The sequence below is a fragment of the Macaca mulatta genome, chromosome 4, assembly GCF_049350105.2.
Source record: "Macaca mulatta isolate MMU2019108-1 chromosome 4, T2T-MMU8v2.0, whole genome shotgun sequence".
In the NCBI taxonomy this organism is placed as follows: Eukaryota; Metazoa; Chordata; class Mammalia; order Primates; family Cercopithecidae; genus Macaca; species Macaca mulatta.
In genome coordinates, this window is record NC_133409.1 from 106,055,764 (window position 1) to 106,199,942 (window position 144,179).

General features: G+C 40.0%; 1 protein-coding gene and 1 long non-coding RNA gene across 5 annotated transcripts; one reads left to right on the forward strand and one right to left on the reverse strand.

The window, feature by feature from the left end:
• Positions 1 to 25,216: 25,216 nt before the first annotated feature.
• Positions 25,217 to 96,852, reverse strand: SH3BGRL2 (SH3 domain binding glutamate rich protein like 2). 4 transcript variants are annotated; one of them, XR_013416312.1, is made up of 6 exons: positions 54,257 to 54,373; positions 52,596 to 52,781; positions 35,607 to 35,704; positions 32,797 to 32,909; positions 32,616 to 32,696; positions 25,217 to 29,374 (listed from the first exon to the last, which is right to left on the reverse strand). XR_013416312.1 is itself a non-coding variant. In XM_015136833.3 (4 exons), exons 1-4 carry the CDS (start codon positions 96,692 to 96,694, stop codon positions 29,363 to 29,365), a joined length of 324 nt encoding a protein of 107 aa, XP_014992319.1. In that variant the 5' UTR covers positions 96,695 to 96,852; the 3' UTR covers positions 25,217 to 29,362. The 4 variants fall into 4 exon arrangements, 2 of the variants coding, with proteins under 2 accessions (XP_014992319.1, XP_028703231.1); XR_013416311.1 differs by having other exon boundaries at positions 32,797 to 35,704; XM_015136833.3 differs by lacking the exons at positions 32,797 to 32,909; positions 35,607 to 35,704; positions 54,257 to 54,373 and adding an exon at positions 96,650 to 96,852.
• LOC144340326 (uncharacterized) lies at positions 96,793 to 103,735 on the forward strand. Its single transcript, XR_013416313.1, has 2 exons — positions 96,793 to 97,341; positions 100,665 to 103,735. It is a non-coding gene; the product is annotated as an uncharacterized LOC144340326 (long non-coding RNA).
• Positions 103,736 to 144,179: the final 40,444 nt, after the last annotated feature.

Consider the following 144,179-nt stretch of genomic DNA (forward strand, 5'->3'; position numbering starts at 1 on the left):
CATAGGTCAAGAACAGTTCCATGATTGCAGAAAGTTTTCTTGGACAGCCCTGTATTAGATGTTCAATAAACACATGTTGATGGAACACAGTTCCATCATTGCAGAAAGTTTTCTCGGACAGCATTGTGTTAGATATTGGATAAACACATGTTGAGTGAATGAATAAATGACTGTCTAACATTCGAAAGGGGAGAAAAGATAATGCTTTTGCAAGAAATTGAGCCAGTACTTTTAAAGAGCACAAAATTTTATTTGTGGGGGGAAAAGAAAGAGGTGAAGTGATAGAATGACATTGTAAGAAGTATAATGTCACAGTTCCATTAGACATTGCCTGGATTTCGGTGACAAACTCATCCTTTGAAATCTTCAGTAGTTTGTTTTAAGAAGATGTGTGTGGGTGGAGACTTCATCGAGGAGCTCAGTGGAGAGCGTGTGTTTCCTAGGAGGGTTAGCAAGATGTAGAAAAGAGGGTTGACCTAAGGGGGAAGGAGCCAGGAGATGCAGGAGGCCATAAGAGCATTTGTCCACCAAAGACAGACAGGAAACTTAGGGACAGCTTTGAAATTCCACAGGTCGTGGAACTGGGCTCAAGCCTGTTTTGTCTCTAATTAAAGTACCCTGGCTGACGTCTAGGCTCTACTTTATACACTGTTTCAAGGGTTGGCAAATACAGTCTGCAGGCCAAATCTGGCCTACCAGCTGTGTTTACAAAGCCTACAGTCTAAGAATGACTTTTACACTTTTAAATTATTCTAAAAAGTAAAATAAAAAGAATGTTTGATGACTCATAACACTTACAGGTAATTCAAATTTCACTGTTTATAAAACTTTTGTTAGAACAGTCACCTCATTTGTTTACATATTATCTATTGCTGACTTTATGCGACAGTAGAGGAGTTGAGCAGGTATGACAAAGACCCCATGGCCTCCAAAGCTTAAAATATTTATACTCTAGCCCTTTATAGAAATAATTTTTCAACCTCTATACGATATCATCAATAGTGAGAGCAGGGATGTGCATACTAGATACAGGGGTTGAATATCCTTTATTCGAAATGCCTGGGACCAGAAGTATTTTAGATTTTGGATGTTTTCAGATTTTGGAATATTTACATTGTATTCAGCATCCCTAATTTGAAAATCTGAAATCCAAAATGCTCCAGTGAACATTTCCTTTGAGCATCAAGTCAGTGCTCAAAAAATATCAGATTTTGGAGTATTTTGGATTTCAAATTTTTGGATTAGGGATACTCTGCCTGTGTCACAAAACACTGGGTCAAGGAATGGGCTGCACTATGGTATTCCTGCTTCATGTGAAACCAGAACACAATGGAAGCTTTCAAAAGATAAGAGATGAGGAGGAGTAGAGAACTAGAAGGAAAAACAAAGCAAACAAACAAAAAACAACAAACTCTACATCAAATGCAAACCGCTAATTCTTTTTTTTAATGAGATGGAGTCTCGCTCTGTAGCCCAGGCTGGAGTGTAGTGGCACGATCTCAGCTCACTGCAACCTCCGCCTCCCAAGTTCAAATGATTCTCATGCCTCAGCCTCCCAAGTAGCTGGGATTACAGGCATCTGCCACCACACCCGCTTTTGTGTGTGTGTGTGTGTGTGTGTGCGTGTGTGTGTGTGTAGTAGAGAAGGGGTTTTGCCATGTTGGCCAGTGTGGTCTGAATCTCCTAGCCTTAAGTGACCCACCTGCCTCGGCCTCCCAAATTGCTGGGATTACAGGCGTGAGCCACCATGCCTCGCCCAAACTGTTAAATTTTTTTTTTATTGATGATAGTATGAAATTGGACAGATAAACAGAAAACTTTGTGAACTATGCCGATTAATCATCTCAGCTTTCTGAGGATCAGTTCAACATCACATGGTCTTCACTCCTCATCTGGCTATTTTGAAGTTCGAATGCAAAAATATACATGAAAGCACTTTGTTATACAAGTGTGAGGTATAATTCCTACTGGTAATAAGTAGGATAAAGAAGTTGAATACATATTAGAGACAGAAAAACAATACTTCACATGGGAGTTAGTGGACCAAGTGTTCCAAAATAACTAACATGACTATCACTGAGCTGCAGCCGGGGCCAAGTGATCTCCCCATAGCAGGAAAATTCCAAGTATGCCAAGCAGTCCAACTGAACCAGCAACTGCCACTCACATGCTGTCACACCCTCTCCAGCCTGGGGAAGAGGACAAGCTGTCCACTGGGCAGCAGACAACAAATGCCCATCTTTGATACAGAGCAGTCCACCTCCAGATGCTGCAGGCCATTTGCTCAACGGACACCTAGTTAGTGCCCCTCATGGGAAGGCCCTTTGCTAAAGTCAGCAGGACAGAAGGAGGAGAAGCTGAAATGGTGGACCCTGTTTTTCAAAATGTATAATCTCCTTGGAGCAATAAGAAAACATATTAGATTATTGATGACTATCAAGTGACAAATGAGAAATTCTGGAAACAAGTTATAGAACTGTTCGAAAAAGAGTGAGGTAAAAAGTCAGCAGAAGTAGTCAATAAAAGCCTCCTAAAGAAGGAAGGAGGAATCGGATTGAAGCTTAAAGACTGATTGGAACAAGGGGTGGGGAAAAAGGCATCACAGGTGAGGAAATGGAAAAGCTATGGGTCTGCATAGGATGGGAGAGAGAAACACTCCAAAAAAGGAGCAGTCAGCCAGGCTGAAGCAGATGGGTATGGTGGGGAGAGTCTGGAGATAGAGCAGAGAAGGATAGGGAAGGATGGGGGTTTTGGAAGATTTCTGAAAGCCAGGATGAAGGATTTGTCCAATTGACAATGGGGAAACTTAGCATATTTATACAAAGAAAAGGAGTAAGAAATTGGCATTCATCAAAGCAATAGCACAGGAAAGAGTTATGGAGGCACGAAGGAAACAGAAAATTCTGATGATATTCTAGTAGGAGAGAGATGAGCAGTAAGAAACAGAGTATACAACTTAGCCTTTATAAGAGAGGAGAGAAAACATCAAATAGAGCTCCTGAGAGTAAGGAATAGCAAGGGTCTAGGAACAATAAAGGTGGAAATTGTGCAGCTAGTGCTGTAAATTTAGGCGCATCACAGTACTTTACTTACAAAAGAATCTGATGAACATCTTTGAAAAGATGATGGGTACAAGCACTAGCCCAGGTTACTTGCTCACCAGAAAAAGTGTCCTATACAACTGGGGAACCACAGATGTTCCCTAATCTACTGGACAAAGAAAGGATTAGAATAAAAGGGAAAGTGGCTCCAGAAGAGAGAGATTTAGAGGACACTTGCTAAAGACGTTGTTATGGTCTAAAAATGCATTCCCCAAAATTCAGATGTGGAAATCCTAATCCCCAGGACGATGTTATTATAAGGTAGGGCCTTTGAAAGATGATTAGGTCATGAGGGTGGAGTCCTCAAAGATGGGATTCAAGCCCTTATAAAATTATAAGAGGCCCCAGAGAGAGCTGCATTGTCTTTCCCCATATGAGGACACAACAAGAAGACACCATCTATAAAGTAGGGAGCAGGCCCTCAGCAGACACTGAATCTGCCAGCCCCTGGATATTTAATTTCCCATCTTCCAGAACTGTGAGAAACAAATTTCTGTGGTTTTTAAGCCACCCAGTTTATGTTACAGCAGCCCAAACAAATTAAGTAAACCATCAACCCTGACTGAAACAGGGAGAGGCATTGTAAGTGGAGCTCAGGATATTCTCTCTTTTTTTTTTTTTTTTTTTTTTTTTTTGAGACGGAGTCTCGCTCTGTCACCCAGGCTGGAGTGCAGTGGCCGGATCTCAGCTCACTGCAAGCTCCTCCTCTCGGGTTCACGCCATTCTCCTGCCTCAGCCTCCCGAGTAGCTGGGACTACAGGCACCCGCCACTTCGCCCGGCTAGTTTTTTTGTATTTTTTAGTAGAGACGGGGTTTCACCGTATTAGCCAGGATGGTCTCGATCTCCTGACCTCATGATCCGCCTGTCTCGGCCTCCCAAAGTGCTGGGATTACAGGCTTGAGCCACCGCGCCCGGCCTGGATATTCTCTCTTGACACAGCTTTCCAGAGCTTCTCTCTGAATTTTTGAGGAAAATGTGGAAGAAGTGTAATACTTAACAGTGAATCAAACCCATTATCTTTACTATTAGGGAAGTTTCAGAAAACAGACAGCACAGTCACCCTCTTAAAAAAATTTTTTTTTCACCTTCTTTTTTGACCTAAGGTAGCATTTTCCATTTTGGTGTGGTAATAATTAGGGCAACATAGTGGCTACACCAATCTCAGTGGCCCATAGGTGACCACATCCTCATTGGTATGTTGAGAAACGGTAATCGAAGCTCTGAGGGTGGGAGAAGACCATCAGAAGGACGCACACATGAAGGTCCATGACCACCTGCCCATGAAGATTATACGAGGAGTGTAAAGACTCCTGTTTCACTGAAAATGGCTAATGGCAGATGCTACTGTTGTGATGTTGTTGTTGTTGGTTTGAGACAGGGTCTTGCTCTGTCGCTTAGGCTGGAGTGCTGTAGTGCGATCATAACTCACTGCAACCTTGAACTCCAGAAGTCAAGGAATCCTCCTGCCTCAGCCTCCCAAAGTCCTGGAAGTACAGGCATGAGCCTTCATACTGGCCAGATGCTACTGTTTTTACACTGTCTTTATGACCCAGATTTTAACCATTCAAGTTGGTGACCAACCCTAAAAATTCTGGCTCATATAATACAGCAAAAAATGTTTTAAATCAATTAAAGAAGAATATTTTTGTTAGTTTTTCCAACAGATTTAGCATTGGGTATAGTTTTTACTAGAAGTCATGAATCTTTAAGGTGATGCTTTAAAGAAGACTTTTACTGCCATGTCAATGACCCCCCCAGTTTGAGTAAATCAGACTGGCTAGAAATGAATCACCCAAACGCCAGTTTCATCTTACATGGGGATGCTTGTCAACACTGACATAAATTCACTTATGCTTGTACAAGAATAACATGACTGGAGAAAAGTAATAATAAATGAAACCTATTCCATGATTAAGATGGCTTTACAGGTATGAAATAGAAAATAACCAATTATCAAATTGATCTTGCATGCTTGATAAAATGGTCTTGTTAGGAAAAAAGTAAACAAAATCTTTACTACTTCATGATGCATTATAATGCATCGCCTCCATGTACAAGTAAATTTAGTATGGATGGTGAGAAGATGTGAACTATTCAGTTTTATATTTAAGGAGATGTCCAAAACATCTAAACCTTTTGCTAATCAATCCACAACCACTTGAGTAACTAGAATGGACAGGTATTGAAAGCAATGAAATTGAAACATGGTTCTAGGCTAACTTCTGTAGAATGGAGGGATTATACTACTAAATGAACTAAATTCTATGAAGAATAGAGACATAGTTATATAATATCACATGGTATATTTCTGCCAGCAGAGAGGGAAGGATAATGGTTAAACTTAAAAATAAAAGGTAACTGCTTTATTTCAGAAAGTGAATCTAAAAGCTTTCTCATTGTTCATTTAAAAAAAAAAAAACTTCTGCATTAAATTCTTCCTATTACGTTTTAATGTGGCTCTTTAGGCAATCAGAGTTAGATTATAGAAATTCTAAGAAACTCTTCCAAAAGTAAATTTTAAAAAAATGTCAAGAGAAAAGACAAATTGCTAGCGTGGAAAAATTATTTGTTTACCTTTCAGATGAAAATAAAACACATTTAAATGTTCAGGTGCTTAAGAAGGTTATTTTTTAAATCATGAAGTTCAGGTCAGTTTCTACAGTGAATACTAATAAGTAGTGAATAATTTTGGTACATTCTTCAATGCCATAAATTCAACACTTGTACAATGTGAAAATAAAGGAATATATTTACTCATCTGTTGGGAGTACCACTTCCTGAACTCTAATTAAAGGACAGCACATAAAACATTTTCTTGTTAAACAACCTAACATATTTGGAGTTGGGATACTATCCAGGGAATATAGATGCAAATGAAGAGGAGAACTTATTTGGGTAATCGTTGTACTTGATTATTAAAGGTCTCTCTCTTTTCTGCTTAAAGTTGGATTTCTCTGAGGGAAATGTTTATTTTAAAGCAGGAAATCAGGAAAATGAAGGTAGACACAGCAAAGTCTACAATTTATGGGGTAAAGAAATGCTGTAGTTGGAATTTAAAGTTAAACATAATTTAATTAACATTTGTTTTTGGCTAGGAAAAAAAAGAAGCACCATCTTCCTATTCAAGGAACATGTGTTTTCGACACAAATAAGTCCAGAAGTAGAAACCATGGCATATGGCAGAAGTGCCCAACACAACCCACATCAATGAAGGCATTGTGGCCCTCTAGCTAGCAAGTGTAGGCCACTGAGATGGCTGACTGTGGACCTGGTGTAGGGAGTCTCTGCTCACTGACACAATGTGGAATTCAACAGAGAATAAAACTGCCTCTATCAGAGACTAGAACCATTCATAGAATATTACAAAATGATGCTTCCAGTAGACAGACAATGCCAAGATATACACTTGCTACACCACTTGGGAGCCTGTGTCCTATGGCACTGGGAGAAATATATCTGCAGGTCCAGAGAACACTATCGTTGAATGCTAGCATCACAGTGGTTCATCACAATATAAAGCCTCACTCTTTTAGGAAAAACAAGTTATTCTTATTTAACTGAACTGATCCGGATTTTCTTCTAGTTTTCGTGGGTGGATTTAAATTTTATCAGTGCTGGAACTTACAGAAAATTCAGAATACAAAGTTAGGTATGAAAATAAATTTTTGTAAGAATGAGAAAATATATCACAACAAATTATAAATTTTTAAAAACAGCATTGCCAAATCTAAAAATTCACATGGCTCTTGTAATTAAAGGTCTAACACATCTATGTAATATCTTTTTCTACAGTGTTGATAGTATGTCCTTTGATCATCTCTTCATATGAAAATTACTTTGTAATCCAATTTGGAGAGAAAATAGAAATAATTTATTCTTTCTTTTAGCATAGTTTATTAAACTTTTAAAAATTATTTATAGTTTAGAAAAGTTTTTTTCTAACTTCACAACTCATTATTGGGAATGGCCTGTATATTTGTAGGAAACTTCTATCAAATTTCTTTTATACATGTGTTGTAAGATTTCAGGGCATGTCAAGTTTTCATACACTGTGACCAATTCATAGCATTCTCAGAACTTAATTTTGTGGGTCATTCTGGTGGGAACCACCAGACTATGTCAGGACAGCCTTCGAATTGCTAAGATGCAACCCAATATATTGGGATGCATAAAACATGTCATGCCACATACAGATATGCTCACTGATTTGCTACAGGTTTGCTCTTCCAAATACAGGAATTCCAGTAAATTTTATTAGCAAAATTCCAATAAAAATGGAAAAAAGTGTGTAGTGCTTTTGTAATTATATATGCCACTTATTGTCTATACTTCTGACCAGAGAGAACTTATGTTTTGACAAAAGAATATCAATGAAAACTGACTTTTCTGTCTACAACTTCACACACTGATTATTAGAAGAATTTTCTACAATCTAGCTCATGGCTCTGCACATTACAAACTTTTCTTTTTTCTTCTATGTCTGTACACTTCACTGGCAGCTGCTGCTGATTGTGTTCATGGCACGATTCCACTTCTGGCCCTGCATCATTGTGCCATGACGCTGTGAGTCAGCACAGAGGGCAGTGGGCGTATTCCTGAAGTTCTTCCACACCTAGCAACCACTTCCCTACACAGAGAAGGGACTGCGAACCACACAAATACTTCTCAAACTCAGAGTATTCCCAATTCAACTTCCCCTTAGTCAAATTTTGACCTATGGCCAATCCAGCATAGTGACACATGAGAAATGGTGACAGATTACACCAGAAGGGAAAGAGACAACAGTCTTAGCCGGTCTTAAGGTTAATTCTACACAAACATCTGATCGTGTAAGTATATTGCTAGGGCTTCCTCCCTAGCCTTGAAAGAAGATTGCAAATGAGGAGACCTGAAACTTAACAATCACGATTAAGTTCATCTCTGCTAGTTATTAACCCATCACAGACTTCTTGGTTTCTCCAAAAAACATTACTTATCATAAGTTAATCTCTTAAAGCTTGGTCAGTGAAACTGAGACTAGAATGTCATAGCTAAACTTGAAGAGCTTCCCTGAAGGTGCTCTAAGCTAAACTCAAATACCTGTATTCAGAATTAGTGGGGGCAATTTTAAAACAGTAAGCGTCACTTTAGTAATCTGAAACAGCAAATTCCAATTTGGGAGCAGATAAAGTTATGTAATTACTATGTTGGAAAGGCATGTTCTTGACCAAAGTGGAAGAAATCCTGGCACTCTATGCTGTTTCTAACTAGTTCCTTTACAAAGTACTTCAAGGCTTTGGCACAACAGAGAAATAAACTTCCATGTTGTTTAAGCCACTGTAACTGGGCTTTGTCTATTATTTGCAGCCCAAAGTAAACTTAACTGCAAGAGGCAGTATCAGGATTACCTGGGAAGCTTTGCTGAATTATCTCCTCCTTCATTCTGCCGTCCTCCAACACATGGAGGGGTAGAGTCCTGAGGCCTGCCGCCGGAGAAGAGGAGTAAGAAGAGAAACACTACTTGGTGCAGTGAAACATACCACCCTAAAAATTTAGTGGATTAAAACAACCACAGTTTATTATAATTTTTCATGATTCTGCAGGATATATTAGCTCGGCTGGGCAGGTCAGTTCCACATGGTGTCAGCTGGGATTTCCTGTGTGGGGAGGCTGGCTGGGTCTCTCCACGTGGTCTGTCACTATGCAGTAGTCTAGCCTGAGTTCCTTCACATGGTAGTTGGAGCCCAAGACAGTGAAAGAAAAGGCTGCCAAGTCTCATAAAGCCCAGGCCTAAAATTAGAACTTCCATCACATTGGACAGGTCAAAGTAAGTCACCAGGCCAGCCAGATTCTAAGGGAGGGAAAAGAGACATTCCCTCTTGATGGGGGAAGTGGTCTGTAGGTACGGGGTGGAAAAATGTATTGGCAGCTGTCTTCGTAGAGAGTCTACATGCCTAGAGAAGTAAAATGATTGCTACGAGGACAAAAAAGTAGTAATAAAGTGGAATCCAGGTTTTTGTCCTTTTGGCACCAAGAACTCCAGTCTGTATCTGTCAGACTCCCCTTCCTCTCCCTCCAGGCACTCAATCACTTGCCCTTGTAGAAAATTGAGAGTGCTGGGAAAAGGGATGCCGTCTGCACTCTTCGACTGGGCCAGCCAGGGTGGAGCCACCACGGCAATCATGTTCCACAGTCTAGCCTTCAGCAGTGCAGGCCTCGAAACTGAATGAGAGGTGTCAAGAGCACTGCACAATAAAAGAGTAAACGTCATTTAATACAGTTTTATTATATGGAGTGTGTTGTGTCTGTGTTTATGTGATTTTGATATGTGATATATTTCTCACTGTGGCTCATAGTCAAAAAGTTTGAAAGCCACTTGCGTAGAACATAGCAGGTGCCCAATTAGTGTGTTAAACACAATATTTCCATCATCCTGTTAGGATCCCTTCTGGGACTCACCGACAGATTTCTGCTCTTTGTCTCCCCTTTTCTATGGGGACTACTCTCCTTCTGTTCACATTACTTCTGGTATCATATTGTGATCAATTATGCTATCATCTTCTTTTACATTGTCATTCATGTCCCTGATTGTCTTAAATAAAGTTCAGCTTTTCACAAGGTTTTATCACTTCTTGCTTTGCTTTTTTTTTTTTTTTTTTCCTTGATCATTTTCAGAGAATCTCCAAGTGGCTAGTTTCACTCATTATTTGGAATGTGAAAGACACCTGCGATTTTCACCTGACCAGCATTGGTTCTGTCATCTGGCAATAGTCCCCTAACTTTTCTTTTGGGGAGCTATCCTTTTCTATTCTGTGTGGTTCTGGTAGGCTGTCCTGTAAAGTGGGCATGTGACCCAGGCTGTCTAAAGTTTTCCATGATACTCAGCATGTGGCCCTTAGTTTTAAAAACCTTGAGAATCTGGAGTGATTTTTCCTTCTGCATGTAAGACCTTCTTTTGGAATAAAGCTAGACCCAGATGCAGGCAGGCAGCTGGAGAGCAACGATTCTGGCAACATAGGGGGAGCATCAAGTTCCAGCCATGCCTGCTGTGTTGACTTCAGTTCTCAAATCAGCATTCTGTTATCATTGCTTGAATTTAAGAAAAGGGGTTGGTCCCACTTATCTCATAACCAAAGTGATCTTTGGCAACAGGTGCTGGTGATGGGAGCTCTTAGTGGACACCAGGCTGCCCAATGAGAAGGACTGATACGGAAAGTGGGGTAGGCTTAAAGAGGCTAGAAGCTCGATTCAGTACCAGTTGAATCTAATTATGTACACTATGCAAGTGGGAAGGAAGCGTGTAAACTGGGAATGATGACAGGAAACAAATAGAGTTAAACGAATAAAGACCATGTATGGGAGGTCTCCCTGTAGGGCCAACAATTGAACTAATTCAATTAGCAGGCAATTAAAAAATCTTTCAGATTCAGCGTGCTTTGTTTAGAGGAGGAAATTATTGTATACAATGACTGCATAAAAATAAAGACTCCTACAAGTATAGCAATTAGTCTCTTGTTTTTCATTTTAATTACTTTAAAAAGACAAGAAACACAAAAATTATGGGAACAGAAAGAATATTTTCAAATTAAGTTTGAATGAGTTATTCTAGAATGGCAGAAGGTAAAATTAGATACAGCTAGTTACCCAAGTGTCTGTGATGTTTTAACGTTTCTAGGTGATGGTCTTCCCGTGGGCTTTGTTTCCTGGGTAGAAGATCCCTGGAAGCACACATTTTTTTGAAGATACTAAAAAGTAAATTACTGTGATTTAAAAAACAGCTCAATGTAGCTCACAGAATATGATAAATTAATACTTAATTAAGAACCTAATGAAGCCTACCCAGTTTCTAATACACTAAAGAATTACACCTAGGAGTGAAATGCAGAGAGCTTCCAATACACTGTAGCATGAACAGCTGACTGAGAAGACGTTAGTTGTATAAGACAGTAAGAAGGCTTAACTCCACATACCTGTTCTTAATGAGCCAGTACAAAACTTATGTCGTTCTAAATGACCAGTTTAAAAAGAAGATTCACTCCTTTCTTTCATCTGTTTTCCTTCTCTGAAAATCTTTATAGAGCCTCAAGCATCTCTGATCTCAATTTTGTCAATTTTTACCTTATTTCTGGCTCCCCATGTTTCAGTGGGCTTTTATAAGATTTCAGCCAAAGCATCCTCATGTTTAAGTGGCTAACCTGCTTCCATGAGAGTCCTTAAAAATAACACCTGCTACTAGAATTATACATGTCCCAACTTACATTGTTTTTAGTAACTTTCTCTGGCTACCACTGGCCCTACTCCATTTCTATTCACTATTGCTCAATTTCAGTAATTATTTCTGACTTTTTGGTACATTAATAATTAAGGAATTCTACCACAATTCCCAGAATGTCAAATCTAAAGGATATGCTCTAGTGTTCATTTGACCTGATCTTTCTCAAAGACTTTCTTCCCCTTGGCTTTCCATACAATGCTTTCTACTGGTTTTCCTAATTCTTCAGATTTTACTTCCTTTTCTGTTCTCCAGAGCTTCCTGAATTGTCAGTCACGGTGCTGTTCGGTGGTGAAATTATCCACCTGACTGTTTCACCTGTGCTTCAAACAATCTCAGGGTGTCCAAAAGGAGCCTCATTAAGCTCCTTGTTTTGGATAATTGCATCTATCAACCAAGCTAGAACACTTGAGTCCTTTACTCTCCATTTCTTCCAGAGTTAGTAAGACATATCCATGGCCATGACCCTAGTTCAAACTCTTATCATCCATAAATTAACTTTCTAAATGGTCTCTGAGCCTTTATTCTTCCTCACATCACCTTCTCCCATAGCTCATCTTCCCTTCTCACTGCCAAACTCTGTGATTTCCTGAAAACACAAATATGATTGTTTGATACTCTTACTTTAAATCCATCAATGCTTTTCAATATCTGCAGGAGCGCTTCTCACACATTAATGTGACCCTGAATCACCTGGGGATCTTGTTAAAATGTGCTTCTAGCCTGGAGTGGAGTCTAGCAAGGTTCATGTGATGCTGCTGGTCCTTGGACCACACTTTGAGTAGTGGGGGTTTATAACTTAATTTTCAAATCTTATAGTATAGAATACCAGGCTCATTACAATCTAGTCCATTGCCCAGAATGCATCTGTGATGACTCTATCATGTGTAACCTTTATTCCACCTCCATCCCTTGCACATGCTATTGCCTCTGACCAATGTGCTCTCCTCCCAGCCTGCTTCCCCAGGAAATTTCCTTCTATTGATTAATTAGTTGGTTGATCATTCATTCATTCACCCTGATTGATCTTAAGAGTGACCTCCTCTAGATTGGCGTGAACCCGGGAGGCGGAGCTTGCAGCGAGCCCAGATGGCGCCACTGCGCTCCAGCCTGGGCAACAGAGCAAGACTCCGTCTCAAAAAAAAAAAAAGAGTGACCTCCTCTAACAAGACCTTTCTGGCAGACTCTCCAAGATAGAATCAGGTAAGTGTCCTTCCACTGTTTTAGTAGCACTTTCATCCTGGACATTTTTCAATTATATCATCTGACATAGACAATAACGGAGCTGCTTACATGTATTTGTTCCCCACCCTTACCCTGCCCCTAGTCTGTGATTCCTTGAGGGCAAACTCTATCTTACACTCTTTGTTTCCTGCAGGCCCAGCACAATGCCTGGCACAAAGTGAGCTTTCGGATATTTATTAAACTTTGTGCTTTCCTTATGAAACGCCTCTCACCAACTTTGCAGGCAAGGGGTCTGAGTAGGTCAGGAGATTGAATTCATTGACCTTCACAGTTTCCTAGCCACATTTCTTATATCTTTTGTCATTCAGGAAAATAGGCACCAGCTGTAGATCTGTCCGTATTCAAAAGATAAAAATCAAATAAAATTTCCCTAATAACAGAGAAATAGATGTTTTACAAGCTGTTGGTATGAAATGGTTCAATAATAATATCACATTTGTTTCACATTTCTTAACAATTCACCTTTGGGTCTTTATCATGGTGATCTTTTTTTCTTAATAAAAATCTCACTAAAATTTTCATGAGGCCAATGGTGAGAGAACAGAACTATATTAAGAGTCTTATGAAAAATATATTATACATCTTTCTCTAGAAATTGTCTTTTAATAATTTCATTGGATCATCAATTGCTTATCTTCTTTCTAGCTTTATAGTTCCTTTTTCTTTTATCATTAGAAGTGGCTAATAAAAAGGTAGATTAAAATACATTTGGCTGTTTGACCAGGTTTGAACAGAATTTCCAACACCGTGAACACTGGGAAGCAATGTTTATGTAAGAGAAGACGAACCTCCTCTTTTCTGAGCCAGAACAGCTGTTATCAGAGGAAGAAGAATCTCTCTTAACACAGTTGAGCCATTAGGTACAGTTTCATCTTCTGCCACTTTCAACAACACAATCCAGTATATCGTTAATCATGGAAACTGCTGAGCTGTTTTATACATTTCTATACTTTTGCATATGCTTTTTGCTCTGCTTAAAACTCCCTTTCCACCCATCTGTCTAACTCTTCCTGATTTGTCAGACTTCAGTCAAATGTCACTTGCTTGGGGTATGTGAACTGATTGCCTCAGCAGAGCTAGCCTCTTCCTGAGTTATCTATAGTCTTTTGCACTGCTGGAAAATCTGATTTATTTGCATGATCCCCAGTCCCATCCCCCGTCAGAGGCAGGGACTTTATATCTCCTGTGCCTGGTTAAGTGTTGGCTTATATAACGCTTGTGGTAAGTGGAATATAATGCCGGTGCCCTCCTCCCCTGACCCCCAACCCCATCCCCAGAGAGATCACATCCCAATTTCGGGCACTTGTGAATGCCTTGCCTTACATGCGCAAAAGTGACCTTGCAGATGGAATTAAGGATCTTGAGATGGGGTGTTTATTCTGGATTATTATGTGGGTGGGCTAAGTATAATCACAGGGGTCCCTTTAAGAGGCAGGTAGGAGTGTCAGAGTCAGAGTGATGCAGCCTTGAGCCAAGGCTTGTAGGCAGCCTCTAGAAGCTAGAAAAGGAAAGGAAATGGATTTTCTGCTGGAGTCAACAGAAAGGAAAGCATCCCTACAGACACTTTGAGTTTAGTCTGTGAGACTCATTTTAGACTTCCGACCTCCTGAATTCCAAGACATATGTTCATTGTGTTAAGCCACTAAGTTTGGGTATAGGAAACCAATATGGTGCTAGATGATTGTTCTTTTGCAAAACGCATGAATAGAAAAGTGCCTCTGGGTTCATCTTCTCTGTCGTTATGTTCTATCTCTCTGAGCAGCATGGAAAGCCCAGGTGAAGGGAAGCCCAGGTGATGGCTCTCAGACCTGACAAGAAAGGCACCTTTCATACCCCCAGGGCTTCTGTCCCCAGCATTCTGCTGGCCCAGCTAGCACAGCAGTGTGCTCCGCACTACAGCACTCCACCAAAACGCAAAGTCATGTTTATGTGCATATTTTCTATAGCTAACCAATGCAAAATCCTGTGATTGATGCTATAGGGAATCTTACGTGGTCTATGATTTACTTTAAAATTCTCTGGAACTCCTTGAGAATGAGCACTGCAATCATGTGAATTGGAGCATGATGCCTCTGGCCATGGGCTCCTGCCCCCTATCAGGTCTCTCCCTCCTTGTTCTCCCCAACAAAAGGAGAGGAACGCCCACCTCCTTCCAGAACCCAGGTTTCCTGACTCGCTTAAGTAACTTTCTGAAATACTGCAGCTTCTCCTTCCCCAGACCTTCATTTCTAATTTAACATAAATAAATCTCATATACTATAATCGACTTTTTTAAAGGGTAGATTTTATTTTCACAGCTATCTTCACAGGTCTTTTTATTTACCACAGTGAGGGTTAAAATGCAACACAAAGCCCACCCTGTAACTGTACTCAGAGATGCGGCCTCTAGATGTCGCTACGACCCAAGTGCTGTTATCAAAGGGCACTCGGCTGTCTACATATGTGCCACACATTTAGTATTTTTTCAAGATTATACAGCAAATATACATTTAATCACAGAACCTCACCATTTTCCTCTGTTCCATTCTAGCTCAACTTTTTTGAGCAAAATTCTAACTAAATGAGAGTAAATGATATACCTGATTACTTCACATTTTATTCTTTAGTTCTGTTTCCCATGTCAGCACTAGAACATCTTGGATTTGCTTGACTATCAGGAGTATTTGTTAAAGGTGCACCCAGTTCCATAATCACACAAATAATTGGTTTTTTTATACAGCACTATTTTTTTGTGTGTGGTATTTTCCCTTCTACTAGATTTGCATGCATTTTTTGGAAAAAACTATGAGTTGATTTGGGTTTTTGAAAGCAAGTGGCAGCAAATATTAAAGGGCAGATGCATTTAGAGTTCTGGAAATACCCTGAAACTTCACTAGTCACTAACACTTGGTCCTTTCCCATTCTAAAATTTCAATTTATAAATGTAAATGTATGGTATTTTGAATCTGAAATGAGCATTGGGTGGGAGAATTTAGAAGAGTTTGGAAAGGATGAAAACCTGCCCTCCAGTACCCCCTTTTCTGATTTCATGAGAATGTTTCTACACATTGCTAAATTTGGAAGACTTCCCTGTCTTGATTTGAAAACATGCAACAAGCTTTTACAAAAACGTCAGTCCCATTTTTCCTCTTTATGCTAGAATTATTTCCTTTGTTTATATGTCCTTATTTATGCCATGGTATTGCATGATATTCTTCCTGTTACACTGATTTGTAATTATTGCATTTTACTTCTGATGGATGCTGTAAGTCACATTTCATAGCCTAGGCTGAGACCTGAATAACTGGAAGTAATGTTTTATTTAAAGATAGTCCTTGCATCTCTCTCTCTTTCTCTCTTTCTCTCTCTCTCTCTCTCTCTCTCTCAACAGTCTCACTCTCGCCAGGCTGGAGTGCAGTGATGCAATCATGGCTCACTGCAGCCTTGTCCTCCCGGGCTCAAGTGATCCTTCCACTCAGCCTCCCAAGTAGCTGGCACTACAGGCATGGACCACCACACATGACTAATTTTTCTGTTTTTTACAGAGATGGGATTTCTCCTCAATGCCCACGCTGGTCTCGATCTCCTGGACTCAAGCAATCCACCCGCCTTGGCCTCCCAAAGTGCTGTGATTACAGGTGTGAGCCACCACACCCGCCTCTCACTTTTTTAAACTGAGACTTAGTAGAACTAAAAATTAAGGCTAATGTCCCCTTATATATGTACATATGTACTAACACATACACACACACGTATCTAAAAATGAGTGTTTTCCAAATCTTACGTTTAATATTTATGCAGTCATTTTCTGACAGCTTTGAATATAACCAAAGTTATTGTTAGGCAAAGAACTTTGACTATAATCAAGGTTATTGTAAGATGAGAGAACATGCTGTTTTTATCATCCACCCACTTGCTCTACCCAAGAAAAATACTGAACAGCAGTTAGCTCATATTAAGGGCTATATCTAGTAACTGCTAAACTGTCAGACTTCTGTCAGGCAAGCAATTCATGTTGATTTCTGACTTCAGAGCTGAAATTAATAACGAGCCCATGCAGGCCAGAGTTTTTCTCAGGGAAACAACCCAGAGGTGCTATTAGTGACTGAACTGACTGTGCTGGTTAAGGGTTAAAAAATGTGTATGAATATCAGAGAACATCAGTCAAATGGAAATAAGTGGGCAGTTAAATAATAAAATAAAAATAAATAGTCTCATGATTTGGTCTGCTTTCATTGTAAGCCAGCACTAACACTTCCTTTTGGCTGTTGGAGAAACCAGAATGTTCAGTTAACTAATACATCTGTAAAGTAATAGTCCCAGATCTCCCTATCTGCCCCTAGCCTCCATATTAATGCCTGACAAATTCTGAGGTTATGGGGTGAGGTTAACTAGCTCTTGGAACTAACACCAATGCTAAGCGCTGATTTGTAGACATCTGCAATATCCATAGCATAGAGCCTATGAATTAAATGGGTCCAGAGGCCTCTAGTGCAGCCTCCTTGCCAGCACAGATTCTTTGCTACTGTGGGTTTGGCCACATCACAATGATGTAAACACTGCATAATAAGCTCCTAATATGACAGAGCCACACTGGAAGTAACTTTCATATTCATTCCCAACGAAGTCCAGAATAGCAGGACTACTGTGAATACCTATTTGCTACTCTTGACTTGATAAACATGTCTTGATGGTAGGAAAAACCCCAAATATCAATGAGAAAATAAACAGAAAAGAGGCACCTACCAAGGGCTCAAGCATCAAGCTGGAGAGACACTGGTAAGAAATCATGTCCTAGACAAGCCACTTTTGAAACGAATTACTTTCTCAGTAAAATTAATTTTTCTTTTACTTCAGCCTTGCTTAAAGTTAATAAAGGGAAAATGTCTGGCAGGATCATCTACCCATCTATCACCACCCACTTAATCACTAGGCACCATGGACCGTGAGTCTGGGAATGCACAGAATCACTGGATTTAATTGGATCTGGCACCTCCTATTTCCTAAGCACCTTCTTTGTCTTCCATTATAAGACAGACCTTTTAGGAGGAATGAATAGGTTGGAAGCTACAGACAATTTTTTCAATTTCCTATTTGCCACAGGAGTAACTTAAAAACAAAAAGACAGCCAATAGCTATGTCCTTTATAGAATCATTGGGCTGTTTGTATTTATTGTTTTGAAATTAAAGAGAAATTCTAGGGTTGGGCTAAGACCAAAGCTCTAAAAATAGATTAGTGTATGTCACCAGAATAACTGATTACATGAAGAGTCATTTTTATAAGCATTAAGTATGCACTTCAGCACCATGCTTTTCCCTTGAAATTAAATTTCAACAGCTTTATGGAACTGAGTATAGACCCACAAAGTAAGGCTGGCCAGAAGCCCATGTTATATTCCCAACCTTGCATCCTCCTGTCAGTTATATCTCGTATAAGCCACTCATTAGCTTGGTTAATAACTGATTTGCTGGCTTCCCGCAATGAAGTTTTGGATCCTTGATAGCAAGGCATCAGTATTTCCTGTAATGCAAATTTTCACTTAAATTACCTACACTTCACAAAACACTGATAACCTTCTGCTGTTAATGAACATGACTAATTCCAGACGAAAAGTCCCTAAGAGAATCCTTTTACGGAATCCTTTTATGACATGTACCTGTTTCCAGTTTATTGCATCTTAGCTCCAAATTGATGCTTCAATACCTGTCTGTGATCATGGACAGAAATCTTTTAAAATTTTCTTCTTCACATTGAGCACAATGTGAAGCCTTCGTGGTAGAGCGTGCTGAAGGGATATTGCAGGAGCGAGGAGACTGTCTTGCGGTGTCTGGTTGCTGCATGGTATGTCAGCAGTGTAGGTAGCTCTGCCCCAGCTCAGGGGCCCAGAACACGTGGCCTCTCGGGAACCTTGCAGCTCCCGTCTGGCCTGATGATAACCTCACACAGCCCTCTTGATGTGAATACCATGTGCTCCAGACCTCCTGTCTGCACTGACGCCCCTTCTCTCTGCAAGCCCGGCCACTCCCTGAGGCTCACCTGGCCCCAGCCTGCACTCTAGAGGGTTGCTTCCTGCTTGCCCAGTGAACTTTTCTACCATCCAGTGGACTGCAAATATAACTTTACAAGGAGTCTGAAGCCCAGCATCCCTTCCAAGTCTGTCCTTCTTTGGATAGTCTCCCTTACCCCTAAGAAAAATTATAGAGTTTTCTTATACCTAGTAGTCACTCTTTTATCAGAGTTCAGCATTTCTTTATATTTAACTTCCCCTGTTTAAATCATGGTGTGATGTTTATCTCCTAATCGGTCTTAGACTGACAAAAAATATTTCAAACTTACTAACTGGTAATTGTCAGCAGAAAAGATGACGGGAATCAAAGTTCTAATGATAACGTAAGAAAAAAACTAGACTTTTCAGTACATGGCCATATATTTATCAGATAGACTAAACACATACTAATAAACCAGGTATTTCATTTGACTGTAGAGTCAGTTTTTATATGCAAATTTATTGTATATAAGTTTTTAAAAAGGACATACAAGTAATTGCTGTCTTTGGGTTACATAACTGATATGGTCTGGCTCTATGTCCCCAGCCAAATCTCATCTTGAATTATAATCCCATGTGCTGTGGGAGGGAGCTTGTGGGAGGTGATTATATCATGGGGGTGGTTCCCCATGCTGTTCTCCTGTTAGAGTGAGTCTCACAAGATCTGATGGTTTTATACGTGTCTGGCATTTCCCCGCTGGCACTTCTCTCTCCTGCCACCATGTGAAGGACATGTTTGCTTCCCCTTCTGCCATCATCGTAAGATTCCTGAGGCCACCCTAGCCATGCAGAACTTTGAGTCTTTCCTTTATAAATTGCCCCGTCTTGGGTATTTCTTCATAGCAGGGTGAAAACAAACTAATACAAAAGCTGACCCAAATTAAATAGCACAAAATAAAAAATACCCCAAAAAGCAGCTCCTGAGACACTCAACAGTGAACATTTATGCTCACAGGTAAGTTACCGAGTGCTACACTTTCTTCAACAATGTAATGCAAGCAAATATAATACTCAGTATCAACATACTCCATAAAATTGTCTTAATACAAGATAAGAGATCATGGATTTGTTTTTTATAACAATATATTTGGGTTTAAACTGGTGACTGGTGATTATGCCCTTACTGAAATAAAAGAAGGCTTATTTTCTCCTTTCTCAGATGTTCATCATGTAAAAGACACAAACCAAAGTACAAAGAAGAAAAATGACTTGTTAGCACAAAATTCTCAGGCTTTGGCTGGATAGCTTATTTGTTGATGCAAAGGATGCTATTTCAATCAGAAAAATATTTGAATTAAATTATAAGGTATTGAAAATATTACCAATAAAAGGGCCATTTGCGTCAGGGAGACCAATAAACAGTTTTCAGTAATGATGAAAACATTGTAGAAATCAGATCTTCATCAGCACTTAAAATCCACTTTCTAAAATGTGGTATTTCAGGCAGACAGCTGTCTTTTCAGGTAGACACCACCACCACCTAAATTCCTTTAGCATCCACTTGTCATTTTGCCTGCATCTCTGATTCCAGCAGTATCATGCCCAACCTCACTGCAGATGTAGCTGGTTACATGTTTTGGAGTTTGGGTAAAGTTGCCACTAGAGAACTGGGTCACTCTGGAATGTTTTCACTTAGAGGCAGTCTGGTGCCCTCAATGGGTCAATGATAGGGCAGGGCTTTCCTGATGCTGTTGTTCAGAAGCCGTCCACAAGTCCAAATGCTGGAGTCATTTAACCTGCTAAATATGTAACTGCTAAAATTCTGTTTGCACAGCCCCCTTATGACTAGGATGGAAAAACTGTCAGTGTTCAGCTCCTCATCTATGATTAGGATACGGCTTAATAATAAACATTTACTAGGTATGTAAAACAGTACAGTAAGGGAGGCAGCAGTTGGAGTTATTCCTTCTGGTTCCTAGTCTGGGAAGTGAAAACAGTGCTGTTGTCATCACTTTTGTTAGCCATACTAGTTGGTTAGGACATGGCTAGGAGCAGATTATTTAAGAGTGGTTCACCACTAAAGACAGGAAGGGAGGGAGAAAAGGATTCCTCTGGGCTAGGGTCACAAAGTCGATGCCAAATTCTGGTATTTTAGCCCAGCTATTGATCTTAGAGTCAGTCTTGGAGCCAAGCTGTGGGCTGTCAGGGCCCAGAATCCGTATTTCAACCTAGTGATGTTATTAGTACATGACATGAAATAGACTGGCAGGGAAGAAAATAAAAGAGAATGTACACAAATGGGATGATAATATCAAAAACTAAATCAAATTATCATGAACAATGTTTGTCTGTATTTATCCGGGACAAGATAAATAAATACAGGCAAACCCAAAAGCTAAATCTCCAAAAGCTAAATCTCACACAGGTGTGTATAGCAATTCATTAGAATGACAAAGGATGAGATCCAAAGCAACACGTGAAGTAACTACACCACACAAGAGATGGTTGGCATCGCCTGGGCTTGCAAGGGTATAACACAATCACTCTTATTTCAGGAAAGGATCCCAAACACAATTATGCAAAAAAACTTCTTCCACTTAATGAGTGCTATTACCATCAATTATAATGACAAAAATAATACTGGTTTTTCTCCCAAAATTACTTTGCTAAGCGAATAGCAAAAAGAAATGGTTAAAAAGCCTGGGCAGGACAGGTGCAGTGGCTCACACCTGTAATCCTAGCACTTGGGAGGCTGAGGTGGGCAGATCACTTGAGGTCCAGAGTTCGAGACCAGCCTGACCAACATGACAAAACCCTGTCTCCACTAAAAATAAATAAATAAATAAATAAATAAATAAATAAGGCGGGCGTGGTGGGGCACACCTGTAATCCCAGTTACTTGGAAGGCTGAGACATGAGAATTGCTTGGACCTGGGAGACAGAGGCTGCAGTAAGCCAAGATTGTGCCACCACACTCCAGCCTGGGCAACAGAGTGTGACGGTATTAAAAAAAAATAAAAAAAGAAAAAAGAAAAGACCTTGGGCAGGGAAAGGAAGAATTTTCCCTTAATAATCACACATTCTGTTTTTAATTTTTGGCAATAATGCCCGAAGGAAACTATTTTTTTTTTTTTTTTTTTTTTTTGAGACAGTCTCGCTCTGTTGCCCAGGCTGGAGTACAGTGGCACGATCTCGGCTCACTGCAACCTCTGCTTCCTGGGTTCAAGCGATTCTCCTGTCTTAGCCTCCAGAGTAGCTGGAATTAGAGGTGTGTACCACCATGCCCAGCTATGTTTTATATTTTTAGTAAAGATGGGATTTCACGACGTTGACCAGGCTGATCTCCAACTCCTGACCTCAGGTGATCCACCCGATCCCAAAGTGCTGGGATTAAAGGCATAAGCCACCACACCCAGCCCAGAATGAAACATTTAAAAGGTAAATTATCCATATATTCTTTTTTTTTCTTGTAAGACAGGGTCTTGCTCCATTGTCCCTGCTGGAGTACCACAGCGTGATCATGGCTCACTACAGCCTCAAACATCTGGGCTAAAGGAATCTTTCTGCCTCAGCCTCCCTAGTAGCCTCCTGACTATGGGTGTGTGCTGCCATCCCTGGCTAACATTTTTATTGTCTGTAGAGAAGGTATCTCGCTGTGTTGTCCAGGCTGGTCTTGGGATTCCTGGCCTTAAGCAACCCTCCCACCTCGGCCTCCTAAAATACTAGGATTAACAGGTATGAGTCACTGCACGTGGCCAGATTATTCATATATTGTTACAGGCTCAACTGAGTTTTATAGATACAAAGAATTAACATTTTAGAAAATTTAGGACTAAACTCTATTAATATTCATCACTGTTCTGCAGATTGTAGATGGTATCCGTGTGGTTCATTAAGTTCCCTTTCTTAAAACAAGGAAAAAAATACACAAATGCCACTATGATTTAATTCACAGACATAGACCAATTCAACAGGAAATATCAACTTTATAAGATGATAGAGTAACAAGAAACCGGACAGAGATGTTGCAGTTGCATTATTATAGATAAGCTATAGTGTATGTGTGTACACACACACACACACACACACACAGACAGAAATAGTATTCAGCCTTAAAAAAGGAGATAATGTTGCCACAACATGGATAAACTGGGAAAAAAAAAAAAAAAAAGGTCAAATATAGAGAGAATAAAACAGTGGTTATTAAGTCTGGGTTGGGGGGGCAAGGTGGAAAAATGTAGGTCAGAGGATATAAAGTAGCAAATATGTGGGATAAACAAGCCTAAAGATCCAAAGGCACAACATTAGGCCTGTAGTTAACAGCATGTTCTATTCAGGATTTTTGCTAAAGGTATAGATTATAGCTGCTCTTGTCACAAGGAGGGAAAATGGGTAACTATGTGAGATGATGAATACATTAATTTGTTCCATGATAGTAACCATTTTACTACAAATATGTTTCTTATAACATCATGTGGTACGCCTTAAATATATACAATAAAATGTATTTTTAAAAATACAAACATGCCACATGAGTTAGTTCACAGAAACCAATTCAACAAGAGACTGAGTTTATACGATGATGTAGTTAGTAACAAGAGACTGGACACATAAAGAGATGTCACATATTATGAGAAACACAAACATTATTCTGTTTTTCTACGAAAAAAAAAAAAACCTTCTCTTTCACTACAAAAAGTGCTTCAACCTAGAGGGACAAAAAAGCAAAATGAGAAAAATATTTATCTTGGCAGCAGTATTAGAAAATTATGTTCCTGAAGATGTTCACATTTCCTTTCAGTATCACAAAGGAAAGAAGGTAACATTTTGCCAAAACCCAAAAAGCCTCTTAAAGGTATTAATTTCTCTATTGTAAATTCAGGTAAAGAGGTTTGTACAGAACACTATTGTCCAGTAAAAATATGAGCCATATATGTAATTTTAAATTTTCTAGTGTCCACCTTAACAAAAAGGAAAGAGAAATTTTAATATTTAATTTAACCCAATATATCTAAAATATTATTTCAATATATAACCAATATAATAATTATTAATGCGTTTTTTACATTCTTCACACTAAGTCTTCAAAATCTGGAATATATTTTCATTCATATCACAGAGTCAACTAGGCACAATTCAAGTGCTTAATAGCTATATATGGTTTGTTGGTACCACACTGGATAGCACTGTTCTAAACTATAGAGCTGTCGTTTCTATAACATTAGTATGGTAGATTCTTGTGCTAGAGCTTTTTTAGTGGAAAGTTTCATTATAATGGATTTTATTATTATAGGGCCACAAATGATGTATATTACAACAGTGTGGAGTGCTATTTTACAAAAAGGTCTAAATCTTTGTCCTATTCATTATAAGCAACACCAACTTTTCAGTTAATATGCTTTCAAATGCCAGCCAGGGTCCTCAGTCTATCAAAAATGTCATGCTTTCAATTAGCAGGGGCCCAGCAGGTAAGACTGCATTCAAGTTTCTTGTTCTTCTACCTGCCAGTTGGCTTACCCATGGGAACATGCCGCCACCACAATACACTGGGTCATATTCAGCATGTTGCCGATCTACCTCACTCAGCTTAAGGATTATTTAACTGGGTATGGGTTCAATACAATCTCCTATTACTTAAATAAGTCATTTTTAATGTTCATTTAAGTGTAACATCATTTTGGCCTATTGCCATAGGCCCATTATATGGTGACATACTAAGGAGATGTGCATATTTAAACAGTCTATATAAAGGTTTCTTGTTGGTAAAATTCTGTAGCAGAAAACTAAATTATAACATTAATAGCATTAATTTATTATGAAATAACTGGAACTGATGAGCTTTAAAATGGCTTCAAAGAACAAGCCCTTCCAGAGCACAGAGGAGTTCCCGAAGTCAACTCTTGACTGATGCTGACAAGGTAAAAAACAGCACACAAGAAAAAATGTATGTATGTAACTTTATTTTCCTTAAATAGAATAAAGATTCACATGCTTAGCATATTTCTGGAAATGGCCTCAGAAAAGTTTTCTTTTAACTCTGGTTTCTCTTCACTTTAACGATTAAATAAATGTTGACCAATCAAAGATTAAATATAAAGAAACTTTAAAAATTAATCATTAAAACAAAACTCAATAGGAAGGGAGGCAAAAGACATGAAGAGTGATTGCCAAGAAAAAGAAATAAGAATTCCCATAATAAAACATGTTCAACTTACTAATAATCAAAAATTTACAAAATAAAACCACAATGAGGTAACATTTTATACTCCCCAGCTTGGCAAAAATGCAACTCTGATTATCTTAAACATTGGAAAAGATCTAGAGTGCTGCAAATTCTAGTATACTGGTGGGGAGCATAAATTAGCACTTTGGAAAGCAATTTGGCCTTATCTATTAAAACTGATGATGTGCTTTTATTGTACAAACCAGCGACTCTATTCAAGTATACATCCATTCTTGAGTATGTACACCAGAAGTCACATAAAAGAATGTTCACAGCAACATTACCTTTTTCTATTTCAAACAAAGATGCAGTTCAATAAGCACCAGCTGGAGAAGAGAACACGTGTAATATATTCATAATGGAATAATATTTAGCAGTGAAAAAACTCCGATGGCAATGAACATAAAAAGGAGGTGACAGAAGAATACATTCAGTTTAATTCCATTTATTATTCTTTAAGGATACACACAAGGCGATGAAGGACAAGAAGGCTATGGTCAACACAAAGTTCAGTATAGGGCTCCCTCTATCAGACAGGGATAGAGAGAGGTTCAGGAAAGAGCACACGGTACCTCAAAGGAAAGGCAATAAGGTGGGTGGTAGGCACACAGGGGTTTGCTGATTATCATTATTATTACTCTTTATACTTTAGCATATATAATATGTGTATATACATATCTATATTCCATTGCATGTATGAAATTTTTTAAAAATTCAAATGGCTTATAACAAAAAAAATACGTATAATGTTTCAAATGGTGAATCACAGCCTGTAGGCTCTTAATTTACCTCCACTCTATCATTGAACCCCGGCTAAAACTGCTGCTTTGTTTCTGTTCCCCTCATACTTGAGAGTAGAGATATTGTCCTGCTCTGACAATACTTACCACATTTTAGGGGCTTGATCCATGCTGACAGAAAGGATGAAAACAAACCTGACTTGTATTTCTAGAAGAACTAAGAAAACTCTGAAGATTTGAGTCACAAGTAGGCAGTGATCATTTTGGTTTCACACATTTCTGCAAACCTACAGCTTGTTCCCTCTGATCCCTTCTTCCGCCCTCCTTCTGTTCTGGTGCTTAGGGCTTGAAATTGTTCAGTGATGAGATCAACCTCAGACAATGCCTTCAGAAATACTGTGTTCTTCTGCTTTCTGATGTGGCTGCTACAAAGGTAATAGGGGCCACGGCCACTCTGCCCTTGTCTTCTGTACCCAATTCGGGGAACACAGCCACCAGCCTGTGGCTTCAGTGTACTCAGGAGATCACACAGTCATCCATTTGAACCACCCCACCCAACCCAGGGGCTGAGTGATTTAATTCCATCCTCGGTCCTGATTACTGTCTGAGATGAATCTATGCTGTCCTCCCAATACTCTCGTGCAGGACCTCATGCCTGGCTCCTTGAATGATCAAACGATCTGTTTGTATTTTTACAATTTAATATGCCACTTTCATGCATGAGGTTCACAGGCAAGAGTAAAATCACAGCCTCTCAACTAAACAGAACTAAAATTAAGAGAAGTGTGAAAAATGGTAGGGAACAAACACTCCATTTTCAGAATATGTGCTTTCTGGAATTTATTCTCCTTTATGCTGAATATAAAATCTGAGATTTCACCAATGCCTTAAGAGACAAACACATATAAACTGAAATCTGAAAACAATAATTATACAGAGCAAAGTGTAGCCTGACACTTAACAAAAGCTGTTAAATGAAAAGTATCTCTAGAAAAGGCAAAACCCTATAGTAAAATCAAACAAACAAAACAGAAGGAAGCTTTGGTACTTTTCAATAACAGGAGACAAAAAATAAGTTTAGTTTATTATTAAATTCATGTAATATAAAAGCATCTATGTGGAAGTGTTGAATTAAATCTATAAAACAGAAACAAATCTAAAATATATTAGAGTCTGAGGGGAAAAAATACCTTGCTTTTTTCTCTTCTTTGATTGTAATAAAATGCCAGAATTTGGAAAAACAAGTATTTTCCCAACTAAATTTTCTTCTGGTCTGTACACACCTAGCAGGATGGCACTCCGTATTTTATCTAATTTCAAAATGGCATAAGTTGATTTTTAGCAGCACATTTCCTTTGCTCCAACAAGCCTACTACAGGAAATAAAAATTCTGTCTTGAAATGCCCTTGATACGAAATCTATGCCTACAATTCCCATCCACTTGTTCCTAGTATTTTAAGACTGTGATTATCAAAATCTAAAGGCAGCTAGTTAAAGAAGGGAACAAGAAAATTATTATTATATGTTTTGAAATCAGCTGATAAAAGAATACAAGTAAGGACCCCATATTCTCTGAACTAAATGTGGTCCCAGAGAGCAACATCTCGGTACTCTGTGGAGCCCGGGTACCATGTAAATGCCACACACTGTGCTGCTGCCTCTCTCATAACAAGTACAGCACCACTCGAGGCTGGTCTCCTGTATTTCTTTGCTGATCAAAAAAAAAAAAAAAAAAAATGGGATGGGGGGATGGTACATAACTGTGATGGTAATTTAGCATTACTACCCACTAGTCTGTTTACTATAATCACAATAGGTATACTGTGGTTAACTCAAAAATTATAAGACAAATCTGGGTAGCTTTGTCTAGCAAGTATGGTATTGATCCTATAACCCCAACAGTTAACTTGCAAAGCCTCAACCTTCCCAAGTTGGTTCTTGGCATGCACTAGCAAGAGTAGACTAAATGTTAGCTGAGTAATGAATTACAACATGACAATTTTTACAACTGCTTAAAAAGAAATTCTAAGTTTTATCAGAAGACTCACATACTCAGACACAATATCCAGTTAAAAAAAAAATTCCTGGATAGTCCCTGGGATTTGCCAAACGGAATCTGACCTGGATCTTGACAACTAACAAGTAATATCCATAATTTGACAACAGCTTCCCTTGAAAAGAAAATTGTGGATCACGTGTCCGCTCCAGTTAAGTAAAAATTTGTCATACTTTCCTTCTGGTTGTAATCCTGGACTACAAATCTCAGATTGGGATTTCAGCCTTAGCATTCAACAAGTTCTTTAGACTAGTCTACATGTAGCAAGGCATGAGGCGGAGTGCTGGGCACATGTGACAGGACTGTAATTCTTCTGCTCTTTCAATTTCTTATAAATTTCCTGCTCAGATTATAATGAAGAGTCCAGAATCAGGATGCTAGGAATAAAATATTTTAGGCAGTCCTCTGAAAATTTATCCTATTCAAGGCTGTTCCCATGTTTGGCAATTTAAAACTCTTTTAGTTTAAAAAAAAAATTAAGCATCCCTGTTATAAGGACAATAATACAGAAAAATAGCCTCTGCTCTAATGAAGTAGATATGTTCGATGTTTATCAGCATCCACTCCAATAGGAGTATAGATTTTTCTTGACAAGTACAATTCCGGGTTACTCTCTTTCTCATATGTGTTGCTCTGAAAACTTACTTGTGCTCACATACGGAATGAGAACAAGTATCTGCATTACTCTGAAAAATATGAGGCTGTACATTGGCCAGAAATATGAGCAAGCAAAGTTAGAGGCAAATGAAAAGTAACATAAGGAAAAATTAAATTTTACTACAATATTGGTATATTTTAATATGTCTAATCAAGGGTTCACAAAATATATCTAACTGAGATTTTCCTTTCTCAAAAAATATAGTCCCTTCACAAAATAGAAGCAGCAGCTGCCTGTTAGGGGAGCTGCATTAAAAAATATATGAATACTTATGTATTATAAATAAATTGCTAGAGCTGAAAATGCCTTCAGATACTTGTCAGACAATTTTCCTATAAATTTACTGTCTAATTAGTGCACCACTTAAAATATATCTTTCAAGCAGTCTTAGGCATTTGGATGAAACTTGCCCCTTGCAAGAAATAAAGAAGCATGTATTTCAAATAGCAATTATTGTCATCCCAGTAACTTGGTTCTGATCACTTGATGTTACAACAGTGATTTCTGGAAACATCTGTAGGAGCTTGGATAATATACAGGGGTAAGAGTTTCCATTACTAAAACAAATCTAGTATAGCTAACTTTTTCACCAGGTGTTATTACAAAGCACAGGAACCGTGGTGTTTGTAAGTGATTCTGCAGCAAAAATCTTCAACACCCTTTGTCAAACAGCGCTGCTTTTTTTCCTTCTGATTCAAAGATTCTAACAACTTGGCAGACAAATTTCAAAGATGCAATCCAGGCAGCTTAAAGATAAGTGGGTTTACGCAATTCCGGCATCTACTATAACCTAGGGCAGATCCAACATTTTCTCTCTGATGGTGCCACCCACTTATCTTTCAGTCATTAAGAAAGTACACCTGTAACAGGTGACAGTATTTCCAGTGAGTGAGGCAACTGCAGGCAAATAAAATAAGAAAAAAAAATCCACCACCTGATTTGGCTTAAAGCAATCATGCAATTCTCATTATATCCACATCTTTCAAAAACACCTTTTCCGTGGCAAGCAAAGTTACTGATAATGCGTGTGGCTTTTGTCACAGTGATGCATTAGGTAAGCATGTGTGTGCTGAGTACCAGGGGGTGCTTCAAAATGCATCTCCGTCATCTTCCACTCTTCTCTAAGGTTCTGCCTATTTTAAAAAAAAAAAAAAAAAAAAAAGGTCAGTTATTGCATTACATCGACAAGAAAATTTACCCTTGGCAGGGGTTTTTTAAATGTCAGGAAGAGAGATGCTGGAAATCATAACAAATCACCTCCATGTGACTGATAAGAGCTAATCCTGGGTTTCAGCATCAGAGCCCAGATTTAAATCACACCACCTGACCTGCCAAATATAGAAGTGGAAAGAAAACTGCATGTTTTCAATGACCTACTGAGATTCCTCTCAGAGGTACTGTTCCACCTGTGGATGGCTGGGTGGGGGCTACCTTGCTCAGAGGGCCTGCAGAGATGCTCGTTAATAGCAACCCAAGATGAAGAACCACTCTAGTATGACCATACCTGTTAGTCGAGAGTCACTGCCCCAATCTCCCAGCTGCCGCCCCTGCACACCCTCCCCCTCGAGCCAATGGATAAAGAGCTGACACCTGGCACAGGGGGCCTCTGTGGCTGTTCAAGCTCTGGCTGGTCAGCATCCAATGTGGACCAGTTGTTACCTACTTTGGATATCACCCCTGAAAGCTAGGGATCTGAAAATACAATCTTCTACGACAGGCCCTTCTTGGGGTCTACTAAATTTTAACTTTGACGGTTTTCTACTTAAAAATTATTGGTGAAACAGCCTCCCCTTCTCAGAATTAGTTGGATATCATGATGGGCCAGCCACTGTGGGCTCCAGCTAACCACAAGGGAAACTGAGATCACCGCACCACCCCCACCAGGGATTCCATACCATCTAACATTTACATACTTTTAAAAACTCTTCACAGGACAAATAACATATCCAGCACAAATGTGGCCTGTAGGCCACCATCTAGAGACCTCTAGCCTGCCTTTGCCCCTCCCACTATGGAGGGCAGCCCAGTCAGAGCCTACACTGCACCTGTGCCTGTTGGGCCCGTGAATGTCCTCTCCTATCATGTAAGAGCAATTATAGGTGCCAATGATGTCTTTATGTTTCCTGATAGGCTTTCTTGCCGTGTTTTTTATGTGTGTATACTACACAGGGAGTAGGAAAGGAAAAGAGAAAAGAGGGCTTTCATCTTTTAGTACATTAAACCTGTGAACACTCTTTCAAAGGTTTAGACTGTAGACTATATGATGAATCACTACCAAGGTGAAAAATAAAAGATCAGAAGAGAGAAAATGCTAAATTGTTCTTGAAGATATTTTCACTTCTCTCATACAACGATGAAGTATGAATTGCTATTAGCCTTTAAAGCCCTAAATGGTTCATGGAGAGTGGCACAGACCTTGTGCTATAGACATCTACTCTGGTCCCAGATACTCCTGCCCAGGTAAAACTGATTTAGGTCCCTGAAAACGGTGGGCTGAATGGGGGTGGTGTCCAGGGTCCTCACTACCTTTGGGATGGTCCCCTGAAATCAAGTTAACTTCAGTGACACCAAGATCAACTTTAATACTATGGCCACAAACCATGTGAGAATGTATATTTCATAGACCATAGGTTTCCTGAGAAACTAGTGAGAAAATACATTTCTTTGAAAAATAAAAAAGTCAGCCCACAGTCTCTAAAGAATTTCCATATTTGGGGAAAATGGGAACAAACAATATTTTTTAAAAGGTTTTGCATAGACAATGATGCCCACTGGATTTATGTATCCATTAGACTACCCCATCCTAGTTTTTTACAGTTCTTTGAAGATAAATCTGGACTTTTAATATCTTTGGATGAAATATGTTATAAAAATACTCTAATTTTCCTAACAAGTATTCAAATGTTTCATCTTTATAAAAATAGTTTTAAGAACCTTTAAATATGGTATGTGTGGGTTTTGCCTCTGCTTAAAACATGTGCATGGAAACCACCCACAACCATCTGTGGACTTACTGGTGTAAAAACAAAGCAAGATTTCACATTGGCTATGCACTGCAGATGCTGGTGTATAATTTATGTTATTGAGGGTCCCTGCCTTCCTCCTACAGGTATGCCAGAGATGGTACAAATCCTGGGTAGCCTCAAAAGACCTACTACTTTCAGACATGGAAGTTCTAGGGAAGGTACTTTTATTTCAGTTGTGTTAAAAATAGACATATTAGAAGTCAGTCTCAATTTGAAACACTCAAAACCTCAATTACTATGTATATAAAGACTGCAAGGAAATACACAAAAATGTCAATGTGGTTAGCTCTGGGAGATGATTTTAATTCTTTATTTTACCCTTTTTTAATATTTTCCCAATTTAAAAAAATGAGTCTAGGCTACTTTCATAATCAGAAAGAATTTTAAAATGTGTGTTTTAAAAGAAGAAATAATATCAAAATAGTACCTTACTTAATAAAGAAATGTTTTTTCTTATTTTGAAAGTGAATCTACAAGCTTAATAAAGTTGTGATAACACACATTATTTCTAGTTCTAAACATGAGAAAATACTGGCTCCTTTATGTTTTCTTTTTTTTTTTTTTTTTTTTTGAGACGGAGTCTCGCTCTGTTACCCAGGCTGGAGTGCTGTGGCCTGATCTCAGCTCACTGCAAGCTCCGCCTCCCGGGTTTATGCCATTCTCCTGCCTCAGCCTCCCGAGTAGCTGGGACTACAGTCGCCCGCCACCTCGCCCGGCTAATTTTTTATATTGTTTAGTAGAGACGGGGTTTCACCGTGTTAGCCAGGATGGTCTCGATCTCCTGGTCTCGTGATCCGCCCGTCTCGGCCTCCCAAAGTGCTGGGATTACAGGCTTGAGCCACTGCGCCCGGCTCCTTTATGTTTTCTAAGACATATGACTTAATAAAGTGGCTTCAAAATATTTTGATTAAGGAAGTGAAGATTTTTTCAAGGTTGACCATTTATTATTATAGACCATCTCTTCTCTAATGAGAGTAAATTTAGAACACCTTTAAATAGACTCTGAGTCTGCTATTCCAAAAAATGTACAGTAAAAAAATTGCAATTTTAAACAGAAAGCACCTACTAGTTTTTGCTACCTTAAATTCTTGGAGTAATGGGGTATAAATTAGAAATAGGTAATATTCTTATTTATAGCAACGACTGAAAAATTGGGGGAAAAAAAACCCAAAACTAGCCTCTGTTGTATGTTTTAACACTGGGTAGTCTCGAATTACACATGAGAGGAAGCAAAACCCCCAAAACTAAGAAACTAAATATGCATTCCTCTAACACTGTCACTCCACATCTCTAAGAACAACTCAAAAGAGATTAATTCTAAAACAAGAATAAGAAAAGATTTACCTACCTTTGATGCCAACCGTGGTTTCAGGCCTAAAAATGAAAAGACTGTGTTGCTTTCCTTGGATTCAAAAAAACTGTCATAATCCTAGAAAAAAAAGGGAAGGAGAAAATAAACCAACGAAAGCAAACAATTATCTTTCTATTTGGTGCTTTGGACAAATTCTTTATGGAAGTAAAAAACGTACCATTGTTCCGTCCAGATCAGGGAAAAGCTAAATAAATCTGCTGAATTAGTCTGCTTGCGCATAAAAATTTATTTTAGTATGATGAAGAATGTAACAAGTTTTTAATCCAAAACCTATGACAGATTAAAATGTAAAACATTTGATGACAGAAATGAAATAGGAACACACTCCTTTTCCTTTGTGGGCCAAACTAACATTTGTCTGTGTGGAATCACTCTGACCTAAGATTTTACTCTAGGTCTTCAGTATGGAAGACTGCCTCCCAATTCCACTCTTGATATTTTGTTATCTAGGGCTTTGAAAAAAATCACTGGGTAAACAAAGCTGTAAAGGTCTCCATGTGTCAATGAAAGTGTGTCTTATTCTGCTTCTGAAGTTTTCCACATTCTTTGAGACCATCTCCTTAGAGGGAATAAAAAGATCAAATAAAAACTAAAGGAAACCATATTCTCTATAATATTTACCTTTGCCTCAAACATAGAATCATCTTTCTCTTCCTACCTTCACAAGAAAGCATCAAGGAATTCTGGTCAATGTGTTCAACTGTTTCTTTTCAAAAGTTTGCATTTATCATATGTAAAGCAGTCTTAAAATTTGGTAATTTGGTAACTTTATCCTAAGGATAAATAATGTAAGCAAATGATGAGCACAGCCATTTAGGCATTTGCTTTGTGCTAAGTGCCTTATAAATGTTATGTTATTTAATCTTCACCACAGCCTGCCAAGTTAGAGACTGGCTCAAGGCAAAGAAATATGTTGTCCAAGTTTGACAGCTAATAAGTGAGAGAACTGACATTTGGGTTCATGTTTCACTGACCTTGAAATTCATACTTTTTGTACTCTAGGATGCATCCTGCCCAAAAGGAAACCAAGTATGGGGCACCACGTGTGCTGGAGTCACTGAGCGCTAATGAATCCATTGTTAAGCCAAGCCAACGGCATCTAAACTTGTAGAGATTCACTTCCTGCAATGCACGCCTTGTCTGATTAAAAAATCTTTGAATTATTTGGTTGTGTGTACACATCCTCTTCTCCAAAAGCCTTAGTAATTGAGTCTCCTGGTTTGGAAGGCAGGAGCCTCAGGCTTTTCACGGGCTGCTCCTTCTGTCATTTAGGATCAGCTCTAAAGAAAGGCCTTCCTTGACCAAGCCAAGAAGGAGCAACATGTCTGAAAAGAGAGATTTGGCCCAGTCTTCTTTGAAAACTGGCATTTAAGTTTACATCTGAAGGATGAATAGAGTTAGCCAAGTGAAGGACGGGGACGGGGGCATTCTTAGGCAGGGAACAGCACTAGTGAAGCACAAAGCTGGCAGGGTGGACAGGGATCAACATACGCTGGGCTTTGTAAACCAAGAAAATGATCTTGAATTTTATCTTAAGTACCAAAAGAAATCATATAAGGGTGCTGAGCAAGGGAGCAAATGATCTAGTTTCTCTTAAGAAAATACCTAAATAACTGTGTGGAGAATGGCTCAGAAAAAGGGCAGCAAAAAGGAAAGCAGGGGAAAAAAGGGAGTACTTTGGCAATCGCAGTAAGCAATGGTGGCAGCCGGGGTGATGGCAGAGGGCAGCAGATGGGCTGCAGATACGTTTTGGGGGTAGAAATGATCATCCTTGGTTGTGGATTTGATGGGGATGATTAGGGAGAAATAAGAATTAAAATGGCTCTGAACTTTCTGGCTTGATGAAAAAGACGAGAAAAAAAATCTGAAGGGAAGGCTGGAGTTCAATTTCAACATGTAATATTTGAGAAACTACATGAGACACTGAGCAATTGGAGATTCCTAACAGCTCTAGGATGTAGAGATTTCATGGAATTTGTAAGAAAATTTGTAATTTCTTATAAGACAAAATATGATCCTAACTATGCCACAAAAACAGGTCAAAGTTTGACATAAAATACAGGCAAAATCTCATGGACTGAAAATTTTACATTCTTTGTAATGAAGCTATTTCCAAAGAGTTGAGTAATAATTCCCTCATGGGAGTTCAAGAAATAATTCTGTTCAAAACATACTTTCTCTACCTGACAATTTGTTGACTATACTGAATGTGGTAAGATGAGGAAGAGGGCTAAATTACAGCTAGATTTGTTCCATCCTTTAAGATATCCACTGTATGTAACTTAGTATACCTGTTCTCTCTAAACCATATTCAGCCTCTATTCAGCTGAAAGTCTTTCGCTGGGGAAGCTCATTCATAGCCATAGCCCTGATTAAATTAACATCTCTTGCCCTGACCTCTCTTCTGAGCTCTGGTTCCATAAAAGCCACTAACTGTTCACAGACTCTTAAACACAACAGGCTAAACCACAATTCATGATCTTCCACTCCACAAACTGGACGTCTCAGAAAATGGCACCACTATTTACAGGGCCCTGTAACTTAGATATCAACACATCACAGGACTCCTTTCTTCCCTCAACCACTAGTTTATATGTCCCTTAAGCCTCTCAATTTTTCCACATTGGTGTCTACCAACCTGATCTAAGCTAGACTTCTGCAACAGCACCCCAACTTATCGACCTTTGTCTAATCTCACTATTTCCACCCCATCATTCTCTGAAAGTGAGGACAGACCGATTTTTATAAAAACAGATTTGATCTCACCCTCTGCTTAAATCCTTTCCTTTGAGACTTCTCACTCCTTGTAAGATACAGACTAAAATCCTTAATATAATGTGAAAGGCCCTATATGGTCTGGCTCTAATTCATCAGGTTTGGGGAGTAGAAGGATCTTTTTTGTTGTTGTTGAGATAAGGTCTCAGTCTGTCACCCAGATTGGAGTGCAATGGTGTGTTCACAGCTCACCACAGCCTCCACCTCCTGGGCTCAGGTGATCTTGCCATCTCAGCCAAGTAGTTGGGACCACAGGTGTGCACCACCATACCCAGCTATTTTTTCATTTTCTGTAGAAAAAAATAAAAAAATTCATCTATGTACATGAGAAAAATTATTGTAAAGATAATCCCTCTTTTTAGAGAAAACCCCCTCTACAAAAAGACCACCTCTCTGTAGAGATGAGGTATCATTATGTTGCCCAGGCCGATCTTGAACTCCAGGGCTCAAGCAATCTTCCTGCCTCGGCCTCCCAAAGTGCTCAGATGACGGGCATGAGCCACCACACCCAGTCAAGAGGGGTCTTATACTTCTACTTGCACCAACCACTGTCTATGCAACCACAGATTCATTTCTGGAAAACTGAGTGGTGTATATGTTTAGTCAACCGTGGATGTGATGTCCAGCAAACCACTATGAATTATCTATGACCTTGATCAACTCCTTTAACCTTCTCAGACTTTCTTTCTTTCTGTATCAGAATACTAGTGAAATCCCTTGGTACTCCAGAATTCTACAAAACAAAGGAGAATCCAGTAGAGTTGCTCCTAAATGGACTGTTAGCTGTGTCCAGGTGTAAAGCCCAGCCTAGGTATTCCTGTTCCTAGAGATATTTATTTGGAAATTGCCCCATCTTGTTTAACTGAATAGGTAAGGGAAGAGATATTAATGAGAAGAAAAAATTGAGGGCTAGTAACTTGGTCATCAAAATGCTGTCCCTGTTCTTGTTTTAAAAGGCTACCATCTGTCTCTATGTGATTAAAAATCTTTTACATGGTCATTTGGGGTGGCTCACACCTGTAATCCCAGAGCTTTAGGAGGCTGAGGTGTGAGGATTGTTTGAGGCCAGGGGTTTGAGACCAGCCTGGGCAACACAGCGAGACCCCGCCACTACAAAAAATTAAAAAATTAGCCAGGGATGGCAGCATGTGCCTGCAGCCCCAGCTACTTGGGAGGCTGAGGTGAGAGGACCAACTGAGCCCTGGAGTTCAAGGCTACATGCAGTGAGCAATGATCACACCAGTGCACTCCAGCCTGCATGGGTGACAGAGTGAGGGAGGGCCTGTGTCAAAACAAAAACAGAAACAAACAACTCTAATGTCAGTGTGAAATGCAGAAATGAAAAGTTAATGAAATTTAAAAAAGAAAATATAAGAAGCAATGCCTCACTCAATCTCTATAAATGTAGTATGAATTCTACTTTCAAAAGATTTAAGTGGTAACACGAAAATATTGTGCATGTAAAAGAGCAAAAGGCAAGGTACAATGAGACTTAACGTTTATATTTCAGGTTTCAGTGTTTATAATTAAAAACCTTAATCTTAAAATGATCCCAATGCCCCAAATCACAAAATTGGAAATAAGGTAAATTCTCACATGCAAGTTTCATATATATAAAACAACACCCATAAAATAGACAGATTTTGAGGCTGCAGTGAGCTAGAATTGCACCACTGCACTCCAGCCTGAGCAACAGGGCAAGACCCTGTCTCAATTTAAAAAAAAAAAAAAAAAAAGTGTATATATAACATTTTCTCTCATGTAGAGAAAATATGTAACATTATCAATACTCCATTTGTCCATATTAAACTGAAACCATTCTTGAAGTTTCAGTCACCAAGAAAGGTATTTAGAAATGTCAGATGTTTAGAAATCTCAGAATGGCAACATTTTTTACTTTTAGAAAAGAAAAATTTCTCTTAAGCTGTATTTCTCCCATAATAATTATAAGTGTTATTTTTATGTTATGAACCTTTAACTCAGTGCCCTATCAGTATTGCCAGCAGGGTGCTTCTTACCTAGAAATTGAATGGGATCCACCCAAAAGAGCAGAAATTTTTACTTAAGGTAATTAACTCCTTCCGAATGACAAATATAAAATTTGGTAATTAGCTTAAAAAAGAGAATGATTTAAAGACAATAATTTTTAAAAGTCAGTGTTACACTAGTACCCAACAGACACCACGTTACCAATAATTTCTGTCATGTAGATAGATGAATTGCATTTGTTAATTAATGACATGCCATGTTTTAGGTATATCATGTTAGTAACAATTAAGTAAATCCTATTTCTATTCTGTTATTTACCGGTTTTAAAGAATTGTGTGGGTCGGGCGCGGTGGCTCAAGCCCGTAATCCCAGCACTTTGGGAGGCCGAGACTGGTGAATCACGAGGTCAGGAGATCGAGACCATCCTGGCTAACACGGTGAAACCCTGTCGCTACTGAAAAATACAAAAAACTAGCCAGGCGAGGTGGCGGGTGCCTGTAGTCCCAGCTACTTGGGAGGCTGAGGCAGGAGAATGGCGTAAACCCAGGAGGCGGAGCTTGCAGTGAGCTGAGATCGGGCCACTGCACTCCAGCCTGGGCGACAGGGCCAGACTCCGTCTCAAAAAAAAAAAAAAAAAAAAAGAATTGTGTGAAAAATTTACTTTCTAACATTCAGAAGCTTTTGAGTGGCCTGATGAATCCTAAAGTATGTAAATATAAAGTGAAACTATTAATATTTTCTTTGTCATGTTTAAGCAAAAAGTAGATATGACAGAGATAAGTTAAACTGCATGTGAAATAATTTAAGATTAATACAGTATTAAAACATTTAAAACTACTTCCTATTAAGATACAAATTCTTAAGCATTCCTAAATAAAAGAAAAAAATCTGTTGTCTTATCAAATTTGTTTTACTTGTCAGGCTTATACATATTTAAAAAATACATTAGGATTCCTCCTACAAAGGTTGAAAGCATTGTATTTTTAAAACTCACATAAAGTTTCCAAATAGGCTCACTGAATTCCTTATAGTCTAAGGCATTCTCCCTAAAGTGTTGTGTAAATCTACATCTTGAGATTGCACATTTCAGGACAATCAACCTTTTGTAATTACAGAATATGATGATTAGTAAATATTTACTTTGCAGAAAGATATAACCACATAAATCATATTCAAGGTAAAATTGCCCATTTCAGAAGCTGGTGCATTTTCATTCCACTTAAGACAAAGGACAAAAAATTCACTTTGTTTCTAATGCCAACTGCTGACAAAAAGAAAAATCTCTGAACTGTATAGATAATAGCATAACCAAGCTACTCAAACTCACTAAGGGAACATTTATCTAAATGCTGTAATTTTAAGAATATAGCAACCTAAACTGTTGTGGTTTTTTGTTTTTGTTTTTTTGAAATCTCTCATCACCTATACTTCTGTTTATGTTCAAGCGAAAACCACTGTTAGAGACATTTCTAAGCTCATGATAAAATCTACAAGAGGTAGAGTTAACAACAGTTTCATTCCTCCACAAAGCTTACCTAAGGACATTATCTGTGCACTCCGATTAGACCATTATAGACTAAGCAAGCATCTGAGACAAACACCTTAATGTTCTTTGCCCTTTCAGTGTCTCTGGAGAGAACAGTTAGGAAAGCCCACAGCAGCCACTCTGAGAGGCTGTATTGCTTCCCACAGCTAAGACAATCACAATTAAGTGACAGGCCCACATTATTTCTTCATGCCAAGGACATAACCAAACAGAAGGCTGGAGGGAACAAAAACAAGGAAATGGTGTAGCAGCAATCAGTTCTAAATGAGCCAAAGTAAATTTGTTTTACCCAAAAGAAGAATATTTTTTAAAAAGCAATTTTTTAAGACTACGGGAGTTGCTACAGCTGCTTAAAATGAACAGCGGCTGCTTCTCAAATTTTCTTTCAAGCCGGAGGGTAGCCTCTAAGCAGAATTTCTTGATTTAGTGGATAAAGGTTGTTAGTACTATACTTTATGAAATCTTGCTATAGAAATCAAAAAACAGTAGACAAGTCCAATTCTGGCAGGATAGATAAGATGCAGTTATCTAAAACAGCTTCATTTTGGCAATTTTTATTGCCAAATACCAAAATATGAGCAAACCCAAAGGTGAGAATCTCAAATTCCTAATTCATGTTTAATAGTTCTGACCATACAGGTTCAAGACAACAAAGCAAGCAAATACATCTACTTCCCCTCTTACCCAAGAGCCAATTTAAACTGGAGGGGGAAAAACCTAGGAACAGGAACCAGCCATACAATTTTAATAAATACCCAGAATATATAAAATGCAACCAAACAGAGAAAACACAGCAGGGGGAACCACAGCCCAAACCAATAGAAGAACAGTCCTTCCCAAGGAGCCTGCACAGCAATCACGAGCCTGAGACAATGAACACAACAATCTGGAGCAGACTATGGTGGGGCAATCAATGTAAAAAGAAGTACATTTGTAACGGCTTAGACAGTTTGTTTTCCCAGTGTGGCCAGAGCTCCAGAGAAGTGCTCTCCAAAGAACACTCACTGCCTATATGCTGAAAACTCCTGGTGAGGCTTCAGGGACCTGAGAGAGGCCAGCAGAGTCTGTGGTTACCCTGGACCCCACATCAGACACAGAAAGGGAAAAATGGAAAGGAAGTTCACGCTGGACGGACACGCACTGAAGTCCATTGCTGCCTGGGTGTGGCTCTTTCATGGGCACCTGAGGAGTTCCAGTCTGCTTCGTGCTGCCCCCACTCTCTTTCACAGTCTTATTTAACCTTCCTACTCAAAGGAAAGCAGGCCTGTGAGTTACTGGGGGAAGCCAAGCCTAAGAAAAACAAAAGGCTCCTAAGAAAGACAAAAAACCAACAACTAGAACTAGTGCTGGAGAACACAGAGATAACTTACAGAATATACAAAACTTAAAAAAAAAAAATGCTTTCTAATATCCTTGGAGAGATTAAAGAAAATGCTGCATCCACAAAACAAGAACAAGCCACTATTTTTAAAGGAGTAAGAAACAAAAGAGCTCCTGAAAATTAAGTTTGATTGCCAAATTAGAAAGTAGATAAAAAGAATAAAAAGCAGGATAGCATAGAGCTAAAAACCAAGCTAGAGATCTAGAAGATAAAAGTTACAAATGCCTCTCAGAATGTAGAATATCAAGACCAAGAGATGGAAATTATTAGGTAAGTCATGAGTATTGAAAGTCAGAACATAAGGGTAAAACTTCATCCAAAAGGAAAAAGATCCTGAAGATGAAAAGGAAAGACAATGGAAGTGAGGGGTGGAAAAGGGGGCAAAGAAATAACAGAACTTGCTCTCCAGTGAAAAAAAGACATTAGTTTTCAGATTGAGCAGTCCTATTAATTGCTGAGCAGAATTTTTTTTTAAAGGCACATACTGATGAAATTCTAGAGCTCCAAGAAAACCCTAAAACCTTCTCTAAAAGAGAAGCAAAACAACCTATCTTTAAGAATCTAATTTAGCAAGCATGAAGTCTTCCAATCAATACAAAGAATATGGAAAATGGAATAATGCTTCCTGGGGGAACTTGGTTTTAAATCTAGTCTTTCATATTAAACAAAATGATCAATTAAGAATGAAAGACTTACAAAAAATTAAAGCATTCAGAAGGTTTACTAGGTAGGCACACTATGTTAACAAAATTATTTTCAGGACATAGTCCACGCAAATTAAAAACAAAAATACAAGAAGGAAAAGTTATTTCTCTCATAGGTTTGCCAGACAAATGTGAAGTGGAAGAAATGAAAAGGTTAAAATGTATTAAGAGATTCCCTTGGATATTGACATTTGTGTCATTCTCCCTTAAGCCACAGGGATTTAGTAACATAAGATTACATACCCTCTATCTATGGCTGCTCACACTAAGCAGTTCTGTAGGGAATAGTATTTTTATAATTATAACAATATACATATACATTTATATAATTATTATAGTTACAGAAGACAGTGTGACATACTTAAGCAATTCATGTGTGTATGCGTATTCATATATCAAAATGGGGGAGAAATGAGAGAAGCTATAAGAATGTCAATTTCTCTTCAACTTTCAAAGGAAAAAGTAAATACTATCCAATATTTAAAATCAAGGGATATAGATATTAATGCATGAATGGCAATAACTTAGAAAAATGACAAAGTAGAGCCTCATGAAAAGGCTACATGTTGGGGAAATGAGGGAAGCTGCATTAAAGAAGAGCAGAGGAAAACCAACTTTTCACTTTCGACCCTTTCTCTTGACATTGATATTAACAAGTCCTGATTGTCTTAACAGTTTTGTTCTCTCTTCATTAACTCCAATTGCATAAGGCTCAGAAAGAGAGAGAATTTGAAACAGAAAGAAAACCACCAGTTTGGATATTAGTTAAGATATACTGCTAGTCATGCAACTGGGGAGGCCTCAAACTGTCTGGATGAAAGCTTTCAGTATTCACAGCACAAGTCATCATTTTTATGAAAGGCACATCCCAGGAATTCATCACTGTAGAATATTAAGGCAAACAACTCAGGAAGGTGAAAATGGGAGATTAAACATTTATAGACGGAAGAATAAAAGCTAGAGTTATACCGAAAAGATAAAACAGCAGAGAATATCTAATTACATCGCTGTGCTTCCGGGCACGCAGCTGACCAGCAATCAACCATAAAGGGGAATTTGTATCACACCCTCTCTACTACTCAACTTTCCCCTCCTGGTATCTGGAAAGATGCCACATAGGAATATTTACAGGAAAATATCTGATGTAGAAGATTCTCCTTGAATAGATAACTGATCTTTTAGACACAAGGCCTTGGAATACAGATTTTCAAATGCAGATAAATGTTCCTAAGAAAATGCTACCTGTGGGATAGGTGAGCTTCTAACAGAGTTAGTTTTCTAAACGGATTTCATCGTAAAATTTTAAAAGTAGATTCAATAAGATTGCTTTTAACAATCTGGCTTTGAACTTTATTAATAAAATGGGAATGCAGCACAGTCTGGCTTAACGGACTTCAAACTATATACTGCAAATGCTCAGAACCTTGACAAGGCATGTCCCAACAGAATGGGCTGGCTACCTCCTGAGCTGAAAACACCTGTGTAGGTATTTACTCATTCATACAACCATGTTTGTTAGGTATGTTCTGTGTTCCTAGCAACCTAATGGATACCACATACTAAGATAAATAGGGTAAAGGTGAGCACACGGTGCTTGGAAACCAACTGAAGGCAAAGACATGAAAAAAACCTATAACTATCATAATAGCAATAATAAGGCACAAGTTTGCTGGGCATGGGGGAGAGGAACTAATAACCAGAGTCCTAGTTAATTAGAGAAAGTGTAATAACAACACACCTTTGGATTGAGCTTTGAGAGAAAAACAGGGCAGAATTATGGAGGATGTAAAAATTATAGGATTTGGTAATCAACTGGGTATATGAGGTAAGGAAGATCAGTGTAGGGTGATTTTTTAGGGCTTTCCCTTAAGTATCATATAGTAGATGTAGCCATTAGCCCTAAATAAATAACATCTATATCTTCAAACTAGAGCACAATCTCCTGTGGATAATAGTTACAATTTTGGACTTTTGCTTTTTTTTCTTCTCACTGACTCTAAACAGAACTCTAGTAACACGTTATTACTGCAGACAGGCTACGAGGTAGGTCAAAATTTCTGTCCATTGTTTTGTTCTACTCCATTCTACCAGATGACACACTCAATTGTCAGGACAGAGACCTGGGAAACAGCCAATCCAGTGTTTCTCAAATATATCCACTAAGGAACTCCAAAAGGCAGAGGGAAATGTGAATGGAATGTCCAGAGCAGGGGCAGACGGTGGAAGGGACTGTGAGCTAAGAAGGATGTTTACGGCCAGCAGCGGTGGCTCATGCCCGTAATCTCAGCACTTTGGGAGGCTGAGGCGGGTGGATCACAAGGTCAGGATATAAAGACCTGGTCAACATGGTGAAACCCCACCTCTACCAAATATACAAAAATTAGCCAGGCATGGTGGCGTGTGCCTGCAGTCCCAGCTACTCGAGAGGCTGAGGCAGGAAAATTGCTTGAACCTGGCTGCAGTGAGTGGTGATTGTGCCACTGCACTCCAGCCTGGGCAACAAAACGATACTCCATCTCAAAAAAAAAAAGGAAAGATGTTTGTATTTGTAAAGGTTGAAAAACAAAATAAAAACAACTAATAAAAACCAAAACAGAAATGAATATGCAATAGAGAACTACATGGCCCTCAAAGTCTAAAATATTTACTAGGTGGCTTGATCCCTGATCTAGAGGATTGAAGCACGGATTTTGAAGCAGGCCCCACAGATGTGAAATTCCTTTGAACCTTTGTTTAATCTTAAAACTTAATGGAAATGAGACATCTTGACTTATAATATGCCAGTTTTCTTTTTATTGTTATTATACTCTAAGTTCTAGGGCACATGTGCAGGTTTTTTACATAGGTATACATGTACCATATTGGTTTGCTGCACCCATCAACTCATCATTTACATTAGGTATTTCTCCTACTGCTATCCCTCCCCTAGCTCCCTACCCCCCGACAGATTCTGGTATGTGATATTCTCCGCCCCGTGTCCAAGTGATCTCATTGTTCAGTTCCCACCTATGAGTGAGAACATGTGGTGTTTAATTTTCTGTCCTGGTGATAGTTTGCTGAGAATGATGGTTTCCAGCTTCATCCATGTCCCTGCAAAGGACATGAACTCATCCTTTTTTATGGCTGCATGGTATTCCATGGTGTATATGTGCCACATTTTCTTAATCCAGTCTATCATTGATGGACATTTGGGTTGGTTCCAAGTCTCTGCTATTGTGAATAGTGCTGCAATAAACATACATGTGCATGTGTCTTTATAGTACCAGTGTTTGTTTTGCTATTAAAAATATTAAGTTTTGCAACATGGTGAAAATCTTCAAGTCAAGTGGATGTTCTGGGCAGATGGGCAGTCTTTATTCTCTGACTTTGGGCACCCCCAGGTACTGAGAAACCCAACTCTGGTTTTATCAGCAACACATATAATAATCATCTTGTCATGGAGGGAGACAAGGAGATGTGTTAGCATTTTCTTACCATTTGTGGAGGCTCAGAAGCACAGCCCAAGCACAACTAAGTGTATACAGTTGCAATTGTTCTCAAGTGCAGTGTTTATGTAAGACTTTTGGGAACAATGTCTTGGGATCATATGTTTTAAGTGCATTTGGGATCTTTTCTGAAGCATGAAGAACCTAATCCCATTATTGGGACTCCAGCGTGGGCTACAGAGCGAGACACCATCTCAAAAAAAAAAATAATAATTACAAAGAGGCAATATATAAAGCAAATAAATAACTGAAAAAGAAAATTAAGAAAACAATTTTATTTACAACAGCATCAAAAATAATAAAATAGGAATAAACCTAACTAAGTGGCAAAAGATTTGTACACTGAAAACTACAAAACATGCTGAAAAAATGTAAAGGAGATTCAAATAAATGGATATCCCATGTTCATGGATTAGAAGATAATATTACAGATGTCAATAATACCCAAGCAATCTATAGATTCAACATGATCCCTATTAAAATTTCAACAGCAGTTTTTGCAGAAATAGAAAAAAAACTCATCCTAAAATTCATATGGCAAATCAACGGACCCTGAAGAGCCAAAACAATTTTGAAAAAGAACAAAGTTAAAGGACTTACACTTTCTGATTTCAAAACATATTACAAAGCTATAGTCATCAAACAGTGTGATACTACATAGAGACATACATATAGACTAATGGCACAGAACAGAGAGTCCAAAATAAACCCTTCTATATATGGTCAAATAACAGACAAGCATACCAAGACCATTCATTGAGAAAAAAGATGGTCTTGGCCGGGCGCGGTGGCTCAAGCCTGTAATCCCAGCACTTTGGGAGGCCGAGACGGGTGGATCACGAGGTCAGGAGATCGAGACCATCCTGGCTAACACAGTGAAACCCCGTCTCTACTAAAAAATACAAAAAAATAGCCGGGCGAGGAGGCGGGCACCTGTAGTCCCAGCTACTCGGGGGGCTAAGGCAGGAGAATGGCGCAAACCCAGGAGGCGGAGCTTGCAGTGAGCTGAGATCCAGCCACTGCACTCCAGCCTGGGCGACGGAGCCAGACTCCGTCTCAAAAAAAAAAAAAAAAAAAAAAAAAAGATGGTCTCTTCAACAGTATTGGGAAAACTGGGTATCTACATGCAAAAGAATGAAGTTAGAACCTAATGTTACACTAGGTACAAAAGCTAACTTGAAACAGATTAAAGACATAAACCCAAGGCCCAAAACTATAAAACTTCTAGAAGAAAACACAGGGGAAAAGCTCCATGACATTGGATTTGGCAAACAATGATTTCCCAGATATGATACCAAAAGCACAAGTAACAAGAGCAAAAACAGACAAACGGGACTACATTAAGCTTAAAACCTTTTGTTCATCAAAGGACACAATCAACAGAGTGAAAAGGCAACTTATGGAGTGGGGGAAAATATTTGCCAATCAGATAAGGGATTAATATCCAAATATATAAAGGACACCAACAGCTCAAAAACAAAAAAATCAAATAACCTAATTTTAAAATGAGCAAAGAACCTGAACAGATACTTTTTCAAAGATAATATACAAATGGCTAACAAATACATTCAAAAGATGCTCAACATCGCTAATCATCAGAGATATGCAAATCAAAACCACAATGAGTTATCACCTCACACTCATTAGAGTAGATACCATCTAAAAAATAACAAAAAATAACAAGTGTTGGTGAGGATGTGTAGAAGTTAGAACCTCTCTGCAATGTTGGTAGGTAATCTTGGTAGGCAAAATGGTACAATTGCTATAGAAAATAATTTGGCTATTCCTCCCAAAATTAAAAATAGAACTACCATACAATCTAGCAATCTCACTTCTAGATATATATTTAAAAGAAACTATCAATAGAGTAAACAGCCTACAAATGGGAGAAAATATTCACAAACTATGCTTCTGACAAAGGTCTAATATCCAGAATTTATAAGGAACTTAAATCAACAAGCAAAAAACAAATAATCCCATTAAAAGGACATGAACAGACACTTCTCAAAAGAATACATAAAAGCAGCCAAAAAAAACACGAAAAAATGTTCATCATCACTAATCATTAGAGAAATGCAAATCAAAATCACAATGAGATACCATCTCACATCAGTGAGAATGGCCAACAGAAAACCAAATACTGCATGTTCTCACATACATATGGGAGCTGAACATCGAGGACCCACGGACATAAAATGCGAACAATTGACACTGCAAACTACTAGAGTGGGAAGGGAAGTGGATATGGGTCAAAAAACTACCTATTGGGTACTATGCTCACTATCTTAGTGAAATATACCCATGTAACGCACCTGTACATGTACTCCCTGTATCTAAAATAAAAGAAATATAAAATAATTTTAAAAATTAAAAGAACTGAAAACAGGGTTTCAAAGAGATATCTGCACTCCCATGTTCATAGCAGCACTATTCACAATAGCCAAGAGGTGAATGTAATCCAAATGTCCATCAATGGATGAATAAATAAACAAAATGTGGCAAATACATACAATGGAATACTATGCTGTCTTGATAAGGAAGGAAATCTTGTCACATGCTACGAAGATATTATGCCAAGTGAAAGAAGCCAGTTGCAAAAAGACAAGTAGTGTGTGATTCCACTTAGTTGAACTATCTAAAGTAGATACTTTATAGAGAGAAAGTGGAATAGTGGTTACCAGGAGCTGAGGAAGGGGGCAAAGGGGAGTTGTTTAATGGATATAGAGTTTCAGATCTGCAAGATGAAAAAGTTCTAGGGATCTGCTTCACAACAATGTAAATATATTTAATACTACTGAACTGTACACTTAAAAGTGCTTAAGATAGTAGGTGTTATATGTTTTTATCACAATAAAGAAAATTTTTAGGCTGGGCACGGTGGCTCACGCCTGTAATCCCAGCACTTTAGGAGGCCGAGGCAGGCGGATTATGAGGTCAGGAGATGGAGACCATCCTGGCTAACACAGTGAAACCCCATCTCTACTAAAGAATACAAAAAATTAGCCAGGCGTAGTGGCGAGCGCCTATAGTCCCAGCTACTTGGGAGGCTGAGGCAGGAGAATGGCGTGAACCCAGGAGGTGGAGGTTGCAGTGAGCCGAGATTGCGCCACTGCACTCCAGCCTGGGGCAGAGCAAGACTCCGTCTCAAAAAAAAACAAAGAAAATTTTTAAATTCATAAAAATATATAAAGAAATCCAAATCACCTGTTTGCTGAATAGAGAGAGAAAAGAAATGAAAGGGGAGTAGGTACTTTCCTTTAGTGTAAGTGGGTAAGTTTTCATTTCTGATGAATTGCACAAATGCCAGTTCCACAGAGAGAGAACAAAGGGTTAAAACCTTGGACATGAGGCCCAGAGCTTTCTAAAATGCACTACAATTCATCATAAAAGCCAAAGTGTTGAATCCTTTACCTTTAGAATCTCGTCACCCACATTCTCAGAGAAGGAAGAATCCTGCTCACAGTAAGAATTGATTCCACTCCACGGAATCAACAGGAATAAGTTGTGCCAGTTTGGGTTCTTGATGCAAATAACTGAGAAAGACACTAGCAACTTTGAGGGAAAGGAATTATGGAGGTATCACAGGGAGTTGGCAAGACTCTATGTCAAAACTAGAGGACCAGTTCAGAAAACAGAAGGAATTTCCCTGTCTGGGTAGCCAAGAATATACTCATGTCACACCCCAGATCAGCTCCATAAGGACACCAGCCACAGCTATGGTTGGCCCCATCCCCCCGGACACTCACTGCCACAAACAACCTCCAACTGACCCTGTATTTCTACATCATCCCCTCAATGTTCAAATTCTGGGGTAGAAAAAACTGATTGGTCATGCCAGGGAGATTCCATTCAGTGGGGAACTCTTACCAAAAGGCAAGATATTCAACTGCTAAATGAAAGAGAGGGCAATTGTCCACACTGGTTACCAAGTAGCTTAGCAGCTGTTTACTCTATGTCTCACATGCCTAGCTCATCCAGGTTAAAATAAAGTAATAAATTTCTAATTCCAGGAAACAGAATAAGAATGTACAAGCTTTCTAGATCATGTCATTCGCAATGTAGTAGGTTTCCACAGGTTAACCAACCAGATGAGACCAGTCAGAAACTACCACTAGGTAAAGCAAGGTGTACAGAAGCAGGTGAGATGAACAAGGCCTGTGGTTAGTTGCCCTCTAATGCTTGGGTCAAAGTCAAATTTACCTAACCTTGATAAGAGCCGACACTGTCTCAAAACTCTCACCAGAACAGACTATGATGACGGTGCGTACGCCAACAACTGTCGTGACCACCACCACGGGACTAACACCGTTCAAGCAGAGAAGATGCCATTTACCTGGCACAGTCTAATCAATATACAATATAAACCTCTAACCAGCTCCCAGAGAGTCTACTTGAAAAAATTTCCACAGACTCCAAAGGGCAAAGATACATAGAGAGCTAGAAGTCATAAAAAGATAAAAATAAGGTGAGTAAGATTAACTGTATTTTACATTATATTATTTTATTCATTCAATATATTCCTCTATTCAAACAGCACTATCTGCTTTTATGATGATAGAACATAGATGTCTCTACTTCCTTTTTCTCCGTAAGTCAACAAAACAACAAAGATTTTCAAAATAGAGCCAGGAGATTCGATCTAAAGGCCTGAACCACAAAATAAGCAGTAAGTGGGAAGAGAAATGGTGAGAGATCTTAGAAAAAAGAGAATGGTCAAAACTCAATGTCTGCAGAAGTACTATCAACAAGAAGCAAGCTGTAGGGCTCCAGAAAAGGTCAGGAACTGGAGGCATCATCTATTGTGAAGGTACGGTGAGTGGGCAAAAGCAGAAAACAGAAAAATTGTTTGAAAGTCTGTATAAGCAGCAGTTAGATCCCAGGATGCCTCACGCTCCTTGAAGGAGCTAGAAGATATAAATACATTAATAATAAACATGGCTTGAGGGAAGCAAAAAAACGTATACACATGGGCACTGAAGAGAGACTGAAAACAGGGATAGGAAGTGAAAATCTGCATGCTAGAGAGTGAGACCTTCCATTTCCCTCACCCTACAGGTCCAGAACTCCAATAGCCAGGTAGAGATTCCCAAAGTAGGAGACTCAAAGGCCATTCTCTGGAAAAATTAAACCATCATCTGAGAAAGGACCTACTGAGAAAAGATACTACTATCAATATTTGCAATGAGAATGCTAACAGGCTACTGAGGCATCCCACAGGGAAACAAGCCTGCATTCATATAAGACACATACGCAGCTTCTAGTGAGCTTCCTAGTCTCACCTCTTACATGAACAAAAGACAAGGATCGACATACATCTAAGGAAAGCCCACCCCACCTGAGAAAAATAACCAAAACAAAGTGGAAAAAAAAAATCAGTGAAAACAGGAACAACACAGTAACAGAAGAAAACTTCAAACAAATCATATTTAATATCTTTAGTTAAGATCTTGTATTTATTTAATAGAAATACAACATTATTAAAAAGAATCACAGAGCAGGAAATGGGGAGAAAAGGACAAAAATTCATTGAAAGGATTTTGTGCTTTCTCAGAAAGATCAAAAATCAAATAGGTGGACATTAGAAAAAAAAGATTAAAGTATTAGAAAATCAATGTAAGAAATCCAATATCCAAATTAATAGGCACTCAAGAGAAAGGGAACAAGGAAAAAAGTAGGGAGACAATTTTCAGAAAAAATAATATAAGAACACATGTAATCAGCAATCACAGAATTTCTTAAAAGGCATACCAAGCACTCAGCACAATGAATGAAAAATAGCTCATACCATAGTAATTCACCAAAAGATGTGGTGAATACATATATGAATAAGAGATTAAAATTTTTCATAGAAAAAACTGACAAAAACATATAAACAATCAAGGAAAACGGCATTAGACATCTCAATTGTAGCACTGAAAACTAGGGGACACTGAATCAATATCATCAAAATCCTTTCCAACCTAGAATTCTGTACCCAGAAACTACCATTAAACCCTAAGACTAGAAAAGCATTTTTATCAGGGGCCGGGCGCGGTGGCTCAAGCCTGTAATCCCAGCACTTTGGGAGGCCGAGACGGGTGGATCACGAGGTCAGGAGATCGAGACCATCCTGGCTAACACGGTGAAACCCCGTCTCTACTAAAAATACAAAAAAAACTAGCCGGGCGAGGTGGCAGGCGCCTGTAGTCCCAGCTACTCGGGAGGCTGAGGCAGGAGAATGGCATGAACCCGGGAGGCGGAGCTTGCAGTGAGCTGAGATCCGGCCACTGCACTCCAGCCTGGGTGACAGAGCGAGACTCCGTCTCAAAAAAAAAAAAAAAAAAAAAAAGAAAAGCATTTTTATCGCCTCGAAGTCTGAAGGACAGAAAACTGCTAGATTTTTGTTTTAAGCCTTCTAGCACTATTTGACTTACAGCTTTATTTTATTTTGAACTGTATACTTTGCAAACATTTTCAGCTATTACATCATTTAGGTCTGCAGGCACAAGAGTACATTTTATATCCTTGCTAATCATGAATAAAATACACCCTTGGTTACCACACACTTCTCTCAATAAAATATAAAATAATGATATTAGAAATCCCATAAAATAACAGCCTTCATTTTTATATAATAATATGCTTAAGAAATGCTTTCGAAACTATCACAAAGTAAGACAGATACTATCCCTTGCTTAAAGATAAGAAAACTTGGGCTTTTAAAAAGATAAGTAACTTTCCAAAGCTGTCCCAGATGACATAAGGCAGAACTAGAACTCAGTTATGTCTAACGCCATGTTCAGGATTCTCCTCAGGATGCTACAGGTAAGAATTCTCTGTATAATCTACACACGGCTTTATGTTGCAACTCCTCATTCTCCATTATGCACGTGGGGGAAGGGATTGTTTTCCTTGAAGCCACCAAAGGCTCTCTGTTATTCCTTTCCTCCATGCCAATTACAGCCTAGTATTTATTTCATCTCAAGCATCTCAGCTCTGTGGCTCCTTCTTCTTTAGACCGTCCTTAAATAACTATAGTACAGGTCCAAAAATAAACACTGACTTAGATACTCAGAGATATGGAAAAAGGCAAATCCTAACTTACTCTTTAGACAGAAGTTTCTCAACTATTTTTTTTTTTTTTTTTTGGAGACGGAGTCTCGCTCTGTCGCCCAGGCTGGAGTGCAGTGGCCGGATCTCAGCTCACTGCAAGCTCCGCCTCCCGGGTTTACGCCATTCTCCTGCCTCAGCCTTCCCGAGTAGCTGGGACTACAGGCGCCCACCACCTCGCCCGGCTAGTTTTTTTTTGTATTTTTTAGTAGAGACGGGGTTTCACTGTGTTAGCCAGGATGGTCTCGATCTCCTGACCTCGTGATCCGCCCGTCTCAGCCTCCCAAAGTGCTGGGATTACAGGCTTGAGCCACCGCGCCCGGCCTCAACTATTTTTCTTAACCTAAGGAGTAAGAAAGTAGGTAGATAAATAGATGAAAGTGACTTCTTCATCTTCTCCTATGCTACATGCAGCAGGAAAGCACTCAATATATGTTCATATATGAGGTGCACTGATATTCTTAATCATCCCTCTGGCTCATTATCATAAGAAATGGAACTCTGGTTTACAATCAGCTATTAGCAGTTATTTATACCATAAAGGGATATTCAAAGATAATTATTCCCCTCTACTACTCTGCCCCCTAAAATGTATTAATCAAAAAATAATTTGATTAATAATTTAATAATAAAATGATTATTTTTAATGCTTCAAAATTTAGAACAGAATACACACATACATACATGCATACAAACACACACACACAGAGCTTCCCTTCCTACTGCTGTTCCCAAAGCAAAGACAGAGCTCAGACCGACAGACACATGTGCACTCACATTCACATACCACACAGCCCTTGCACATACATACACAGTCCACAACCTTGGACTCACATCCCTTCTCAACTTCACCCTCTGTTAGACTTGCGGACCTGAATGGGCATTGGGTGAAGTCACAGTCTTCACTGGAAAAACCCACCTGAACTCTAAGTGACATGTGTTTTGAATAATAAAAAGAAACAGCATGATAACAGTCTAGCCACTTACTCCACAGTATCGGTCGCCATTAAATATCTGAGGGGGCAGGGGGTTGCCCTGAGTGGGTTTCTTTTCCGGGGGGACGTTTTTGTACATCCACTGCCTCTGTTCTTCTGACATTGTGATATCCACCTCCTCAAACTCTATCTTGTTGGCTTCCAGAAATCTAACCACATCTTGCTGCTTCTTCTTTATCTAAAGAGAGAAGACAAACAAATAAGTAGAAATCCTTATCTGAAACAGTAGGTATATACTTCCAAACTGAACTAGATTTATGTCATTGATACATAAAAAGAGGTGATTTATGTAGGTGTCACACACTGTCCACTCACTAGATACCCAGTGGAGGACTAAGCCAGTCCCAACACAGTTGTTTCTTTGATGATGTCGTTCTGTTTTGAGATGGAGTTTCTATGTTGCCCAAGCTGGTCTCAAACTCCTAGGCTCCAGTAATCTACCCACCTCAGCCTCCCAAAGTGCTGGGATTGCAGGTATGAGCCACCGCACCTGGTCACTAACACAGTCATTTCTTCAACCTAGACTGCCCAGAACTCCAGAGCACAATCCAGGTGGCTTGGAAAGAATGGACTATGAGATGAGAGAGTGACTTAGTTCTCAGTGGGCCATAACCACTCCCCATCCCATCCCCAACCCCACCCGCACCCTTGCAAGAAGTTGACATTTATAGTCATAAAAGCTCCCTTTGCCCAAAACCATCTGAAAACCATGTATAGCCCATCTGAGATGTCGACATTTCATTGATTCATGACAGCAGCAACATTTTTATTCTCCTCAGCAGCCTTCTTCAGAAATTCCACAGCTGTAGCCACTACCATGAAAGCATCCTTTCATCAATTCACAGGAGAAAAATGTTCTTCACTTCTAACGTGAGAGTAAACAACGAATATCATCTTACTTTGAACTCTGTTTCTTAACCCTTTTCATTCCTCTGATCTTTCACTTTTCCTTCTTCAGTCACTAGGGGTCAGATGTGCTCTTGAGGAGCTGCAAATCCATCTGCAGTTTTCAAAATGTTGCCTACCTTCTTAAGAGTACCTATTAACTAATTGAAATGGAATGAAAACACAGTAGTCTCTCCTTATCCATGGGGGACACATTCCAAGACCCCCAGAAGACACCTGAAATGGCAGATAGTGCCAAACCAATATATATATGCTCTATTTTTTTAATCTGATGACCAGGAGGCATGTCCAGGTTTGTGCTTTAAAGAGATCACCTTAACACTATGCAGCTTATAAAGAAAAAAAAGAGAAGCTCTGTATGTACTGTTAACGCTGTTATGAAAAGCTCTCCAAGACATATTAGTAGGTTAAAAAGAAAAACAAGGAGCCGAACTATATGTAGACTAAGGTCACTTTAAAAAAAAAATGGAGAAAAATAAGAACACAGTCATATTTGCTTGTTTTTATATTGTTTTAAAAAATTCCTGAAGGTCATATAAGAAACTAACAGAAGCGGTTAACCAAGGGCTGGGGGAGCAGGAATTGGGTAACGACACAACGTGGGAGCAAGAGTTTTACTTTAAAATGTTTTGAATATTATAATAAATGTGTTAATATTCAAAAGAGTAAACAGAAGAAATGTATTGCAATGAGAGAGAGGTGGCACCCTAGCTTCCACAGAACAGCTTGGAGGATGGCAGTACATACCACAGAGATGCCCTGTTTTATACAAATCACGTTTTCCCAGTGTGACATGAAGCAGAACTCAAAGCATTTTGTTGAGTCACTGGCTTCCATAATTCACTTATAAGAAAGGGCAGATTGCTTAAAAAGAAGAAATGAAAAAAACAAAACAGTTAAAACCTTAGAAAATTAGCTAGTACTATAGCAAATCACCCAAATAACAAGGTAGGAGAAACTTAACCCAGAGAAGGAAGTTTTCAAGTGGATGTTTGTGACATTAGCATCAGGAAGGAAGATGTGTCACACTACCACAGCCTGTTTGTCAGGTCTGCAGAGGTGAACATAACCTGGAACTGGGAGCACTCAACCTAGGGTGGCGGGGGCAGGCTGTTCAGGAAGCAGGAACTTAGAGGAAGACACCAGCCAGCCTACTAGGTGGGGCCCAGGTAACAGAGAGGCTTCCCATGAGGCAACAGGAAGCCATCAAGGGCACTTCATGTGCTGGGCTTAATTCCAGAGTCCAAATAACCATAACATACACAATCATTTCCTTCACACAATGAATTTTTTATTCTCCCCACACTTCAACTCTTCTGAAATGAAATGCATCTTACAATCAATATCAAAAGGAATTTCCTGAGCAAATAGAAGAGAAGTAAATTGTGGGCCAACAGTCACTGCTTTCATCTATGTCATTTTGTTTGTTTGTTTGTTTTGTTTTGTTTTGAGACAGAGTTTCGCTCTTGTTGCACAGACTGGAATGCAAAGGCACAATCTCGGCTTACCGCAACCTCCTCCTCCTGGATTCAAGTGATTCTCCTGCCTCAGTCTTCAGTATGTGCCACCACACATGGCTAATTTTTGTATTTTCAGTAGAGATGGGGTTTCTCCATGTTGGTCAGGTTGATCTTGAACTCCCGACCTGAGGTGATCTGCCTGCCTCGGCCTCCCAAAGTGCTGGGATTATAGGCATAAGCCACTGTGCCTGGCTTCATCTTACATCATTTTATCCATGGGTGGAAGGTACCTTCAACTCACCTGGTTTTTTTTTTTTTAAATTTACTTAAACACCCTTAAAAGCAAAACAATGGTAGTTATTTACCCAGTAACCAATCTCCCTCTTTTTCTAAACACAGAAGCCTGGTTTTACTTAGAAAAGCAATGTGCTTGGCTACAAAATCATGTTTACCCAAACACCTCTAGTGTTAGAGGGAATCACATGATACAGTTCTGACCAATGAGATGTGGGTCAGACAGTCCTTGGGAAGGCTTCACTTAAATGAAAGAAAACATAAAGCAGACTTTTGCCCTTCTCTAGTCTCCTTACTTGCAGAAATGCAGATATGGTGCCTGGAGGTGCAGAAATCATTTCACAAATGTGAAAACAAACGCCGTAAGTATGTGAAAATACTATATGCTAAGGATGGCCAAGCAGAAAGACAGTAGCCTGGGTCCTTAATGACATTTTGTAGCTGCCACCCCAGTCTCTTCCTGCACAACCTATCTATACCTTTCTGTATTAGACAAATAAACCTTTAATAAGTTAAGCCACTCTTCATCCAGTTTTCTATAGCCTGCACCCAAATGCAATTCTTAATTGCTACTTAAAATGACTTCAGAAATACTGTATTATGATGAAGGATTGAAAATAAAAGCTATTACTGCACAGTAGAGCCTGGCAATAAAAGCTGTAAGACATAAACTTAATATATGTGAGTGAATATTTATCACTGGATAAACACAGGAATTTTCTTAATCTACTCCACAGAGCAACAGCCAACATGTTGGAACTAGAACAGGCAGGTTATCCAAAAGGATGAAGAGTGCATTTCACCTTAACATTCAAACACTACTATACACCATACAAAGCAATTAAAGGGAACACAGAATCTCTTGCATTAGATTGGGAGTAGGCAAAATATGGCCTAAGGCCCAAATCCAGCCCACTGACCGTTTTTGTATGGCCAGCAGCCAAAAATTGTCTTTTTATTTTTAAACAGCTGGGGGAAAAAATCAAAAGAATAATAGTATTCCATGACATGTAAAAGTTATATGAAATATAAACACCAGTGTCCATAAACAAAGCTCTATGGGAACACAGCAACACCCATTCACTCACATATTGTCTATGTCTGCTTTCTCCCTACGATGGCAGAGTTGAGAAGTTGCAACAGAGACTGTGTGGTCCTCCAGTGCCTAAAATATTGACTAGCTGCCCTTTATAGAAAAGGCTTGCCAACCTTTGAGCTAGATCACAAATCTTCACTTCTGGGTCAAAGTTCCCTTTCTCAGTGAGCCTTCCTTTGACCACCCACCTGATTTTACACTTTTACCAGCTACCCCAGAACTCTCTACTCCCCCTTCACTGCTGTATTTTTCACCACAGCATTCGGCATCTGACAGACTGTATAGATTATGTATTTGTTTGTCCATCTCCCCCACTAGAATATAAATTCCCTGGCTGGGTGCAGTGGGTCACTCCTGTAATCTCAGCACTTTGGAAGGCTGAAGCAGGTGAATCACCTGAGGTCAGGAGTTTGAGACCAGCCTGACCAACATGGTGAAACCCTATCTCTACTAAAAATACAAAAATTAGCCAGGCGTGGTGCCGCATGCTTGTAATCCCAGCTACTTGTGAGGCTGAGGCAGGAGAATCACTTGAACCTGGTTGCAGTAAGCGGAGATTGCGCCATTGCACTCTGGCCTGGGCAACAAGAGCGAAACTCTGTCTCAAAAAAAAAAAAAAAAGAATATAAATTCCCCAAGGCCAGGAGATTTTGTCGGTTTTATTAAACATTTGTTAATGACTAGACAAGATGTTCACAGGTAGAAGGGCCTGTGAGATAGGGAACTTTCCTCCCAACCAACAACAAGGCTGATTCTTTTTACCCTTGAGGGCTCACCAAATGTATCACCTCTTCAAAGAGCCCTCTCGAACCACCTTGGTGAAGTTTTATTGCCTAAATTTATTAAAATTTTATTTATTTATATGCCCTTTGTTTTTGTTCTCACCTCTCTCTACGTCAATTCTGGAAGCAGAAGGACCAGCGTGCAGGAGGCCCTCAATAAATATTAACTGAATGGATGATTCAAGAATTATTCCAGTCCTGAACATCAAAGATTTCCAGGTGATGTTCAAGAGAAACTATTCAAACTAAGTGAGTAATGTAATTTAGGAACAAATGTAACTTATAATTAGCCCAATGGGAATGTGGACCAAATGACAGTATTTCTCAATCCCAAAGCGGCACAATTTTGAAAAGCATTGTGCTTAGGAGGCTACATCTAACTGTACATAGCCGAAATAATTCAGAAGAGTCTCTAGACCCTAATGCGAAAAAAACTTTGCTTCTAACTTTGACAATGACTTAAAAAGAAAGTAGTACGTGGTTGCATGTTTACATAAATTCTACTGTCAGTTAATTTTAATAGTTGCAAGTGCATAATGAAACAAAAAGTGTTTTGTATTGCTCAAACGGTTTTATTACATTGTTGATACATTTGCAAATATGGCAACTGAGAATTATGCAGATGTGTTGGTATTTCCCTGAATCTACTTCCCATTACTAACTTAGTACTCTATCACCCTCAAGCACGTCCCCCCACTAACTTCAGGAACTCTGAAGCAAACTGCTCCCTCAAATGTACTTTGAAGCAGCCTTCTTGGCCACTCAATGTATAAGCCTTTACCCTTTGACTCCAGATCCATGAATCTCCTGAGGATCCCAATGCCTGCACCCAAGCCCTGGTGACTCACCCCCACAGGGCCCTGGGCAGTAAGCTGCGGAGTCTCCTGACTCTGCGTGAACACCCGATGACCTGTGGAAATCTTAGTGAAGGCACTTGGAACCTTCACTGGCAACCTCCTGGCCCCAAGAGTCCCTAGGGATTGGATCAGAAAACAGGTTAAATAATTACCTTGCTTGTCACTCAGCCTTAACCCCCTACTCTGTGACACTGACTGCTAAGTAAACTTGCATGCCTCTACTCTCTTCTTGTAGGATTACTTCTTTCCCAGGAAGATGCCAGTTAACTTATATAATTAAGCAGCCCCTGCCAGATTCCTTCCATAGGCTTCCGGACACGTCTAGTCATGTTTGAATTCCAGGGTATACATAGCTAATGCTGCACCCTGGGACCTTGGGACTCACTAGGAAATAAAGAGACATAATCAATTTGAATAGGAGTGTTTTTTAACATTGAGACTGAATACGAAAGCTAATGGGAAAGCAAGTTTAACTGAAGACAAATGAGCCACAGAGGACAACGAGGAAAACTGGGGAACGGAAAGTATGTATTTTAGAGCCAGATTGTCCTGGTTTTAATCTTGACCCTGACAGACGGGTAGCCTTGGAGATATTACTTGGCTTCTCTCTTAACTTCCGTTTCCAAACCTGTGCAATAAACTGCTAAATTAAGTTTAGCCTAAGGCCAGGAGTGGTGGCTCATGCCTGTAATCCCAGTACTTTGGGAGGCCCAGGTGGACAGATCACCTGAGGTCAAGAGTTTGAGACTAGCCTAGCCAACATGGTGAAACCTCGTCTCTACTAAAAATACAAAAATTAACTGGCTGTCGTGGCTGAGTAGCTGTAATCCTAGCTACTCAGGAGGCTGGGGCGGGAGAATCCCTGGAACCCAGGAGACAGAGGTTACAGTGAGCTGAGATCACTGCACTCCACTGCACTCCAGCCTGGGCAACAGAGTAAGACTCTGTCTCAATTTAAAAAAAAAAGAAAGAAAGAAAACTTAGCCTAAAGCTACCTCCTTACATATTTTGAGTTCAGCCTAAAGGTTTCTCCATCCATAGTGAATTGTAACCTAACCAGATACGTAAACAGACTGTAACCTACTCTTGGACCAATCACAGCATTTCAGCCAATTAAGGCAGGCAACTGTTCAAACTGTGTCCAAACAAGGCAAACGCCAAGATGTAACCAATCTTACTTCCATTAGATTATTCCCGTTTTTGTACCTAACTTCCTTTTTCTGTACATAAATTCTTTGTGACTATGAAGCAGCGTCAGAGTCCTCCTGAACCTATGCTGGTTCGGGGGCTGCCCAATTCTCAAAATATTCTTGGCTCAACGAAACCCTGTTAAATATAATCTGCGTAAAGCTTTTCTTTTAACAGAACTCAACTATCTTTTTTCCATAGGTTCACTGGAAAATTAAGAAAAGGCCTAAGCAGTAATTGGCACCTGCTCAATTGTTTCATTTACTCAAACATACTAGCTTTTCTATCTTTGCCCTAGAAGTGGCCTCCATCAAAAATATAGCAACTTCTGAATGCTTTCAAAGGCCTTAGATATTCAACACAATGGTTCTTTATTTCACCTGCTTTCACACTTCAAACACACGGCTTTCTTTATTCCGACCTGGGGTAGACGTAAGACTGATTAGGACCTCTTATGTATCTCAAATGGAAAAAAGTCAAAGACAGTGAGAGAAAATAGAAGGGAAAAGATGAGGTTTTTTTAAATAGCTTGACAAAATGTACAAAGGAGGGCCTGGACTGGATTAAGGAAGGTAGAAGGCCCTAAGATGATTCTTCCTTTCAACTAAAAAGGGAGGAAAGGACTGAGTCTCTTTCCTTTGTCAAAGACCTCAGGAACTTTCCAGTGATTGAGTAGGGCACCAAAAATATACCTAATTTCATGGCAAATTCTTTAAATAAAACCCCATTCTTGGCTTTACTAGGCATTATGCTGTCATAAAAGAGGATGCAAATGGCAGAAAGTACTGTGGCAGACATTAGCCTAGTTAAACACCAAAGCCATTCATGATCTCCCCTGTGAAGCCTAAAAAACTAAAGCTGCAGTTTTCCCAGTCACACTTATAGCTGAAGCAGCCACATGACCCAGATCTGGCCAGTGAGGTGTGCACCTAAGTGTGCTAGGTGGAGCTTCTAGACAGAGCTTGGCTTTCCTGCTGAAGCCGACAGATTACAATGCTAAAGCCTCTTTTCCCTGCCCTTCCTCATTCTTCCAGCGTGGCATCCAGATGTGAGGGCTAGTGGTGCGGAGCAGCCTTTCCACCTTGAGGTGACAGGCATCAGAAAAAGCCAAGAGAATCCCATCAAGGCAGGCCTTGAATAAGTTCAGCCTCCAGACTTACCAGGAGAGACTGAAACACTTCTGTTCAAGCTCAAGTTAGACAGGTTCTCTGTTACTTGCAAATGAATACATTCCTAACTGAAACCCTCAGCAGTATGCCTCATTGTTGGGGAGTAGAGCAGGGGTGTAGAGTAACCCCCAAGATGCCATTTGCTAACTGGCAATGTTCTAATGCTGCTTAACTAAATGAGAGATTATACATAAAGTACAGTGTCTCCAGTTTCTGTTTCAGTTTATCTTACTAGAAAGTAAATACCAAATTACCAAGCCAAGGATAAAGAGGCTGACTTACAAAAGACTGAAGCTTGAGTTTTATAGAATCACTGTCAGAAAAACAGATTACAAAATAAAGGTCAATTTTTGAAAAACTGTCAGTACATGTTATAAAACAATATAATTTTAACGATAGAAAAGGCTGTGATTTTCCATCTATGTATCACTAGCACAGTCCCTGGCACTTACTACATAGGCATATATTTGTATTAAACAAATAAATATTATTAAGCTTGAATTCATACTTTTAACTTTAGTTTTCTTTTAACCAGTCAATATTTTTGGTCCTGTTTTCTTGATCAATTTGCATTGATTTCTTTTTTCACATGTTTATAATATGGTAAATCATCTTTCCCATTTGAAATTTTTTAATTTTAAAAAACCCATAATCTCATCACACTGAGACTTTTATTTTTCATAGAACCTTCCAGGGAGTAAACATTTAGAAGTATACTTTATATAGTTGCCATAATAACAAATGTTTTGGGGAAGGATGTTTCTGTTGTATTATGAATGTTTTTTGTTTCTAAAATCTCCATGGTTATCTTATTGCATGTATGAATTATATTGAGTACTTATGCTAATGTATTAAAACATATATTCTAACATTGGAGATTTAGGTGTGTTCTAAAGATGTAAGGGTTTCAAAATAAAATATGTAAGTGTTTCAAATTTGCTGACTATTTATTTATTTATTTATTTCGAGATGGAGTCTCACTCTGTTGCCCAGGCTGGAGTGCAGTGGCTCAATCTCAGCTCACTGCAAACTCCTCCTTCTGGGTTCAAGCGATTTTCCTGCCTCAGCCTCCTGAGTTGTTGGGACTACAGGCACCCGCCACCACGCCTTGCTAATTTTTGTATTTTTAGTAGAGATGAGGTTTCACCATGTTGGTCAGGCTGGTCTCAAGCTCCTGACCTCATGATCCGCCCTCCTCAGCCTCCCAAAGTGTTGGGATTACAGGCGTGAGCGACTGTGCCTGGGCGACTTTTTAAATGATAAAAAATGGTTACTAGTAGTAGGCTACCTAGCAGTACTAAAACACAGGGACTTTACACAGATTTTTCTAAATCTTGTCTCCTAAAGTCTTTCAAATGAAATATTTCAGCGAGTTATTTTAATGTAACATCTTTCCACTGGTTTCCTGGAATAGCTAATTGATATCACGGAACATAACATGATTTCAACTACCAAACTGTTAACAAAAACCTTTATATGACTGATGAATGGGAAGTAGGTCTGGCTGCTGCAAGCAGAACACTGAGGTCTGTGTGGGACTCTGGTTGGTCTGTGAACATGTAGCTCTGCTGGACTGAACATGGTGACAGTGATGCCAAAGGCAGCAGCCTGATCTTCAATGGGGCCAATTGGCTTTATTAATGTTCTACTCCTGAACAGTCAAAAAGGGGTGGGTCTGTGTCACCTTGGTCAAGTTACTTATTCTACCAAGCCTTGGTTTCCTCATCTGTAAAATACAGATAATTCAGCATAGAGGACTGCTATGAAATTTAAATGTCATAATGTTCATAAAGTTCTTAGTACAGTGCCTGGCATGCTAAAAGAGCTAAACATTAAATCCAATCACAAGTCCGTTCCAAGGTGGGTGAATAGGAACAGCTCCAGTCTGCAGCTCCCAGTGTGTTCGACGCAGAAGATGGGTGATTTCTGCATTTCCAACTGAGGTACCTGATTCATCTCATGCGGACTGGTTGGACAGTGGGTGCAGCCCATAGAGGGCGAGCCGAAGCAGAGTGGGGCTTCACCTCACTCGGTAAGCACAAGGGGTCGGGGGATTTCCCTTTCCTACTCAAGGGAAGCCATGACAGACTCTGCCTGGAAAAACAGGGCACTCCCACACAAATACTGCACTCTTCCTACGGTCTTAACAACTGGCAGACTAGGAGATTCTCTCCCGTGTGGTGGGCCCCATGTCTTGCTCGTTGCTAGCGCAGCAGTCTGGCAGGGGGATCGACCTGCAAGGCAGCAGCAGCAGCCTGGCAGGGGGAGGGGCGGCCACCATTGCTGAGGCTTGAGTAGGTAAACAAAGCAGCGGGAAGCTCAAACTAGGCAGAGCCCAACACAGCTCAGCAAGGCCTACAGCCTCTACAGACTCTACCTCTGTGGGTGGGGCATAGCTGAACAAAAGGCAGCAGAAACTTCTGCAGACTTAAGCGTCCCTGTCTGACAGCTCTGAAGAGAGCAGTGGTTCTCCAAGCATGGTGTTTGAGCTCTGAGAACGGACAGACTACCTCGTCAAGTGGGTCCCTGATCCTTGTGTAGCCTAACTGGGAGACACCTCCCAGTAGGGACTGACAGACACCTCATACGGGTGGGTGCCCCTCTGGGACGAAGCTTCCAGAGGAAGGATCAGGGAGTGATATTTGCTGTTCTGCAATATTTGCTATTCTGCAGCCTCCATTGGTGATACCCAGGCCAGCAGGTCTGGAGTGGACCTCCAGCAAACTCCAACAGACCTGCAGTTGAGGGACCTGACTGTTAAAAGGAAAACCAACAAACAGAAAGGAGTAGCAACAACAACAACAAAAAGGGGGTCCACAAAAAAATACCATCTGTAGGTCACCAACATCAAAGACCAAAGTTAGATAAAACCACAAAGATGGGGAGAAGCTGGAACAGAAAAGCTGAAAATTCTAAAAACCAGAGCACCTCTCCAAAGGATTGTAGTCCCTCACCAGCAACGGAACAAAGCTGGACACAGAATGACTTTGACGAGTAGACAGAAATAGGTTTTAGAAGGTCGGTAATAACAAACTTCTCCGAGCTAAAGGAGGATGTTACAACCCATCACAAGGAAGCTAAAAACCTTGAAAAAAGATTATACAAGTAGCTAACTAGAATAAACAGTGAAGAGAAGACGTTAAATGATCTGATGGAGCTGAAAACCATGGCAAAAGAACTTTGTGATGCATGCACAAGCTTCAATAGACAATCTGATCAAGTGGAAGAAAGGATATCAGTGATTGAAGATCAAATTAATGAAATAAAGTGAGAAAACAAGTATAGAGAAAAAAGAGTAAAAAGAAAAGAACAAAGCCTCCAAGAAATATGAGACTATGTGAAAAGACCAAATCTACATTTGATTGGTGTGCCTGAAAGTGATGGGGAGAATTGAACCAAGTTGGAAAACACTCTTCAGGATACTATCCAGGAGAACTTCCCCAACCTAGCAAGGCAGGCCAACATTCAAATTCAGGAAATACAGAGAACACCACAAAGATACTACTCGAGAAGAACAACCCCAAGACACATAATTGTCAGATTCACCAAAGTTGAAATGAAGGAAAAAATGTTAAGGGCAGCCAGAGAGAAAAGTTGGGTTACCAGCAAAGGAAAGCCCATCAGACTAATAGCGAATCTCTTGGCAGAAACCTTACAAGTCAGATAAGAGTGGGGGCCAATACTCAACATTCTTAAAGAAAATAATTTTCAACTCAGAATTTCCTATCCAGCCAAACTAAGCTTCATAAGCGACGGAGAAATTAAATCCTTTACAGATAAGCAAATGCTGAGAGATTTTGTCACCACCAGGTCTGCCTTATAAGAGCTCCTAAAGGAAGCACTAAACATGGAAAGGCACAACCAGTACCAGCCACTACAAAAACATACCAAATTGTAAAGACCATCCATGCTATGAAGAAAGTGCAACAATTAACGGGCAAAATAACCAGCTAACATCATAACGACAGGATCAAATTCACACAAAACAATATTAACCTTAAATGTAAATGGGCTAAATGCCCCAATTAAAAGACACAGACTGCCAAATTGGATAGAGTCAAGACCCATCAGTGTGCTATATTCAAGAGACCCATCTCACGTGCAGAGACACACATAGGCTCAAAATAAAGGGATGGAGGAAGATCTACCAAGCAAATTGAAAACAAAAACAAGCTGGGTTGCAACCCTAGTCTCTGATAAAACAGACTTTAAACCAACAAAGATCAAAAGAGACAAAGAAGGCCATTACATAATGGTAAAGGCATCAATTCAACAAGAAGAGCTAACTATCCTAAATATATATGCACCCAATACAGGAGTACCCAGATTCATAAAGCAAGTCCTTAGAGACCTACAAAGAGACTTAGACTTCCACACAATAATAATGGGAGACTTTAACAACCCACTGTCAATATTAGACAGATCAATGAGACAGAAGGTTAACAAGGATATCCAAGACTTCAACTCAGCTCTGCACCAAGTGGACTAATAGACATCTACAGAACTCTCCACCTCAAATCAACAGAATATACATTCTTCTGAGCACCACATCGCACTTATTCTAAAACTGACCACATAATTAGAAGTAAAGCACTCCTCAGCCAATATAAAAGAATTGAAATCACAACAAACAGTCTCTCAGACCACAGTGCAATCCAATTAGAACTCAGGATTAAGAAACTCATTCAAAACCACACAAAGACATGGAAACTGAAGAACCTGCTCCCGAATGACTACTGGGTAAATAACAAAATGAAGGCAGAAATAAAGATGTTCTTTGAAACCGACGAGAACAAAGATACAATATACCAGACTCTCTGGGACACATTTAAAGCAGTTTCTAGAGGGAAATTTATAGTACTAAATGCCCACAGGAGAAAACAGGAAAGATCTAAAATAGACACCCTAACATCACAATTAAAAGAACTAGAGAAGCAAGAGCAAACACATTCAAAAGTTAGCAGAAGGCAAGAAATAACTAAGATCAGAGAAGAACTGAAGGAGATAGAGACATAAAAAACCCTTCAAAAAAATCAACGAATCCAGGAGCTGGATTTTTGAAATGATCAACAAAATTGATAGACCGCTAGCAAGACTAACAAACAAGAAAAGAGAGAAGAATCAAATAGACTCAATAAAAAATGCTAAAGGGGATGTCACTACTGATCCCACAGAAATACAAACCACCATCAGAGAATACTATAAACACTTCTACGCAAAATAAACTAGAAAATCTAGAAGAAATGGATAAATTCCTGGACACATATGCCCTCCCAAGACTAAACCAGGAAGAAGCTGAATCTCTGAATAGACCAATTACAGGTTCTGAACTGAGGAATTAATAGCCTACCAACCAAAAAAAGTCCAGGACCAGACTGATTAGCTGAATTCTACCAGAGGTACAAAGAGGAGCTGGTACCATTCCTTCTGAAATCATTCCAATCAATAGAAAAAGAGGGAATACTCCCTAACTCATTTTATGAGGCCAGCATCATCCTGATACCAAAGCCTGGAAGAGACACAACAAAATAAGAGAATTTTAGACCAATATCCCTGATGAACATCGATGCAAAAATCCTCAATAACATACTAGAAAACCAAATCCAGCAGCACATTAAAAAGCTTATCCACCACGATCAAGTCGCCTTCATCCCTGGGATCAAAGGCTGGTTCCACATATGCAAGTCAATAAACGTAATCCATCACATAAACAGAACCAATGACAAAAACCACATGATTATCTCAATAGATGCAGAAAAGGTCTTCTACAAAATTCAACAGCCCTTCATGCTAAAAACTCTCAATAAACTAGGTATTAATGGAACGTATCTCAAAATAGTAAGAGCTATTTATGACAAACCCACAGCCAATATCATACTGAATGGGCAAAAACTGGAAGCATTCCCTTTGAAAGCTGGCACAAAACAAGGGTGCCCTCTTTCACCACTCCTATTCAACATAGTGTTGGAAGTTCTGGCCAGGGCAATCAAGCAAGAGAAAGAAATAAAGGGCATTCACTTAGGAAAAGAGGAACTCAAATTATCCCTGTTTGCAGATGACATGATTGTAAATTTAGAAAACCCCATTGTCTCAGCCCAAAATCTCCTTAAGCTGATAAGCAACTTCAGCAAAGTCTCAGGACACAAAATCAATGTGCAAAAATCACAAGCATTCCTATACACCAATAACAAACAGAGATCCAAATCATGAGTGAACTCCCATTCACAACTGCTACTATGATAATAAAATACCTAGGAATCCAGCTTACAAGGGATGTGAAGGACCTCTTCAAGGAGAACTACAAACCACTGATCAAGGAAATAAGAGAGGACACAAACAAATGGAAAAACATTCCATGCTCATGGATAGGAAGAATCAATATCGTGAAAATGGCCATACTGACTGAGGTAATTTATAGATTCAATGCCATTCCCATCAAGCTACCAAGGACTTTCTTCACAGAATTGGAAAAAAACACTTTAAAGTTCATATGGAACCAAAAAACAGCCCACATAGCCAAGACAATCCTAAGCAAAAAGAATGAATCCGGAGGAATCACGCTACCTGATTTCAAAGTACACTACAAAGCTACAGTAACCAAAACAGCATGGTACTGGTACCAAAACAGATATATAGACCAATGAAACAGAACAGAGGCCTCAGAAATAATAGCACACATCTACAACCATCTGATCTTTGACAAACTTGACAAAAACAAGAAATGGGGAAAGGATTCCCTATTTAATAAATGGTGCTGGGACAACTGGCTAACCATATGCAGAAAGCTGAAACTGGACCCCTTCCTTACACCTTATACAAAAATTAATTCAAGATGGATTAAAGATTTAAATGTTAGATCTAAAACCATAGAAACTCTAGAAGAAAACCTAGGCAATACCATTCAGGACATAGGTATAGGCAAGGACTTCATGACTAAAACACCAAAAGCAATGGCAACAAAAGCCAAAATTGACAAATGGGATCTCATTAAACTAAAGAGCTTCTGCACAGCAAAAGAAACTACCATCAGAGTGAACAGGCAACTTACAGAATGGGAGAAAAGTTTTGCAATCTATTCATCTGACAAAGGGCTAATATCCAGAATCTACAAAGAACTCAAACAAATTTACAAGAAAAAAAACCCCATCAAAAAGTAAGCAAAGGATATGAATAGACACTTCTCAAAAGAAGACATTTATGCAGCCAACAGACACGTGAAAAAATGCTCATCATCACTGGTCATCAGAGAAATGCAAATCAAAACCACAATGAGACACCATCTCACACCAGTTAGAATGGCAATCATTAAAAAGTCAGGAAACAACAGATGCTGGAGAGGATTTGGAGAAATAGGAATGCTTTTACACTGTTGGTGGGAGTGTAAATTAGTTCAACCATTGTGGAAGACAGTGTGGCGACTCCTCAAGAATCTAGAACTAGAAATACCATTTGACCCAGTGATCTCATTACTGGGTATATACCCAAAAGAGTATAAATCATGCTACTATAAAGACATATGCATGCATATGTTTATTGCAGCACTATTCACAATAGCAAAGACTTGGAACCAACCCAAATGTCCATCAATGATAGACTGGATTAAGAATATGTGGCACATATACACCATGGAATACTATGCAGCCAAAACAAGGATGAGTTCATGTCCTTTGCAGGGACATGGATGAAGCTGGAAACCATCATTCTCAGCAAACTATCATAAGGACAGAAAACCAAACACCGTACATTCTCACTCATAGGTGGGAATTGAACAATGAGAACACTTGGACACAGGAAGGGGAACATCACACACCGGGGCCTGTCGGGGGGTGGGGGCACTGGGGGAGGAATAGCATTAGGAGGAATATGTAATGTAAATGATGAGTTGGTGGTGCAGCAAACCAACATTGCACATGTATACCTATGTAACAAACCTGCACATTGCGTACATGTACCCTAGAACTTAAAGTATAATAAAAAATAAAGAAATAAATACAATTTAATTAAATAAATCCAATCATTTCATTTAGTTCCTTAACTGAAACTTGGGCAGGTGTCAGAATTTACAGTCTACTGTTCTTGAGTATAAAGGAATATTTTAGAACAGATCAAAGAGAGTTTACTACTGCCCTGCCCGTAGCTGGATGCTTCTTCCTATTAACTTGAATCAAATCTAATCCACCACTAACAAATTATTATCTGTACATATTTTCCAACTGGCAACTGTATTTTCAGAATAGGTTACTCAATTTCCTTCACATTCCAGATCATATATTAATGAAACAAAGTTTGCTTTTAACTATTTGTATAATTTTAAAATCACTAAGTAGGATAATACTAGAACTGAATTAAAATTTAAAAAATTAATTAGCCAGGCACGGTGGCGGGTGCCTGTAATCCCAGCTACGCGCAGGAGAATGGCTTGAACCCGGGAGGTGGAGGCTGCAGTGAGTGGAGATCGTGCCATCCTACTCCAGTCTGGGCAACAAGAGCGAAACTCTACCTCAAAAAAAAAAAAAAAGAAAAAAAAGAAAAGAAAATTTTAAAAAATTAGCAAGTCCCTCAAATTTAATAACTTCATTTCTCAAAACTATGTTTCAGTTTTAATTCCATGTAATTACCTGTTCATGTTAAAAAACTAAAATCAGTGTCTTCCACAGCCATCTCTCCCTACAACTCCTCCACCACCAGCTACAAGAGCCATGTCCTCTTCTGGTTTCCTAGTAACCACAAAGTCATCTCCCTTTTCTTTCTTCTTCACTGTCTCCCTTCAGCTACCAAATACTGGAAATTCTACTATTCCTTTTATCTTGCCTATTTCCCCCATTGCTTCAGTCCCTTTCCTATCCCACTGATGCCAATACCTCCAAGAATTTCTTTACTGTCCTACTCTCTCCCATCTAAAAGCAGACAAGCGTGTTCTTCTCAAGTGCTTATCACTGCCTTTTCAGAATTTTATATTGCTCCTTGGCTCTTGATTAAAAAAAAAGAAAAAGTTCCCCAGTCTCCTGGTCCTACTCTCATCAGCCATTTCCATGTTTATCTCATCTTCAGAACCGTGGAATCTAATCTTGCTGTGCATTCCTTTCAGAATTGACTACAACCTCAAACCTCTCGCTCCTTTCATCAAAACACTTCATCCCTTTTTTCTAAAGTATGCAAATTCATCAGGCTTCAAAAGCCTTGTACACACACCCCTAAGTCTAAACAATTTGGTGACACCTTTATTTCCCACCTTCTCATGTATATTCTTTATTTTAATATATAGTTACTGCAGGTTCAGTGTGTGTACACACACATTCATATTTATGTTACAGTTGTCCCTCAGTATCTGAAGGGAATTAGTTTCAGCTTTCCCCCACCCCCATACAAAAATCCAAGGATGCTCAAGTCCTTGATATAAAATGGTGTAGTATTTGCATATAGCCTACACACATCCTCCCTTCTACTTTAAATCACCTCTAGGTTATTTATAATACCTTATACAATGTGAATGCTATGTAAATAGTGGTTACACTGTATTGTTTTTTAAATGTGTATTTTTTTTATTGTTGAACTGTTCTTTTTTTTTCTGAATATTTTTCATCCATGGCTGGTTGAATCCAAGGATGTGGAACCTGCAAATACAGAAGGGCCAACTGTACTTATGGTCCTTGATGTGTTGTGATACATCTTCCCAACAGTATTTTTCACATGTATATATTCAAATGCTATCCATTGTTTCCTCTAGGAATTGCCTGGAAGAGTGGATTCTAGAAGGAAGAATGGGTGACTAAGAATTACTTACGTATCAGAAAACTAGGAAATTTAGAAGATCTTAGTGATAGCACCACCATCCATTCTAGCTTAATCTAGAAACCTGGACATCATCATTGACTCACCTTGATGATGCAATTAACCACCAAATCATGACCTCCCTGCTTTCAAATTTTTTCCTGAACCCATCCACATTTCTCCATTTTCACTGCCACTGGCCCATCCCAAACCCTCATGTCTCCTCTAGAGCTTCCTACATTTTCTTCTAGCTAGATTTCCCCTAAACCACTATACACTGAAAAGCTAAAATGAATTTCTTTAAAAAACATAATTAGATGGTTTCACGCCTCTGCTTTAAAAACCTCTCAGTAACTTCTCGGTATCCTTAAGATGAAGGAAAAAGTCTATAACCAGGCCCAGGCAGTGATAAGAAGTGCCCAACTCTCCAACTCCTTGCCCTCTCCCACTCCCTCTGCGGGTGGCTCTCTACCTTTGGGTGAATCTGGGTCACCTGGAGGGCTTGTTAAAGCACACATTATGGAAGGATGAATAGCCCCCAGAGTTTCAGATTCAGGAAGATTGGAATGGGGCTCAAGAATCTGCATTTCATACCTTTAAACAATGGAACATTATCCAGTCATAAAAATGAAGTACTGATACATGTACAACATGGATGAACTTTGAGATCATGCTAAGAGAAAGAAGTCAGTCATAAAGGATCACATATCATATGATTCCATTTGTATGCGATGTCTAGAATAGGTGACCCTGTAGACAGAAAGCAGATTAGTAGTAGCCTAGGGCTGGAGTGAGAAAGGTGGGGGGCTTGGGGACCCATGGCTAAAGGGGTGTGAGATTTCTTTATGGGGTAATAAAAATGTTCTTAAATTGTGGTAATAGCTGATAATTCTGCAAATATCCTGAAAGCCACATAATTGTATAGTTTAAATAGTTTAAATGGTATGCTAATCATTTCTCAATAGTACTATTTTTAAAAAAATGAATTTACAAATATAACAAGTTCCCAAGTAATGCATGGATCAAGCTTAAGGGGCCACTGCTCTACACTAACCCTATGCAGTCTCCCTTCATCTGCTCAATTGTACCATCCTTCCTAAATCAAAACTTCCCATGAGGTAGTCAGCAGCCCATGAAACCTCTTTCCAGCTTCACCTAGCTGACTCATATGCTCCCTCTTATGCCCTCAGCTTTAAGGTCACCCTCTCAAGTAAATCTTCCCTGACAAAAGCACCCAGGTATTATACTACTGCATTCTAGACTGGGTGGCAAAGTGAGACCACATCCCCGACCCCCCCGCCAAAAAAAAAAACACCCAGGTTAGGTAAGATCTTGGCTTGTAAACATTTTCACTGTGTCAATAATTCCTCCTTTGTAAGATTAATTACAGTTTTAATGAATTAAGTAATAGGTTACTTAAAGTGTACCTTCCTGCTAGGATGTAAACCATGTAAGACAAGGAAGAACTGAAACAGTGTTCTCAGATAGATCCTCGAGGCAAGCCATAATAGAATCAGATATCTGCACTGGAGAGGAATAAAAGTAAAAGGGATCAAATCTTAACACCACCCCCCTCAAGCAGGTACATGACACTTCCAATCCCGCCTGCTCTTTCGTCCTTTGACCAGGTGTGCATCAAGTTCTCTAAGAGGAAGACAAAGAAACATCTATCAAAACATTTCTCCTTGACCTCTTGAAGCTTGTAGGGAGAGTAAAACAATAATACAGCCAAGAAGAACAACCAAGATGAAGCATAAATTTATTCGGTGGGTCTAATTCAGCTCAACTTTGGCTTAACAAACCCAACAAAATCATGACCAAGATGGAACAACAAAAGCATATCAAGTTAGGGGGTTCACCATCGGTGTTTATCCGTAAAGGAGTAGAAACTATGAGAAAAGAAAACAGAACAGGGACTAAAATAGCATTTGTAAAAATCAAAACAAAGATTCTGAACTCTGAGCTACAATGCACATATTGTCAAACAAAATCCCACACAAATTCCATCCATTTGCTCACTGGAAAATTCACTTGATCTTTAGCAAAAATAAATCACAGTGTGGTAATGCCACACCAAATAGTCTTACCTTTCCTTCTCAAAACTTCAGTGAATACAATCATATCTCATAAATAAATGAATAAAATAGGACTGTAAGCCACAGTACTTCACATCAGCTATGTTAAAAATAAGTAGCAATTGATTTGGAGAATTTTTTTTAAGATTTGGAGTATTAATGAAAAAATTATTTCTTCTTTCACACACTACGGCAACTTATAAAAGGGTTCACAAATACCCTGACACTGTGACAATGCAACTATTCTCACCAAGAGATGGAGTTTACTTCTCCATCCCTTGAACCTTGATGGATTAGCAAGACTGATACAAACAGAATCCTGAAAAGTACTTGGGGCTTTCCTTCTTACCGCTATTAGAATCCTGAAATCACCACCAAGTGAAGAAGCTTGAGCTAGCCAGCAGGACAATGTGACATACATGGCTCAGTCATCCTGGCCAACACCCAGACCATTCTCCACCCCAAAACCTGCTGCCGCCACCTCTGGGGCGCTTTCCAAATCTTTGTCGGTTTCATGTGTTTATGCTCACTCTTTCTTAAGCTCCTTTCAATTACTCTTTTCCATATGCCATCTCTTTCCTCACTTCACTGCTAATTCAGGCACAGACCCACTAACTTCACTATGAAAACAGTGCCAAGGGCACAGACCTTTTTCTACTCACAGAAAACGTTAATGAACCAAAATGTACTCTCATTTATTTCTTTAAGGGACAGCTATAAATATTGCCAAATAATCACAAAAGTTACTTTATGCCAGACATTAGACTGTCCAACAGCCAGGACACACATAATTTGACAGTAAGTTCTAAAATATGTAAGTTACAGCTTTGAATAATGATGGTTCCAGGGTAAGCAATTAGAAAGGTTCCTAAATGGAGATAATCAGATGACTGAAAGACTGAAACCACAGAGACAGACAAAATGATATTAATATGAATCACAAGTGAAAGGGAACACACCCAATTGTATGCTAAGGTGAAACCAGCAGATTGCTTCTTTTATTAGTAATGTGGATTTATGTTTTCTCAGAGTAACTCATTGTCTTTCTCGCTTGAAATTTTTATCTTGTCCTGAAGACTAGCTGCTGCTAAACCAATGCTAGCCTAAAAATATAGGAGTCTCTTTGACAAAATGACCTTCATGTTAAGGGGAAATGCTGTTTATCTCCTCAGACATGCATCTGCGATGTTCATAGCCTTGTTTCAGTTTTAATAGTTGTCTTGTTTTTTTCTCAGTTGATTTTGTTAATAATACCTTAACACAGGGTAGGGAGATGTGGCACAGTGTATTGTATTATATACATTTATCATTGACTTACCTAATGTTACATTGTAGATTAAACACTAAATATTAAGTGGTAATACTTGAAAAGGAACACTTATACCATAAGCCTTAGGAAATAATGTTTGTAATAAACTTAACTATGTTACATATCAGCAGGCAAAAATGTAGAATGTTACATAGTGTTATATGATGTGATTAAATTATAGTTCCTGCTGTTAAAAAAAATACATTTCTAAAAGTCACCCCCAGCCCAAAATATCTACTGGGTCCCCCCTCCTTACTGCTAGGTCCATTCTCCTCTGCTTGGAGGTTTTCTAAGCATTGATTCATCCTGAAAAACATTTATTGAGTACCAGGCCTAAGATGTCAGGCACCGTGAGAGATCTCAGAAACCACTCTGACTCCATGCTCCATCTGGGCCATACCTAGCCTACCTTATGTCCTACTGTGCACCTGAAACCCAATCTGGTCACAGCCTCTCTCAAAGTCTCATGGCCAAGGACCAGTTTGCTGTCATTCTTATATTAATGTTCTAATCTGTTGCAGAATGATACTTTTATAAAACAAGAAACTAATTTCTAGAAAAATTAAACAACAAAGACAAGCTATAAACCTGAAGTTTTCATTACTATAGTTGATAATATTATTCAGTAAAGTCGCTATACAAGTTTCTAAATGATTACCCTCAATTGCAGTACTTACACTGGTAACAGTTAAGTTCACGGACCAGACTTTGAGTAGCCCTGCTGCAGACAAACTTCTGAGCCTTCACTTGAAAGGTTCTTCTCCACTAAAATCCCCTCCATATTGTCCATACTTCCTATCCAAGTTCTATTTATTCTTCACAGCTCAGCCTCAAATCCACATTGCACTCAACTAAGCCTACCCTGTGGTTCTTAATTGGGGGTTATTTTGACCTCCTAGAGGACATTTGGCAATATCTGAAGACATTTTTGGTGGTCACAGCTGAGGGAATTTGGGGGAAGGATACTATTGGCACCTATGAGTAGAAGCCAGGGATGCTGCTAAAATATCCTAAAATGCACAGAACAGCCCTCACAGTAATGAATTATCTAGCCCAAAATGCCAGCAGTGCCAAGGCTGGGAAACCCTGATTTACGCTAACCACTGCCCTCCGAAATCATCTCCTTCACCAAACTCCCATTTATGCCCACGCTCACCACAATCTAGCATTTAATAACATACAGCCTGGCACTGTTTAATAACAGCTGCATGTGTCTGTGCCTCTTTCCCTGACTTAACCATCAACCCCTCTGGAGGATGAAGACAATGTGCACATCACATCTGCACCCCCATGGGTCTCAGTCGGGTAGCTTCAGAGGGGCTGCTTATACCCAGCAGCTGATTTATTCCCGTTTGATGTGATGAAAGTGGCTCTAACTACTTTCTCCATCAACATGTGTATAACAAACTACTTTTAGTCTGCATTAAAAAAAAAAAAAAAGTGTAGTACTTAGTGATGTAAAGCCTTAAAACATTAGCAGAACCATGGAATAAAAGATGCAGGTGGTTGGATTTTACTGTTTTTACATTTCTGTCAAGATTGTATGTTTATTATCTAAAGAAAAAAGTCAGCGAAGCATAAAATATGAATTTACAATGCCACTATTTGATGAGATTCTCTCTGAAAATTATAAACAACTCTTCATACACGTGCTTCCTGTTAATTAGAGGATACTCTGTAGAAGAGCAGCTACAGCAAAAATTGCTGTAATAGTCAAAACCCTCTGCAGTAAGAAGGAAATCCTGCTGAGGATAGTATTTTCTATAGACAAGAATTGCAGGACTCCAGCCAAAGGCCATGCCTTTATCAATGTGCGTAGACGCCACTCTGCAACACACTCTGTATTGTAATAAGTTGTTCTAATTTCTGTATCAGTCAGTCCTCAATTGTGTGAAAAGTTATCCTAACAGATTATCTATAAACTACTTCTATTTACATTTGAAAAATAATAAAGAACAGGATGATTTCCATAATTATAATTATATATTTACATAATTATTTATATATTTATACATTTATATATATTTATATAATTATTTATACTTATATAATCAGTTCACATTTCCATAGTAGGCATAAATTGATATACTTAAGGGAAAGTCTGGATGCCCTCACCTGCTGATAATCTGGATACTAGTCTTTCAAATCCCACATTGAAATCTGATTGCCAATGTTGGAGGTGGGGTCTGGCAGGGACTTTTTGGGTCATGGGGGCAGATACCTCTAGGATGTCTTGATGCCATTCTGACCAGAGTGCATGAGCTCTCACTCTTGTCTCCCCATTGAGAACTGACTGTTAAAAGGAGCCTGACACCTTCTTCCCTTCTCTCTCTCATGTCTTCCTCTCTCCTTGTGATGCCTGGCATGAATAGATGCTTTCTGAAGCCCTCACCAGAAGCAGATGCTGGTGCCATGTTTCTTGTACAACCTGCAGAACTGTGAGACAAATAAACCTCTTTTCTTTATAAATTACCCAGCCTCAGGTATTCCTTTATGGCAACCAAATGGACTAAGACACCTGCATTCTATGGACTCACCTATTGTCTTGAGTTGGTCATCTCATTGGCACTTTCCTCCCTCCTTGGGTTACTGAGTAACGTTAGCTTCCTTGTCTACTGAAAACTCCAACTATCTAACTTTGGCTGAAGACTCAATGCTATTTCTGTCCTACATAACTGCCACTGGGAACTTTCGTATCTTTCTGAAATCTCTACAGGCACTTGCCCTTCCCTCAGATGATACTAATTCCTGCATTCCAGATAGAAGAATGTCCAACTTGGAGTGTGCCTCCAAATTCTGGTCTCTCTACCTCAAATTTCTCTATATGTTCAGCCATATAATTCTCCATTCCATCTTGACTCCAAAGAAAAAGTAAAGAAATTAACAAAAGAGAATTAGGGTAACTCTGTGTGTGTGTGCATGTGCGTGTGTGTGTGTTTGTGTGTTTGTGTGTCTGTATGAGAGAGAGTACATAAGAATTAGCATTAAAAATAACAAACCAAAACCCTTTAAAAAGGTCAAGAGGTTCACTCAGATGTTTACAAGAACTTTCAATGTGCTAGACACTTCCTGAGGAACTAGAGAAACACAGGTGACAAAACAAAGCCTCTAATTTGATGCAGTGCAAAGTCTAAAGGGAAGACACAGAGCTTGCTTACAAGTAACTTCGATTTGAAATTGGCATTAACAGAGGCATGCCTACAGAGCCAGGGCAATCAAAGGGGAAAGTGCATGGGGAGGGCTAAAATGCTACACCTATGTGTAGACAAAGAAGAGAAGCACAGCACCAGAAACATAAAAAGGAGAAACACAAAAAGCACAGCTCCTAGGATGATGGGAACAGAAAGTCTGTAAGTATTATAACAAAAGGTAGAAAGAAGAGATGATGAAAGGCAAAAAAGGAGTTGCAAATGTGGGGGCCAGAGTTAGGAGCAAATAACCTACTTTCTCCTGGAATTGGAAATTAAGGTTTTCTGTATACTTGAAGCTCACCCTGCCAAACATAAATTTGTTATTATATTTTATTTTAAACTACTTCTGTTTAGAAATCTTTCTAAAATATACCAAATATGTGTCTGCATTGTAAAGCAGAGACATCAAACCAAAATATGCCAAACCTGATTTAACCTGTTCTAGAGTCAGAATCTTCATGATGGTCCATTTTTGTACTTTGATGTGGTGTACTGACATTCCCAGAGTCCATTCAAATGTAAAAGTCTGCTGTTTCACTCTATGCCAAACACAGTCTAAAACTATGCTTCTGGAATTCTCCAATTCTGCCTTAAGAAGGGAGTGTCACTTCTCAGAGCTTCCCATTATGACTTCCATCACTTGGGCTTTGACGACTTCTGCCTGTTTCATTAACAGTCCTCTGGGTGAGGTGGTCCTACAGGGTGGCCCTCTGCCATGAAGAATGTAGAATGAAGAGCCAATCACCTCTCAGTGGCTTTTCTGCTTCCTTCCAGGTCTCTTGCTTCATTCTACATGGTTCTAGAATTCTGATATCGAAATAGAATTCTACAATAAATTATCTTTAATAACAAAAGATTCTTCCTGCCACTTATTTAACAGCAATAAAATAAATCGTGTCCCTCACAGCCTTTATGTTTTCCAAAGTAGACTTCTAGCTACACTCTAATCCCGTTCCTCTTTGGCATGGTCATAAACTCTTGATTAGCTTTACTCTGATGTGGAAAACACAGAAACATTCATTCAATAAAATACTATGTGATGGCCGGGCGCGGTGGCTCAAGCCTGTAGTCCCAGCACTTTGGGAGGCCGAGACGGGTGGATCACGAGGTCAGGAGATCGAGACCATCCTGGCTAACACAGTGAAACCCCGTCTCTACTAAAAATACAAAAAACTAGCCGGGCGAGGTGGCGGGTGCCTGTAGTCCCAGCTGCTCGGGAGGCTGAGGCAGGAGAATGGCTTAAACCCGGGAGGCAGAGTTTGCAGTGAGCTGAGATCCGGCCACTGCACTCCAGCCTGGGCAACAGAGCGAGACTCCGTCTCAAAAAAAAAAAAAAAAAAAAAAAAAATACTATGTGAGAAGTGCTCTAAAAGGAAACGTGGGGAAATTAAAAGATAAACAGAACAGGTCCCTGACCCTGAAGAACTAAGAACTCAAAGAACCTTGACTGCATTGAGGCCAGGAGAAAACATTCCACAATCTACAGCATGGAGGGAGGTGGAAGAAAAAGGCTCTCAGTTTGGAGGGCAAAGGTGGAAGGAAGGGGAGAGGATAACCTTCATCAGGAAATAGGAATGCCACTGGCTTTGAAGAAATGAGGCAATCTTACCAGACGCAATGCAAAGTGAGCACAATAAGGCAAATAGCATGAGAAAGGGATAGGAAGTTTAGAGAAAAAGCAAAAAGAAGTCTGATATATATATACTATACATATATAAAATATATATTAGTCAAAATATATATATTACATATGTGTAATATATATATATATATTAGTCAAAAGACTAGAGAGAGAAAATGCTGCAAAGGTAGGTCAGAATCCGATCACATAGGGCCCAAAATGCCAGACCAAAAAGTTAGGCCTTGAAGCTGTAAGCTCTGAAAGGTCAGTGAAGTTTTTCTGAATCTAACACACAAGATTTAATCTTGTTAACAGGATGATTTTTTTTTCCTTTAATGGAAAAAGAATTCAAAGGTGAATTATTAATCATTTCATCCGTGTTAATTATCTCTTAGAACCAAGCTCGCTATTAAAACATTGCTGTGGAATTAACTACAGGGTGGCCACTTGTCCTGCTCTCATGCTACAGGAAATACATACAAAAGGAAAAAAGGGGTCATTAAGTCTAAAACAAAGGGCAGCATGGATATACAAATCAAATTCATTTATTTGACAAAAAAGAACAGGGAAAGCGACATCTGTTCCAATTCACAATAAATACAAAATATTTAGGTCTTTTAACTTTCCACTGGCCTCTTTTAAATAAGTAAAATTTTTTAGAATCTTCAAAACAGCCACCTTCCCAACTCGAGATTTGCTATTTTTCTATCTAGTTCTGATGACTTTCTTTGCCCTCATCCAAATAGATATATCTGCCCTCCTGACTTAGCTACAGGATGAGTACATTTAGGATTATATTCCATATGAGCCTGTGTTGTCCCAATTTTCTATGTTCATCTTTGCTCCCCAAGATTAAGAGTTGTTTGGGGGGAAGGATCATGCCATATACTCATTCTGAATCCTGAACATGGCTGAACACTGGACAACAGAAGATATTCATAAATACATAGGAGTTGATTAACCCAATTAATTTCCAAAATATATATTCCCTAAAGACTCAATTCTGTTATTCATATGGTCTGTGCAAGGAATAGAAGAAAAATTTGAAATTCAGAGCTAGAAGAAATCTTTAAAAAAAGATAACCACAACCACTTCTTAAAAAAAAAAATCAACATTATTAGTCATTAGGAAAACGCAAATCAAAACCACACTGAGGTACCACTGCATTCTCTAAAAGTGCTATAATGAAAAAGACAAATAATCACAAATGTAGGAGAGGATGCAGAGAGACTGGAACCCTCATACACTGCTAGTGGGAATGTAAAATGAAATGGCCACTGTGGAAAACAGTTTGGCAGTTCCTCAAAAATGCAAAATATCGCATTATCATACAAACCACCAATTCCACTCCTAGGTATATACCCAAGAGAACTGAAAACATATGTTCATACAAAAACTTATACACAAACGTTCAGAGCGGCATTATTAATCACAGCCAAAAAGTGGAAGCAACTCAAATATCCATCAACTGATAAATGGATAAACAAACTCTGGTATATTCATACCACAGAATATTATTCAGCCATAAAAAGAAATGAAGTGCTAATACAGTCTACAACATGAATGAACCTTAAAAACATTATGCCAAGTGAAAGAAGCCAGACATCAAGGGTTTCATTTATGATTCTATTTACATGAAATGTCCAGAAGAGGCAAATCCATTGAGCCAGAAAGCAGATTAGTGCTTGCCAGGAGCTAGAGGGAGGTGAGAATGGGGAGTGACTACTAATGGGCATGAATAGGGGTGATAAAATATTCTGGAATTAGATTATTGCACAACATAGTAAACACACACACACACCAAAAAACAACAACAAAAAAAAACACTGGGACATACAATTTTTAAAAGTTAATTTTATGGCATGTGAATTATATCTCAATTAGGAAACAACAATAACAACATAACAAAAAAGAAGCCCAGAGAAGCCAAGTTTCTTGTCCAAAGACAAAAAGTTGATTAAACAGCACCGCCAGATCCAGATTCCAAGCCTCCCAACTTCCAATGCAGTATTCTAGCTCCAGAATACACTGCTCTAGAAGTATTAGACAATGGATCCTGAGCTTGGAAGCAATGTAGACTTGAACTAGTCATTTAACAGTCATACCTTATCAAAAGAGGAAATGGAATTAAATGATCTCTTCAGTTCCTTCCAGTTTTAAAGCTATCTGAGTCCTCTCAGGTTGAGACCATTTCCTCTCTGATGCTATAGAGTGGTGGTTCTCAAACAGGGGCGATTTTGCCCCCTAGGGGGCATTGGAGAATGTCTGGAGACATTTTTGGTTGTCACAACCAGGAGGAAGGGTGCTACTAGCACCCAGTGGGTAGAAATCAGGCAAATTGCTCTATATCTACGATACACAAGACAATCCCCCACAACAAAGAGTTGTCCAGCCCAAAATGTCAATAATGCCACTGTTGACAAACCCTGGTTTAGGGTATGACCAACTATTTTCAAGCTTTTCAAGGCAGTTCCACCCTAGAGTTAATAACTTCAGAGTGGCAATTTTGAGATTACAGTGACTAGAGGCTGACACCATGCTAGCACCAAGCATATAGCAAACAGACAGGAACTTTTTAACCCCACTGCAGTCAACCTCCCTAAAGAGTCAAATATTCAAATGCCAACAGAAGTCAGACAGTTAATAATGTAAAATAATGAAGACAGCAAACAACTAATAACCATTTAAAACTAGTATTTCCTTCCTTTCACACACATGCACAAACTTTTGCTGGCTCCCATTCTTCTTGAAACATATATATAGCCTTCTCAATATAATCTTATGGTTTCCCACTTTTGATAGACACAGATGCCAAGAAGTACTTTCTATTATAAGACAAAAGAATATACAAGCTCAGCAACAAATGGCTCAGAGTTGGGAAAATGTAAAGAATGATGAGGGGCTGTGTAGACACCAAGGATACAGGCCCCAAGGCAAGAGGGTATCACTACTCAGTTCCAGTGGATCCATGCCAAGATGCCATGATGCCATGATGGAGTGAGGTGCCAGGATCAAGTAATCTTCAGATGTCTTCAGAAGAATGTGAAATCCAGGTTATGTTTGTGTCTAAGAAAGATATCTCCCAGTATTTAAAATATTTGCTCAAAAGAATTTAAAATGATGTGTTAACTCAAAAGAGGGTGTTTCAGACTTGAAACCAGATTGTGACTTCCAGCCTACACTAACATTAATAAACAATGACAGTCTGGGGTGTTCCTAAGGCTATGTTCCATCTAACTCAGGACCTTTTTTTTTTTTTTTTTTGAGATGGAGTCTCACTCTGTCGCCCAGGCTGGAGTGAAAGGGCGCGATCTCGTCTCACTGTAACCTACTCCGAGCCTGGGTTCAAGCAATTCTCCTACCTCAGCCTCCCAAGGAGCTGGGATTACAGGCACCCACCAGCACACCCAGCTAATTTTTGCATTTTTAGTAGAGACGGGGTTTCACCACTTTGGCCAGGCTGGTCTCCAACTCCTGACCTCAGGTGATCCACCCGCCTCTGCTCCCAAACTTCTGGGATTACAGGTGTGAGCCACCGCGCCCGGCCAACTCAGGACCTATTATCTGATTATTTGAACATTATTTTTTCTTAATTAAATCTATATAGCTCATTTAAAGTTGAAAAAAATCAGAAAATTATTGTCAACTTAAATTTAAATGACACTCAATAATAATAATGGCTGCTATTTCATTAAGCTTCAACAACTTTACAAGTAGATTTTCTGAGATCCAGAGAAGTAAAAAGGCACGCTCCGCCACCTTGCCCATTAGAGTATCAGATCCATAATTCAAACCCAGGTCTTTCTGCCCCTAGAGTCTACATTTTTTTTACTCATCACTGCCCTTGTATCACACAAATTTACTCTATCTACCAAGCTTATGAGGCTCTCTCAATAACTTGCGTATAAATAATCTAATATTAGAGAGATGGCTGACAATAAACAAAGCATAATGATCTCGGAGCAATTAAACTGGACAGATGAAGTATGTAAACAGCAGCTTCACTGACCACTCCTGCAGGCCTCCTCCCTACCCATGTGTGCTGACTGAATCTTTCCCTTTACAGATGAAGGCTGTCTACACTCCCCCAGACCCTCAATTCCCTCCCTGCCACCAACAGCCCCAACTCTGGCCTCCTACTTTCTACTCCCTCTCTTGCATTCATCTCCCTCAGTAGGCTGCAATACATTGATAAACTCCTTCCACTAACAAGAACACTTTTGTGCAGAGCATACAACGGGGAATAATCAGCCCATAAAGAACATTTCTCCTAGTAACCTAGGATTCAAGATGTAAAGGATGAGGGCACACACCTCCACAGCAACCATTTGTCCCCATGGATCTGTTGCCCAAAAGGCCCCAATATATTAAATATCTCTGCCTATGACCCCATCTCTGGGTTACAGCCATCCTGGCCAACCTTTCTTTCTCCATATTACCTATTGCCCTCTCATCCAATCCTGCTCCCTCCAGTTCAACCCATCAAGTTGGTTCTATTCAACTTTATCACACACAGCAAAAGAACCACATTCGAAGGAAATCATATATTTAGTTTCAGGACATCCAACAAAACATTAAACAGTCTCTTCGGAGCAGTGCCTGTTCTCATTTCCTTTAACTTCTGAAGTCTTCCTCTGGGACATGGCCTATAGGAAGAAGATGGTACCGATCTGGTTATCTGAACCTTCTGGGTTCTATGACAAGACAAGTTATTTAAAGTTTGGGCTTCTTACTCTTCTGAGAGGGGGCAGGGTAATTATAAACAGCTACTGGCCGGGCGAGGTGGCTCAAGCCTGTAATCCCAGCACTTTGGGAGGCCGAGACGGGCGGATCACGAGGTCAGGAGATCGAGACCATCCTGGCTAACACAGTGAAACCCCGTCTCTACTAAAAATACAAAAACTTAGCCGGGCGAGGTGGCAGGCGCCTGTAGTCCCAGCTACTCGGGAGGCTGAGGCAGGAGAATGGCGTGAACCCGGTAGGCGGAGCTTGCAGTGAGCTGAGATCCGGCCACTGCACTCCAGCCTGGGTGACAGAGCGAGACTCTGTCTCAAAAAAAAAACAAACAAACAAAAAAAAAAAAACAAATAACATACACAAGCCCCCTAGTACTGCCTGCACATGTGAATGGTACTCATTGTTATTATCACAAAATACTCGTTTTCAATTTTAAATCATACTCCTTTTAGCTTCCATCAGTCTCTGAAGAAGCAAAACTATTACTTTCACATGCTCTAAGGACAACATGCCTACAATTATCAGCTCAGCAGCTGAGTGGAGACCCCGGAACCACTCCTCAGGAGTCCTGCACAATTCCCTCTGTTTATTACAGCTTGAGTTCAGACACTGTTATTCTAGCATGCTTGCTGCGATAGCACAACCCAGGTTCTCATCAGTCTCTTGGTCAGGGGCTCTTCTGGTGGGCAATGTGGTGCAATATAAAAAGTACCAGGCACAAAATCAGAAGAAAAGGGTTTGAATCTAGGCTTTATCACTGAGCTGAATAATCCTAGACATGCTACTTAATTACCCTGTGTCTCAACACTCTCATCTGTAAAATGAGTATAATAAATCATAGTATGGCCAGGCGCGGTGGCTCACGCCTGTAATCCCAGCACTTTGGGAGGCCGAGGCGAGTGGATCACAAGGTCAGGAGATCGAGACCATCCTGGCTAACACGGTGAAACCTCGTCTCTACTAAAAATACAAAAAATTAGCCGGGCGTGGTGGCAGGCACCTGTAGTCCCAGCTACTTGGGAGGCTGAGGCAGGAGAATGGCGTGAACCCGGGAGGCGGAGCTTGCAGTGAGTTGAGATTGCGCCACTGCACTCCAGCCTGGTCGACAGTGCGAGACTCCATCTCAAAAAAAAAAAAAAAAAATCATAGTTTGTAGGACAATTGTAAAGATGAAATAACATAAAGTAAATATTGTACCACATTGCTGGACACAGGTAAAGAGTAACTGTTAGCTGCCCTTTCAGTGTTCCAAGGCTCAGTACAATGGGTCCCCTCTTCCAGCTGTCTTTTTCCTTCTCCTGTCTCCCACAATTTTCCACAAAGCCCCCTTACTGCTTTTACCATCATCAACCTGCCCATCTGCCAGATCTGAAAGTGCCCAACTTATGTTTCACAGGTATTCAAAATTCACAGTGTTCAGATTCACAGTCAGGATTCTAGGAAATTCCATTCATCTTCATTAAACACAGAAATCCTGGCCCCTCACTGCCCCCAACCGCCACCAAATTTGGGGTGACAGACAAGGCATGATGTTTGCAGAGGATATCCATCAATTCAACTTGGTGTTTCATATTCCTTCTCCCTGTTACTCACAGACTCAACATATTCTTTATCAGTTACAAGAATCTGAAAGACAGAGTCTAAACACATGAGGTCTAAGGCAGGGATGGCAAATACATGGCATAAGCCCTAATCCTCCCTCTGGTACCAAGGCAGGCATCGACAATCAATCACACTGTTTTCCTGCTGATCCCAGTCAAGGCTCCAAAACCCGGCTCTCTGGAGAGCCTTGACTGGGATCAGCAGGAAAACAGTGTCCCTTAGACACCAAAATCTTTGGATGCTCAAGTCCCTTATATCAAGTCATATAGTATTTACATATAACCTATGTAAAGCATGGTATAATTTAAATCATCTATAGATTATTTATAATATCTAATATAATGTAAATGCTATGTAAATAGTTGTAATACTATATTATTTAGGGAATCAGGACTAGAAAAAGTCTGTACATGTTCAGTACAGATGCAACTGTCCACTTTTTTTCTCATTATTTTTGATCCACACGTGGGTGAATCCACAAATATGGAACCCACAGATACCAAGGGCTGACTGTATTATGTATAGCAAAGAATAGTGACCATGTGCATAGTAGTAAGCACTTTTTGGGGAGTGAAAATATGATCTGAATGACTCATGTACAACATGCCACGTACCTATAAAACATCCAAACATTACAGCAGAACTCTAACTAAATGGTATGTTTGGGGAATGGCTTGCTCAAATTATAATGTTTTCACATATTTAAGTAGAAAACCCTTTACACCTAAACTTACTAAAATCTCTCCTAAAATTATACCTGCATGCATCCCCAGCCCAGTAAGTAGTTTGTACTATATATAATTTTTGGATGATTAAAGAACTTACACAGTTCAAGGTCATCGTGATTTTTTTTATCGTTATGCTGTTATCACTACTACTACTGAAGATGATTATGACATAGAAAAAGTAGGTAACATGCACTGAGTACTCACTATGTCATGGCACTCAGTTAAATGCCGAATGCAGAATCATTCATTCATTCAAAGCTCTTAAGAGCTTTTCTATGCATAAAATACCATTCCTATCCCACCTTTACAAATGAAGAGGCTAAGGTTACTTGTCCAATGTCATGCGTTTCATCAGTGGCAGAGCTAGGATTTGGACTCAGCCCCTGCCTTAACCATAACACTGTTCTCTAATGATGGATTCCCATAGCCAGGACAGAGAGGTAGGTGCATGGGTTGAATATAAACTGACTCCAGAATTAAAGAAATCAGCACATATTCAACCCAAACATTTATTTTGGCTAGTAAGCAGTTTGTTTATCATAAAAGAACAGTGAAATCTGAACTCCCATCAATGGAGGGCTCAGGCCTATAAAGGTGGCCAATTCCCATTCGAAGAAACTGCGCCAATGAACATAATTATTAAAAGAGAACCAGTGACAGATAAGCAGAGACTGTGATTTAAAACAAACCAAAAAAAAAAAAAAAAAAAAAAGAGCAAGAGAGAGAACCACTGAGCTTTAATTCACATGGGAATGTCATGAATAAAGAAGACCACACTCCCACGCCTTGTGGAACATGCAGAAGGAAAACAAGTTAACTCAAAAGCTATGCTTGTTGCTCTTTGGGTTTTTTGTTTTGCTTTGTTTTGCTTTTAATATTAGATCGGTATGTAGCAATAGCTGCTGACTTTAACTATATTTGCATTTACCAAATACCACTGAACTGACCTGTCAATCAAGTCACCTAATTGTGTGTCTCTTACTCTCAGTCCTCCACTCTCAAAGCCACTAGACTGAAGATGACAAAAGCCATTTCAGATGTGAGCCATGACCCAGTAGGAATTGGAAAACACATCCTGAAATAGTTAGAACCCCCTGCCCTCAGTCACACCCAGTGTTCTCTGTCTGCTAAAGGAGCTGAGAAGCAATGCTGGTAGAGGGCCCACCAGGACCCCACAGCAAAGCAGGCACACCCTGCTGGGGTACCTTCCACTTCGGGGGTCAGCTCCAAGAAACAACCCATTGGAGTGCTGCCAAATACTGCACCAGCTCAAAAGAGTCAGATCCCCTTGGGAATAAGCTGTCAATAGTAACAAAGGTGACCAACAAAATTGTTCCCAAATTGTCCCAGGGGCTGTGCCAGCCTAAAAGTGCCTAAGTTTGTAGGGAGGTGGGGCCCCAACCACCTACATGCTGGCACCTGAGTTCAGCATCCCACCGCAAAGCTGTCATGAGCCAGAAGGGAAACATTCAATTAAGTGCTTCTCCGAGCTTTATTTCTTTTTTAGAGTTAGAAAATAAAACCAATCAAATATAAAAGAGATAGCAATACTAACCCTTTAAATTACCACAGTCCAGTTCCTGAGAAACTAGCCAGTGCTGACAGATGAAGTCAGATAAGCCTATTAAGAGAGAGAGACAGAAGTGAAACTGCACTGCCTTAAATTGGGTTGTGCAGTTTCTAGCTGGTACAGGTTTCCAATCTCCAGATCTCCAGTTCCTCCCCTCCTGCCCTACTCCTCCCAGCCACCCCAGTGCCCCCCAAAATCTAAGCCATGGCACATACTTATCACTGTCTAAAAAACACTAAACAGAAGGCTTGTTGATATGTTCTTAAGCTAAAACTAGAAGGAGGACCCTCAAAAGACAACTGTATATAACCTGAGGTAGAACAGTCCCCACAAAAGTTAACAAGCATTTGCCATTTCACAGAAGAAAGAAAATGTTCACTAAATTTTTAAGGCTAACCTCTTTTTTTGCATCATGGATAAACAGTATAAAATAAAATTAATCACAGAAAAAAATGAATACAGGAGTGTGGTTTAAATCAGAACTTAAATGTCTAACTAACTCTCCAGCTAAAATAATACCCATTTAAAGCAATTCCTGCTGAAAAACTCCTGAAGCCTAAAAGGGTCTCCTGAGTTTGGAGCTTCGAGGGTGACTTTTTTAAAAAACTGACATTTAGCAGGTGAAATAATAATTTCTAGACCCCATTCTTAAATATGCATTTCAAACTAAAGTATTTTTGTTGGTGGTGGTGATGGTTTTGGGGTTTTATTTGTTTGAGACAGGGTCTTATTTTGTCACCCAGGCTGGAGTGCAGTAGCACAATCTCGGCTCACTGCAGGTTTGACCTCCCGAGGTTCAAGCACTCCTCCTGCCTGAGCCCCCCAAGTAACTGGGACTACAGGTGCATGCCACCATGCCCCGCTAATTTTTTATATTTTTTGTAGAGATGGGTTTTGCCATGATGCCCAGGCTGGTCTCGAGTTCCTGAGTTCAAGAGATCTGCCTGCCTCAGTCTCCCAAAGTGCAAAGATTATAGGCATGAGCAAAGTGCAAAGATTATAGGCATCTGACACAAAACATTTTAAACTTTCATATATAATGATCAGTAAGTCACGCTAATTTCTACTTTAGAAAGTGAAACATTCACTATGAATCTAGACTTTTTTCTATTCTGTCACCCATTTCTAATTTGATAGAAAAAAACAATTCATTTAAGAACTTTTTATAAATCAAAGATGAAAAATAACTAAGGAAGAAATATTGTTTAGTTAATATCTCACACTGCTTCCTGTTGCCTGCTGAGTTTTTCACCATCAATAGCTCTTTTCCTTTTCAATTTTTGTTTTTTTTTTTTTTTTTGAGACGGAGTCTCGCGCTGTCGCCCAGGCTGGAGTGCAGTGGCCGGATCTCGGCTCACTGCAAGCTCTGCCTCCCGGGTTCACGCCATTCTCCTGCCTCAGCCTCCTGAGTAGCTGGGACTACAGGTGCCCGCCACCGCGCCCGGCTAATTTTTTGTATTTTTAGTAGAGACGGGGTTTCACCGTGGTCTCGATCTCCTGACCTTGTGATCCGCCCGCCTCGGCCTCCCAAAGTGCTGGGATTACAGGCGTGAGCCACCACGCCCGGCTCCTTTTCAATTTTTGATTTTTAAAAGTCAAAAAACAGAAAAAAAACAACACTCACACCATCTTACATGAGACTTCCTGCAATGTGCAAACCACCTTGTTTTTCATATTATAAATATATGTCAAAATTTAGTTTCCTCAACAATCAACAGAGTGAAAAGACAACCTACAGAATGGGAGAAAAGGTGAAAACTATGCGTCAACAGGAGACTAATATTGAGAATATACAAGGAACCCAAACAACAGAAAAAAAAAATCCAATTAAAATTGGATAAGTGATCTAAATAGATAGCTCTCAAAAGAAGACACACAAATGGCCAACAAATACATTTTAAAAATTCTTAACATCAGTAATCATCAGGTAAATGCAAATCAAAACCATAATGAGATTGCATCTCACCCCAGTTAGAAAGACTACTATCAAAAAGACAAAAAGTAACAAATGCTGATGAGGATGCAGAGAAAGGGGAACTCATATACTGCTGGTGGGAAGCAGTATATGAGTACAGCCATTCTAGTGAACAGTATGGAAGTTTCTCAAAAAACTACAAATGGAACTACAATTTGATTCTGCAATCCCACTACTGGGAATTTATCCAAAAGAAAGGAAATCAGTGTATTAAAAAGGTATCTGCAGTCCCATGTTTGCTGCAGCACTATGCACAATAGCCAAGACATGGAATCAATCTAAGTATTGAACGTACGAACGGATAATATGGTATATATACACAGTGGAATATTATTCAACCATAAAAAGAATAAAATCCTGTACTTATGGCAACATGAATGCACCCGAGGACATTACATTAAGTGAAATAAGCCAGAGACAGAAAGATAAATACATGTTCTCAACTAGATAGGAGGAGTAAGTTCTAGCATTCTATAGAATTGTAAGATATTTCCAGATAGCTAGGAGAGATTTTGAATGTTCCCAACACAAAGAAATAATATTTCAGGGGACTGATAAGTCAATTACCCTGATTTGACCACTATACATTATACATACAAAAATATCACTAGATATCCCATAAATGTGTATAATTATGTATCAATTTAAAAAAACTTATAATTCTTCTATTTTCTTTTTTTTTTTTTTTTTTTGAGACGGAGTCTCGCTCTGTCACCCAGGCTGGAGTGCAGTGGCCGGATCTCAGCTCACTGCAAGCTCCGCCTCCCGGGTTCACGCCATTCTCCTGCCTCAGCCTCCCGAGTAGCTGGGACTACAGGCGCCTGCCACCTCGCCCGGCTAAGTTTTTGTATTTTTAGTAGAGACGGGGTTTCACTGTGTTACCCAGGATGGTCTCAATCTCCTGACCTCGTGATCCGCCCGTCTCGGCCTCCCAAAGTGCTGGGATTACAGGCTTGAGCCACCGCGCCCGGCCAATTCTTCTATTTTCTTAATAAAAATAGTTTGTATGCTACTTATAACGGGTAAAAGAACATCTGCAGAATTTGAAGTTGCATTCCAGAATCTAAAGCTTATCTTAAAGTTTCCTTCTAATAGTATATAATTTTGACACATTATCATATATGTTTTTCTTTGAATAACTGGGTCAATGAGAATTTCAGGGAAATAAAATACCATCAATTTCTCTGCACTCAAAGACATAGTTCTTGATCAACTCGATTTGTTTTCTTCTGTAATTATAAGTGAAATACATTTTGATTTTCGATTTTCTTTTCTTTTCTTTTTGTTTTTTTAGATGGGAGTTTCACTCTTGTCACTCAGGCTGGAGTGCAATGGCACAATCTCAGCTCACTGCAATCTCCACCTCCTGGGTTCAAGTAATTCTCCTGCTTCAGCCTCCCAAGAAGTTGGAATTATAGGCACCCGCCATCATACCAGGCTAATTTTTGTATTTTTAGTAGAGACGGGGTTTCACGCTGTTGGCCAGGCTGACTCGAACTCCTGACCTTGCAATCCACCTGCCTCAGCCTCCCAAAGTGCTGGGATTACAGGCATGAGCCACTGTGCCCAGCCACATTTTGATTTTCAAATAAATTATTTTATCTTGCTAAAAAACAATTAGTTTCTTCAAGTAGATTGAAATGCTTAAAATATTAATATACAAATGGGTAAACAGCTCCTAATTTCATAAAGGAATCCATACCCTTTGTTCTATTTTTAAGTTTCAATGTTACTGAAGAATGGATTAAAAGCACATCAAATCTGGGAAATACTAAAATGTACTAGAAAAACTGAGGTTAGATCTTCACTTGGGATATTAAAAAATCCCATTTTCTAGCAAAAGACCTCACACATAGACTATAGTTCCATATACTTCAATATCCCGCTGCTGCCTTTAAGTGTCAAGAAATGTGGCCCAGTCTTTCCAATCAAATGAGAAAAACTCCATATATATATATATATATATATATATTTTTTTTTTTTTTTTTTTTTTTTTTTTTGAGACGGAGTCTTGCTCTGTCGCCCAGGCTGGAGTGCAGTGGCGCAATCTCGGCTCACTGCAAGCTCCGCCTCCCGGGTTCACGCCATTCTCCTGCCTCAGCCTCCCGAGTAGCTGGGACTACAGGCGCCCGCCACTGCGCCCGGCTAATTTTTTTCTATTTTTAGTAGAGACGGGGTTTCACCATGGTCTCGATCTCCTGACCTTGTAATCCGCCCGCCTCGGCCTCCCAAAGTGCTGGGATTACAGGCGTGAGCCACCGCGCCCGGCCGAAAAACTCCATATATTGGTCTTTTTATTTCAATCCTCATGTTGCACGCTATTATGGGTTGAGTTGTGTCTTCCCCAGAATATACTGAGGTCCTAACCCCCAGTACCTATGAATGTGACCTTATTTGGAAATAGGATGCTTGCAGATTATCAAGGTAAGATGACATCATTAGGGTAGGCTCTACTCAGTATGGCTGTGTCCTTATAAAAACACAACATTTGGGCACAAAGATACATGCACAGAGGAAGAATGCCATACGAATGTGAAGGCAGAGATGAGGGTGATACATCTACAAACAAAGGGATGCCAAACATTGCCAGCAAACCATCAGAAACTACGAGAAAGACACAGAAAGGACTCTCCCTCACACCCCTCAGAAGGAAGCAACCCCACCAACTCCCTGATCTCAGGCTTCTAGCTTCCAGAATGTTGAGACAAATTTCTGTTATTTAAGCACCCCAGTTTTTGGTATTGTGTTAATGACAGCCCTAGAGAACTAATATACAAACTTGCTCACCCTGACCTTCCGTCACCACCACATCCACTCCTTGGGACCCCAACTTACTCCTGCTTCTTCTGATCACTTGTATGCTCCCAACTCTTCCCTAACCTCACTCCACACCCTCCTCTGCCTATGTCCTCCAGCCCTGTTTCTGTTCACTGGGTACCACTTGCATTTTGGATAGGGCAGTTCTCTGTATGGGGCTGTCCCACACACTGTAGGATGTCAAGTACCCCTGAGACTCTCATTCCCCCAGGATGCTACAGAGCCCACAAGGAGAACATCTACTCTAGCAGCTCTAAAGCCTCCTGCCCACCAGGGTTTGATTAAAGGTTTCCCCACCTACTGAGTAGGATCTCAGTCTGGTCAGCTTGCTTCAGTCTCTTCCTCTGGAAAATGGAAATAAATATTAATAATTACCCTGCCGTGTGTCAGTGAGGATCCAATGAACTAAAGATCCTAAAGTGGCCAGTTATACTCTCATTCGCGTTATTAGAGTAACTCAGGAATTAATACCCACTCTATTCTACATGATCACATCCTGACTAACTGCCTTAGAACTCTTTTCTGAGGTGTCCTTACACAGGGAGGCCTCACTGAATACATTCATGGGGATGTAACACCTTACCTGGTAATTGTGTGTATAAAAAAGTTATAAATCACCCAAAGCAGTAGGTATGCACTTTTTCAAGTTGCAAACAGCAAGACAACTCTGAGCATAGTTTCCATGTGTTCCCCTTCCATACCCACCCTCACTTGAGGTTCTATCTGTGATTTCCTACTTTGCTTCCAATACCTTTGTATCTTTTGCTCCCAGTGATGGTGGCTCTCCAACATCCAGGGATATACTGATGTCTAGCTCATTTCACCCCGCCCCGTGGAAACATCTCCCAAGCCAGCATCAGTCCTTCACTCTTCCTTCATTAAACAGTTTGCATCCCAAGTCTCTGAACCGGGGAGAGAGAGAGAACTGATTTATGCCATGAGGGCAGAATCTATGTCTATTCTGACCATCGCATATGCCTAGTACCTAACATCACCTAATACAGAGCCTGGGTAAGTAAGTTTTCAGTGATTGTCTGATGAATACATGAATCATTCAATGCATGAATGAATGCATTCAGGCATCAAGAATCTGGCTTCCTATGAAATCTCAGCTCTGCACTGACTGGACATAAATGGCTTCCGGGAAAGCCACTTAATCTCTATGCCTAAATTTCCTTTTCTAAAAAATGAGGTGGTTGGGCTTCACTAAAAATATCTTTAGGTTTCCCTCCAACTCTAACAGAGCCCAGGAACTTTAATGAGGAGTAAAAGATTTTATTTACTTTTTGAGAAATGTTAGTCAAGGCAAGTAGGAAGGTAAAGATTCTTCCGAAATCACACAACCAGGGCTCCCCCACTGCCAAGCAGCTCCATGTTCCCTGAGAAACAAAAGGCTCCAGGCAGCAGACAAGCTGCAGAAACTAAAGACATCTCTGAGATGCTAAGCACTACAGAGTTTGTCATCGTCGGTTTCTTTCAGTCTTCCTTCAGGAGTCTACCCTGTCCCACCCAAAGCTCCCCCTTTCCAGCTTGAGCAGGATGGGCTCAAGAACTCTCTCCCAGGCTCCAAATCTAACTCAATTCCTCTCCCTGCCATCTGCCTAAGGCTCCCACATGCATATTTTATGATTTCTGGCACATTTCCTCTTTATCTGACATCCTGCAATGCATCTCTCTGCCTTCTATATTATTTCTAGCTCTGGTAAGAATGTTCCTGCAAGAAGCATGTGTCCTTAGGTTGTACTTTACTACCTTTCCTAACTCATCTCCCATCTGTGAATTCCTTGGAGACACAGACCACACCTTCTATTCTCTGGCTTCCCACAAGACCAAGGACAGAGCTGGGCAAGCAGCAGACTCTTAGAAAATACTTGTTGAATGAGTAAATGAAATAATTGACCGATTTCGATGTTTTTAAAGTAAAAAGTCATATTCACATATTTCCTGGACAAAGTTACTAAGACTTCCTCTTTCAGTAATACATCAAGAATAAATTAAATTTTAAAATGACATTTCTATGAATATACTATTTTCTTAGAACTGAGAACAAAAAATTTCCCTACAATATAATGTGAATGAATAGCAACATGGTCAGTTGAGTAAGAAATCTGATTTTCAGGTATCTATAGCATAATAATGTGGCATTGCTTTTGTTTCCTAGTAAAAGCTGACTTCTCCTAGAGCCAGGTAAGACAAAAGAGGAATCATCCCTTGGTGTTAGTTATTCCAACTGCTAAAGTGGAGAGCTTAGGGGAATCAGAAGAAAATAGGATGATTTTCTCTAAATAGATGGTTTAAATCTATTGATGATTGAAGCAGAGCATCTTTTTAGAAATCCTGGGACTTACTTGGCTAAGTCGAATTCTGGTCACATCCCTTCCTTGTGGTTTAATAAACTTCAGCTAAAACCAAACTGACTAAAGAATCAAATTATTTGTTCTCCTATGCACTTGCTGGCCACGGCTAGGCACCAAATGAAACACTAACAGCAGTCAACCCAACACTGCTGGAGGGAACACATCATGGCTATGCCACTAAAGCTTAATACAGCTTAATGCTACTGGCCCCATTAGCCTCGCCAGCCCAAGAATTGACCTAAATATCCTCATTAGTTCTTAGAAATTATTATTCTTACATATTAACATAACCTTAACATCACTAAAAGTATGGATATTACAGATAAACTGTGTACTGATATAGGAGATAAAAGTACAATTGGGGAGCCTCAATGAATAACTGTGTATTGATACAAGATATCATTGAGGAGACTCAATGAACAAGTATTTTCTAAAACCTGAAAAGACTGCGTCGTCAAACAGCAGAACATTAAAATAGATAATTAGTGTTTATGGTCTGTAAGCATGTGGTAACTGCGTATGTCTTCTAGCTCAAACGAAACCATGTCAGAACACATGCTATCAGGCAGGGCATTGAGGGGATCTGAGACTTCACAGTAAAATGCCCAAGGAAAGAAATTCACCTTGAGACTAATAGGCAGGTATATTGTTCAAGCAAAAGAAGCTGTTATAATGGTTCATCCACATTTACTCACCTGGTGAAGTCAAAAGACTTTAAAGCTAGCGTGCAATTCTGAGTTATTCATGAAAATCCTTCATTTTACAGAAGAGAAACTCAGGCAGAGATGAGGCACCTTATCCAAGCTTACACTGCACTAGTCAGGGCCCACACTAAAACTTTAGTCTCTTAATTTTAGCTCCATGTGCAAAACACAAAACATTAAATTTAAAAGTTAAAAAGGCACACAGCAGGCAGGCAATAAATATTTGCTAATGGAACTGAAGAAACAAAGATGTGGAGTACCAAAACTATCTCAATATACTACCTACTAATAGAATAAGCCAAGTCATTACCTTGACTTTGTCTGACTTGCTCAAAGTAGCCTAGGCTTTATCTCTTGTGGAAGGGATAAAAACCATTTCTTCCATAGTCAATACAATGCTATTGGGACAATTATAGAAGCATGCAAGTCGGTGGTGAAACCAAGAGCTTTGTAGCATTCTTAGTAAGGAGTGCATTTGAACAAATCTACCCTTGAAACGGTGCCAGTTTGTAAACACATGAAGTGTGGCTTCAGTAGGGAAACCTACAAAAGGCAGGGATGACTAACCAACCCAAATAGCTAGAAACACCAGAAACTGTCAGAAGTCTGACGACTCCAACATGCCTGCACATAAGGATAAGTTGCATTTTCCCATCTATTGTTTCTAGTGCAAATGGGGGTGGAGGGACTTTGTATGATCGTGTTGGTTTCTTTTTAAATAAAAAACTTCAGTTAGTTTACAAGGATTTTTAAACAATATTTTATTCCATCCTCCACTCCACCCGCTTAAGAAACAAATTTTGGAACAATCTGACTAAGCTACTGGGCAGACAATTGGCCAGACCAAATTTAAGCAATCTACAATGCACTTTTTGATGTTACTTGATTATATATGTCACCAAGGAGGTTCTTAAATCTATAGTTGAACTCTTGGTTAAGGAAAACAAGTCTCAATAATCATGTAAAACACATGTGCTATGTCCCTCAGTGGGCTGTCAAATATACTAACTACTGAATTTTTCCTTAAAGTCTGACATCTCTAGCTATTTAATTTTCCTCCCTTTAAAAAAAAAAAAAAATTCTTTCTAAAAAAATTCAAGAACATCCACCAAACAGAATAGTTAAAAATAATTAAATAAAAAAAACCACAATTCATAGATCCCCAGGATAAAATTTCCAAAGCATTACAGGTGGAAAGAAAATGCGTGCATACACACACATTTACATAAAGATGCAAAAATATTTATGGCACCCTAAGAAAAACATGACAGTGAAAGCAAACAATCCTAGCACAACAGGACAAACCTGGTGTACCATTCTCTTGGGGCAGGTATAAAACTAAACAAATGCATTTGCTGGCGGAGGAAGGGAGGGCAGAGAGCAATCCCCACTTAAACTTGTTTCATTCAGGAGCCAGGTTAACAAACCAAAGCAGCCAAAAAGGCTCCCGTGCAAAACATAACCAGTTGAAGGTCCCAAATCGGGAAGAACTAAACTAGAGGAAGGGGGGACCCCCGAAGCTCTTGAACAACCCGTTCCCCAAATTTCCACGCCACACAACAGGAGCTGGGGGCTTCCCTCGGACTCCATTTTCAGGCCGCGTTGTCTGCCTTTCAGGCCACGCAGGGTGGGCATTTGGGTGAGGCCGGGGTCCCCCACCCACCTTTCCTCCCCGCCCTCTTCATTGTTGCCGGAGCGTGATGGATCACCTGCCGGGCGCGGGCTCCCGCGGGCGGACGCGCAGAGCGCAAGGACGCGCAGTGACTAGCGCCGCGCGCCTCCCGCAGGACCCGCGCCCCGCGACCCCAACCTGCTGCCCGCCCCCACCGTGCTCACCGCCACGAAGCCCGAAGAAGAGGCGATGAACACGCGGATGACCATCCTCTCGGTGCGCCCGGGACAGACCCCTTGCCCCCGGGCTCCGGGCTGGCGTGGACGCAGAGCTGAACTCTGCTACGAGCCGCCGGTCGCCTCCGGTTAAAGAACTGCCGTCGGGGAAGATCGCTGGGATCTGGCTCCCTCCCACCGGGTCCGCAGATAAAAGCCCAGCGCCGCCCGGCCGCAGGCTGAAGGGGAAGGAGAGGGAGGAGGAGGGAGCCGGCTGCGGGGCGTGATGGGAGTTGTAGTTTCCGTCTCTCCCTGGAGTGGCTGGTGGACTGAGCTCCCCTCCTGACTGCGCTTCGATCCCGAACACGCGCAGGTGGCTGGAGGGGAGCTGCAACCTGGGGAGAAGCTGTGAGTTGGGTTGGCAAGGATCCTAGCTTGACGAGGAAAAAGCAAACTAGGCAAAAGGGCTTGGTTCAAAGTCCAAGCTTGGGTTCTGTATTGTGGTTTACTGGTTTGGAGCATCCACACCCAGAAATGCCAACAGACACGATCGTGCTGCGGGCACACATCGTCTGAGGGCCGCTGGAGTACCAGGCTAACCCCAGCTACCTGAAGCAGGCGGGATCAGCGAGCCGGGTGCTCGGGAGGTGTGGACGGTAGGGCTCGCTTGTTTGTCCAGTAGCACTGGAGATTGCAGAAAGGTGATTATTTGGGGTAAATGAGAGGTCTTCTCTTGTCTGTACACACTGAAAATTAGAAACCCACATGGGAGCACAACCAATATTTTATTTTTCTTAGCAAAACTGTAATTGTAGTAGAAAAAAAAATACCAAACGAAATTGGAATCCTTCTATCAACATTGGAAATCAGGACCTCACCCGCCCCACCCCTACCCTACACAATGGCTTCGCCTCTGTGCACCTAATATTTACAGTTCAGCCAAATCTGTGCCTTTTTCAGAACTGCTGCACATTCCAGCGCAGTTTCCCAGGAGGATGCTGTTAAATAAAAAGCTTTTAGATAGTTGCTAATAGTTTAGGAATAGTTTTTTATCAAGTGCTTTCTGTTTGACAAAAGCTCAAGCCTCTCTCACAGTTTTGTTGAAAGGAACCAGTTTTCCCTGCTGTACTGTATTTACTTCTTTGCTTTCAACACGGGAGTTTAGCAGAGGTCTGGGAACAATGTTAATTAAGAAAAAGTAAGAAATTAGATGATGAGGTCTGTGGCTCTTTGATAAATTTCTTGCACAAAGAGCAATCATTATGAAGTACTTTTTAGAGCAGTTATGAATATTTCAAGTTTGTAACCTTTTCTATTGCTTTTCTTAAAGCCATTTCTGTAGTAGGAATCTTTTTAAATTTCCTTCAATAATAGAAGAGACAATCCTAATGGGACTTTATTTCTTCTTCGTGTTTAAAATTTTAAATAGAAGCTTTGCTGTCTTTAGTATCTCTTGGCAAATGTACTTTGATTTTGCTACCATAAATGTGGAAATGCATGTTTATAAAATAGAAAGTAATTTTCTTAAAAGTAGATACCATAATTCCTGTATAAATGCAAGTCTTTATAAAAGTCAACATTTTCTTCAGTTTGGAATTATTCAGCTATGAAGATATTGTTAAACTCAAATAATTGGAACTCAGAACCTACTCCGTGAAAGGTACAAGAATGGATAAAAGTTGAACAAGTCATTTCTCTGTCAGCAGAGCACCTATTGTCTGGGAAAGAAAAAGGCAGATACAGAAATAGGGACAGAACAAGACACACTGCACCAATACAGTGTAGTGTGGATGTAAAGGAAAAAGGTGGCCATTGTAGAAGGTACTTTAAAGATGAGTGGAATTTCTGTCTGCAGATCGTGAGGATGCAGGGTGAGACTATTCAGGGTGTGTGAAGAGAACAGCAAGGAGTTGGTTTTACTTCAGAAAGGAATATGAGGGGACTAGTAGAGGACAATGTGAAAAAGTAGGTTTGAATGAATACCAACAAAGGACTTTCACTGGGTTATCTGCTCAGCTCCTTGGGATTTCTGCTCCTTTCCTCTGATCCTAGAAGTTGTAAGGGTCCCCAAAGCCCTGGACATACAGCAGGACCTAACCCTCTGACCACAGCTTATTGATCTAGGAGTGAGCACCTGAGCCAAGCAAGGCCAAGCAACATTTCTACCCTAAAGATTCAGAATTGGAACTGGGAAAACAAGAGAGCTTGAATTTGTGACATGGAAGCTCAGAGCTTCCAACATGAGAATCAGAGAAGCTGAAGAAGCTAGTCGGTAGAAAGAGAACAACAGATAATTTGTAAAAAAGAGTTGGAGATAATAGCTCTAAGTTTTAGAAAGAGTCCTGACAATACTGTCATCTAAGGGTCCGCAAACTATGACCTGCGTATCAAATGCACATGGCTGCCTGTTTTGTAAATAAAGCTTTACTGAAACACGTTCCTCTTGGTATTGTCTATGGTAGACTGACAGAGGTCATATGGCCCACAAAGCCTAATACATTTACATCTGGCCTTTACAGAAAAAGTTTGCCAATCTCTGATCCTGTTCAACCTGTTCCTATATCCCTGCTCTTGAGGGCTGTGTAATATCTCTGTATCTGTAAGTTCCTCATCTTGCTTAAGCCACCTGAAATAGGTTTTGTTTCATGGAACGAAAAGTGCCCTGAGAAGTTCATAAGTAGTCTGTGTCCAAATGTATTCTGAGGAACAGAAGGATATTGTCGGAACTATACTTCAAGAAGAATCCTCTATTTTTTCCACCCTGAATGAAAAGGTTCACCTTTCGACCTTGTATGCAGGAGAAAATGTGTTAGCAATCCAGTAAAACAGCAAGGCCATTATGGAGGTGAGACCCAGAGTCAGTAAACAAAGTGGAAGAGTAACTGAGAGCAGAACGCAATCTAGGATGTAGGCTAGAGGTCCAAGATCAACACCAGGTTGTCAGACCACAGAGAGTATTAGATGCCAATCTTACACATAAGGTCTACAGATAGAGCGGGTAGTCAAAACTGAAAGATAAGACTAAGAAAATCGAGCAGGTCATTAGGCTTGAAGAAAGTGGCTCCTATGTTGCCTAGGACTTTATCGCCTTTCCAAGTCCTGATAGACCACATGGCTAGAATGTTTTAAAGTAGGGGTTCTTGACCATTTTTTTGTGTGGGAGTAAGAGGAGTGCCAAGGACCCTTTAGTAGTCTGATGAAATCTATCAGTGGTTTCTCAAAAAAAAAGTTTCTAAATATAGAAAATTTGAAAGTATAAGATTACAAAGGAACTGTATTGCAAAACAATTACCAAAATGTTAAAATTTTGACATGATAATGTGTATGATTCTTTATTAATGTATTAAATATTAAGATTGAGTGGTGGATCAAATGGCCGTCGTGATTTTGAAGTAGTAAAGGGAAAAGATAAAATTTTGAGATATTTGCAATAATTGGAAAATATGAAAATGCCTATGATTTCTATTGGTAGCAAAGTCACAGTGTTACTGCTCTTACAAAGGCTTATTAACTACATTCATAATTGAAGGAATTGGTAAATTTCAGTTAGAGTTTAGTGAAAAGATAAAAGATGTGAATTTTTTTTCTCATTCAAGTCCATGAACCCCCTAAATTCTATCAAGTCTTTTTAGGCTGGGGGTGAGGGGAGATCCAAGAACCCCAAGTTAAGAAATCATGATGTCGGCCGGGCGCGGTGGCTCAAGCCTGTAATCCCAGCACTTTGGGAGGCCGAGACGGGCGGATCACGAGGTCACAAGATCAAGACCATCCTAGCTAACATGGTGAAACCCCGTCTCTACTAAAAAAATACAAAAAACTAGCCGGGCGAGGTGGCGGGCGCCTGTAGTCCCAGCTACTCGGGAGGCTGAGGCAGGAGAATGGCGTGAACCTGGGAGGCGGAGCTTGCAGTGAGCTGAGATCTGGCCACTGCACTCCAGCCTGGGCGACAGAGCAAGACTCCGTCTCAAAAAAAAAAAAAAAAAAAAAAAGAAATCATGATGTCTGACTATATCTAAATCTACAGAAGCCTATTATTTTGCCTAAGAAGAAAATATGGAAAGAGACAAGAAGGAGCCATGAAGAGTCCCTTGGAGATCTCCTACATTTAAGAATTGGAAGAAGAACAAGGAATTAAAAATAGTAGAGGAGCAACCAGAACAGTACAAAACTGAAAGAGTATACTGTCACAGAAACCAAGAGAAGAATTTTAAGTTTCAAAATGTAGAGACTATCTAAGAATGTTAGCCTGAAAGTCAAGAAAGATTATATTGAAAATAGAGACTTTCCTTGGGCAAATTTCATCACCTCCATAAGCCTCAAGTTTCTTGTCTATAAACTGGGTATAAATAATGGCTATCAATCAATATTCTAATGAGAATTAACTACCCTTGGGATATTATTTAAGTTATGCTGTATAGTGCCTGTCAACCCACAGCCCTTCTAGAGGGAAGTCTCAGGCTACCTGGTCACAGATATTTGGAATATTTGGACCATATTTGTGTACTTCCCCCGGCATGACCTATTGCAGCTTGTAATTTGCAACATCTGTGACCAGGTTGGAAAATACATGCAGGTCCTTCAAATTCCTCTTTTAGGAATTTATAGTTAGAAAATTTAAAGACTAAGGCAGTTAGCAATAGAACAAAGGGAGATGGTGTGAGGCTGGGATAGGGTTGGGATGAGAAGCTTTGAGCAAGTTAAGGCAATTAAGGGACTGAAATGAGTAAAAAGAGGAAGCTAGTCTGTGGCCCAGGGAAATGGAGTCATTATGTGGTGAGAAGCTGAGACACTAACAAGGAGGATCACAGTTGTCTTGCTTCCAGTCTTAGTTTTCATGAATTCAAGTCTGCCGTGGTTCCTGCCCTTGAGTTGCTGTTTCATAATCCCCCTCCTTTATCTTGAGCTACTTTAAGTGGGTCTATTTTCTTTCAACTATTAAATCCTGACCAGAATACCTATGTAAAGCGTGGGTAGTAAATCATGCTTCTTTAGGGGTCAGGCAGGTGACACTGATTAGGGAGGTGAGGAAGATCCAAGTGCAAATATATTCACTTCATGCAAAGGGTGGGCACCATGAGGACTGTAGCTGAAGTATTCTGGTTTTTGAATGCTGGCTTGATTTTTAAAAACTGAGCCCAGTAAACTCAGGTTTGCTCACTAAACTCACCATCTACAGGCACAGCCCTGTGGTCCTCCAGGTTTCTCTCTCCATTGTAAAGCACTGAGCCCAGAGTTTGGCACCCAATAAATCCACAAGAAGCACTAGCTGTTATCATGGTAATAGTTTATTATCATTGCTGACCTTTGTGAGAGCACTTCCATTAGAGAAGTGGAGACAGAAGCCAGATTGCAGTGTCTTGAGGACTGGAACCTGATGAGGTAATAGAGGCAATGATACATCTTTCATCTCTCCTCTTTGGAAATTTGATGGTAGAGGGAGAGAGCAAGGGCAGAAGCTATAAAGGAAATCAGGTAACATAAATATCCTTCATTAAGGTTTATCTACAAATTAAATAAAGAGTTCTTTTAAACAGTTTGAAGTCTCAACCATCCCAATTCTATTTTTATTTATTTACTTATTTAGAGACAGAGTGTTGCTATGTTGCCCAGGCTGTTCTTGAACTCCTGGCCTCAAGCAATCCTCCTGCCTCAGCCTCCCAAAGTGCTAGGATTACAGGTGTCAGCCAGCACATCTGGCCCAGATTTTAATTTTAGAATAGAATTGAATCTGACCAATAATTTTGTTCTGTTAGGGCTGCCCCGTTCTTAACAGCTCTTAAGCTAATATTACCTGGCTCCCCAAGGATTTAACTTTTTAAGGGACTTCACAGTGCCCACACCATGCTTGTCACAATCACTTTCCAATCCAAAGTGGTTGTTCCTTCAAAAACTGAGTCAGCACCTTTGGCTGTCAGTGGGTGATAGATTTGTGGGAGAGGAGGTTAAGGGAAGGGGTAGGCCAGAGGGGTTAAAGAATGGGAAGCTATACCTGCATTAATGTCACAGCTATATGACATTAGGCAGCTGGTTTAACTTGCCAATACCTCATCTTCCTTACCTTCCTGGTTGTTGCAGGGCTTAATAGAGATGATGTATGTACAGTGCTTTTTGACACCATGCCTGGCACATAGTTAGGACTCCATAAATGTTATCTATTATTAATCATGCAAAGTAAATCAGGAAAGGGCCTGCATTTGCACAAAGCATATAAATCCTATAAATATTTGTTTCATGTGTGTGATTTTAACTTTCTAAATAACAAGTATCTGGTTTTGTATAAGCCTCTTTATACAGTGCTATGTTCAATTAAAGTACTTAACAAAGTCTTTTTGATGTTATTGAAGTTTAGAGGCTATAATTAAGATAAAAAGAATATTTGTGAAATGAAGCAGCAATAAAGTCAAATAATGCAGCTTGAATTTCATAAAAAGAGAACTTATCTACTGTTTTATGTTGTTTCATCAGGCCAATTCTGTCTATTCTTGATCAAATAAAATTTTAATTATCAGGAACCATACTAACCAATTCCTGAATTAAATGGAACTTTCAACATTCATGATTAAGGAATGGAGGTAAATTATGTGTGTGTGTGCGTGGGTGTGTGTATGTATATGTGTGTATATGTGTGTGTGTGTATATATGTGCGTGTGTGTGTGCGCATATATGTATTTTAATAGAGACAGGGTCTTGCTCTGTTGCTCAGTTTGGAGTGTAGCAGTGCGAACACAGATCACTACAGCCTTGACCTTCAGGGCTCAAGAGATCCTCCCACCTCAGCTCCCTGAGTAGCTGGAAATACAAGCATGCGCCAGCACACCTGGCTAGTTTATTCATTTAATTTTCTTGTAGACACAGAGTCTGCGTTGCCCAGGCTGGTTTGGAACCCTGGGCTTAAGCAGTCCTCCCGTCTTGGCTTCCCAAAGTGCTGGGATTACAGGCATGAGCCATGGAGCCCACCCAGGACATATTCTTGAATCAGTTCACATTCCCCTCAACCAATAGGGTTCTTTATCCTATCTGACAGGAAAAAATACCCAAAAACCAAAAAGCACTTTCATTCCCTTAGCACCTTATTCCTACTGAAAACTCAGCAAACTGAAAAAGAGAAGAGATGGAAGGGTGATGACTTGTACAGCTGCCATCCTGCAGCAATAACAAGGAAGCTTTGAGATCTGCTGGTAGGGTAACCGCTGGATAAACTGAAGCCCTTGTGTGCAGTTCATTTCTTGCAGCTATATTCACTCAGTTTCTGCCAGATGCTATACTAGATGCTGGGGATTCAGCAGTAAATTAAACACAGTCCCTACCTTCATGGAAATTATGGCCTAATTGGGGAAGATGATACTGAACATATTACAAGTATGCTTTGTGCTTAAAGGAAAAGATCAGATATTGTTTTGTGTTCTTTATTTTTATTTCATTTTTTAATCTTGTAGGACTCTCCTAGTCATCTTTTTCTGGTTAATATATCATCTATATGTTAATCAAAAATATTAACTATAGATATTTTTATGTTTTTGATTAATATATAGATGTTATATATTAACCATTATAATAATATATAGATGATATATATGATATTATATATAGTATAGATGATATATATATGATATACTATATATATAGTATAGACGATATATTTATGTTTTTCCCAGATTGCATTCCAGGTCAGGAGATGACAACACTATAACAAAATAAAGGTTCAATGTTGATTATTGCTGAAATAGTTCTAGGCAACACAAGTTACAGGGATTTCCAATACTCTGTATTTGGTTTTATTAGTTCACCACTTTTAAATGATTACCATGTTATAATAAACATAAAATTTGCATTTAGGTTATTGTTGAATTCAGAAACTATTTTGATTTCTCATAAATACACTGCTAATGAGTTTTTATAATTCATTATAATTTCTCATTATGCTAGGCATAAAGGCCGTTTAAAATAATTGCAATAGAAGAAGTATAAGAAAATGTTTACATATAGATACAATTAGAGAAAATGGAAAAGTCAGGTTAAACAAACATAAAGTGTTATTGTTTGTGTAGCATACATATTTTTATTATTCTTTTTCCTGTGATTTTGAAGGGCCTACTGAATGGAAATTAAGAACATTTGCCTTTAGTGCTTTTTAACACCTTAAGCCATAAAGAGTTTAAAAAGAACAATTAAGTCTTCACCTTCAAATTTCTCTAATTTTTCCTGAAAGTAAAATCAGAGATGAGAAAAACCAGACACTTTAACATTAGCTTACCACTTCTTTTCCTCAGTTCTTTGTGTCCATCTCCATCTAATATATTTAAAGGCAACTCAAACTGCAGATATCACTCTGGTCTGTACTGCAATGAGAGTCTTTGTGTTTAAATAGCAGCTTTCAAGGGGAAAGCATTTTTGCATTAAATGGAAATAGATTTAACACTGATGTCAGGGAACACTTTCCTATAAATTCAGCCTACTCAGAAGCCCTTATCCGACCCAGGTATCATGAAGTTTGGGACAAAACGAAGCACTCAATGACAGCATTTAGTCTTTCTCATGTTAATTGCCCCCGATTGTAAATCAGACTTTTTTTTTGAGGCGGAGTCTCACTGTATTGCCCAGGCCAGAGTGCAGTGGCACGATCTCGGCTCACTGCAACCTCCGCCCCTCAGGTTCAAACAGTTTTCCCACCTCAGGTTTTTGAGTAGCTGGGATTACAGGTGCGCACTACCATGCCCGCCTAATTTTTGTATTTTTAGTAGAAATGAGGTTTCATTATGTTGGCCAGGCTGATCTTGAACTCCTGACCTCAAGTGATCCGCCCGCCTCAGCCTCCCAAAGTGCTGGGATTACAGGCGTGAGCCACCATGTCCGGCAATCAGGCATATTTTTAAAGCTCATTAAGTTTTTTATGCCCAAAGAACAATGTAGTGAAATGCCTTACTTTAACCAGTTTACATTTGCCCAGAACACATAGCTTTTTAAAAGAGCATGCTGCTCAATTCAGTTTATTTGTTGAACACTTGCTCTTTATCGGTAACTTATCAAACTTCCTCTCTTCAGCAATTTGCAATTCTTTAAATTGGAAATAATTAGTTTTAAAAAATCATCTCTCAAAACCAGAAAAAATGTTAATATGCCCTGGTAATTCCTAAAAACCCAATGACTCAAGTAGCTATTCAATACAGAAGGTATCAGACGATTTTAATTTCATTCACCAAGTTGCTAATATATCTAGACACTGTATTAGGTGCTGGAAATACGAAGATTAATAAAGCAGAGAGGTGTGTGTTGGGGGATGGAGTGAAACAGTTTTAGCTAGCACAAACTGGAATCCTGGGTAGAAGCACAAAGGTCATAAGTGAGTGGTTGTGTGAGAACCATGCAAAGAGACACAGAATCCGGGGCCTTTGAAAGGAATCTTTGAGGTATGATCTAAAGTTTACTTGCAATACGTATCATTATTGTTCTAGTTTTAGATAGTAAAGTAGAATAAGTAATAGTTTAGGAAATTAAAATCTCATCAGTGCCTATTTTCTTATAATTTGCTACATTTTGCCACTGTTCCTCAGTTAAGAGTAACAATTGTCTTTGTAGTCAAGGTTGTGGGTGGGGGAGGTGCTGGAGGAAATGAATTCTGCAGCACTAAATAGCAGCCTATCAACCTAAAATGAAGACAGGCTTCCTGTTTCCAAAATCTGCTTCAGTTCCCATATTAATTGATATATATGCAGCTGCCAGTTTGGTCAAATCTGACAAATTTCCAACAGCAATAGTGACATTTGATTCTTTCACATAACAAGATGTGTACAGGGAGGTTAAACCAGGTTTATTACATCAGTCTAACAATGTCCTCAAAGCCCACAACACTCCACTTTCCATTCTGCCATCTTCAGCATGATGCTCTTCCTTGGGCTTCTTACCACCTCATGGTGGCAAGGTGATTGCCACAACCTCAAATATGGCATCTTCATACCATCATCCCAAATAGGAAGAAAGAAGACGACAAGCAGAAAATATGATTTCCTTTTATTAGGGAGGAAGAGCTTCCCCAGAAGTACTCCAGCAGACTTCTTATACCTCACTGGTCAGATCTGGGTCACATGGCCATCTGCAAGTTGAGGCTGGGAAAGTACATATCAAAAAGGAGAATGAGAGAGCCAGGACGGGTTAAGGTCTGTTATCATTCATCCCCTGGGACTGAAACTACTGGGGTTCTGCTAGCAAGAAAGACAACAGGGGATGAGTGGCAACGAATGGTGACTGCCACAATTATTTGCTTGGTGCAGTCTTGGGTGAATTACTCAGCATCTGTCTTGGTCAGCTTGGGCTGGTATAATGAAATACCATAAGTTGGGTAACTTACAAACAACATGAGCTTATTTCTAACAGTGCTGAAAGCTGGGAAGTCCAAGATCAAGGCAGATTCAGTGTCTAGTGAGGGCTTCTTTCCTGGTTCATAGATGGCACCTTCTTGCTGTGTCCTCACATGGTAGAAGGCGCTAGCTAGCTCTCCAGGTCTCTCTTATATGGGCACTAATCTCATTCATGAGAGCTATACCTTCATGACCTAATCATCCAGAAGCCCCCACCTCTTAACACTATCACATTAGTGATTAGGTGTCAATATATAATTTTGGGGTGGGGAAGACACAAACATTCAGACCATAGCAGTATCTGTGCCTTGATTTCCATATCAGCAAAATTGAGATAGTGATGACACCTAACTCCTAGGCTTGGGATGAGAATTAAATGACATAATCCATGCCAAGTGTTTGAGTAAGTGCCAGGTACAAGGTCAACACTCACAACTATTAGTTACTAATAAAAAGAGACATGGCTGGGCTCAGTAGCTCACACCTGTAATCCCAGCATTTTGGGAGGCTAAGATGGGAGAATCATTTGAGACCAGAAGTTCAAGACCAGCCTGGCCAACGTAGCGAGACTCCAACTCTAAAAATTTTTAAAAAGTTTTAAAAGTCACTATATTTCCCAAAGTGCTTGATTTACACCAAATTCCTTAGATTCCCTGGATAGCAAGATGTGCAGAAACAAAATTGGAAAACGTGACTTCCAACTCTCAGCAGATAATTCTTTCCATCAGACTTCTGTCTCTAACATAGTTTAGATCCTTTTTATTCTTCTCTGTGCTATCCCCCAATCCTCTCCCTTTCTCCCATTCTCTTCTTTCCCTCTTCCCCACTTTTCTTTCACATCTACTCTTTTATCTCCTTTCCCCATACAGGTTCTTTTTCTCTCTAAGGATCCCTTCCCCATTTTTTCAGGCTGGGAAATTATCATTGCTTCACCTTCTGCTTGACTTAAAGGCTAAAAAGGATGCCAACCCTCACACAGGACTCTCCAAAGTCCCATGAAACAGTTATCCTCCGAGGACCAATGGGTGATATATTGAGAGCATGGTTAATTTATTCCGCATGTGCTAAAGCATAAGTAATTCACAAGCCAGGCAATAATAATGCACCTAACATGCATCAATTGTCTGATACACACGCCTCATTGCATTATTTTCTTTTTCCCATTTCACTCATAAAGGTCGGAAGGAAATCAGGCCAAAAAAAAAAAAATCTTTAAATTTAGCCAAATGAATTTATCCACCATTTTTAATTTTTTTTTTTTTTTTTTTTTTTTTTTTTTTGAGACGGAGTCTTGCTCTGTCACCCAGGCTGGAGTGCAGTGGCCGGATCTCAGCTCACTGCAAGCTCCGCCTCCCGGGTTTACGCCGTTCTCCTGCCTCAGCCTCCCGAGTAGCTGGGACTACAGGCGCCCGCCACCTCGCCCGGCTAGTTTTTTTTTGTATTTTTGAGTAGAGACGGGGTTTCACCGTGTTAGCCAGGATGGTCTCGATCTCCTGACCTCGTGATCCGCCCGTCTCGGCCTCCCAAAGTGCTGGGATTACAGGCTTGAGCCACCGCGCCCGGCCTATCCACCATTTTTTAAAAGAGTAAGACAGAAATAGGACAAACAACCTAAAAAATGAGCTTTGTAAAAGAGATTTGCAAAATAATTATCCAGCAAGAAAGAACATTAGTTTATTATTCCAGGGGGGAAAAAGGGCAGAACCAGGCTTCTATGAGAATGGTAAATGGAACACAGCAGGAAAGAAAAACAACAACAACTGGAGAATATGTGTGGTATGACCTTTGGAGATGAGCAAGGAGAAAAATCAATGTAAAGAGAATTCGCATACACACATTTAAAGCTATTCTGAGAGATCAGACACATTTGTTTTTGAAAAGGGAGGCTCTAGCTTCATTGTGCAATATTTTTCTTTGCTTCCCATTAAAAACAAATGGTGTGACTTCTAAGTGTTAGTAAAATCTCAGGTCTCTTTTTTAAAATTGCCTTTAAATTAGCACAAGAGGGAAGTGATTCCCACTTATGTCTACTATAGAAAGGAAAAGGAATAGATGTGGAAGCTAAAACCAAGGTGTATTAAAGCCACACACCTCCCCTCATTCATCCCTCTCCATCTTTTCACCTAAAGTTGAAAAAGCTCAGGGTGATGGGGCTGGAAATGGGGGAAACAGCAGCAATGAGGGTCCTGCTTATCCTCATCTCCTCCAAAGACAAGTGGAGTTAATGCGATGAATTCTCTAGGAGTCAGCTGTACCTGGCATTCTCTGCCTCTGCCCATCTGGAAAGCCTTAGCAGAAACCTCAAATGCCGATGAGGACCAGGAGGGTATAAACAAAGGCAACAAAGGCAAGTAAGAAAATATAAACTAAACCACTTGTTTTGAGGCTAAATAGCAACAACAACAGCATAGGACTGCTGACTGAAGTATACAGTGACAATAAAGAATAAGGAAGGTATGTGTGTACTACATGGATTTTCCAGGATAGATTGCTAATATTGTTAGAGAGGAAAATAACAAAGCACAGAGCAGGGAAGACAGTTTGATGTCTTTTGTGTAAGAAGAGAAGGAAATTATACACACAGATATGTAATAAAACATCAAACAAAAAGACAAAATAAGTGGTTACCTAGAGGGGTCAGGAGGTGGAGAGGTAGGGAGACAAGGTGGAGGGGATATGAATGGATATGGTAGATTTTCCTAATCATGTTTTTTATATAGTTTCGAATTTGAGCTATATAGCCCAAATTCATATAATGGCTCAAACATGTTTTACCTGTTAAAAATTAAAAGTTATTACAGGGAAAAATTAAAGCAAACTAAATTTGAAATCAAACTGAAGCAAGTTATCTTAACTGCATTACACATGGGTGACTTTCGAGTGACTTTGCAACACAGCACTTTTACTGTTTATCTTTTTTTTTTTTTTTTGAGACAGAGTCTCACTCTGTCACCCAGGCTGGAGTCCAGTGGGGCATTCTCAGATCACTGCAACCTGTCTTCCAGGTTCACGCAATTCTCCTGCCTCAGCCTCCCAGGTAGCTGGGACTATAGGCACATACCACCATGCATGGCTCATTTTTGTATTTGTAGTAGAGACAGGGTTTCTCCATGTTGGTCAGGCTGGTCTCGAACTCTTGACTTCAAGTGATGCACCCGCCTCAGCCTCCCAAAGTGGTGGGATTACAGGCGTGAACCATGGTGCCTGGTCTTACTATTTATCCTTTTTTTTTTTTTTTTTTGAGTCGGAGTCTCTCCCTGTTGCCCAGGCTGCAGTGCAATGGCGTGATCTCGGCTCACTGCAAGCTCTGCCTCCCTGAAGGAGGTTCAAACGATTTTCCTCAGCCTCCTGAGTAGCTGGGACTACTGGCGCATGCCATTATGCCCGACTAATTTTTGTACTTTTAGTAGAGATGGGGTTTCACCATGTTGGCCAGGCTGGTCTCAAACTCCTGACTTCGTGATCCGCCCCCCTTGGCCTCCCAAAGTGCAGGAATTACAGACGTGAGCCACCGCGCCTGGCCCAGCCTGGCCATTTTCTTGTGCCAAGAAAAGCCCAGAGAATGATGGGGATATCTCAAAAGGACATAGGAGGAAGCCAGTTTGAAGAGCTCCCTCTGGCCAAATTTGGGTCAATTTGAATACCAAGATCAGTGACTGCAACTGATTATAAAAACTGAATAAGTAAAAATCGACATAGTTCATAGAACTGTTGAAAGAGAGACAAAAAAACTAATTTGCAACCGTTGAAAGTGACTGTTGCAGCAAGTCCTTATTTTGAAAATTAGCAAAGAGAAAGAATTAAGCACTTAGCCTGCCTTTTTAAAAGGAAATATAATTCATCCCCAATAGGTAAGAAGCTCTTCTTTACATAGATATGCTTGCAGATAAATAAAGGAGAAATAATAATTTAGAAAATTAGCATGTTACATTTATTAATTAAATAATCTACATAATTACATAAATATCAATGAGTGCTAATACCATCAAATATAAGGTTCCTATGGAACCGATTATTTACCAATTGCTGGCTGCTTTCCAGGAAATTCCATACTTTTACAATGGAAGGACCTGTGTGTCATCACTGTAGCCAAGTGATCATATTTCATGTCACCACTGTGGGACAGTCTGGCGTTAAGTGCCTCCTGATTGTTGCAATTTGAAGTACAAATCACCTATGAAGTATCCCTGCCAAAATAGCTAACCTAATTCCAATTCAGCCTCTAGATTGAGCTTCCAGTTTACAGGAGAAATTGGGAGAGAGTGGGGAGAACTAACATTACAAGAAAACAATCAGACAAATCCAGAATATGGCTTAATCTACCAAACTTTGGTTTGGACTCTTCTAAAAGTCATTGTCATGAAACAAAACAAACACACCAAAGTTTGAGGGACCGATCTTGTTTAACTGGCTTCACCAAACACAACAGGTAAAACTTGATTGGGTTTTGATTCAAAAAACAAAAGTATAAAGGACCTTTTGAAGAGAAGAAAATGCTAACCTGAACAGGATATTAAACTTCAATATAAATAGGGAGCGATTGTTCATTCTCTTAGGTGTGATAATAATATTGTGATTATGTAAGAAAATGTCCATATTCTTAGGAGATGCAGAATAAAATATTTAGGGATAAAGTTTCAAGGTATCTACTACTTAATTTCAAAAATCCAGATAGAAGTACATATAGATAAATGCAGAGTAATCAAATATGATAAAATGTTAATAATCGTTGAATGAAAGTGTTTTCTTTTTTCTTTTCTTTTCTTTTTTTTTTTTTTTTTTGAGATGGAGTTTTGCTCTTGTTGCCCAGGCTGGAGTGCAGTGATGCGATCTCAGCTCACTGCAACCTCTGCCTCCTGGGTTCAAGCGATTCTCCTCCCTCAGCCTCCTGAGTAGCTGGGATTACGGGCATGCGCCACCACACCTGGCTAATTTTGTATTTTTAGTAGAGATAGGGTTTCTCCATTGTCGTGGCTGGTCTCGAACTCCCAACCTCAGGTGATCTGACTGCCTCGGCCTCCCAAAGTGCTGGGATTACAGGCGTGAGCCACCGTGACCAGCCCTGTTTTTTTCATAATCAAAAGTTGAGTGGAAATTTGTATATGAATTACTAACCACTCCATGCACTTTCTTTTTGCTTCCCTGAACCCCTGAGCAGAGCTTCCCAAAACAAAAAGGGCAGTATGTGACAGGTTGAGGGACCGTGGAGGTCATCTTGTCCTACCCCTGAATGGAACCATAAAGAACAAGAGGTATGGTCCTAACTTGGTGAGTGCTGATTCCGGACCAGCCTCCTTGAGGCATTGTTATTCTTCCCAGTAAAAGAATGAGCTCTGAAGTCAGAAAAATCTGGATGCAGAGCCTGCCTGTGTGGCCTCAGGCAAGTCACTTGACATCTCTGAAATGTATCTTCCTAATCAGTGAACAAGGATAATAAGCCACCTCTCACATAGTCATTATTAGGATGAAGTGAGAAAAATGTGTACAAAGGGCCGGGAACAGAACCGCCACATAACCAAGAATCTCAATGAATATTGATTCTTATTACTCCTGCCTCCAGATCCTCGCCTCCCTTTATTTTTCTGCCTTTCCTACAGTCACCCCTTTCAGCATCCACTTCATATGGGCATGTATTTAAAATGCCACATGCAGGATTATAATGCAAATGGGTTCCTGTTTCTCCTTGTGGGTGTTCTTGCCCTGCCATCTGATGTGAGTCATGCTGTGCCACTCTGCTGAGGAAGTGTCATTAATAGCTGTTCAAGGCCTCACTGCCTCCTGAACACAACAGAAGAAGGTGACTTCAGCCCACATTATTACAAAATAAGACCCTTAAGAAAGCAGGAGTGGTTTAGGCCGGGCGCGGTGGCTCACGCCTGTAATCCCAGCACTTTGGGAGGTCAAGGTGGGCGGATCACCTGAGGTTGGGAGTTTGAGACCAAGCCTGACCAACATGGAGAAACACTGTCTCCACTAAAAGTAGAAAATTAGCTGGGCATGATGGCACATGCCTGTAATCCCAGCCACTCGGGAGGCTGAAGCAGGAGAATCGCTTGAACCTGGTGGGAGGCGGAGGTTGCGCCATTGCACTACAGCCTGGGCAACAATAGCAAAACTCTGTCTAAAAAAAAAAAAAAAAAAAAAAAAACAGGAGTGGTTTAAAAGCAGATTTTTAAAATAAACAAATACACAATGTTAGAAAAAATATATAAAACTAGAAACTATTTGTCATTTAGATGGGTATAGTGTACTGTGTGCTACAACTCATATACAGAAAGAACCAAAGACCCTTAAAGTAAAAGCAATAATTTGTGGAGTATTTAATACCTATGAAGTAGTACACTAGGCACTTCATAGGTATGCTGAAATCAATCCTTATAGCAAATCTGTGAGGGAGGTATTCCCCTTTTATACATGAGAACACTGAAGCTTAGAGAGGTTTGTCTAGTAAGTGCTTTATCTTGTACGGTGTAGAACCACATTTGCATCTGGGTGCCCCTCCAAAGCTTGCATGTTTATTAACCAGTAAGGTGCATCAAGCTATAGAGTTACCCTGAGCAGAAGAGGCTTCACGGAAATCACTGTGGTGACAATGGTCCAGCTGAACTCTTGTTATTTTTTTCAAACAATATCAGCCTGGAAGTTCAGTCAAGGCTGTAAACTTATGGTGTAGTCCGGCCCCACTCACTGATTGGCTGAAACAGAATCTCCTTTTGATCACTCCCACCCTCAGAAGTGTGATCTGTTGTGAGTCTCCCAAACTTAAAATAACCAAGGGACCTTATGGCCTCCCAAGCAGTGGGATGCTTCCAACCAATCAATCCAAGACTGCGTGAGTGCTGGTGTCAAGGTTATTGTCCATTGCAGGATGTTGACCGTGAGTCCTCCGGCTGCCTCTGCTTAGTGCCTGTATCAGTCGCTTACTCAAGCAACCTTTGGGCTGAGTCCTGAGAAGGAACTCAGATGTGCTTATCTGCAGCAGAACCACCTCCAAGGGAGTAAACTTCTAGGTCACCTTGGGCCAATTCCACAGCTCTTTCTGTTTCTACTCCCCGGGTCTCACCAAATCAGAAAGTGGCTTTTGGCCTTCCTCTTCTCTGTGTACCTGGCTTCTGTCTGTCCTGGGTTTCAGTCTCAGTCCTTTCTGAAACTACCCCTTTCCTCTGCTGTGGCCACTGGCCTCCATGACCCACAAAACATACACTTTTTTCCACCAATAAGCCTGACTCAGAGTTTGTCTCAGCTTGAATCAGAGGCTCCTAATACTAGCAATTAGGAGTGAGGGCTTCAACATAGGAATTTGGGAGGACACCTTTAGTCTATAATACTGTGCCGGCACCACATCGGGGAAGTCTAATGATTCTGCATCTGCCATATCTGCCTCCCAAGCTGTGTACTCAAGGCCCAAGGGTGTCCTCCTTAGGAGCACCCTGCAGCTAAAGTCTGAAGTCTAGTCCCTCCTCAGAGCAGGGCCCAGTCTTGTAGAGATCCCAGCAGGGTCCACAGTGTACTCTCTCCTCCTGGACACTGCCCTGGGGAAATCCCTTTTGTAATCCAGAGGGAGGCTTGCTCTCCTTCTCCTCTCCCCCAGGCCTCTGCCTCTTCCTCAAACTGTGTCCTCTTCCTTGGGTTTGGTTCTTGGACAACCAAACCCAGGAGAATCTAAAAACTCTTCTGCTACCCATCATGCCCTGGACCTCTCCTGAGGCAGTGAAACAAGAATGAGAAGTGGGCAGGGATAGAGAACAGAAAACGTTTTGGAAAAAAACATAAGCGGATGGTTCAGACTATCACTCAGCCACAATATTATGCAAAGAATATCTGCTCAATACACAGTACAGCAGGGGGCTCCTCCTCTCTCACTGCCCCATGGCAGGGGCACTGGGACTGGGGCCGGAAACTCAGGTCAAAGTCGCCCCTGCTGCACACCACTTAATACCCCAAACTCACCTTCCTTCAGGGAAAATACGGAATGTCTTTAAAAGAATCAGGTCAAAAAATGTTGCTTTTCAGGCCGGGCATGGTGACTAACGCCTGTAATCCCAGCCCTTTGGGAGGCCTAGGCAGGTGGATCTCCTGAGTTTAAGAGTTCAAGACCAGCCTGGCTAACATGGTGAAACCCCATCTCTACTAAAAAATACAAAAATTAGCCAGGCATGGTGGTGGGCACCTGTAATCCCAGCTACTTGGGAGGCTGAGGCAGGGAGAATTGCTTTGATGCAGGAGATGGAGGTTGCAGTGAGCCGAATGGCGCCATTGCACTCCAGCCTTGGTGACAAAGTGAGACTCTGTCTCAAAAAAAAAAAAAAGAAAAAGAAAAAGAAAAAAGTTCCTTTTCAGGAGTAACTGAAGTCGAATTATCTGACAGGTGGGGTTTTCAAAGTTCACAAAAACATTGTTTCTGAAGTTTATACAAAAGCCTTATCTCTAGAGTATGAACACTATCAGGTGTTGAGAAAGGGTATAACTCTACTCATTTCCCTAAAATGTCCCCAGAAACTATGGACTATAAGATAGTACATACTCTAACCTATAATATTCAAAAGTGAGTCCGTTTCACTAAAATAAATGTAGCTCTTTCTTCACTTGGTCATGACCTCCCTATTTCAGACATTTGAGGCACAAAGGCCTGCTTCAGGCACTTGAACAGTTGGATTTTGATGCAGGTTTTGATGCTTGAATAAGAATGAAGAGATGCCCTTCAAAATTTCTCTCCTTTTGAGCTGCAGATTCTTTTCATTTCTGATTCTAAAAAGGACAGCCTGGTAAAGTTGTTTATCAGCTGTGATCTAAACAGAATGTTGCTTGTCTTTGGGTCTAACCAGCCTGTAGAGGTGTCCCCACACCCGCCCTCAGGGAATGAAAGTCCTAGGAAGACTAGCCTTCCACAGTGGACAACCCGAGGAGCCCTGGGGAAAGCCTCCTTCCACAAGCTGCTGGAGGCAGGGTCAGCAGTCGAGTGTCTCTGAGGGCTGCTCCCTGACCTTTATGCGGCCAGGAAGGATGCAGATGCATGTGAATGAGATTGGGCAGTGCCTGCTGAATTCATTAAATCAATATTCTGTGCACATCCCACTTAATCAGTAGACATAGTCTGGTTCTGTGCATTTTGTGGATAGCTGAAGGATTTTTGTGGCAAATACTAAACATTGAGCAAAGTGGGCTTCTCTGAAACCAAGTAGGTTTTTGAGCTGCCTCTTTCTGCTTTCAGTTGATGTGAGCTCAGGAAATGGGAATTGATTTTAATCCTAGGCAGAACTTAATTAGAGAGGAAGATTGTTGCCAAAACACCCCAAGCTTCATTTCAAAGTCAAATCAAAATGATTTTTGTATTAGTCACTAGTTCGGATTGCATAGATGCTCCAGGTTTGTATTTTAGCAGCACTGTATCAGAAAGTAGGTAGCCTTAACTATTCTTATCTTTGGAATCCGTTAAAATTTTCTTATCCACTTATCGTCAGATCTGTGATAATAATCTGGAAGTTCCCATATAAAGGTAAGGTAGGGAAAATAAAACCATCATGGGGAATGCTGGCAGAAATCAGTGTAGGCTATAATTGAGATAATAGAATTTAATAGACTGCACATGTTTGTTCTCTCCCATGCATGGTGAAGTTTTTTGGTTTTTGTTTTTTGTTTTGAGATGGAGTCTCACGCCGTTACCTGGGCTGGAGTGCAGTGGTGCCGTCTCAGCTCACTGCAACCTCCGCCTCCCGGGTTCAAGCGATTCTTCTGCCTTAGCTTCCCAAGTAGCTGGGATTACAGGCACCTCCCACTGCACCCAGCTAATTTTTAGTATTTTTAGTAGAGACAGGGTTTCACCATGTTGGCCAGGCTGGTCTCGAACTCCTGACCTCATGATTATCCCGCCTTGGCCTCCCAAAGTGCTGAGATTACAGATGTGAGCCACTGCGCCTGGCAGTGAAGTTTTAAAAGTCTGGGTCCAGCCTTGTCTAACATCACGGACTTGCCATTATAGCTGGTATTTATCAAGCCATTCCTAAACCAGGCTCTTTACATACAATTAATCCTCATAGAAAACCAGTAAGAGAGGCTTAGTGTTACCTGTTTTACAGACAAGAAGACTGAGGTTCTAAGTGATTAAGTGACCCATCCAAGGTAACACAGCTAGTTAATGGCTGAGCTGCTACTGGAATCTGGATTTGCCCAACACTGGAGTCTATGACTGAAAATTTTCAAACTAGAGACTTCAGTTATATACGTAGGGTCAGGCGTGGTGGCTCACGCCTGTAATCCCAGCACTTTGGGAGGCCGAGGCAGGCGGATCACTTGAGGTCAAGAGTTCAAGACCAGCCTGGCCAACATGGCGAAACCCCACCTCTACTAAAAAATACAGAAATTAGCTGTGCATGGTGGTGGGCTCCTGTAATCCCAGCTACTCAGGAGGCTGAGGCAGGGAGAATTGCTTGAACCCAGGAGGCGGAGGTTGCTGCAGTGAGCTGAGATTGCGCCATTGCACTCCAGCCTGGGCAACAGAGTGAGACCCCACCTCAAAAAAAAAAAAAAAGTTATATACTGTAGTTAACTTAAGACCAATTGATTTAACCTTCATTAGCTAAAAGGAAAAGCTGTCATTAACACTGAAAATAGCAACAACTATCATTTTTTGGGTACCTTCCTCGTGTCAGAAATATTGCTAGGCACCTACGTTCTTATTTCATTTAAGCCACAAAACATCCCTATATACTATACATGTTTATAAATGACAACAAAACTCCAAGAGTTTCACTTTTATGGAGCAGTTCAGGGTATACTGGGTCCCACATAGGAAGATTAGAGTATGGATCCAAGTTTAGGGTAAAGCTGGTGTATAAAAATAATAAAATCATAGAATTTTAGAGCCAAAAGGGATAGTCAAAATGATAAAGTCTAACTTTCTTACTTTTATATGTGGCAAAACTTAGGTTTAGACCCCTGCCTCCCCCAAACCACACACCAAATCCAAGACTGGAATACAGGCTCAATTCAATGAATCAATTTTGTCTTGAGTTCCTACTATGTGCCATACATGACCGTGTCTCTATCTACCAAACGCAGGGCTTTTTTTTCTGTCAGAGGTTGTGCAACAGGAAGGACAAGGATGGGGACTGTGCAGCCAGGACGTTCAACGTAAGTTATGGGACTGACCACAGTTATGGACCAAAATGTTCAACCTGCTCTGCGGCAAGAGGGGAGGAGCCAGAGCCGGAGCGTCAGGTATAACTTGATCCTAAATGTGAATGTTGAAACTACCGTTTTGAATTACTTTTGGAGTGGCTTGTCTTCCATGAAGTGAAGTCCAAGCTTTTTGATTTGATCCTCACTGAACCCTAGGGTGATTTATTTTAATGCAGCTAATAAGAATAATGAGAAACATCTGTTTCTATAACAAAGGGCCATATTCATCATGTTAGTGACTTATGAACTGCTATGAGTATTTATGAAGATAAGAGCAGGCCATGTTGTGCGTAACGCAGGCACATGTGCAGCTTCCTTTTGGCTTCAAGGGTATGAGACCTCTCTGTCTTTCCAAGCCGAAAGCATGAGCTCCTGAAGCAATTTGTTTAGGAGACTCTTTTGACTCTACTCTAAACATTGGCACATAATTCCAAAAATTATGTTGAACAAAAAAAAAATATGACTGAGAAAAAGTGAGCTCAATGAGTTCAGAGGCTATGCAAGGTTATATGACTAATTAGTGGGAGCCACGGACTTGAGGCCTCCATCTAATTTCTATTTCATTCTCCCAATTTGCCTTTTTGGAATCTTTCACCACTATCAAATAGGATAGTAATAGTGTGCCTTCCTTTTCTCCAGATAAGAATGTCAGCAAAATGTCTTGCAATATTTGAAGAAGCAAATGTAAAGTCAGTGTGTGGAAAAGCAGGCATTATCTCAAGCAGCATATCTCTAAAACTTATTATAACAGGTTGAAGAATGATATTTCTAAAATTTTTCAATTTGACATTAGAAATATGCCTTCCATATGCAAAAATGCCATAATAAATCTATTTGTTAGGATACATGAAAAATGAGATTTGAATGGCCTGCCTTCTTTGGTCAGTTAAACGCAATGGCTCTTAGCCAGCCTCATCTAACTCTGTGTTCACAAGCCTATTTTCTGCATTAGTTAAAAATATGACTGTCTTGGCCGGGCGCGGTGGCTCAAGCCTGTAATCCCAGCACTTTGGGAGGCCGAGACGGGCGGATCACGAGGTCAGGAGATCGAGACCATCCTGGCTAACACGGTGAAACCCCGTCTCTACTAAAAAAAATACAAAAAAGTAGCCGGGCGAGCTGGCGGGCGCCTGTAGTCCCAGCTACTCGGGAGGCTGAGGCAGGAGAATGGCGTGAACCCAGGAGGCGGAGCTTGCAGTGAGCTGAGATCCGGCCACTGCACTCCAGCCTGGGCGACAGAGCGAGACTCCGTCTCAAAAAAAAAAAACAAAAAAACAAAAAATATGACTGTCTTTATAATAAAGGTAACCAGGCTGAAACAGGACTGATTCGGTGTTTTAGAATCCTGACAACTAATGGGAATATAGCTATGTATTGCTTGGATCAGTATGGCTATTGTATCTACTGTGTATGAATAAATAAAAATTGCTACTGGATAAGAACTATGGCAGTACTTCTTTTGAACTCAAAACTGTCTGAGCTCAACAGAACTCAGATAGTTCTATTGACTTACACATGCTGTGGGGCTGGGGATGAGTGAGGCCAGACACACAAGGAGCTGAGGAATGAAAGAAAGACACTTCTCTAATTGAGAGAGCCCCCCGTGAGCAGGGAAGAGGGCAGGGCTGGTGCAGGTCAGGACCCTGAGTCTGGAAAGATAGGGTACATTCTTGCATCAAAGCCAACATCAGGCATGATCATCCCTCCTTTTCCAGTCAAATTCATCTGGATGTTTGTCTAATAGATAGGCAAACATAGATCTTTCAAATAGTACATTCTTACTTCCCTTTACATACATTTTCCTCTTAAGAAAAATTCATTTTGCAGCCAATGATACCTAATTACTTTGACTATCAGCACGCCAGCCCCAAATACATATCTCAGTGTCCAATGTCATGCATGGAAAAGGAGCTTATCACACAAGGGAAAATTATGTTGCTTACCAATGAGGAGGCACCTCTAACACCAACAGTCAATGTATGTTTAGTGTAAATGATCAACTTTAATCTCCACCCTGCCTAGTTCCAGTTCTGCTGTGAGGCAATGTGTTAAGACCATGGAGTGCTACACCCACAGCCTCCCCAGCAATTTTGCAGGGTGTGGAAGGATTGGTTTTGCCACACTGTTAGTATAGAGCTCTGCATTTCAGCATTCTGTGGGGGCAGTGTACCCAGAGTACTCTTGCTAGGCATTAGACAGTCACTTGGGCAACTTAATTGCATAGTTTCCAACTGTGTCCTGTATCTAATGAATCAAAATTGGTGGTAAGGGGAATGAAGCAGGTGGGACACACGTAGTTTCAGAAAACATGCCAGGGGGTTCTCATCTACAGGCAGGATGAGAAGCCAGCTTCCTGGGTTGAAGTCTGAAAAACATGCAACAAAGATTTCATATGTCACTTTTGCCTCTGAATAATAATCGCTGAGGCATTCTAAGAATCTTTATAAAACTATAATGCCCCATGTTACTGCCCTCAGTTGAATTGTAATCTTTTTGGAGGAAGTTCTGCATCCTATTAAGTCAGAACTTCTTGGAACAGTTACCATGTGCCAAGCCCTTTGTACAACACAGTGGGTTAAACATGTTTCTTGTCTACAGAAAGCTAATGCTGAATCTACACTGTGGAAAATACCACTTTCATATATGAACAATTAGATAGGAATCTAGATTAAAGGAGCAAGATGTACTGAAGGGATGATCCTGGTACATCTTGGTCCAGGTGCTGTTGGGGACTGTCCCTCTAGGAGGCCAGGGAGGCCTCTCCTGCTACTTCTCTTCCTCCCAATTGAAGAAACACCTGAGGGTGCTGATATGGTTTGGCTCTGTGTCCCCACCCAAGTCTCATGTTAAATTGTAATCCTAAATGTTGGAGGAGGGGAGTGGATCACGGGGGCTGACTACCACCTTGCAGTTTTCATGATAGTGAGTGAGTTCTCACAAGACCTAGTTGTCTAAAAGTGTGTAGCACTTTCCCCTTAGCTCTCTTCCTCCTGTTCCTGCCATGTAAGACGTGCCTGCTTCCCCTTCACCTTCCTCCATGATTGTGTTTCCTGAGGCCTCACCAGCCATGCTTCCTGTACAGCCTGAGGAACCATGAGCTGATTAAACCTCTTTTCTTTTTCTTATTTTGAGATGGAGTCTCGCTCTGTCGTCCAGGCTGGAGTGCAATGGCACGATCTCGGCTCACTGCAACCTCCATCTCCTGAGGTTCAAGCAATTCTCCTACCTCAGTCTCTGGAGTAGCTGGGATTACAGATGCCCACCACCATGCGTGACTAATTTTTGTATATTTGGTAGAGATGGGGTTTCCCCATGTCAGCAAGGCTGGTCTTGAACTCCTGACCTCAGGTGATCTGCCCTCCTCAGCCTCCCAAAGTGCTGGGATTACAGTCATGAGCCACTGCATCTGGCCTCTTTTCTTTATAAATTACCCCGTCTCAAGTAGTTATAGCAACATGAGAACAGACTAATACAGGCGCAGTGCATCTGCAGTGGGTACGGCTGTCCCCATAAGATTAGGATGTGGCAGCATGGAAGGGAAGAATTGAAGAAAGGCTGGAACATCTAAGAAGGCCACAGATCTATGGGGTAAGTACGCAATAGGACTGTAGGTTAAAAGAAGGGAGGGAGATGGTGATAATGAAAATAGAAGAAAAGGAAGTAACAAGAGCCCAGAATTCTGCCTTCTGCCTGGTACATTGGGAGCTCAGCATGTGTGGTTTCCCCAGCTGTGCGTTTTGAGTGTAATAGTCCAGGGCTCTGCTATCCATCCCTGGATCTGGCCACTACACTGCTAGTTTTCTTATTTGTTCATTCTCTATCGCAAGGCTGCGGTTTTGAAGCTACAGGGAATCAGTGGGAGATAGGAAGCTCCAAACTGCAGAAAATTGTAGGACCAGCTGAACCAAACTACATTTACTGAAATCACAATGACCTGGGAAGCAACCAAGGCTTATGTGGGAAAGGGTACGTTGTGAAACAGGTTATTTATATTCTCATAAAACCATTGCTGGGGGAAAAGGCGAATGGGGTTCTGGTAGTAAAGTCAGCAGTAACATCCCTTAAAAGGTCTGAAGAATTCTAAAAATGTACTGGGAGGAGTGTTTCTATTCTAATAAAGAAGCAAAATGTGTTTTCCTTTTAAACAACCAGGAGAAAAATATTTATGCCTATCTCAAAATTGGAGCCCAAAGTTTAGTTTTGAAAATAATGAATGTCTAAAGCTGAAATTGTCTTCTAAAAAAAAAAAAAAAAAAAAAAAAAAAGAAAGAATGCACTGGTAAGTAATAGCATTACTCATACAATGCATATTATTAGCAGGACTTTCCATCCAGATCTTAGTGTATGAATAAATCACAAAAGTTGTGAATTTATATAAACTCACCTGAAAAAGGAAATTATCCTGAATTTACATGACAAAAAATACTGTGTCAAGTACGAATGTGGGTTTTTGATTTCTAAAATGCCAAAGATCAAATTTCCTTGGCACAGTAACCTGTGACATTTTAACCAAAAAGCACGCGGCTTCTAAAGCGTGTGCCAGCCAGCCAGGCAGGCACCAAGGGCTCAACAGTTTTTCTGGGGTCCCTGTGTTAGTCCCAGTTGTAACTACCCAGCAGTGTTCACCATAGTACGAGAAATTTAATGTAAGCATAGTTGAATAATCTAAATTCTTCCAGGAAGGGTATCTAACTCTCAATAGGGAGAAAATACATTTTTCAGAGGCATGAGAATACAGAAGAAGGTAGCTATAGGTGTGTTTATGACTAAGAAGACTTAGTCATGCATGCCCCACCACCCCAAACCTATGCATGTCCCACCACCCAAACCTAAAAATCTCATGTAAGTATTGCCCTAAGACTTCAGGCATTCACAAAGCCTAAGCAGGGCCAACTAGTCCTTTTCCGCTGGATGCCTTGCAATTCCCACCAGAGATCAACAGGGTGCCAGGTGGCTTGGGAGCGCTTCCTTAATCAGTCACTTCATCTGGCCATGTCCCACCTCTGGAAAGAGCCCTTTTGCCCCTTAGTGTAGTTTCCCAACTTGCAGAGCCAGGTTTAGATGACTAATCTACTAGTACTGTAAAATTTCTGTCAGGCCTCTGAGCCCAAGCCAAGCCATCGCATCCCCTGTGACTTGCACGTATATGCCCAGATGGCCTGAAGAAACTGAAGAATCACAAAAGAAGTGCAAATGCCCTGCCCCGCCTTAACTGTTTTATTCGGACCTTGTATCTTCCATTTAGTTTCTCAATTCATCCAAAACCGTATCCAGGCCATCACCAATCATTCTATACGACAAACATTTCTTCTAACAACCCCACAATATCACCCCTTACCACAAAATCTTCCTTCAGCTTAATCTGTCCCACTCTAGGTTCCCATACTGCCCCTAATCCCGCTTGAAGCAGCCCTGAGAAACATCGCCCATTCTCTCTCCATACCACCCCCCAGAAAATTTTTGCCGCCCCAACACTTCACACTATTTTGTTTTATTTTTCTTATTAATATAAGAAGGCAGGAATGTCAGGCCTCTGAGCCCAAGCCAAGCCATCGCATCCCCTGTGACTTGCACGTATACGCCCAGATGGCCTGAAGTAACTGAAGAATCACAAAAGAAGTGCAAATGCCCTGCCCCGCCTTAACCGATGACATTCCACCACAAAAGAAGTGAAAATGGCCGGTCCTTGCCTTAAGTGACGATATTATCTTGTGAAATTCCTTTTCCTGGCTCATTCTGGCTCAGAAAGCTCCCCCACCGAGCACCTTGTGACCCCTACTCCTGCCCGCCAGAGAACAACCGCCCTTTGACTGTAATTTTCCTTTGCCTACCCAATCCTATAAAACGGCCCCACCCTTATCTCCCTTTGCTGACTCTCTTTTCGGACTCAGCCCGCCTGCACCCAGGTGATTAAAAAGCTTTATTGCTCACACAAAGCCTATTTGATGGTCTCTTCACACGGACGTGCATGACAATTTCATTATATTATTTTAAGTTAGAAACCTCTGGATTATTTTCACTGGAAATTAAAATGTAATTAAGTTGACAATTGAATGCTCAGAAAGAAATGAGCAAAGTAAAAATTCCTACCAAGATTGTTATTTTCCAGACAAAATTTGCTTCCTGGTATCTAACTCTGCCATAATGCCTTCAGTCGCTTGTGTTTGTTTCCTGATACACTCAGCAGGGATAATTTCTCTTTTGAATGCGTTTAATCAAACTGACTAGAGCGACAGCACATGTTCAAAGTTTTCTTTGCAAAACTCACATTTTGACTCTCACATATGGAATACTGCACTAGCAGTCAATTGATAATAAAAATGTTTGTCCAACTTCTTGAATTCCCATGCTACAGATTTCATATTGGCACTTAAAATTTGAATTCTACTCATTCATTGAATTCATTCTCCACATTTAAAAATGTACTATAAATTTACCACAACTTTAAAAATTCAAGATAGTTTTGGATAATACTCTGAAGAAACTTATGATCTTAATCTTTGTCTAAATAGTTCCTGAAGCAACTTCAAGAACAGGGAGTGGGAAACTAAACTGCAATAAAACCCAATTATGAAGGTATTCATTTATATGATTAATAGTTCAATAATTTATTTTTTTTCCTCACAATTGTGTGGGTTGCCTGGGTGGTTCTTCTGTGATCTCTTCTGACATCACTCAAGTGGCTACACACCTAGAGCAGATGGGCTGCGGGCTGGGTTCACCTGGAGCTGTCAACCATAGCACATTGGTCTTACAGCCTGTGGCTACTCCGCATAGCCAGCTTGGGCTTTCTTACAGTGTGGTAGTCTCAAGGCAGCATTCTTAGAGGCAGCATTTCAAGAGTGTGAAAACAGAACTTTAAAACCTTTAAGCAGAAGCTATAAGACCTGCCATATTTTATTGGTCAAAACAAGTAACAAGGTCACCCCAAATTCAAGGGGAGAGGAATTAGACTCCACCTCTTAAGGACAGAAGTGGCAAAATCACCTTGCAAAGAGTTGTGGGATGGGAGAAACTGATGCAGCCATTTTTGGAAACCATCTAGTACACTCCACCTCCTACCTAAAATAATTTGCATTCCTCTCACATGTAAATTGTACTAATCATCACCTGCCTCCACGGGTACATCCTATTATGGCGTCTACTCAAAGTCCAAGGTCTAGTCATCTCAGTCAGCTGCTAGTGTAGCGGGATGCGGTTCCCTGTGTTCCTGTGTGTGCTCAGATGTGCCTTCTCTCCATCTGGAAACCAGTGAACTAAAAAGACAAGTTATCTGCCCCCCCCCCACCCCCACTCAACACACAATGATGAGGCAAGGACAGGAAAACTTCTGCAGACAAGTGATTATATACTGTGCACAACTGGGGCCCTGAAGAGAGAAGAAAATAACCATGGGGAAAGAATGGGGAGGTACCGCCCTCAGAAAGATGGATTAGGAGTTCATGCAATCTTCTGGCAAGGGATCATCATGAAATCGCCACCATTTCCTGAGCGTTTGCTCCTGTCAAGGCCCTGGTTTGTAACACTCTCCACATGCTTTCTCATTTGACCTTCACCACAAATTTAAAGAAAGGTACCTACCTGATAATTGAGAGAAAAGCAAGCTAAAGTTAGACAACTCACATAAGCTACATGGCTAAAATGTTTGGAGGTGAGAAAGTGGAAGGTGGCTTTGAACTTCCTAGCTTGGGTTTTAACTGTAGTAGGGAAAGCAGAACATGTAATAGAATGTGGGAAAGGTGAATTAATCTTTGTCCATGTGGATTTTGAGGTGCCTGCAGGCTATTTACAGAGAAGAACTGAAAATACAGACTTAGATTGGCATTCAGGGGACTCTAACAGTATTTCTCTACAAACATTGAAAAGTGGTCAGGCCAGGCATGGTGGCTCACACCTGTAATCCCAGCACTTTGGGAGGCTGAGGCAGGTGGAACACCTGAGGTCAGGAGTTCAGACCAGCCTGACCAACATGGCGATAATCCATCTCTACTAAAAATACAAAAATTGGCCAGATGTGGTGATGCGCACCTGTAATCCCGACTACTCGGGAAGGTGAGGCAGGAGAATCGCTTGAACCCAGGAGGTGGAGGTTGCAGTGAGCCGAAATTGTACTACTGTACTCCCGCCTGGGCAACAGAGCAAGACTCTGTCTCAAAAAAAGAAAAAGAAAAAACAAAAGTGGTTTGGGAATGAAATGCTGGCAAAACCCAGTACCTGCCTAATTCTTGCTTGTCGTAGTTCAAAGTTGCTTATCTATGACCTGGCATTTCTAATGTATCATTGTGGCCCACAGGTAGGTGGGATGATTCAGGGCTGATTTTTCTGCCAGTTGCGATACCACAATTCTTATGCCAGATCCCGTGACGTTACACAAGAAAGCTCTACTTCTGGTGAGTGATATGAGTTTAGAATATTCTCACCTCTGTGCGAGGGAGATTGCAAAGGCCTACACTTGAGAAAAATTAGATTTATTTTTGGTAAGTGAAAAGTCTCTGTGAAGGACAGACCTTGTGTTTTAGTCTACCTTTGGTTTAATTGTAAATCGATTGCAATTGAAAGCATATATCAACTGCTGTGACACTGCCTAGTTATAAATTAAATAAAAACAATAGCCTCTCGAGGATTAAAAATCAGGGCAATTGCAGTTCTTCAGATATTTCTTGATACCCTCAAAGGAAATTGTTCTTGCATCCTAGAAAGCTTCTCCTGGAGGTAGATATAAAGAACAGTTGTGCAGTGTTTTATTTTTACTTAGAGTCACCCTTTTAAAAAATAATAAAAATAACTGGTTTCACTGTAAGGTCCATTTTAATTTTTAGCTGGTTACTAGGTTATATAACCCTTTGGTGTAGGGTAGGCAAGAACACAGATGGTACAGTGTTTCCATAGCAACAGCACTTAGACTTGTTTTCTGCCTGTCAGTTTTTTTCAACATCATATTCCTTTTAAGCAGAAGCTCTCTGTCTCTCACCCTTCTCCCTCTCCCATTTTTCCTCCTTTTCTGCCTCTCCTCTTGCAATCTCCTCTTCTAAGCAGTCTGTCTCAGAAGACTAGAAAAGAATAAAGACATTTCAGAAAACTTTCTTCTGGGTTTTCAGTCTTTAAATTATTCAAAGTTTAAATATGACTCTGAATAAACTATGTTTCCAACATAAAACTGCATTACTTATATGTCTCTCCTTTACTTATATAGGAGGATGAGGCAATTATAAGGCTGAAAGTTACCAAAATGAGACCATTTTTCTTAACCTTTGAATTGAGACAAGATCACATAAGCCCAAATAGGTAGGCATGTATCCTTAAGGACTCCTGGAACAGATTCTGATACTTCTTTAGGTAAAACTAACTTTAGCCACTCTCACATTAAGTGCCTTCCTTGACTCTATCTCGGTGGGCTCTTACTTAAGCACAGTAATTACAAATCTGGAGCCTGCATTCCAATTTGCCCCTCTGTAACATTCCTAAGCAGATTATCTGACAAGCGCACTTTGGATTTCTGCACTTGAAAATCAGATCTTTTGTTCTCCCTGAATCTTATCTATGGGCAGAAACTACATTTTATCTGTTGTTTTCAGAATGTCACCCCCTCAGGGAGGTCTTCCTGGACCCTGGTTATTCTCTTAGCTCCCTGTACACTCCTATAATTGTAAATTATATATTTTTTATTTGATGACTTGTTTATTCCCTGTCTCATCCAGTAGACTCTAAGGTCTATGAGGGCACAGACCATTTTTGAAATGTTTAATATTGTGTTCCTAGTATTTTATAAACAATTTGGCTCATTGTAAGCATTAAAGAGATTTTCAAATGAATGAATGTTTCCTTTTTAATAAACTCATTTTAGAATTTTGTTGCAAAATAAAACCGAATTGGTTTTTTAAATTCGAAGTGTTGGTATGGTTTCTGTTTCCCTTTTTACTTTGGAGGCTAGGAAGCTCAGAGCTAAAGCTATTGCTCAGTGTAGCTACTAAGCTAGCATATTTGTTTCCTGTTTTTTTTTTTGGTGGGGGGTGGGGAACTTGATTTTTTTCTTTACTATTGTAGTTGCATTTTTTTAAGCCATCTAAACTACTTCTTAAAAGCAAGCAATGCATAATAAATAAAATAAATATAATAACCTTCATAGTAAAAATGAATTTTCAGGGATTCCCCCTGAGAGAATGATGTATATTATGAGAGGTTAACTCTGTTAAATACGGACATGAATGGTGACCAAATAAACTTTAAGTGGTAGGAAATTAAAAGGGTTTTTTCCTCTTTAGCTGAACCAACTGAAGAATGTATCAAGTGAGAATAAGTATGTATTATACGTTAAACTGATCACATTTACCAACAAAATGGTTTAACTTTGTTTTAAAGAGTGAAATCCACTTGAATTGCTGAAGCATTACTTTACTAGATTAAAAATACATATTTCTGCAGACACACTTAAAAGTCCTTCTCACCAGGCAAGGTTGCTCATGCCTGTAATCCCAGCACTTTGGGAGGCCAAGGCAGGTGGATCACTTGAGCCCAGGAGTGGGAGACCAGCCAGGGCAGCATGGTGAAACCCTGTCTCTACAAAAACATTTTTTAAAAAAATATTAGCTGGGTGTGGTGGTGCATGCCCATAGTCCCAGCTACTTGGGAGGCTGAGGCAGGAGGATCACCTGGGCCTGGGGACGTCAAGGCTGCAGTGAGCCATGATTGTGCCACTGCCCTCCAGCCTAGGGCACAGAATAAGATTTAGTTTCCAAAAACAAAAAACTCCTTCCATCTGTGGTCTGTAGCATTCCCTGCTGCCTTTTTATAAGGAAGAAAAACTTGTATAAAAATCATGATTCATGGGTTTAACCACTTTAGGTAAACAGTGCTGCCAGATGATCCTGGTTTGCAGACTGAGGACATGAAATCCTTCAACTGACAGTGAGAGTTGTTTAGAGTTGATGGTGAGAAAAGAGAGAGAGCTTGAGGGGGGACTCCTGAGACGATTTTAAGTATCACGGCTAGAAGAGGAAGCTGTAGTGAGGGAGCAAATCAATGACATCAGTGTCACCTGGGAAGATGGTGCCACAGTGAGGATTTATTAATAGAAAGGGCAACTGGGTAAATGTCACACTTAAAAAATAAATGATTTAGTGGCAAAAGAAGCTGGGAACCTACTTCAGGTGAAGGAAAGAAGTGCTTTTCTCAGCAGTAAGGAAGATAGACAGTGTCTATATTCTGTGCCTAAAGGGACAGGAATGAAAATGAGAAGAATCAGTTTGGTTTTCTCCCAACTTCCAGGTAAGCTGGTGGGGGCTGGTTAATGTGGATAATGCAGGTTCTGAACCAGATTGAGAATGGAGCGTCCAGTGGCTTCCTCTGTCCCTATGCCTGGTTCTGTGGGGCAGGAGACTGTAGTGAGGGGCAAGTGGAGACTGATCTGCCTTCTGCCTACTGTGACGTTTTCCTCTCTGCAGAGCAAGGGGCAGAGTGTTCACCACACAGAGTCACATGCTGTACCTGGAAAACACTCAACTGTCAAGCCCCTATTTTGCCCTACCTTCACTTTCTTTCTGCGAATCTGGGCTCATGGCTAAGCTAATAATAGGGTGCATTGGTTTTTTGTTTTTGTTTTTGTTTTGAGACGGAGTCTCACTCTGTCGCCCAGGCTGGAGTGCAGTGGAGCGATCTCGGCTAACTGCAAGCTCCGCCTCCCGGGTTCACGCCATTCTCCTGCCTCAGCCTCCGAGTAGCTGGGACTACAGGCGCTCGGCTAATTTTTTGCATTTTTAGTAGAGACGGGGTTTCACCGTGGTCTCAATCTCCTGACTTCGTGATCCGCCCGCCTCGGCCTCCCAAAGTGCTGGGATTACAGGCGTGAGCCACCGTGCCCGGCCAGGGTGCATTGTTTTTCAGGAGTTAAATATTGCGGGTGAATGGCAATTATCTGGGCCAGTGGCAAGAGAGTTAAAAAATTTTAAAAAGGCCGGGCGCGGTGGCTCAAGCCTGTGATCCCAGCACTTTGGGAGGCCAAGGCGGGAGGATCACGAGGTCAGGAGATCGAGACCATCCTAACTAACCCGGTGAAACCCCGTCTCTACTAAAAAATACAAAAAACTAGCCGGGCGAGGTGGCGGGCGCCTGTAGTCCCAGCTACTCGGGAGGCTGAGGCAGGAGAATGGTGTGAACCCGGGAGGCGGAGCTTGCAGTGAGCTGAGATCCGGCCACTGCACTCCAGCCCGGGCGACAGAGCGAGACTCCATCTCAAAAAAAAAAAAAAAAAAAAAAAAAAAAAAATTACAAGACAGTTGTAGGTAAAGAAAGGCAGATTCATTAGTGAAAGTAAGAAAATATGTTGCAAGGTTGCAATGGGCAGAATCAGCACAAGAGGAGCAGACTGCAAAGAAACCAAGGCTTGCTGGTGATTTTATAGAACAGTGCTTGTGCTGAGGAGAGCTTTCAGCAGTACTGTTAGTGCCAAGGTTGCAGTGAGCTAACTTGCAGGTGTCTGGTGATAAGATGGGTGCAGGACGACAGTGAGTTATTTGCTGAGGAGGGCCATGTGTCCTGGGCCGTGAAGAAAGGCGGACATAGCTTATCTGCTTTCTCTTTTTGCTTTCTCCTCAGTCCCACCAGCCTAACTCCTTTTCCCTAATTAGGACTCCATACTAAGTATATAATATACCCATATTTCCTGTGGATTCTGAACCAACTAAGTGAAAACAAAAGCTGGTGTGTAAAGAGTATTTGGTTTGTTGTGGTGGTGTTTCTTTCCAGCCATTGCCCTGCGTGAATAGCATTCAATTTCTATTTGCAGAATGTCCTCTCCCCTGTTGTAGGCAGTTTTGATGGAACAATTAATGAGATGTCTTCCCTGTCCTAGCCAATTGGATCCCTTCCACAGCTGACAGACATTTGGGTTGTACTCAGTGTTTTGCTGTCATTAAAAGAGCTGCTATAGGGCCGATCACCTGAGGCCAGGAGTTTGAGACCAGCCTGGCCAACATGGTGAAACTATATCTCTACTAAAAATACAAAAATTAGCCAGGCATGGCAGCAGGCGCCTGTAATCCCAGCTACTGGGGAGGCAGGAGAATCCCTCGACCCGGTAGGTGGAGGTTTCAGTGAGCTGATATCGCGCCACTGCACTCCAGCCTGGGTGACAAGAGCGAGACTCCATCTCAAAAAAAAAAACCCCACAGATCTGTTATAAATATTATTACATGTCTCTTCATGTTTAGTGCAAGAGAGGGTATTTGCTGGGTCACAGAGTATACAAGTTGTTACTAAAGTATTTTCCATAGCGGTGTTTCTAATTTGCACTTCCCTAAGAAGTGGATGAGAGTTCTCATTGTTCTGTGATCATGCTAACACTTAGTATTTTCCAAAATCTTAATTGTTTCCACCTGTCTACAGTAAAATAATACGTCGTTGTTTTTAATTTGCATTTATCTGATATTGAATGAGGTTGAGCACTTTTTATTTTTTATTTTTATAACTTCATTAAGATATAATTAATCTACCTTATAATTCACTCATTTCAAGCATACAGTTCAATGACTTTTAGTTTATGCAGAGCTGTGCAACCATCACAAACAACTTTAGAATATTTTTGTCATGCCCAAAAGCAACACTGTACCCATTAGTAGTTATTTCTCAGTCCCCCTCAAGTTCCTCTGCCCTGATGACTTTATGTCTCTATAGAGTACTTACTGTGGACAATTCCTATAACTGGAATCATATCAGATATGATTGTTTGTAAATGGCTCCTTCAACTTACTATAAAGTTTTTAAAGTTTATTCGTGTTTTAGCACATACCATTACTTCCTTCCTCTTTACTGCTGAATAATCTTCCATTGTACAGATATGTCACATTTTATTTATCCATTCATCATTTGAATGTTGTAAAGAAATACAACATATAGATTGTTTCTTCTTTTAGCTATAATGAATAATGTTGCCATGAACACTCATGTACATATTTTTGTGTGGATATATATTTTTATTCCTTCTGGCTATATACTTAGGAATGGAATTGCTGAGTCATGTCATGACTCTATGTTTAACCTTTCGGGGAACTGCCAGACTATTTTCCAAAGTCGCTGCACCACTTCATATACCCACCAGTGGTATATGAGGGCTTCAGTTTATCCATATCTTTACCAATTTATCTGTCTTTTGATTATAGTAATTCCATGTGAAGTGATAGCTCAGTTTGGTTTTGATTTACATTTCCTTTATGGCTAGTGATGTTGAGCATCCTTTTATGTGATTATGGGCCATTTATACATCTTCTTTGGAAATATGCCTATTCAGATCCTTTGCCCATTTTTAAATTGGGTTGTCTCTTTATTGTCAAATAGTAAGAGTTTGTAATATGTCCTACATACATGTCTCATCAGATACAGAATTTGCAAACATTTTCTGCCATTTGGTGGGTTGTCTTTACACTTTCTTGATGGTATTCTTTGAAAGACAAAAGTTTTAAATTTCCAGGATGTCCAATTTATCTCTTCTCTTCTGGTGCTTGTCGTTTTGGTGTCATATCTAAGAAATCATTGCCATCTTCAAAGTCATGAAGATTTTTGCTTATGTTTTCTTTCTAGAATTTTATAATTTCAGCTCTCAGGTTAGATTTATTTTGACTTAAATTTTGTATATAGTGTTAGGTATGAACTTCATTCTTCTGCATATGGATCTCCAGTTGTCCCAGCACCATTTCTTGAAAAGACTATTTTTTTCTTGTTGAATTATCTTAGCACATTTGTTGAAAATCAATTGACCCTAAACTTGAGGACTTATTTCTGGACTCTCAATTCCATTCTACTGATCTATATGTCTTTCTTTTCCCTCCCTCCCTCCCTCCCTCCCTCCCTCCCTTCCTCCCTTCCTTCCTTCCTTCTCTCCCTCCTTCCTTCCCTTCCTTCCCTCCCTCCTTCCCTCCTTCCCTCTTTCCTTCCTTCCTTCCCTCCCTTCCTTCCCTCCGTCCCTCCCTTCCTTCCTCTTTCTTTCCTTCCTTCCTTCCTTCCTTCCTTCCTTCCTTCCTTCCTTCCTTCCTTCCTTCCTTCCTTCCTTCCTTCCTTCCTTCCTCTTCTTTCTTTTTTCACAGAGTCTTGCTCTGTGCCCAGGCTGGATCACAGTGGTGTGATCTTGGCTCACTGCAACCTCCACTTACCTGGTTCAAGCAATTCTTGTGCCTCAGCTTTCTGAGAAGCTGGGATTATAGGCACCCACCACCACACTTGGCTAATTTTTGTATTTTTAGTAAAGACGGGGTTTCGCCATGTTGGCTAGGCTGGTCTCAAATTCCTGACCTCAGATGATCCACTTGCCTTGGCCTCGCAAAGTTCTGGGATTACAGACATGAGGCACTGCGCCTGGCCTATATGTTTTTCTTTATGCCAGTACCAAACTGTTTTGACTACTGCAGCATTGTAGTAAGTTTTGTAATTGGGAGGTATGAATTTTCCAGATTTCCATTTTCATCTGGAATCTTCTTTTTCAAGATTGTTTTGACTATCCAAGGTCCTTTGAATTTCCATATGAATTTTAGGTTCAGCTTGTCAATTTCTGTAAAGAAACCAGTTGGAATTTTGATAAGGATTGCACTGAATCTGTAAATCAATTTGGGAATACAGTCTGCCACCTTTACAATATTAAGTCTTCCATTCTGTGAACACAGAATGTCTTTTCTTTTATTTAGATATTCTTTAATGTTTTTCAATAAGGTTTTGTGGCACATTGCAATGGTCCATGGCTTTGGGAGTTCAAGGTGGGAGGATTGCTTGAGCCCAGGGGTTCAAGACCAGCCTGGGCAATATAGTGAGAACCCATCTCTACAAAAAATTTTTTTAACACATCAGCATAGTGGCACGTGCCTGTAGTCCCAGCTACTTGGAGGTGCTGAGGTGGGAGGATCGTTTGAGCCCAGCAAGTTGAAGCTGCAGTAATCTGTGATCACACCACTGCACTCTAGCCTGGGTGACAGAGCGAGATCTTGGCCACCTTTCCACCAAAAAACTCCCCAAGGTTTTGTAATATCAGAGTATAAATTTTGTACTTCTATTAATGTACAAGTATTTTCATCTTAAATATTTTGTTCTTTTGATGCTATTTTAAATGGAATTGTTCACTTTATTTTGTTTGTTTATTATTACTATATATAAATATAGTTGATTTTTGTATGTTGATCTATGTCCTGCAACCTAGCTGAACTCACTTATTATTAGTTCTAATAGTTTTTTAGTGGAACCCATAGGATTTTCTAAATACAAGATTATGTCATCTGCAAATAGAGCTAGTTTTACTTCTTCCTTTTCCAACTGGATGCCTTTTATTTTATTTTCTTGCCTAACTGACCTGGCTAGAACGTCCAGTACAAAGTTAAATAGAAGTAGCAAAAACAGACATTCTTTTCTTGTTCCTGATGTTAAGGGGAATACAACCAATCTTTTATCATTAAGTATGACGAAAGCTGTTTTTCATAGATGCCCTTAATCAGATTGAGGAATTTGCCTTCTACTTCTAGTTGATTGAGAGTTTTTATCATAAAGGGTGTTGAATTTTGTCAAATGCATTTTCTGTGTCTATTGAAATGATCATATGGTTTTTCTTTGGTCTCTTCTATTAATGGATTTCAGATATTAATCTGAAAATTAATATTTTGGTCATTTTAAAATACATTCACAGGCCATTTGTTTTCTTCTCTGAAATACTGTTAATATCATTTTCCCATTTTCTACTGGATTATTTGTCTTTTTCTAACTGACTTGTAAAAACTTTTAATATAGCCGAGTATCTTTATCAGTTACTTCCTCCAAATTTGTAGTTCGTTCTTTCTCTCTTTTAATGACGTCTCCTGATGAACAGTAGATTCTTTTTATTTTTTTTTAAGATGAAGTTTCTCTCTTGTTGCCCAGGCTGGAGTGCAATGGCGCGATCTTGGCTCACCGCAACCTCCACCTCCTGGGTTCAAGCCATTCTCCTGCCTCGGCCTCCTGAGTAGCTGGGATTACAGGCATGAGCTACCATGCCCGGCTAATTTTTGTGTTTTAGTAGAGACAGGGTTTCTCCCTGTTCATGAGGCTGGTCTCAAATTCCTGATCTCAAGTGATCTGCCTGCTTCAGCCTCCCAAAATGCTGGAATTACAGGCATGGGCCACCATGCCTGGCCTGAACAGTAGATTCTTAACCTCAGTGTTATAAAATTTTGAAATCTTTGCTCTGTGGTTTGTATCTTGGAGATCTATTTACAAAATCCTTCACTTCCCAAGATAAGCACATGATCCTAAATTGTCTTGTAAAGTTTTGCCGTTCATGGTTAGACCTCTACTTAATCTGGAATTAATTTTTTTATGTTAAGATGTGAGGTAGGATCAGATGTCCTGTTTTCCCATGTGAGTATCCAGTTGTTTTGGACACGATTAATGTAGTTCCTCAGATTTGCTAAGACTCCTCCAGGGTCCTCAGTTGATGGCTCTTGGGGAGCTCCTGATAACTCCATGGCTACCGAAGCTGCTGCCTCATCTACCAACACTGCCAACTGTCTTGACCTTTCCCATAGAGAGTACCAGCTCCTGCATAGCCCCCATCTACCCATTGCTGTGGGAGCACCAGTGGATCTGGCACCCACGCCCAAGTGAAAGGAACACATAGTGTCTCTGGCTCCCTATGCCACTGCCCACTGTAGGGGAGGCAGAAATTTACATGTAACTCTCTTAGTACTTAGTTGGGACAGAACCTCATGGTAAAAGACAGATTCACAAGATAATTAATTATCATTATTATTAATACTTGCAGTGCATATCATGCAGGAGAAGCCTCAACAAAGAGTAACTCTAAGCAATAGCTTAAAACTCCTGCTCATATAGCATCTTCAACCAAGAACAATAACTGTAGAGAAATGACAGGACAAAGGAAAGCAGTTCTAAATAACATCTTGAAATTTGTCTTCTAATTCAACAGTATAGTTTTCAGCTTTACTAAATTCTATATTTTATTCCAAAATGAAGACATTTTAAATTATAATATTTACTATTTCTGTTAATATAGTCAAGCTTCTCTATTCTTTGAATACATTAAACATTATTTTATCATCTGTGTTTGATAATTCCAGTGTCTGAAGATTTTGGGTTTTGTTTTGTTTTGTTTTGTTTTTGAGACAGAGTCTGGCTCTTGTCACCCAGGCTGGAGTGCAGTGGCACTATGTCAGCTCACTGCAACTCCGCCTCCTGGGTTAAAGCTATTCTTCTGCCTCAGCCTCCTGATGAAGTTTTAAGGCCTAATTCTGCCATCTCTTGTCACTGTTTGCTGTCATGTCTTTTTTTTTTTTTTTTTTTTTGAGATGGAGTCTCGCTGTGTCGCCCAGGCTGGAGTGCAGTGGCCAGATCTCAGCTCACTGCAAGCTCTGCCTCCCGGGTTTTTATGCCATTCTCCTGCCTCAGCCTCCCGAGTAGCCAGGACTACAGGCGCCCGCCACCTCGCCCGGCTAGTTTTTTGTATTTTTTAGTAGAGACGGGGTTTCACCGTGTTAGCCAGGATGGTCTCGAACTCCTGACCTCGTGATCCGCCCGTCTCGGCCTCCCAAAGTGCTGGGATTACAGGCTTGAGCCACCGCGCCCGGCCTGCTGTCATGTCTTAATTTCATTGGCATTTGAGATGGTTAATTGTAAATGGCTTTGTCTATATTGAATATTTTGAGATTTTGTTGAAGGATTTGTGTTTATATCTGCTAGTTACCTGGGGCAATATAAATTGGCACTACTTTAAACTTTCCTCTTGAGGTTTTTCAGAACATACAGCTTCCATGAAAAATGACTACAAACCTCCCTGAAGACTGAACTGTATTTTCTAATATGCAATGTATTTTTTCCCTCCCCACACCAGGATGGAAATTGACTGGTTTCCTCATGGTCTCCTGCTATCTTATTGCCTACTCACCATTCAATGAAGGGTCCTTAGAGGTCCCATGTTTATGCAGGTGTCTCTTTTTAGACTCTTCATCCAAATAGACTAGGCTTTACCTTCTGTTTCCTCAGCCCTGCCTCTGAAGCTGTCAAGGTAGAATTTCAAAATATCTGGGACTGGGCAGAATCCTATAGAGAAAAGTTGGCCCATGTTACCTTGTCCCTCACCCCTGACACCACTGGGTAGGATTTCTGCTTTAATTTCATTTTTGGCCTCTATGAGTTTCTGCTTCTTGTATAAACACACATGTACCATAAACGATATTTCTTGTATGTCTCTAGCATTTTCACTGTTTTAATTGGAAAAGTCCTGTATTGTTTGTAGTCCGCCACACTGCCTTCAATGAAGGTATACAGTTGTTTAAAAATTGTCATTAGTTAACAACATTTTAAACGAAGATTTCCATGATAATACAGATTTTCCACCTTCTCTTGAAAAATCATAATGTCTGGCAACACTGGGCTCTCATTTGCCCAAAGAGCTGGAATAAAGTAGTATCTGGTACCCATTGAGAGGGTTTAAATTCACCCATTTGTAAACATCTCAATCACTGTTTATTGTTCTGCACCCAGCAGAAGGTATTTGAGTTTGTGATCCATGCAATTGAGAGAGTGGTCTAGACCTCGACATACTGAATTTTATTCTGAGCTCTGCTGCTTACTGGCTACATAAGCTCAGAAAATTCACGTAACTCTTGGAATCTCAGTGTCCTCATATCTAAAATGGAAATAGTAATAGTACCTACCTCATATATGTAAGGTAAGTATTAAAGGACGTTATGCATGTCTTTCAATTCTAAGTTTGAAATTTTTAAATTGGCTTATATGGTGTCCCCACAATCTGATCCTGCCAACTTCTCCAGCCTCATTTCTATGCTCTCCCTTTTATTCTATGCTCAAGCAAATGATAAATCTTTTCATTTTTATCTTGACTTTTTGTATTTATATATGCTGTCACCTCTGCCTAGAATACTGCCTCCTCCCACACCCCAGGCTAATATCCATTCATACTTCAAGATTCCACTTAACTTTAATTCCTTATGGGTACCTCCTCACTGTCTTAAGAGTAGGCTAAATCCCCTATATATAAGCTCCTACTTTCACTTTGTAATATATATCACACTCACAGTTTCTTGTTGTACATCTATTTCTCCTGTTGAAATGTGAGCTTTTTGAATACAGGATCCCTATTTGTCTTGTTCATCCTTTTATTACTGAGGCCCAGTCAAGGACTGGCACAAAGTAGGTCCTCAATAAAGGTTTATGGGATTGAATCAGATAAATGGAGCTGATATTATCACACTGCCTTGTCAACGCTCCTCTTCAAGCACAACATCAAAATAAAGTACAATCATTCAGATATGGCCTTCTGGCATCGAAAGCCTCTTAATGTGTTCATATTAATGGATATATGTACACCAAGATTGTGCTAACATTTTTGTTTTCATATCTTTTATCATCTCTATTAGAGAGGTAACTGAAGGAAAAAAGTAGAATCAGTGTTGTTATCTTTATCTCTGAAAGGCAGCACTTTCTCGGGCTGTGCGTAAAAAAATACTTAGAGACATGAAAGCCCTATGAGGTCATGAGTTTCTCTTCTTAAATGTATATTTTTACATCTTTCAGCATCATCATTATATAATAATACCAGTGTGAGGATTAGACAGGTATCAGCAGGGTGTTTAGTTGTGTTGTTATTTTGGTTGTTCATGAATCTGAGATAGAATTCTGAACAGTAGCTCTTGGCTAAAGTGAAGTATATGTACATCTGCTCAAATAGATTAAATCTCCAATTTCAACCACCTCCTTTGGTATGAAAAAATTCAGATGATAGGGCCGGGCGCAGTGGCTCACTCCTGTTAAATCTCAGCACTTCGGGAAGTCAAGGTGGGCGGATCACAAAGTCAGATCGAGACCATCCTGGCCAATATGGTGAAACCCCGTCTCCACTAAAATACAAAAAATTAGCAAGGCATGGTGGTGCATGCCTGTAGTCCCAGCTGCTAGGAAGGCTGAGGCAGGGGAATCGCTTGAACCCGGGAGGCGGAGGTTGCAATGAGCCGGATTGCACCACTGCACTCCAGCCTGGCGCAGAGCTAGACTCCGTCTCAAAAAAAAAAAAAAAAAAAAATCAGAAGATAATTTGAATAAAAAGAAGAGAAGGTAGAATAGGAAAGTATAGAAAGTGTGGGGCACAGTGGTACACGCCTGTAGTACCAGCCACTTGGAAGGCTGAGGTTGGAGGATCACTTGAGCCAGGAGGTTGAGGCTGCAGTGAGCTGAGATTGCCACTGCACTCCAGTCTGGCAACAGAGCAAGACCCTGTCCTAAAAACAAACAAACAAAAAACAAAACAAAATAAATATATATTATTCCAATGTTGTAGTTCTTTTTCATTCCACTCTTTTGTACTACAATTATGCTTTCCATCATAAACGCACTAAACAATATTGAACCTAGCATGGCCATTTTAAGTTCTCTGGGGACCCAGACACTCTTTCTCTGAAGACCCAATCTCTTCAACTTAGCAAATATATTTAAATGAACCTATTGCATCCATAAATCATAATAAACACTTTTTTCTTTAAATTTGGAACATTAATAAATTTTGCTCTTAAATGGTCTGATTATGATTGGTACTGTAGAATGATTGACTAATTTATCACACATCATCAAACATACTTGGAAATTTTTGCCAAGTAACTAAATCTAAGTTACAAATGGAATGAAATTTTATTAATAGTAAATTAATAAAATCAGTGTATTTTATATTTTGTAACCATTAAATGAATCGTTCATTAGTTTATCTTTAGTAGTTTGTTTTTCCATTTTGTAATCAATTATATTTGGCCTCTCATAACCATGGGTTTCACATCCACAGATTCAACCAACCATGAATCAAAAAAAAAAAAAAAAAGTGTGCGTGTGTGTGTGTGTATATATATATATTATATATAGGATAATTTCATCTGTACTGAACATGTATGGACCTTTTTTCTTGTCATTATTCCCTAAACAATAGAGTAAAACAACTATCTACATAACATTTACATTGTATTAGATATTTTAAGTAATCTACAGATGATTTAAAGTACAGGTTATATGAAAATACTACATCATTTTATATAAGGAACTTGAATATCCTTGGATTTTGGTATCTGCAGGGGGTCCTGGAACCAAACCCCTAGAGATACTGAGGGATGACTATAATTCTTTTTAAATTCTCAAACATTTCTGAATCCTGTGAGCAGCTAATCAGCCCTTGGTACAGTGGCTATATGACTTTGGACATAAGAATTAATACCTAATTGCTTCAGCTGCCAAATTCTGATCCTGGTTCCATCCCAAATATACTCCTGGGAAGTGCTCAGGTTCGATGTCATAATCTTTTCTTTATTTATGATACAGTCACTTTATTAATTGTTGTTAATAATACCTATGTGGAAGCAAATCATTTGTTCTTTTCTTCCTTAAATAAGGACATATCATTGATAATTTTATACACTTTAAATAATTAATAAGTGGTTAAGGGGATCAGAACATGCTGCCTCCAATTATGACACTTTGGTGTATTAGTTATTTTGAGCTGAAGGCAATTGAGAAGCAGCAGATGCAGGAAGGGCTCTCTGACCTTCCCTCTTCTACCTAAAAGCAGGGCATACATTTCCCAGAATGAAAGTGCCTTTCCTGTACCAGGAAGAGCAGAACATTTTTATCACCTGAGATGGGGAGTTAACAGCAAGATGAATCTGTACCAACTTACTAAAATAACCCTTCTCTTCCATTAGTTTCCTCCATATATTTCCTAGTTGCTTTCCCATGATTTACTGCTCTAGCCCAAACTTCTTTTTTTTTTTTTTCCGAGACAGAGTCTTGCTCTGTCACACAGGCTGGAGTGCAGTGGTGCAATCTCAGCTCATTGCAACCTGTCTCCTGAGTTCAAGCGATTCTCCTGCCTCAGCCTCCCAAGTAGCTGGGACTACAGGCGTGTGCTATCACGCCCGGCTAATTTTTTTTTATTTTTAGTACAGACAGGGTTTCACTGTGTTAGCCAGAATGGACTCGATCTCCTCACCTTGTGATCCACCTGCCTTGGCCTTCCAAAGTGCTGGGATTACAGGGATGAGCCACCGTGCCCAGCCAGTAGACAGGGTTTCATCATATTGGCCAGGCTGGTCTTGAACTCCTGTTCTCAGGTGATCCGCCTGCCTCAGCCTCCCAAAGTGCTGGGATTATAGGCATGAGCCACCACACTCAGCCCAAACTTCTTATTTCTTTGTCTTATTGCAACTCCAAAATTTATCATTCTTTGTTAAAATTGCATATAGGCTATCAGATTTAACTGCTTTTTCAGATCCTCATTTCTGACACACGAAGCCCTCTATATACACATAAAAATATTGACATCAAATAAAATGTGTATGCTTTTCTCCTGTTAATTTATCTTTTATCAGTTTAATTCTCAGACCAGACATAGAACTTAAGAGAGTAGAAGAAAGTCTTTTCTGCCCTACAATGGTAATATCTAATACAAAGAATACCCTTTTATTAACACATATTTATCAACAAATTCTAGAATTTCTTTCCTCCAAAATTTTGGCAGGGTAAATTGTTCTACTTTGTTAAAATTAACATATGTATTAAAAATGTATCATTTTCCCATGCTTATTTTGTACTTTTTGTCTTCACTGACCCTTGCAGCCTCATGATTAGGCTTTTTGGACTCCAGAGATAGGTTCTTAGGGGCACCAGAACTGTCCTCAGTGTCCATTGGAGTAACAGCTTCAGGACTGTCATTCTAAGATCCACAGTTACTTCACATCTTCAGGTTCTCTGTGGTGGCTAGGCACCCTCTACTTTCTATTTCTGCATTATCTTTTTTTCTGAATATTTTCAAATGAGTAACTCCTTTTATATAAAAAATTCTCCAAGTTTTGGAAAAAATATAGAGAAAAAAGTTCTGATTTTATAATTTTCTGCCAGATAAGCTAAAATTGGAAAGAGATTACTATAATCATAATACAGTTGAATATGTAGGAAAATGTTGAAAACAGGTAGAAAGTACAATGACAACACATTGTGGGGGGTTCATTGAGCCACCTATGTCAGGACCACCTGGGGGTCTAGATTAAAAATGTGTCTTTTGGATTATCCCCCAGAACTGAGTCAGATTTAAGTTACATTTTTAATCTGCTCCCTGGCATTTCTGAAACATTCTATAATTTGAGAACTGGTAGAACTTGCAGTTATAGACACCATTGGCCCACACCACACCTTTTTTGCCCTGTACCCTTTCAAAAGCATAAAACTGTTTCTGCATGGACTCTATTCCAAGTCACATTTGCAGTGTGAAGAAGGGTGATGGAAGAGAGCATTTCCTCCTTCTGACCACAAAGGAGAATTTCCTTTTGAGGCTTCCAGGCCTATGATTCCAGACGATGGGCCTTAGTAGAGAAGGGCAAAGAACAGCCAGTCTATTCATGTGGAAAGAAAAGTGTAATAATTCCATATGGTTTCCTCTTCTCATGACATTACTTCATTGTCAGAGTCGCTGTAGACATAGAAATGATTACAAATTTGTATTGCCTTAAGTGTTAATCTGTTTTATAATCTCAGAAAGCCATTTTATTTATTTTAATGCAAAAAGAGATTAATGCATATTAGAACTTGTTAAAAGTATGACTTATAAATTCTATGTTTTATTTAGTAAACCTATTCATACGTAAAAGGTAAAGATAATAATTTTCAAAATAAATGATGATTCTGATACGAATGTCTTTAGAGCAGAAGTGTGTCTGCTTTTGGCTTCCCTGGGCCATATTGGAAGAAGAATTGTCTTGGGCCACATGTAAAATACACTAACATTAACAATAGCTAACGAGCGAAAAAAAAAAAAGTCCATACAAAAATCTTATAATTATTTATTTATTTATTTATTTTTTGAGACAGCGTTTTGCTCCTGTTGCCCAGGCTGGAGTGCAATGGCGCAATCTTGGCTAACCGCAACTTCCACCTCCCGGGTTCAAGCAATTCTCCTGCCTCAGCCTCCCGAGTAGCTGGGATTACAGGCATGCACCACCACGCCCAGCTAATTTTGTATTTTTTAGTAGAGATGGGGTTTTTCCATTTTGGTCAGGCTGGTCTCGAACTCCTGAGATCAGGTGATCTGCCTGCCTCAGCCTCCCAAAGTGCTGGGATTACAGGCGTGAACCATGGCGCCTGGCCAAATCTTATAACATTTTAAGAAAGTTTATGAATTTGTGTTGGGCTGCATTCAGAGCTGTCCTGGGCCACAGGTCGGACAAACTTGCTTTACAGCTATATCTTGATTAAAAGAAAAAGGAAAAAAAGAAAAAAGCAAAAAATCAAATTACATCTTTCCCAATGATACAAGGTAGGAAGAGATGAATGTGAAGTATAACACTTAAGAAATACTTCTTAGGGACTTAGCCTAGACCTTAGAGAGTGAGCAATATTTGAATTCATAGAAAATAGGGCACAGATCACTGACATAGAAACACAGGTCTGGCGTACTAGAGAGTCATCGGGAAACTGAACTGCAAGGGTAAGTGTGAGTGTGATTGTATTGGGAAACAAAGATCAGAATTAAGAAAAAACTTCAGGAAAACAACACATCAGGGATTTTATCTCCAATTTTAATCTCAATGCCTCTTATTTACAAAATATTTTATTTACAAATTTTATGTACATTTCATAAATCTTAGAGATACAAAGTAAATGAAGAAGACTATTTAGACAAATGTTTTCCTGACTTGCTAAGAGTTTGCCATTTATCTTGAAATACATAATCAATTTTTTTAAATTTAAAAATTAGTTCACCATTTAAAACATGAACAATCTAGTGGTGTACAAAATGGAAGGAGAAGAAATAAGGCTATAGGCTTGAAAAATCATATACTGTGCAAATTTTCAGACTAAATTGATGGGAAAAATATCCAAGTTTGAAGAAACTATTCATTGTGGCCCCTCTGACTGTCAAACATGTTCCTTGGATAATAAATCATATAACGACCCTTTATATAATGTGCTTTTATTTAAAATTATCCTTTGTTTAG

What these genes read in the sequence shown, in the direction of transcription:
- SH3BGRL2 (XM_028847398.2), bottom strand. Translation starts at nt 54,346, where the DNA reads ATGGAAGCCAGTGACTCAACAAAATGCTTTGAGTTCTGCTTCATGTCA. An exon ending in TAAAACAGGGCATCTCTGTG is followed by an intron (nt 52,782 to 54,256) that starts GTATGTACTGCC and finishes TTCTCTCTTTAG; the next exon opens with ATAAAGAAGAAGCAGCAAGA. An exon ending in ATGGCGACCGATACTGTGGA is followed by an intron (nt 32,697 to 52,595) that starts GTAAGTGGCTAG and finishes TTTTTTTTCTAG; the next exon opens with GATTATGACAGTTTTTTTGA.